At 41.7% G+C, this 106,526-nt stretch overlaps 2 protein-coding genes across 4 annotated transcripts; one reads left to right on the top strand and one right to left on the bottom strand.

The window, feature by feature from the left end:
• Window positions 1-4,587: 4,587 nt before the first annotated feature.
• prpf40a (PRP40 pre-mRNA processing factor 40 homolog A) lies at window positions 4,588-29,578 on the top strand. The gene is made up of 27 exons (XM_084084240.1): window positions 4,588-4,616; window positions 7,525-7,605; window positions 7,714-7,857; window positions 10,088-10,171; window positions 11,407-11,440; window positions 11,532-11,542; window positions 12,667-12,708; window positions 12,805-12,915; window positions 13,104-13,224; window positions 13,505-13,529; window positions 13,810-14,028; window positions 18,137-18,242; window positions 19,893-19,957; window positions 20,056-20,220; window positions 21,094-21,202; window positions 21,626-21,776; window positions 22,014-22,147; window positions 23,994-24,108; window positions 24,943-25,034; window positions 25,215-25,331; window positions 25,898-26,035; window positions 26,921-27,016; window positions 27,102-27,188; window positions 27,935-28,025; window positions 28,246-28,307; window positions 28,439-28,594; window positions 29,144-29,578. The coding sequence occupies exons 1-27, from the start codon at window positions 4,614-4,616 to the stop codon at window positions 29,231-29,233; spliced, it is 2,649 nt and encodes an 882-aa protein (XP_083940366.1). The 5' UTR covers window positions 4,588-4,613; the 3' UTR covers window positions 29,234-29,578.
• Window positions 29,579-37,802: 8,224 nt separating this feature from the next.
• On the bottom strand, window positions 37,803-106,176 carry fmnl2a (formin-like 2a). Of its 3 annotated transcripts, none has more exons than XM_084083691.1 (27): window positions 105,556-106,176; window positions 83,276-83,359; window positions 76,059-76,139; window positions 71,601-71,677; window positions 68,948-69,031; window positions 67,776-67,934; window positions 63,777-63,885; window positions 63,402-63,478; window positions 62,400-62,493; window positions 61,030-61,104; window positions 59,595-59,705; window positions 59,104-59,253; window positions 58,370-58,471; window positions 57,135-57,465; window positions 56,744-56,929; window positions 52,911-53,035; window positions 51,601-51,803; window positions 51,138-51,372; window positions 50,410-50,478; window positions 50,105-50,185; window positions 49,884-50,013; window positions 48,583-48,746; window positions 48,079-48,180; window positions 44,550-44,648; window positions 43,513-43,636; window positions 42,557-42,678; window positions 37,803-39,917 (listed from the first exon to the last, which is right to left on the bottom strand). In XM_084083691.1, the coding sequence occupies exons 1-26, from the start codon at window positions 105,667-105,669 to the stop codon at window positions 42,587-42,589; spliced, it is 3,258 nt and encodes a 1,085-aa protein (XP_083939817.1). In that variant the 5' UTR covers window positions 105,670-106,176; the 3' UTR covers window positions 37,803-39,917; window positions 42,557-42,586. The 3 variants fall into 3 exon arrangements, with proteins under 3 accessions (XP_083939817.1, XP_083939818.1, XP_083939816.1); XM_084083692.1 differs by lacking the exon at window positions 42,557-42,678 and adding an exon at window positions 40,806-40,902; XM_084083690.1 differs by lacking the exon at window positions 42,557-42,678 and having other exon boundaries at window positions 105,556-106,175.
• Window positions 106,177-106,526: the final 350 nt, after the last annotated feature.

Here is a 106,526-nt window from a genome sequence, read left to right as displayed (position 1 = left end):
TAAGTCATGTAGCATAGATAGACTATAGGAAAGACATATTGAACACCTTTTTGTAAAGTCTCATGAGAAGACCGCATTTTTTTTTCTTAGGAAGAACAAACTAACTGCTTCACAGTGGTGCTGGCTACAACAACGCTGAAGTAAACATGAAAAACTTTACAGGTAAACGTATGAAAAGAATATTTCAATGCTAACAAGATAGTGCTTTTGAAAGCCTAAAGCAAAGACAGCCTGCTGTTTCAATCTTTAAGTGTCCTATCCGTCCTGTCTGTGTAAGTGTCCTATCCGTCCTGTCTGTGTAAGTGTCCTATCCGTCCTGTCTGTGTAAGTGTCCTATCCGTCCTGTCTGTGTAAGTGTCCTATCCGTCCTGTCTGTGTAAGTGTCCTATCCGTCTGTCGGAAAGGCAACATGTAACCACTAAATGTTAGCTTGGCTGATGGCACTGATGTCACTTCGGAACGCGCACCGCAGCGCTCCGAAGTGACACATCTATTTATAAGCCGCTATACGTCATGCGTCTCACTAGCCAATCAGAGCACAATTAACAGTAACAACACCTGGGTGTGATTTGCTTCAAGTGGCGCTGGTGAGAAGTGAATGGACAACATCCACTCAAACCCAAATTGGAATCGCAATGGAATGCAATGGATTATCCTCTTAGCCTTAATGTCTGACTGTACCAGGTGCTGTTGACATTTCTGATTAATAAAGTATTCAATCAATAAAAAAAAAACTCTAAAATCACTTTCACTTCTGCCCATAGGGGGCGCCACAAACACACAATTCAATTCAATTCAATTCAAATTCAATTCAAAGGGCTTTATTGGCATGAGAAAACATACGTTTACATTGCCAAAGCAAAAAGCACAATACAACAATACAGCAATACAATCAAAACAAAAAATGTACATTTGAAAGTCAGAATCTTCAATAGATCAATTTCTATGTACCAAGATCACTGGGTGCAGGTATAGTGCAGGAATATACACAATGATTAGTCTTTAGGGTGGTTGTGTTCCGTTCGATATCCTTCTCCTATCACAACAACTCACGAATCTTGCTGCTGTGTTTGCACATTGTTGTACTTCGCCCAGCAGATATGGGAGTTTTTTGTCGTTGGTCATGTTTTCAAAGTCTCTGTGTGTGGTTGTAATCTGTGGGAAGTATGTGTCTCTGATGTCTTGGTACAATGGACAGACGGTTAGGAAGTGTAGCTCGGTTTCCACTTCCTTTTGTGTGCAGTGGGTGCATAGTCTGTCTTCTCTCGGGATACAGGTCTGCCTGTGACGACCTTTCTCGATCGCAAGACTGTGCTCACTGAGTCTGTATCTAGTTAAGATTTTTCTTTGTTTTGGGTCGGTCACGGTGCTCAGGTATTCTGCCACTGCGTATTCTCTGTTTAGGGCCAGATAGCATTCTAGTTTACTCTGCTTTTGTGTTGCTTCTTTCCAATGTGTCAGGTAGTTTTCCTTTTGCTGTTTTATAATTTTGTTTGGTCCGATGGGTTTTCTATCTCGTGGCTCTGTTTGTGTTTGTGCCCGGAGTTCCATGGCCAGCTGGCTGAGGGGGCATCTCTCTAGAGTTTCGCTGTGTGTGAGTGCTTTGTTATGGAGTGCATTTAGGTCGCTTTCTTTTAGGTGGTTGTAGAACTTAAGTGCTCTCTTTTTTATTTTGATTATGAGTGGGTATCGTCCTAGTTCTGCCCTGCATGCATTATTTGGTGTTTTTCGCTGGGTACGGAGAATGGACCCCATGACTGATACAGCCTGAGGTAGGCAACCCGGCCTGGCGGAGATTTGCAGTCCATGGAGTGCACTTTTCTATTTTTTATTTAAATCTTGTTGTTATATTGTTGTTACGTTCCACGTAGTTTGGTTTTGTTGTCTGGGATTTCTATGTATTCCTCCCCCTGTCTCTCCTTCCCTCTATCATTCTCTGCAGGTCTGAAGTCACCACCTCATCAGCTGTCAATCAACCCGGCCGTTACCTGGCCCCACCTTCATCCAATCACCACCATCTGCTGTCTATAACATGCTGGGTTCCACCTTAGCTCAGTCTCTCTCATTCCTTCGACCTGTCAGCTTGTAGGCTCATGTCTGCAGCCTTATGTCTTTGCCTTGTATTCTGATTACCCAGAGCAACCTTTGAATATTCAGTAACTGTTCTACCTTTAACCTGCTTTGTGTAAGCTGCTGCCTTGGGACAGGAAAGACAGAGGCCTCTGTACATAGCCACCACGTAGGTAGAACCTTGTTAAGCACAGTAGGTAAGGGGTGTTCGCCATTTTTATATTTTTGACGCTGCAGTCACTGTTAGAGTAGACTGAAAGAACGAGCCCAATCGATGGTCTCGAAGGGCGGATCCAAATCCAGCCGCCCGGATTCGTGCGGCACTTCCTATTGCTTCACCAATCTATGTCCCCGCCTTGAAGTGATCAAGTGATCTCAGGAGTGACATGACGATGTCATTGGCCTGCTACATTTGTGGGAGGGGCCAGTTTCTTTAGTGGGAGGGGCCTATTTCCTCAAATCAGAACGGCACGTGTCACGAACGCGGGATCCGATCGGCACCGAATTCGAAATCGCACGTCGCGCGGCCTCCGACGGTATTCCTCCAGGCGTATTCCTCGAGTCCCCGCGGCCGCGACCCGCGACCACCGTCGGCGCAACCACACTTTGCAATTTCCCAGAATTGCGACGCGTCTAGTTACCATTGAGTTAGTTAGTCTGTCTATTGTTTTCCATAGCTGCTTTGTTTGTTATTTTGGCAACACCCGTGTCCCCTGGTAGTGGCTTACTTTCTTTCTTTCTTTGCATTATTTGTACTTCCTATGCTCAACAACCTGTTAAACATCATTGTGTTACAAACCCGACCCTAGACCCTAGGTTTCGTAACAATTGTATTGCTGTGTTAGCAATGTGTTCCACCAACATGCTTGTCTAGTCAGTGATTCTGTAGATCTGGAACAGAGTCAAACTAAATGTAATGCCTCAACTCCTACAATTCCAAGTGCTTGTCAGCCAGTTCAAATAGCCTATGATTATTTGTGGTGGTCCCGGCCTGAAAAGGTTGAGGATCACAGGTCCAATGTGACTAATACATTCCACTTGATTCCACTTGGTGGGTAAATGCCAAGTAGTAAAAGTACTCAACTTTTTTACTTAAGTAAAAGTATCCATCCATCCATCCATCCTCAACCGCTTATCCGGAATCGGGTCGCGGGGGTTACAGTTCCAACAGATTTCCAGTCTTCGCTTTCCAGAGCAACATTAGCAACTTCCTCCTGGGGGATCCTGAGGCATTTCCAGGCCAGTGTGTAGATATAATCCCCCCCATCTGGTCCTTGGTCTCCCACAAGGTCTCTTCCCAGTGGGACGTGCAGCGAGGATCGCTCGGGAGGAATATGTTACTGTACTAGCTGCCCGAAACACCTAAACTGGTTACTTTCAAAGTCAAGGAACAGCGGTTTTACTGCACAATCCATCGGTTTCCTGCTGAGAACCATGGCCTCAGATTGGAGATTCTGATCCTCATCCCAGCCGCTGCACACTCGACCGCGAACCGATCCAGAGAGAGTTGAAAGAGAGTTGAAGGTCTCTGACCGATGGTGCCATCAGGACCACATCATCCACAAAAACCAGTGAAGCAACCCTTAGCTCCCCGAATTGTATACCCTCTCCTTCACGACTGCGCCTCGAGATCCTGTCCATGAATATCACAACAGGATAGGTGACAATGCGCAGCCCTGGCTGGTGGAGGCCAACCCTACCCACACAGCTCTTGCTTTGGGCATACATAGATTGGCTGGCCCTCAACAAGGACCCCCTCACCCCATATTCCCGCAGCACCTCCCACAGTATCTCCCGAGGAACCCCATCATATGTCTTCTCTAAATCCACAAAACACATGTAGACTGGATATGCATACTCCCAGGCCTTCTCCAGGATCCCTGCAAGAGAGAGGAGCTGGTCAGTTGTTCCACGACTAGGACGGAATCCACATCGCTCCTCTTGAATCTGAGGTTCGACTATCAATACTGAAATAGCCTGTTCCAAGTAAAAGTCTGGGTTTCAAAATTGACGTAAAGTACCAAAAGTATAAAGTACTCATTATGCAGAATGTCCCATTTCACACGTTTTCAAATGTATAAAATATCTTCACATCGCAACGCATTGCAAGCTTGTAGATCTGCTATTTTCAAATGGCCGTAATGTATATAGGGACGATGTGGTTACTGTATTAGAGACTGTATGTTTTGTAATAATAATCAAAATCTACAAATTAACAAGTAACTAAAGTTTACAAATAACTGTAGTGAAGTAAAAGTACAATATTACGATCCGAGATGTAGTGAAGTAGAAGTAAAAGTATAAAACATTGGAAATACTCCAGTAAAGTAAAAGTACCTCAACATTGTACTTAAAGTACAGCACATAAGTGAATGTACTTAGTTACTTTCGACCACTGTGTGTGCATGCATGTCTGCGTAGTAGCGACGCAGAATGACTCTAGCGAGAGACGACCTTTGAACTCCCTGCTTTCTGTAGGAAAACCAACCAATCAGGGAGCACGTTGTTGCGGAGTGGCCAGGCTCACCGGACACTCTCTCAACATGGTGAGTGCCGATTTTCAACAAAGTAATAGATTATTTATATCGAACCGAGTCTCAAAATTGCAATTGGAAGAGTTTGCACTTAAATCGTCCCCGTTGCCTTTGTCTTCCCCCGATGTTTATATTAAACGTGTTGTTGTTTATTAGAGAAATAAGGCGTTAGCTCGCTAGTGTTAGCAGCTCTCGGCTAAAATAGCGGCATAGCGGGCATACACACTTGTGTTGGGGCTCAGGCTAGTTCTTGGTACGAGTGTTGCCATGTCGGCTTATTTGTAAGCGACGTTGGGCTTCCTTTTCTGTTCTGTGGTCTGGTTTCTACCTTGTAGTCACTTAGTTGTGGCTTGTTTCCTAATGTTGTTTAAACCAGTGGTTCTCAAACATTGTCGTGTCAAGGACCCCCCAAATGAATATGTATTTGTCCATAGACCCCCCCGCCCCCGAATCAACAAATATTTTGTGCTAGGGATTTCCCAAAATAAAATAACTATTATTTCTTCTTTTTTTTAAACGGCAGATAATCTACAAGCTGTATTTAAATAGCCGTAGCCTAGTCGCTTCTTCTGGGCTTGTTTCTCTCGCGAAACCTGGCAACACTGCTTGGTACCAATTCTATACAATATAAGAGTGAAATGGCTCTGTTGTTGGTGCTACTAATTGGCTCGGAGTAGTAGACATTGTTAATGACTTCCACTGAGTAGACAATTCACTTAAATTAAGAGTAATGTGCTGCTAATTATGTGCAGTGTGACAGAACACGTTAAGCTAACGTCTCTGTCCGGGATTTAGCCCGATTCCTCCAATTGAATGAGTCATTCACCAGCATGTAGCCATGTTCCACTGTAGCTTACGTAAATATAACCCCAATCATTTAAACACCAACAGTTACGAGTCCTTATAAATTAGTCTAATGTTTGATAACCATATACATCTTGTAGGGCAGTGTGGTTCTCAAAGTGGGGTCCACTCAAGGGACTATTGAGGGATCTATTGAGGGGGTTCTTAATTGACCCTTACAGATTTGATTCCATTTTTATGCTGTCAGAGTTAAGGCGGGTCCTTGAGATTTTAAAGTTTGAGAACCACTGATGAAGGGAGCTGCGAAGAGACAGAAGAGTGGACACCAAAACATGGTGGGCACTGCATGGGCATTAAGGGAAAACTGGGCACATCGGAAGAGTGGGTATACCAGGGAAATCCGGGCATCAAGTCAAGAGTGGGCACCACCAGCCACCAGGAATACTGTACATGCACCTGATCGACCATTTCCACAGAAAATGTTTTTAAGATAATTTCCAGAGCTGGGGATGATAAGAAATAGACTGAGCACATTGATGCAACATACTGATCCATCTAAAGTTGAATTCACTCAGTGTATGTGGGTGTTGCTTGCCGAAAATAACTGGCATTTATAGCTTGTACAATGCAGATCTTTTTTTTGTTGGTAAGCAGCCATTGTACAACAGATTATAAACAATGCTTCCTTGTTCATACTCATTATTATAGCTTAAATTATTAATAATCATGTGCTGTGTGTCACGAGAGTAGTGCCCCGTCTCCCCCCCCCAAAAATCACATCAAGTGCCTACTGCCCATTCTCCCCAAAATGTGCCTACTCTTCCTGTATGAAAAATAATATCTACTTAGCTGCCACCATATTGTGAAATGACCTACCAAAGCCCATTAAAGATCTCGACTCCCTACCCAAACTCAAAACTAAACTAAAAGAATGGCTGACCTCAAAATACAAGCGAGCATAGTTTACTTTAACTCCTTGAACAACTTGGCAGTAGCATCCTCTGCCCCCACCCCTCCTTTCTCTGTAAATATACCTGTTGATGCAACATGCATGTAATGTGTGTATTACTGTATTACTTATGAATTAGTGCAATGGACCACAATGGAAACAAGCCCCCTGTTTTTTTTTTGTGTTATCCTTTTAGCATAGCCGTAGAATACGACTCTCGTAGATGTATTGTATGATTCTGACATTTTCAATCTACGAGAGTCGTAGGGAACATCCCCCATGGACAACTGGACTTTCAGCTCCTAGCCTGTACGGTCTCCAAACATGTACAAATGCAAAAAAAAAGGTACTTACCCCCACGCCCCAAATGTTAACTCATTGTTGGGAATTCTAGTGCAATGTAATAATCTATATCAGGGGTCTTCAACGTTTTCAGGCCAAGGACCCCTAGCTGAGAGAGAGAGACGAAGCAGGGACCCCCACTATATTGTATAAAATTGTGTTTCAGATTCAACTTTTTTTGTTTACTTGGTCTGCTCTTTTTTCCCTCTACACCAAACACCTCTGCCAAAAAATAGCCGATCTACAAGCTCACAACGCCTCGCGCTGCGAGGCGTTGTGAGCTTGTGGGGGGGGGGGGGAGACAGACGGCATTAAAACACTTATGGATAAATATGGATTATGACATTGCACTAGAACTCCGAACAATGAGTTAACATTTGGGGCGTGGGGGTAAGCACTTTTTTTTTGCATCTGTACATGTTTGAATTGGAGACCGTACAGGCTTGGAGCTGAAAGTCGTTGTGTTCCCTACGACTCTCGTAGATTGAAAATGTCAGAATCATAAAATACATCTACGAGAGTCGTATTCTACGGCTACTTTTAGCATAACCATTGACTGTAGTACAGTGTATGGAACTCGGTGTACAGTGTGAGCTGTACTGTTAACAAACCTGTTAATAAAGTAATCAATCAATCTAATCTTAGCTAACTGTTAATGAGTATTTGTCAAGTTAGCCTCGTCCTCTTGATTATAAACTAACTTTAGCCAGTGTAAACTAGTTACTTGTAACTTGTCGCAGTTGTCATGCCGTTGGTTAATAGTTTGTTACCTCCAACTCCAGTCACTCAGTAGTTTTCTAATCCTGATTGGTCTTTGCTTAACAGTCTTCATCAGAGGCAAATAATGGCCCGAGCCAAGCTCCGCCATATCCTGGTGTTGCACCCACAGGGATGCCCCCACCCTTTGTAAGTTTCTGTTAGAAATGTCCATAGTATTTGTCGTATTTAAGTTTTGTTCATTATGGAATAAAATTGTGTATAGTTTGAGTTTTTCTTCCTCCTGTGTTTGTCTAGATGGGGCCACCTGGAATTCCGCCTCATTACCCTCCAATGGGAATGCCACCCATGGGACAACGCCCTCCTAGCATGACCCCAATACCACCGGGTATAATGCCCCCTGGTATGATGCCACCGATGGGGGCACCTCCAATGGGACAGGTGAGCTTCAGAGTCAGTATCTGGATTCATTATGAATATCTAGGGGACTGAATTACTTACTGCTGCCCCTGCCTGGTACCACAAGTTCTCTTCCTGCACCTACACTATTAAACCTGCCATTTTCTAAAGTGTAATCATTAAGCATATTTAGCGTCGGTAAGTATCAACAAAACTATTTATATGGCTTTACAAAATTTGAGGCCATTTTAAGATCTTCCATGCATTTTTCAATGTGATGTGTGCGTTACAAATAAGCAAGTAAATGAAGTTGTGAGCTACATCATGTTTTCCACCCCTGGAAATTAATCCATTTGCATGGTGGAAACAGGCTCCGTTTTCCCTTGAGTGGCTACCTAGATGCTATGTGTGTGTACCGGTAACATCGGAGCAGCTCTTTTCATCAGCAAGTTTCAGGCTCAACAGACTGAGCAGTAGATTGATGAAAGAACACGTTGGCATGTTACTTTTACTTAATAAAAATGCGTAGATTTAGATTAGTCTTCTACAAGCAGCTTGAGTCATGTTAGTCTTGTGTAGGGCTGCCTACCGCATTTTAGCAGCACAGATTGCGATGCGATTATTATTAAAGGAGGCTTTATCCAACGTGAGCTCGTTCAAAAGTTATTTCCTACACAACAGCTTGAACACAATACACATTACAGCAGAGGGACTCTTTTAAGCGTGACATTTTAAAATCCTTGAAAGATCTGACAAGAAATTAAAAGAAAAACAAACAACCAGACATTTGTTGGAGTCTAGCGTTTTTTTCTTTGCTGTTAGTCGACAAATGTCAGCTTTGCGACATGAGTGCATCATGCCCTCATGTGAAGGTGAAGTGACATGGTTAATTTCCCTGGAAGATTAGGTGAAAGACAGACAATGATGATAACTAAACAATTATTGCGTTTATGTTGAGCTTAGGTATCAACCACCACCATTTGCACTCCTGTAACTTTCACCAGCAAAAAAAATATTTTCTTTTAAATTATTAATAATTGCTCAACCCATTGGTATGCATCACATAAGCGTGGTAATGCGGTTATTTTTCCCAGTCCATGCCATGGTTAATAATCTGAAATCCAAAATGTTGTTTTGAAGTTAATTGCCGACATTTCTACCATGCAAACTGTTCAACCTGGCTCTATTGCAGAAAAATAAGTTTAAACTAAATCCAATGCAGCCTCCTCCAAAAAATCACTATCTATGTCCGCACATTCTAATCCAACATTGTAGGCATATTGTATGTATACTTTGTGAACTAGCAGGTGTGCTAGTTCAATCATGGGTGGGTTTTTTTGTTTATTTTTTTTAGATGGAAATTGGTTTTCAAATATACTTCGGTGGCCCACCCAAGTATACACTGGAAACAGATATTTTGAAGAAATAATGTGCTCATATGTTCCCTTATTATATGTTCCTTATAGGAATTCATCCTCATCTTGTGTAATCTGTTGGTATTTATAGAATCAAGTAGTGCTCATGACATTAAAATGCATTGCTTTACAAAAAATGGCAGAGAAATGTCATATATATATATGTGATATCTAAAGCCTCTGCAAACCCCCACAGAATTAATTTCCATGCACATTAGCACCCAGTATATCTGAATATATTGTTGTGCAGGTTTATAGTATTGAATGGATTTTGCCTTCAATTTCCCTGCTTTGCACACATCCTTTCTATTGAAGCATTATGCACAAACTTTGTACTGCATGTATGGTTTTGTCTGAAACATTGATAACATTCCAGAGAGACAAACAAAAATAGGAATAAACAGGATGCTGATTCTGAAAAGCAATAAGCATCGCGTTTGTTGTGTAGTTGAATTCAGGTGAGGAATCAGTTATAACAGCAGTAGCTGAAGATTATGAATAGAACCACACTAATTGTAGCAAGAATATGGATCCTATTATACCCTCAAAAGGGTGTGATATGGGAGATGTGTTGATACAGCTGCCAGTGTCACGGTTCAAAAGGTTGTGAGCTGATACGGTTTGGAGCTTCACTGGAGCTTCAGAGAGCACAAGCCGTGGCTTCACACAGTCAAATAGGCCCTCTCTCTCTCACTCCCTCAGCCACCCACCCTACCCCGCTTTCCACCAGTCACACACAGCCTTTCCACATGGGCACAAACACCCCGTCTCGCACTGTGTATTAATACCTCTGCCTGCACCAAGTGAGATGGAAATTAGTGGGTCGAATGAATTTTTCATGATGCTTCTTTTATTAGATGCCAGGCATGATGCCACCCATGATGCCGGGGATGATGATGCCCCCTCGCATGCCAGCTGGGGCATTGCAACCAGCGGGACCGGTAACTTGTCTCACTTCTTTTTTTTTTGGTTCACATTGCTGCTGTGTTTCACACTTCCTAAAAGTTGTCCGCCATATGTCAGGCGTCAAGTTAAGCATTTGCATGACTCGCAAACACCGTAAATGTGTTGGAACACTACTGATATATACACATTTAGAGATTGCATATTTAGAACTAGAAAATACATATATGAAAATATATATGAAATAATGAAGAAATTATCTTTTCCACAGCCTGGAGTGGATTGTTAGCCAGTATGTAGTAGTTAGAATGTTGGTAGTGTTACAGTAAGTTTTAATATAGTGTTAATACTACTGATGGTTTAAATTATTGTTAGTTACTTATCATCTTTTAATTGCTCCTCAATTATGATCATAATAAAATGGCACAATTTACATCTACTCACTCTGTCAGGGTTTCCGCTAGGCAATCTTTTGGCCGGCCACCGTGACGACAAGATTACATTTTTCCAGCCAAAGGAATTAATTTACCATAATATAATTAAATGGAAAATACTGTGTTTGAAGATGTGTGCATATGCAGTGAACCACCCAACTGATCATTACACCTTGTTACATTAGCGCAGCACTTCTTTCCCCTTGTCACAGATACAGTCTGTTCCTCCGTTTATAGTTTCCTATAGCATATTATCTAGGTGTCACAGCTCACACTGTTGGGCTGATTCTCACCCCACATGCTCTGACCCTCTCAGAGGAGGTCTCATGAATTCCATTCCCTAAAAACAACCTTCACAGAACTAACTGAACCCTCCACTGCTGGAAGGCTATGATCACAGGTGACAGTTATGATGTTAGCACTGATGTCATGTGAAGTTAAATAAAGACAGAACTTTTTTTTACCTTCTTTTTGATGAATGGTAATGAAGTTATGGTGAAGTGTGATTTCTGATATACCAAGTCTTTTTAACAGCAGCCAGATGCTATTAGAGATGAGTCATCGACTTAATCAACAACCCGACAAGCATGTCTTCTCTTGTTGACTGTAAAACGTAATATGCTAATTACGGAAACTTTGTCATGTCATTCATTGCAAAGCTGGAATTGATACTATGCTAATTACGAAAACTTTATGAAGTAATTTATTGCAAAGCTGGAATCGATGGTCTATGATTTAAGCTAAGCTCATTATGCAGTGAAAGTGAGATGGTATAGATTTTCAGCATAATGTTTTTAAAGTGCTCAAATTTATATTATCTGGATTAATCTTTTCCACAGCCTGGAGTCGAATCACCAGGTAAGACTTTGTATATTAACAAATCATATTCATGGTTATATAATTTATTGTAATACAGAATTAATTGATTTATCATGATTTGTGTGTTTTGTTTTTATCTTCACAGCTCCCACACCTGTAAGTATAACCCTATTTTCCATTGGACATTGCCTTCACACCCACATAAGTCCTCCTTTTTAAACCCTGTTTATCTATAACAGTATTTGTTTGTATATTATGTAGATAGATAGATACCTTTCTTGATCCCGCGGGGGAATTTCAGTCACCCAGAGGCAGCACATTAGTGAAGAGTTACCAAGTTACAGATGCAGAGTAAGGAAAGTGCTGTCAGATACAGCAATACAAAGGTATCTGACAGTACTTTCCTTACTCTGTGACTTTGTGTCTGTTCCCCCTTAAAGAAGACCAATCACAGCTTATGCTCCTACTTGCTAACCATCACAAAACAAACATTTGGCTACAAAAACCTGAAATGGCTGAAGTGAAGGTGATACTCATGAAGAGAGTGAAAGTTGATTATCATTGTTGAAATCCATGCATGTTAGATGCCTTGCTCAAGGGCTGTTAAAGTGGTGGGTATTGAGGGAAGGATGAGTCATTTCACTCACCCACCCTGATTTTTCCTGCTGGCCGGTGGGAATGAACCAGCAACCTTCTGGCCATAAGCAAAGGCCTGTAAACTATGGGGCCACTACTGCCTGTTGCTGCAGTGTCGAATCACACATCTATTACAGCAACTCTTAAAAAATGTTTTACTTATCCCATGTTCCTTCTTACTGCAGTATTTCCCCTTTGTCATCAATAAAGGTTTATCTTATGTCTGAGGCGTAGCTAATGCTAAGTTTATTAACACTCACACAGCCTGTAAACCAATTAACACTAGTCAATTTCAACTGTCAAATGTCAGGCCAAGGTAAATTGCATATACTGGATGTAGATCCTGAAGAAATGTTTTTTTTGTTGAAAGGAGGCACTTTAACACTACATTAAATTAAACGTTTTTTTTTCTGGTTGGCTCTCAGATCTTGTTTTGACGATTATTCCTTTTGAAAATCGGCATGAAAGAATTCAGGCAGTTTTATAATCCTTCAACATGATGAGGAGGGAAAAAAACAGACTTATCCTTTAGAATAAAGTGTTAAGCTTTGTACTTCCCTCATTCCCTCAGTGTTTTGCATGTTGTTCCTTTAATAATGGTGCAGTAGTCACTCAACTATTTCATGTGTTCTTTTGTCTTGCAGAGCACCACAAATGGGTCACCACAGGATGATGCACCAAAGAAGGTGGTACACCCTTTAGATAATGATAAATGTTTTTAAAACACTGAATATAATAACTGACTGAGCAACTGATCTTGCCATTCTTTTCGTCCTCCACAGAAGTCTTTGTGGACGGAGCACAAGTCCCTGGATGGGAAGACGTACTTTTACAATACTGAGACCAAGCAGTCCACTTGGGAGAAACCAGATGATCTCAAGTCTCCTGCAGAAGTACAAACCAATATTTTTTTTTAAACATCACATGCATTTAGTGAATTGTAGCAACACACACACTCACCTTTGAGTGTTGATGCCCACAGGGAACACATGCCATTCTTCTTTGAAAGCTTTCGAGTTTTGATGCCCACAGGGAACACATCCCAGTAATGACTGTAAACATGTTATTTTCCATGAAACAGCAAATGTTGTCCAAATGCCCCTGGAAGGAGTACAAGTCGGACACGGGAAAACCTTACTACTATAACTCCCAGACTAAGGAGTCCAGATGGACCAAACCAAAAGAATTGGAGGATCTGGAAGGTACTGAGCCACTGATTAATAGCAAGCCTTTGCTTTTAAAGACTGGTGTAACATTGTTGTAACGCAATTTGATATTACACAGCTTGGAAGAGGCCACAATGAATGACTGACCATTGGCCATCTTTAACTAATAATGTTGTGTATTTGTTTAAATCGGGGGATTTAGACAAATAGCGTTTCTTCCAGTACATTTGTTGGGGCTTTTTCCTCTAATCTGAAATGCACTTTTGAAATGGAAAAATATTGTTCCTTACCAGTGTTCTGCTTTTGTCTCTCCCAGCCATGATCAAAGCAGAGGAAAATGGGTAAGAGCCTCCTGTTTATCTTTACCTACGTTACACAATGTGCTAATTTCAAACAGTCATTTAACATAATTTCTCACAAAACATCTTTGAAAATAGATGAAAGACATTTTTTTTTTGCTTTAAGCAAAAGGCCTACTCATTTTATAGTTTATATATTTATATTTCCACTTTGAGGACTGACCCATTTCATTCGAAGCAGCAACATTGTACTGTTATTCCAACTGACGAGGCTGTCATGCCATATGACTGGACCTGTCACTCATAATTGATCTGATTGCAGTACGACAGAGACTGCGGCTCCCGGCACAATGCCCGTCCCCGTCCTGCAAGCAGATCCTGTGGCTGTCATGACAACCACGATGGAGGCAGAGGCCATGGTGACTGCAGCCTCGGAGGAACACCTGTCCCAGGTGGCCATGCATCACGTGCCTGAGGTCAGCGCCGCTGATGCACCGGTTCCCTCTACAGAGAGCTCTGCCGCCGTGGAAGCCCCAGCCAGGTAATGTCAGATAATGGAGACGAATAGACCGACTGCCTCAGTCAGCCACGTGCAAGCCCAGCACCATGGGGTCACACAGACATAATAAGGCCATACTAGTGTGATGTCAATGGGTTTGCAGAGATGGCATCCTATCTTATGGTATTTTATTGGCCTGTGTTGCAAGTCTATGAAATAGCATGATATGTGGAGACGGAGACATTGCACAGTTATGGTTTTTACCAGTGCCGTCTCTCATCCCCATCTCTCCCATATATTGTATAAATGTTGTTCCATATTTTGACATCGACGGACAATGACAATATAAAGATACATTAAACTGAGACTTTACCCCCTATGCACTGTAAAACATATGAAATGAATGAATATGTAAACAAATGGAGGTATAATTCCCCCGCCATCATTCACCGTGTCCTGCATATAGATGTCCACTTAAAGGTCCTCAAGACAGCGGCCAAAAGCCAAAAACGTATTGCATACGATATCCCCTGCACTCGAAGGCCATTCTCCTGCATACATTGGAATCTGTTAATCCCAGTGTGTGCAACCTTACACGTGTCCAATGCATTCTATTAACCCATTAAGACCGGGAACACATCTGTGTTTAGATTTGAGCTACAAAGCATTATTTTACACTATACACAAAATAGCATTTTTTTAAATTGAAAATTTGTGCAAATCTTTGAATATATGTATTGTTTTAAAGTGAACATTCTGGGGGTCCCTGGAACAAAATATTTTGAGATGGGGGGGGGGGGGGGGGGGGGGGGGGTCTGTGGCTAAATACATATCATTGTGGGGGTCCTTGACAATTATGAAAAATTATGTTTTTTTTTTAAAACAAATGTCTTCTGATTTAGAAGACATTTGTAGAATCGGCTTCAGGTCTTAATGGGTTAAAAAAAACACACCCAGTGTGAAGTGATTTTTTTTTTTGAAGTGCGTGGTGCTATTTATAGGTTATGAATTTCATCATGCTAGCCAATCACAGAGTGGTCTGAATACTCATCAGCCAATCACAGTACAGCGAAAGACACATTTTCACGACGGATGGGTCATGGGTCGCAACCCCACTTATAGGAGCTATATTGAGCTACACCGCTCAAAAATGAACACTAAAGCCCTCTATACTTCAAATTTAAGTAAGGTCGGCTCTGTACTTGGTCCGCACTTTTTCCCCCTCTATACCAAATCTTTTCAATTGATCGTAGATCTGCTATCTTCGGCGAATGTTCCCCCCAGAATAGAGATGCTATGGGTCAAGTGGTTACATTTAATTATTTTGGACATGGCATATCTCATAGGCAATAATGTTTTTTATTAAACTGTCCCCGAAAGTGACTCGGAGGTCTTTCCCCAAACAACCTTTTAGACCCTTACTATGTCCAGTAAAACTTCCTATAAAGGTGGCTGTAGATAGGCCCTGCAGTACAAGAAAAAAGTTTACATTTCAATACTGATGTCTGAGCTTACAGGAAGACTAGTGTTTTCCTGACCCAGCTGCATAATAGTTTCTAAACTGAAAGTATCTACAAAAATGTTTCTGGAGACTAAACCTGTTTACTTCTTCAAATGAAAGTAATATACTACCCTGATAAAGACAATTAATGTTCTTAATCTCCTCATTAAATCACTCTCCCATATTTTCCAAATAAAAATTGTCACTTTATTGCTGTGTAATATACAGGTTCTGTGTGAATATACTCATGACACAAACAATAATTGAAAAAAATATATTTTCAGGTAGATTAATCGCGTATATATATATATATATATATATATTTTTTTTTTAAATCCCCCAGTGTGTAGGGTCCTTAATCTCTTGAACCCCAGCATCCCTATTCTGGGGGGAACAGTCGCCAAAATAGCAGATCTATAAGCTGTCAACACGTTGCGATGCGTTGTGAACTTGTAGATCGGCTATTTGTGGGAGATTTGGTGTAGACGGAAAAAAGCATTCCAAGTACTCTTGCAACTGAGGTCTGTTTCACTAAGAATAGAGGGTTTAAGTCATACATGGGCAACTGGAGGCCCGCAGGTTAATATCGGAATACTGATATATATATTATTGATTTCAGCTGTCACAATTCCAAACATGCAAACATGACCCGCTTTAATTACTTAAGTCTATATTAGTAGCTTAATGACTAGTATTAAAATTCTATTGTCGTTTTTATGTCCAATGTATGTGTATTTAAGTTCATAAGTTCAAAAATATCACTTCACACTGGGTGTGTTTTTTTTTAACCCATTAAGACCTGAAGCCGATTCTACTTCAGAATCGGCTTCAGGTCTTAATGGGTTAAAAAAAAACACACCCAGTGTGAAGTGATATTTTTTTTTGAAGTGCGTGGTGCTATTTATAGGTTATGAATTTCATCATGCGTCTCGCTAGCCAATCACAGAGTGGTCTGAATACTCATCAGCCAATCACAGTACAGCGAAAGACACATTTTCATGACGGATGGGTCATGGGTCGCAACCCCACTTATAGGAGCTATATTGAGCTACACCGCTCAAAAATGAACACTAAAGCCCTCTATACTTCAAATTTAAGTAAGGTCGGCTCTGTACTTGGTCTGCACTTTTCCCCCCTCTATACCAAATCTTTTCAATTGATCGTAGATCTGCTATCTTCGGCGAATGTTCCCCCCAGAATAGAGATGCTATGGGTCAAGTGGTTACATTTAATTATTTTGGACATGGCATATCTCATAGGCAATAATGTTTTTTATTAAACTGTCTCCGAAAGTGACTCGGAGGTCTTTCCCCAAAAAACCTTTTAGACCCTTACTATGTCCAGTAAAACTTCCTATAAAGGTGGCTGTAGATAGGCCCTGCAGTACAAGAAAAAAGTTTACATTTCAATACTGATGTCTGAGCTTACAGGAAGACTAGTGTTTTCCTGACCCAGCTGCATAATAGTTTCTAAACTGAAAGTATCTACAAAAATGTTTCTGGAGACTAAACCTGTTTACTTCTTCAAATGAAAGTAATATTCTACCCTGATAAAGACAATTAATGTTCTTAATCTCCTCATTAAATCACTCTCCCATATTTTCTAAATAAAAATTGGCGCTTTATTGCTGTGTAATATACAGGTTCTGTGTGAATATACTCATGACACAAACAACAATTGAAAAATATATATTTTCAGGTAGATTAATCGCGTATATATATATTTTTTTTTTTAAATCCCCCAATGTGTAGGTTCCTTAATCTCTTGAACCCCATAATCCCTATTCTGGGGGGAACAGTCGCCAAAATAGCAGATCTATAAGCTGTCAACGCGTTGCGATGCGTTGTGAACTTGTAGATCGGCTATTTGTGGGAGATTTGGTGTAGACGGAAAAAAGCATTCCAAGTACACTTGCAACTGAGGTCTGTTTCACTAAGAATAGAGGGTTTAAGTCATACATGGGCAGCTGGAGGCCCGCAGGTTAATATCGGAATACTGATATATATATTATTGATTTCAGCTGTCACAATTCCAAACATGCAAACATGACCCGCTTTAATTACTTCAGTCTATATTAGTAGCTTAATGACTAGTATTAAAATTCTATTGTCGTTTTTATGTCCAATGTACCGGTATGTGTATTTAAGTTCATAAAGTTAACATAAGTATAACTAAATGCATTTGAAATTAAATAAAAATTTTACTTTTCAGGATTCCAATAAAAAAATAGCAAACAAATTCAGGATTCCAAGCTCAAAACGCGTCGTACTGTGATGCATTTTGAGCTTGTAGAATGGCTATTTTTGTTACTTTTGTGTGTGTTACTTTTGTTGTTAATTTACGAAAAAAGTTAAAATACGGAGATAAGAGGTGTCTGCCAGTATATGCAATGTGGCCCTCTGGAGTGAGTGTGGAAATATCGTGGCCCTCTCCATCATCAAAATTGCCCACCCCTGGTTTAAGTGGTTAAAATGTCAGTTTACTTCCTGCTAATGATAGTATTTTTCTTACCCCCACCCCAAGTGCGAGCACTCACATAAGTGTATTTACTGTGCCACAGAGCGAGGTGACAACGTAGTAGCTAAATTAATAATGTTAAAAGTATTGACTGACCTGTTTTGTTTTGTTTTCTGTTTTTACCTTTCAAAGTACTGAGACTGTCAGGGAAGAGCGTCCAGAGCTTCAGAAGAAGACCTACAAGTGGAACACAAAGGAGGAAGCCAAGCAGGCCTTCAAGGAGCTACTGAAGGAGAAGGTGCGGCTTCAGCCATGATGTCACATGTGATTACTATAAAGAGTCAACTAGGTCAAATACTGAGTGGAGTAGAGATGCTGCACTTTGTCTTGTCTCTGTAGGGCCACACACTGTCAGTTTATGTTAATTGGTATTTAGCAGTTGAGAAATATAAACTTGTATCATTGTGTTGGACTGGTATCAGTGAAGCAGTGTTGATGTTGGACACTAGAAAACAATATGGACACTAGAAAACAATATGTCCTAGTATATGAGACAACATTTCAGACCTAATTAACTGACATTCTTGAACTGCCATAGTCTAATTTGACCTTTTTCTAATTTCATTCATCTAACATAAACAAACAAGGAACAGAAATAGCTCGAAATAGCTAGCTCAGTTTAATCAATTGAATATATATTAATTTTGTTCATTATGCCAATTTAGTTTTGTTTGTTATGAACAAGGTTATTTGCATTTTACATTTTTGAATGAAGCCTAGCTGCATCCTGAATCAAAAATAAGAGATTAACTTATGCACACTGTGGATTTACTGGTTGTATGGGCATTTTGTGGTTTGGAAAGGTAAGGCCCTCTACTAATTAAAACTTATTTAGGTGTAAAATATCCAGCTTTGTACAAGACCACAAAGCCAGCTCCTCATATTGTCAATAGCTATAGAACCAGTGTTAATTGCTGATGTGGATTCTAGTTTGTAAATAATCTTTCCTGTTGGGAAATACTTTCAAAGTATAGCTCAAAGGACTAACCCTTGAATACAGTTTTAGTTTTAACGGTTTATTTTCAATTTCTAGCATGGGTGCACCTTAAACACCATGACAATTCAGCCACCTATGCGGTCATTCCTGATGCTGACTGTCTACCAGTGCAGCCTTTGTGTTTCGATCTGTATCTAATCCCTGTTTCTCCTCATGAGCCCCCAGGGAGGTCTTAGCTACAATTATTAAGCCTCACCTCCTGTTGCCGAGGACTGTGTTGTGCGTTTGGTGGCTCAGCGCCGCCCCACCACCCAATGATGCTATATTTAGTTATTTTTAATTTGGTGCACAAAGCTCTCCTCTGAGATTGCTTGCCATTTCCCTGCAAGATCTTAATGACTCTGTCTTTATGATTAGCGTTATTGGATCAAAGGCACAGGGCGCTGCCTGGGATTATGACTGTGAGACAGAGCGGCATGCCTCGCTGACTTAGAATAACTGTGACAACTGACAAGGCAGATGCATGCAGTGGAAATCGGTTCATAATGGATGATGGATTCTCTCTGTGGGAGAAGGCACGAGGCTGAAAGAACACTTACATAAGTACTAGCTGGCATTTGTTTGAATTATTGGCACTCCACACATGTCTCTTAACCTGACATCTATTAGTAATTAAGAGAATGAGTCAACTTTTCTGTTTGGAGCCAAAGCAGCTCAACTCCATCTGGGCCTGACCTGGCCTACGCGTTCTCTTTGTCACATGCCTCTTCATGTACAGTACATGACCACGTTTCAATCCCAGTCCATTTTATTCCGCAGCTATAATGGGGTTGTTTCTGTTTTTATGTATTCATATGCAATATATATGTAAATGTCCCGTGTTCAGTGTAATGGCACAGTCACGTTCTGAGGTCCAACAGAAACCCAAATCGTGTTCTCTTTGGATTGCAGGGCGTGTCATCCAACGCCTCTTGGGAGCAGGCTATGAAAATGATCATCAACGACCCTCGCTACAGGTACCATCTTCACCTGAAGTCAATCCAGCTTCTTTATAACGGGTAAAGCCATTTAACCCTTGTCTAACTGTGTGTCTTATTTCTCTTTCCCAATGAAGTGCCCTGCCCAAACTTAGTGAGAAGAAGCAGGCGTTCAATGCTTATAAGGTCCAGACAGAGAAAGAGGAGAAGGAGGAGGCTAGGATTAAATACAAAGAGTCTAAAGAGACGTACCAGAGGTACTTGGAAAATCACGAGAAGATGACATCTACCACCCGATACAAGTAAGTGCAGCAGTGCAGTCTCACACTCACATGTATCTATAATTTCTCATTTCAGTGTCATTGATTTGCTGTTTGCTGAATTGCCAATGTGATTATGCAAATTTAAATGAAAGGTCACTGGTGGTGTGCTCTGCTTTGCACATCATCACGCACCTACAGCACTGCTATTGTAACCCCTATAGAATACATTGACCTTACACTGCAGTTGTGGGGATCCGTTTACATTCCATTCGTAATCATAACGCAGTGTCATCATTTTGTCACATTTGGAAGGTGACAACTTGGTGAATGAGCAGATGTTAGTCCTGGAGGCTACAGCTCAAACTATCAGACTGGCTTGAATCTGACTTCCCCCTTCTCACTAGTTTTTGCTCTCTCTGTTTTAAAATAGAAATGTTTTGATTTGCTTTTAATTATCTCTGCTTGTTCCCCTCAAGAATGAAGTAGAGGGTCTTTTATTTAAATGATGAGTTTTGATCTTGTGACTTATGTTACATTCAGCAGATCAGCACGGTATGGTCAGTTGTTTGGGTGTGAAAGTCACAAACACTCCCAAAGCCGGAGGGCGTTCGCCAATCGAATTGCGACCTTGACAACAGGCCAGTTCAAGAGCATGGCTGGCACGAGAGTTGTCGTGTCGCTTTCTCAGTGTCTTTGTTCAACAAAGTGAGGCTATTTGTATTCGAGACCTTTTATCCGAATTATGTCTAAACTTTTACCATCGTTTTTAGTTGAAGAATCCATCAGTGTCTCGCATTAAATTGACACATGGATTTGCTGGTCTGTGCCAGGGATAAGGAGTGTTTATGAAATGCTGCCCCCATGTGGAAGCATGCGTCATTGTGACCGTTTCTTTGTGTGTGCACCAAACAGGAAAGCAGAACAGATGTTCAATGAGCAGGAGGTGTGGAGCTGTGTCCCTGAGAGAGACAGACTGGAGATCTATGAAGATGTCTTGTTCTACCTGGCTAAGAAAGAGAAGGTCTGACCATGCAGCACTCCTGCTCTCCATTCAGCTATTTTTGCAACTTTGTAATACACACACATTGGCACATTGGTTGGTAACTGGTACAGTGACCTCTGGGCACTGCTGATTTTATATTTATTTTATATTATTTACATGCATTTTATAAAATGCACCTAATAATTCTACAATTGTTACAAAACCTGTGGCTAGCCAGTCAGTTTGGGCATAAACAAGAAGTTGAAGGGTAAACGTAGGTCTGATAATGATGTACCGTGCATCTTCATATCATGTATACTTAATCATGATTTCCGTTGTGGACAAAATTGCCAATTTCACATTGAGTAGCCCCCATTGTTTTGGTGCCCACTCAACCTGTATGCCATTGGTTAAATCATTAACTTTTCTTCTGCTCTCCTATGCTCAAATATGGTGCTTCAGGAACAAGCCAAGCAGCTCAGGAAGAGGAACTGGGAAGCCCTGAAAAACATTCTGGACAACATGGCCAATGTCACCTACCGCACCACCTGGTCCGAGGCTCAGCAATACTTACTGGACAACCCCACCTTCGCTGAAGATGAGGAGCTGCAGAGTAAGAGTGCAAACACATATTTGTTCACATACCACTGATTTACAACCACCATTCTTTACTTTTAATTCACCTCTATATTTAAGGCACATGTTCATGCATCTTGTATGTTTTTTTTTTCCCCCTGAACACACACACACTGAGTTATTTGAGGGAAAACGGTGAATGGCAGAAATGGTAGCACAGAGTTGCGTTCATATATGTAATGTACACTGTGTACACTCTGTGTACCACCGACAGACATGGACAAGGAGGACGCTCTCATATGTTTCGAGGAGCACATCCGAGCTCTGGAGAAGGAAGAGGAGGACGAGAAGCAGAAGACTCTGTTGAGGGAGAGAAGACGACAGCGCAAGAACAGAGAGTCCTTCCAGGTGAGAGAGAACAGCACTATCAAACACTGTCAGTTATGGATACCGGTAATATCACCTGACACTTCACATTTACTCACTACTAAACTTACCAGAGAAATATTTGAAAAATATTACTATATAATGGGTTTCTTCCTCCATCTGATAAAGCTGGTCAGAATGTCAGTGAATATTTCAGTTTAACTGGGAATTCTAATAATCTTGGAAGCAATACGGGTAATACAGAAAAGTCAGTCACTGAGGTGATATGCAATTCTGCACACAACCGTGTTTTTATCCACACTTTCATCATTTTTTTAAATCTAAATTTCCCATCTACTGGGCCAAGCAAAGCGGTCTGATCGGCTTCTTCTCCATTGCGTGCACTGGGGTTTGTTGTCTGACGTCAATCAATGAACGTTGGTTGGTGCACCGGTATGCTCGGTACCCTTGAAACTCGTCCAGTGAGAAATGCGTTAATCTTTTTAACATTATTTGTTCTGTAATTAATTAATCAAAATGAATTTGTCAAAGTCCCAGCCCTAATATATACTGAATAAAATCATTATAACCCTTAACACATATTGTTTATTACATAGCTCATTACATAGCTTTCAACATTGTAGTTCTTCGTGGCAGTAAAGTTATGCTGCAAAGTCAAACATGAAGTCAAATCTGTATCCAGAGTTTCTCTGCAACTTGAGATGCACAGTGTGGCCTTCTCCTGAAGGCTGTTTTTTTAAGCACTTCTGAAAAGAGAAGCCTCTGGCAGTACGCAGCCTACCTTAGCCAGCGTGTCCCACTTGGGATACAGTTCACTGTGACTGTTGTATCACTGCTTTCAGCTGTCGGGAGAGTTAAGCCTCCGTAGCCACAGAGAACCCACATCATTAGGATGGTGTCTTGCTACCCGCACGTGGCATTGACACCATTATATGTGTTGTGTTATGTTAGGTATTGTATTAGCTTTTCACACAGACACACACCCTGTGTATCTATATATATGAGAATGGGTAAAATAGGCTCTCCCGCTACCTTCCTTCCTCTTATCGAGCTCTAGTTCTATCGAGCTCTCTCTCTTTCCTCTCCCTCTTTCTCCCTCCCTCTCTCTCTTTCCTCTCCCTCTTTCTCTCTCCCTCTGGTCTGACGTCACAACAGAAACTGTTGCCTAACAACGCTGATTTGCGCTGACATCAACCATTGCCTAACAACGTCCATATTTGGGCATAATCCACCCTCCCCATAACTTGAACTTTATATCTTAGATATTATGCACACATAAAAACTATATACAGTAATACATCAGAAAATGGGGGTGAATTTGGATATTTGATGTCCAAAAAATAGATACAAAAACAGTTCATACACATGCATACATACAAGCAGCAATTATCAACTTACCCACTTTGCCAAGGGATATGTAGGGGTGTGCCGATACACTAATTTCACCAAACGATACGATACGATATTTGGCTCACAACTTCGATATCGATACGATACGCACTTTTTTATTATGAAAATATATGGGGGAGGAAAAAAGTAAATGCAAACAAATAATTCTGTTTTTGCATTATTCAGACATGCAAACTTGTAGCTTTTCAGCTACAATAGCCGTTTTCAATCCAAATAGGGCAATAGTGTGACACCTGACCCGAAAAAAAAAAAAGATGTTTGCATGCCTGATTATAATGATTGTAAAATATATATATATATATATTTATTTATTTTTCAAAACAATCTTTTTTTTCCCCCAAAACGATACATATCGTCACGAAAACGTATCGCGATATATCGGCACACCCCTAATATACAGTATAGATAGATGGACTGGCAAACCTGTATAAAATACACTTTTATTTTAACCACGCAGAAATTCCTGGATGAGCTCCATGATCATGGTCAGCTCCACTCCATGTCTGCCTGGATGGAGATGTACCCAACCGTGAGCTCTGACATCCGCTTCGCCAACATGCTGGGCCAGCCGGGTAGGACAGCAGGCCACGGGCACACGTGGACGGACACGCATGGCTACAACACCACATTAACCCACTTAGACCGGGAACGCATCTGTGTCATTTTAAGATTTCTTTGACTATTCAAAAATAGCAGATCTACAAGCTCATAGCGCGGCTCCGAGTGCCGTGCTACGAGCTTGTAGATCTGCTATTTTTGAAAGATTGTGAAAATGTGTGCAAATCTTTGAATATATGTATGTTTTTTAAAGCTAACATTTTTAACTCAAATCCTTGCTTCTGGGGGGACCCTGGAACAACATATTTTGAATATCATTTTGGGGTCCTTGACATGAAAAAGGTTTGAGGACCACTGATATTATAGCATCATCATATTTTAAAAAAAAAAATGATTTAGAAGACATTTGTAGAATCCCAAAAAGCAAAGATTTTAGTTAAAATGTTTGCTTAAAAAATAAATAAATAGCAGATCTACAAGCTCATGTCGTGGGACTTGGTGCCGCGCCATGAGTTTGTATATCTAAAATGACACAGATGCGTTCCCAGTCTTAATGGATTAAGAGAACACACGTGCTGCTATGAAGCACGTGTACTTGACTGTCTAGACCCACACTCACACACATTACACACATGAACATCTTAAGTTCAGGTTGGCAGTATAAAAAAGGAGTTTTATATTCTGGATTGTTTTTATTTCAGAGTTTCAATGTTTCTGCAGTTTTATTTTGGGACTGAGGCTTCAAATTAATTTCCACATAAGACTTTTTTTTTATCATGGCTGTTTTGTGCCAAGAATGCTTCGTCAGGGAAATATGCAAATGATAATTTCCAAATTCTGTTCTCCAGGCTCCACTCCTCTGGACCTGTTTAAATTCTATGTGGAGGACTTGAAGGCCCGCTACCATGACGAGAAGAGGATCATCAAAGACATCCTTAAGGTGCGATCTCGCTCTTATCTGTTTCAGCCAAGACACATTCTCATGTAACGAGCTAACGACGTTGCTGATCTAAGAGGCAGGCATTGAAATAAATCTATTTTTAGCGACACAATCCTTTATTAATGTTTCCAAGTCTTGTGCTTTACGCTCATTACCTTTCTCTCTTGTTACCACTCTCAGGATAAAGGCTTCTTGGTTGAAGTCAACACAGGCTTTGAAGACTTTGGGTCAGTCATCAGCTCAGATAAGAGAGCCACCACGCTGGATGCGGGCAACATCAAGCTGGCCTTCAACAGTGTAAGACCTCCTGTCCTCTGTGCCTGCCATCTCTGTAGCGGTTACATAAATCCTACATGAATACATAATTTCCGAAAATATAATTTCCTCAGTGGTGGAAAGTAACTAAGTGCAGTTACTTAAGTACAATTTTGAGTTTTTTGAACTTTACTTGAGTATTTCCAATTTCCAATACTTTTACTTCTACTCCACTACATCTCAGAGGCAAATATTGTACTTTTACTCCACTAGATTTACTTTAAAACTTTAGTTACTAGTTACTTTTCAGATATAAATTATGATATACATACATTAGCCACTTTAAACCTATTTTAAACCTAGGCTATTTTTGATACTTTAAGTACATTTTGATGCCAATACTTTTGTACTTTTACTCAAGTAAATTTTGAATTCTGGACCTTTACTTGTAACAGAGTATTTTTATATTGCAGTATTGGTACTTTTACTTAAGTAAAGAATTTGAGTACTTTTTACACCACTGCAACCAAGCTGTTGGAATATTAATGCCCAGCACTGATTCCAAGCATCAACACTGGGTCTCACGTTTTCCTTGTTCTTCTGTGCAGCTGCTGGAAAAAGCTGAAGCCAGAGAGAGGGAGCGAGAGAAGGAGGAGGCCAGGAAGATGAAAAGGAAAGAGGCAGCGTTCAAGAGCATGCTGAAGCAGGCCACACCACCCCTGGAGCCAGAGAACACATGGGAGGGAGTACGTCCTCATCTGCATTTTAGTCACATGGTTTCACAAAGCCCAACATTCTTTCTATTCAGGTGTATCGTCCCATACTTCAATGTACCAACAGGAGGTTATCATGATGGTGTTGTGTGTAATGATGACATTTAATCGGAGCATTCCTATGCTTGCTCTCAGTGGATTCCGATGACTCGCACACAAGTTTGCGGTTATGGCATGATTGCATTTTTTATATTGCAGGTTGGAGGTGTAACAGTTAACCCATTAACTAACTGTGTTAACCTGTCATTTTTAGATTTGAGCTAAAAAGCATTATTTTACACTTTGGGCTATTCGAAAATAGCAGATATACAAGCTCATAGCGCGGCACCGAGTGCTGCGCTACGAGCTTGTAGATCTGCTATTTTTGAAAAATTGTGAAAATGTGTGCAAATCTTTGAATATATATATTTTTAAAGCGAACATTTTTAACTCAAATCTTTGCTTCTGGGGGTCCCTGGAACAAAATATTTTGATGGGGGTCCGCGGCCAAATACATATCATTTTGGGGGTCCTTGACATGAAAAAGATTGAGCACCACTGATATAGAAACATATGTTTTTCAGAAAACTGTTGGGATTTAGGAGACATGTAGAATCGGCTTCAGATCTCAATGGGTTAATCCAAATTTAGTTGTGAGGTTGTAGATTGGCTATTTTCACAATTCTTGTGGGTCACCGCACCGTTGTACAACGAAGCATAAATGTGGTTAATCAGGCTAATCATGTCGATTCGTTGATATGAAAACTTGATTATTCGATTATTAGCTAAAAAAATAATCAATAGGTGCAGCCCTACCACTACCACTGTGCTCTTTTCACCACTGTATTTTTAAATGACTGCCTTGTTTTGGCCTTTTAGGTCAGAGAAAGATTCCTGAAAGAATCTGCCTTTGAAGACGTGACTCTGGAATCGGAGAGGAAAAGAATATTTAAAGATTTCATGCACGTCTTGGAGGTAAACCTCATTCCATAACCTCAACAGGGGACCACTGTCATTCAGGTATACTTTGTTTTACTGACATAATCTATTATATCAACAGCATGAATGCCAGCATCACCATTCCAAGACAAAAAAGCACTCCAAGAAGTCAAAGAAACACCACAGGAAGCGATCCCGCTCTCGATCGGTTAGTGGTCCGCATAAATACTGCTTAGCGTTTGAAGGAAAATGTGTTTTTTTCCCCCCTCACATTCAGTCCCACTGATGTGATCTATCATGGTCAAAACATGGTTGCATAAAAACATGCAAAACAATGCTAATGGGATAAATGCGCAGCATTGAAGTATACACACATTCATGCTGTTAGGCTAATATCACTCCACATATTTGATGTTGTTAATACAGCACAATTTAAAGTATTGTTGTCTCCGCCAGGCCCAAGGCATGGTGGAGAGTATGTTTTCGTTCCGTTTTTCGCTGTGTCTAAGCTAATATTGGTCAACACGTGACAATATGTTGAAAGGGTGTGCTTTGATTGGCTAGCGAGACGCATGACGAAATACATACCTATAAATAGGTGAGTCACTTTGAAACATTGCATTCCATGTTTCGAAGTGACATCAGTGCCATCAGCCAAGCTAACATTTAGTCAGGAGATATTAGCAGAAAAAGTTCCAATCTTGGAATAAATTCCTTACCAAAAATCCTGCTGCTGGCGGAGACTTGTGCTCCGAGGAGCACATTTTCTAGTTTTGTATGTTTTTATTTAACCACGTTTTGATGACAATGGATGATGCCGGTGGAACAAAATGTGGAAAAAACATGGTTGCCATTGTTTAGCAATCCAGTAATGTGCAGATGGCACTCTTCTCTTGAGTTCTAATATCATGGTGGTAAACCATTTGCTTAACAACTCTGTGGGTGTGTGAACAGGGCTCAGAATCTGAGGATGACGAGTACCACAAGAAGAAGAGGAGGTCCCAGTCTAAGTCCCCGTCTGAGCGCTCTTCCAGCGGAGAGTCTGGTGAGTATCTTTCCAAGCAATGATCATCACTAGTTCGGTTGAAGATCTAACCGGCCCAATGGGGATGTGGATGGTATGAACCAATCACCAATACGTCCCACTTTAGCCAACCCCCATCTCAGTAAATTGTTGCAATGAGAGGATAAAACTAATTTTGCTCTTAAAATTGCAGTATAACATAAAGGTCTGTCACTGATGTTCCTCACTCCCTTACAACCAGAGAGAAGCTATAAGAAATCCAAGAAGCACAAGAAGAAGACAAAGAAGAGACGCCATAAGTCTGTAAGTGCACAGAGGGGCCCTAAAATAAGTACAATTTCCTTTGTCTTTTTCCACTAAAACATTTTTTGGAAGGTTGTATGAGCATTTCAGTGTATTGTGTATCTGCTCTGATCCCAACCTTTACCCCCAAGGGCTCTCCTGAGTCAGACGGAGACAAGAAAGGACGAGAGAGGGATGGAAAGCGAGAAAAGGACCAGGAGAAAGATAAAGAGAATGACCGGTCCCGAGGGAAAACGCACTCGGAGTCCAAACAGAAGTCTCCTAAAAGGAAAGCTGCCAAAGAAGAGGTTGGTTTCTTTCTGGTGTCTGAACTCGGCTTCTAGAGTGTTTCTAAAGTTTTAAATAAATAAGTAGGATAACATCCAGTGCTTTCATTTATACCAGTAGAATCAATTCTTTATCCTGCAGTGGCAATTAGCATGGACTCAAGAAAGTGAATGAAAGAATGGAAAAACAAATACTAACGCAGCACATTTAGTTGATATTCGAGTGGAAATGGCAAATACTCCTAAACCTGGGGCTGTAGCACCAAGTTTGTCTGCCTTACTGGCTGCTTTCATTTGTATCATGCAATCATTTGTAACAGGGAAAACCTCTTGTGAATTTCTAGATTGGCCAGCCACCTAAAAGCTAACCACATTAATCCTGGTGTCCCCGTTATAAGCAAATGTTCAGATTTTTTTTTAAGATAACAGAAAGAATAGATAGAGGCATCGTTTTTTTTAGCTCAGCTACTTTTGCCATCCGGCAAAGTAGGGCTGAAGTTTGTTAGGTCTGATCCCGTATGTTGGATGCAAAAGGCTGATTATTCCATGCTGTGTCATGTGACCGACCAGGGTGGCTGGGATACGTCGGGCAGTGAGCTGAGTGAAGGGGAACTGGAGAAGAGGAGAAGAACTCTGCTGGAACAATTAGACGCACCGTGATCATGTGTCCCTTTCTCTCAGACCATCCTTGTATCTACAACTTCTTAACAACATGCATTCCCTCCCATGCTCATCTGACTGTACTGCACACACCGGTGATGGGCTGCACAGGAGAAAACCTGCTTCCATGTAGGTATGATGGGAAAGGTGCTACGCTGAGATCACACATTTGATTTTAATGACTGGTTACTTTGATATCAGCACGGGTTAATGTACGGTGACATGTCTGACAGCCCTTTTTGTTGCCTTTGTTATGCTTTAGATCGATTTTTAGTCCATTCTAGTTGTACATGTTTTTCTTTGCCAACCGTTTTGATATTGAATTAAAAGCATATCCTAATGCCACACTGACTGAGACTGCTTTGTAAAGAGTTGCAAATGTCGAAGCACTTGTTATGGAAAATAGATGCATCCATTTAATAAACTCCACTGACTACCTTTCTCATTTTTAATTATTTCTTTGATAATCTTAAATATCAATGAAGCAAAAACATTCAGTTGAACATTAGAGTACTCAAACCAAATCTCCCATATGATTAATATTGTTCCTCCCCTGCAAGCTTGTATTTCATATTACACATGTGTAATCAATAAACCTTTTTATTTAAATCAATTAGTTTGATTCACAGTTGAGCCCTACACAACATTTCTTGTGAACACTTATTTGCCACTGTAGCCAAGGATCAGTTTCATTATGCTTTTGATATGAGGGTTGTAAGAAATTCCAATTGAACTGTACATGTAATAAATAATTTCCATGGATGAGGTTTTAAATTTAATATGCAAGTTACAGTGTCAGACTTTCTGTATTATGATCCTTGAGTGTGAGACTTGGGGCCTATTACACGAAAGGAGAATTAAATAAGCCTGGATTTAAGTCAAATCCAGGTTTGACAAAATCTGGTCCGTACAGCCTGGTTTATTCCGTTCCATGAACGCCAAGCCAGGCTGAAAAGGAGCGACTTTGTCACCTCGTCAAGCCAGGATGGTAAAGCCAGGCTTCACGTATTCCCATAAAAGACCATGAAAGTCGATAGCAGAATCCTTGAACTTGACCAATCATGGAGCCCAAAACCAGAGCGGCGTTCTTCTCTGTGGCTGAACAGCAGCACTGCAGCAGCTCATGGAACAGTGGCGTTCCCAGGAATTACATTTAGCGCAGGCGAGGGGGGTACTCGGGGAAAAGTCTCGGGGTAAACAAGTTAACAACACACTACTCCAGACTACAAAACTGAAAAACGTTAATAAAACAATATGCAAGTATAATCAATCAACCAATTCTTCAGCGGTGGTCTCTTCATGCTGTAGTTTAGTAATGAATGGCTCAAGCTGCTCCTTTTATGCCAGGGCCCTATTCCACGAAAGGTGAATTAAATAAGCCTGGCCTTAAGTCAAATCCAGGCTTGACAAAGTCGGGTCCGTATAGCCTGGTTTATTCCGTTCCATGAACGCCAAGCCAGGAAAAGGAGCGACTTTGTCGAGCTAGACCTTGTAAAGCCAGGCTGTGTCGAGCCAGGCTTCATGTATTCCTATAAAAGACCATGAAAGTCGATAGCAGAATCCTTGAACTTGACCAATAATGGAGCCCAAAACCAGAGCGGCGTTCTTCTCTGTGGCTGAACAGCAGCACTGCAGCAGCTCATGGAACAGTGGCGTTCCATGAGCCCCTTTTATGCCAGGTGAGTACAGACCCCCACCCCTGGCACTCTTGGTGCCCCATGAATAAAGCGTCATGTCTCTCATTTTCTACAATGTATTTGATATTACCTTTATATTATTTAATACATTATGCATTTCATCCTCTATATATTGTCCAGCAACCTTTATGATAAAGGCGAAAAAAGATAGTAGACCCGTAGGAGCCAGATTGCTCAGATGCCAAGGATTCTATGCTGAGATTCGATCCCATGACCTTGTGGTCTGAAGTCAAGAAATCTTCCAACAGAGCTAACCAAGCACACTGACCTTTGTACATTGACATTAGGTGAACGTGATGGGTCATTCCACCAAATTAATTAAAGGCATTTGGCTCCTGCACTTTACAAGTGGGCTTATTGTCAGCAACAGCCAAGAACACAGGAGTCTATCCCTATTACAGCACTATTTCCAGGATTTGAGTCATGAGTCCCAAGACTCAAGACCCAAAAGAGTCTTGAGTCGAACCAATTACTCCTGCGGATACATCAAATTTCTCTTTTGGGCCTTGAGTCCCAAGACTCAAGGGCCAAAAGAGAAATTTGATGTCTCCGCGGGAGTAATTGGTTCGACTCAAGACCTTGAGTCTTGGGACTCAAGGCCCAAAAGAGAAATTTGATGTCTATACTTCAATGTACCAACAGGAGGTTATCATGATGATGTTGTGTAATGATGACATTTAATCGGAGCATTCCTATGCTTGCTCTCAGTGGATTCCGATGACTCGCACACAGGTGTGTGTATATATATATATATATATATATATATATATATATATATATAGACAATTTTTATAATATAAAAAAAAATCTGTAATATATTATCAAACATCTAACAACAATATGAACTATAGTGTTAACAGAGTGACTATGACATATCACATGAGTCATTGTGAAACAATTATGATTCATGGTCACACTATTTCAGTAATATAATTCATTTGATTATATCTTATTGTATTTATTTCATTTTATTTGAATGCAGGGTCATTAAAATGAGTCCATATACAAACACATGTGTTGAATTAACTGTGGAAAAACTTGAAGAACAAAGGCACTGGATTAATGACTATAAGACATGACAATAACGGATTTGTATTTTGATAACATTAAACATCCCTCTGTTTGCTCTCAACGAAAGAGTAAATCTGGGTGCAGAGAAAAATGTTCCAACAGATCTGTTTTTTAACAATAACTGTTGTGTTTTCTTGTTGTGTTCCTTGTTTCTTAGTTATACTTGGTGTTTTACAACACAGTTGTGTTTCTTTACATATTTTAGAAATATACCTTCTTAGTTCTAGTTTTAATTTACACTTGTGTACCTTTTGTTTTGTAGTGACGTCTGAGTGTTTCCTGTTTACTGCTACCTGTCTTGTCTCACCCTGTCATTTGCAAATGTTGTTCACCTGTGTCTTGTTTAGCCCTAGCCAATCGTGTGTTGATTGTCCATACATATGCACCTGTGTCTCCAATGTGTTCCTGTTTGCCCTTCACTGCCAGTCTGTTTGTTGTATGTAGTAGTCTGTGAATATCTTAGTGTTTGATCTAGTCTCCTTGATTCGGTGTATGTAGGCTATCTTCTTGTGCTTTTACAAGTGAAACTAGCAAGTGCCTTCCTAGTCCTTCTCGTGCTCTTTGTGTTCCCTGGTTTTTGTCATAATAAAAAAAAGAAAACTCCTTGTATCTGAACCGGGTGCAGTAGGTTAGTCCGACAGCGCATTCCTCCGACAGCGCAGCGCTCCGACGTTTCCAATACTAAACCCGAACCAAACCCTCACCCTAACCCTAACCGCACGCGGATGCCACATAGTCGGAGAAAAGGTCTGTCTGCCTTGGTCTTTCTGTCCTGCACTCCCTCCTGACTCGCATAGTGACAGCAGTCTTCATTACTTTTGGAGTCTCTCATTCTCCCCTCGGCTTGTTTGTCTTTTGGTTTGCATCCATCATCCAACTCCTTACTTCTAAGACATTTTAATTTCAATGACCCCCATATCTCTGAGAGTGTACCCCATTAGGGGTCCATTTGGTTCCATTTTGTACACTCTCGGGAGTTACAGAAATGTAAGGGGACATTTAGAACCCCCTCAAGAAACCATGAGGGTCCCCTGGACCCCACTTTGAAAACCACTGCTTTACACACATCCACTACAGATTCTGCAGACTAACTCACTCATAAACAATTAGTTAATTAGCCTTTGTCTTTATATTCATAATCAATTCTGTGTTTAAGTGTATTGCTCTTATTTTGTTTGAACTCTGAGCCAGGTTCACACATTAAAACTGATAGTTTTGGTCTTCTGAAATTGATAAATGACTTTAAGATATGACAATAACGAATATGTGTTTTGATAACATTAAACATCCCTCTGGTTGCTCTCCAACCATCCGTTGCATTTTTTTTTTTCAACAGATGGTTTTTAACAATAAACTAAAACTCAAAAAAGGTTGTGTCATACTGAACCCTGATCATCAGTGAATCTAGTAGATTCAGTCATTCTGTCAGGGGGAGAGGTGTTTGCTGTAGACTTTCAACTTTTGACCTGCCACCTCTCCCTTAAACTTCAAATATTACCTCGAGTTTCTAATTAGTGTGAAAAGCCTGGTGGCGCAAGAGAAAAGGAGAGGCCTCGCAAGTGGAAGGTTGGGGGTTTGAATCTTGGTCCTGGTAAATCTCTATCTTTGCTCTTTTTAAGGCGAGGAGCGTGGAATCAGCCCGCCTCCCTCCTCACGCCCTATTTTAGCTCCGGTAGGAGGGGGAGGAGCATGGGTAAAGCCCACCTCCAGTGGGAGGAGCTTAATAAATATGTACATACTAAGCAAAGCCATTTTTGTTGTATGTCATTGACATTATTAGTATTATAGCTGACGTATTTGTTATTTTTTTGACCACTGTTTTATGTTTTTTTTATTGAGGCACTTTGAAGTTTTGTATTGATTGTTGTTTTGGTTGTTTGAGATATTTTGTATTAGTTGTTGGAGTTGGTCTTTTGTATTAGGTGAGCTTTGAACCCTGAACCTTTGGTTTATAAACCTCCGATTCATCTATTGAGCCACGCTGGCATAGGAGATGTAATCGGGAATGTAATAGTTAACTCACCTTTCACAATTTAGATGGAAAGTGAAAAATGCTTTTTGGGAGCTTTGAACCCAGAACCTTTGGATTATAAACCCCTGATTTATCATTTGAGCCATGCTAGCATAGAAGAAGCAATCGGGAATGTAATAGTTAACGCACCTTTCACAATTTAGATGGAAAGTGAAAAATGCTTTTTGGAAGCTTTGAACCCAGAACCTTTGGATTATAAACCCCTGATTTATCATTTGAGCCATGCTAGCATGGAAGAAGCAATCGGCATTGTAATAATTAACTCACCTTTCACGATTTAGATGGAAAGTGAAAAATTCTCTTTGGGAGCTTTGAACCCAGAACCTTTGGATTATAAACCCCTGATTTATCATTTGAGCCATGTTAGCATGGAAGAAGCAATCGGGAATGTAATACTTAACTCACCTTTCACAATTTAGATGGAAAGTGAAAAATGCTCTTTGGGAGCTTTGAACCCAGAACCTTTGGATTATAAACCCCTGATTTATCATTTGAGCCATGGTTTTTACTCCTGACTGTTTTTTTAAATCCGAAAAAATCACTAAGTGTGGAGGCCAAAATCGTCCCCCCAAAAACCTGTTAGGAGTACGTTTCAGGCAATTTAGAGTTGTTGGTAGTACTTTACTTTGTAGTGACTTTTTTTGGTCCCTAACATTCATCGAGCTCTGGACTTAGTAAAAAAAAAATCACCATTGTGTCACTACCGAAACAACTTTTTTTTGGGTCAAATGGTTTTTACTCCTGACTCATGTGCCATGCTAGCATGCATTATTAGAATTATAGCAGACTTATTTGTTATTTTTTTGACCACTGTTTTATGTTTTTTTATTGAGGCACGAAGTTTTGTATTGATTGTTGTTTTGGTTGTTTGAGATATTTTGTATTAGTTGTTGGAGTTGGTCTTTTGTATTAGGTGAGCTTTGAACCCTGAACCTTTGGTTTATAAACCTCTGATTCATCTATTGTGCCACGCTGGCATAGGAGATGTAATCGGGAATGTAATAGTTAACTCACCTTTTACAATTTAGATGGAAAGTGAAAAATGCTCTTTGGGAGCTTTGAACCCAGAACCTTTGGGTTATAAACCCCTGATTCATCATTTGAGCCATGCTAGCATGGAAGAAGCAATCGGGAATGTAATACTTAACTCACCTTTCACAATTTAGATGGAAAGTGAAAAATGCTCTTCGGGAGCTTTGAACCCAGAACCTTTGGATTATAAACCCCTGATTTATCATTTGAGCCATGGTTTTTACTCCTGACTCATGTGCCCATGCTAGCATGCAACATGCAATTGAGAATGTAATGATTAACTGAGAATGTAATACTTCACCCACCTTTTAAAATTTAGATGGAGTGAAAACGTTCTTTAGGAGTTTTGAATCTTTAACCAAAGGGGGAGGAGCATGGGTAAAGCCCACCTCCAGTGGGAGGAGCTTAATAAATATGTACATACTAAGCAAAGCCATTTTTGTTGTATGTCATTGACATTATTAGTATTATAGCAGACTTATTTGTTATTTTTTTGACCACTGTTTTATGTTTTTTTATTGAGGCACTTTGAAGTGTTGTATTGATTGTTGTTTTGGTTGTTTGAGATATTTTGTATTAGTTGTTGGAGTTGGTCTTTTGTATTAGGTGAGTTTTGAACCCTGAACCTTTGGTTTATAAACCTCTGATTCATCTATTGTGCCACGCTGGCATAGGAGATATAATCGGGAATGTAATAGTTAACTCACCTTTCAAAATTTAGATGGAAAGTGAAAAATGCTCTTCGGGAGCTTTGAACCCGGAACCTTTGGATTATAAACCCCTGATTTATCATTTGAGCCATGCTAGCATGGAAGAAGCAATGGGGAATGTAATAGTTAACTCACCTTTCACAATTTAGATGGAAAGTGAAAAATGCTCTTTGGGAGCTTTGAACCCAGAACCTTTGGATTATACGCCCCTGATTCACCTATTGAGCCATGCAGACACCATAGGAGATGAAATTGGGAATGTAATAGTTAATTCACCTTTCACAATTTAGAAGGAAAGTGAAAAATGTTCTTTGGGAGTTTTGAACCCAGAATATTCAGATTATTAACCCCTGATTCATCATTTGAGCCATGGTTTGTACTCCTGACTCATGTGCCATGCTAGCATGCAACATGCAATTGAGAATGTAATGATTAATTGAGAATGTGATACTTAACCCACCTTTTTGAGTTTAGATGGAGAGTGAAAAAGTTCTTTAGGAGTTTTGAACCTTTAACCAACGGTTTATAAATCACTGATTTATCTCACATGCTAGCTGGCATGGAAGATGCAATAGAGAATGTATTACTTCACCCACCTTTGAGAATTTAGACGGAGAGTGAATCTTTTTTCTTCTGGAGTTTTGACCCTTAAATTTTCTGTTTAAGAAACACTGATTTAACGTTTGAGCCACACTGGCATTGAAGATGCAACCGAGAATGTAATATTTAACCCACATTTTAGAATTTACATAGAGCGATGAAAATGTTCTTCATGAGGTTTGATCCCTGAACCTTTTATTTATAAAACCCTGAATAATACCTCGAGCCACACTAACATGGAAAACTCACGTAAGAATGCAATACTTAACCAACCTCTTCGATTTTAGATTGAGAGTGAAAAATCATATTAAGGCGTTTCAAAGCCTAAACCTTCAGCTTATAAATCCCTGGTATATCTCCTGAGCCACACTGATATGGAAGATGCAACTCTATTTAATGACTATAAGATATGACAATAACAGATTTGTATTTTGATGACATCAAACATCCCTCTGTTTGCTCTCAATGAAAGAGTAAATCTGGGTGCAGAGAAAAATGTTCCAACAGATCTGTTTTTTAACAATAACTGTTGTTTTCTTGTTGTGTTTCTTAGTTATACTTGGTGTTTTACAATACAGTTGTGTTCTTTACATATTTTAGAAATATAACCCCTAATTCTGCTTTCGTGAAATAGGCCCCTGGATTCAAATCTGACCCCATCTTGTCTTGCACGTCTCTTCTCTGCCCTTGGTTTAGTCTCCAGTCTACTCTACAGTGACCTGAAATAAATCACAATGCTGGGAAAAAAGAAATCTGATGGTAATAATCGGGTTTATATTCCTTTTTGTTTTAATGTCAGCAGCTGCCACCAAGACTCAGCAACGGTACTGGGTATCATTACCTATGAAAGACTGTCAGTACATTTTGTCTCTGCTTAGTGTGTGGGCTAATAGACCTTGGCAGTGGAATTGCGTTGCTAGGGAACAGCTTGGGTCCAAGTTTATTTCTTGTCAGCTACACTGATATTAACCACTGCAACTGGAAAAACTTGGAACCATTTAGAATGTTAAGTGTGGAATATACAGAATGTAAGTATTCCAGCTTTCAAATATTGAGGTTCTTCATAAATTGACAGCTTGATATTATGTTGGTCGCTAATATGAACACTATTATCCACGTCATAGAAGCAGTGTATTAACGGGTATTCTATCGCGTAAGATTCTGTCCCTTGAAAGTGTGTATTTCATCCAGCAATAGGTTTTGTATTGATTTTTTCAATGCTGGTGTCTGTTGCAGTCAAATGGAGAAAATATGACTATCAAATCACATTTTAGTATTATTGCTGCCACTACATTACTGCTACTGCCAGTAAAGTGATATCCTGATGGTTGGGAGCACTTTTGCAATTCTAAACCACTCAAACATAGTCAGAACTGTTGTCAACCGGAAACAAAACGGCAATCGTATCGAGAAACCAGCATGAAATATTCAGTGTAAATAGTTTATTTGATCATATTCATTGAAAATCTCATAACCTAAAAAAAGACATGTTATTTTAAAGTATTCTGTAATGAGCACACAATGCCTAAAATACATTTCTGATGAGAAAAAGACATGCCAGTATTATCCAGTCAGAGGAATGATGCAGATAGACAGTAAAAGCAAATCAGAGATGAACATGCTTCAATAGATATTATGGTCCAGAGAGGAGGGTATATCACAAAACATCACCAGCCTAATGATAGAATGTAAAATTAGTATTACAATGTGTAGCAATCATACAATGACAAATTATAACTGCAATATGTGCGGAATTACACATTGAAATATTGTAGATGTATGCAACTGGTTTTGATATTGCTCTGTGACACACCCTCAACAGCAATTTCAGTGGTCCAGTGCCTCGAGCATGGCTGAGGCAAATCTAATTAGCATGCTAGGCTCTTTGTTAATGGCTTAAGCCAAGGTTTTTGGCTTAATTAAATATACAAAAATGGAAACAAACTATAAGTTAAAATAACATTCAAATTGTATAGAACAGGGCGTTGAAAACTTTGTTTAAACAATATGTACAATATTAACCTTTCGGTAATGGAGTTAAGTAAAAAAAATGTAGCAAAATATCTGTACATTTAGAAAACTTGTGTTTTGCCATGTCTTTAACATTTAGGTGCCGTCACAAACGACCATGTCAAATGGGAAAACATAAGCAAAAGCTAAAAGGAAACCGTTTTCAGTGGTTAAATACTATACATCAAAATTACAAAAGGGTGAATAGACGGTTGCCTAGATTCCGATTAGCCTTTTAAGAGTTTTAAAAAGCAAACTTGACATCCAGTTTTCACAATTAATCACCGAGTAGGTCTCAGTGTGTCTACGCTTGGCTGGAAGTGTACACTATTACTGTAAGTCCTTTTAGAAACTCCCATAAAGACTGTGAACCCAATTTTATCTTAGAAACCATTCAACCAAAATGCTGTACTGTGGCAGCGTTGCAGTGTTTGAAATGGACGGCACATTACTTCTACTTTAGCAGACAGCCTAGGTTTTATAGATATGGCGCTAAGAATTCACGGCTTGGTCCACTAACCATAGTAACACTGATGAATGAGATGTCAATATACTCGTAGAGAGGCCTAGCTTTCTACAGTTCACATTAGCCTGGTCTCTTTAATTTAATTTTATCACTTTCTCTGTACAGTCTATCTTTGCTATTTCTGGTCTTTTGGACTTGCTGAAGTACGTCATTGAAATTTCAACCAGTATTGGGTCACTGCTTTTGTCCATCTCTTCTGAAGGGTTCACAAGCCCTTTAAAGTCTTGAAAAACAAATGAGATCATTTTTTTTCCTGTGCGTGTAAATGTTAGTGCAGCACCCGGCAAAATACCAGTAGCACTGGAATGCAAGGTACTAATGGCCTTTCACATACATTACTAAAAGTGAAATATTGGCCAACTTATTTTGCAAGGAGAAACGTATCTACTGCATTCTACCTACGTTTCCCAGGAAGCATCTCTGTGTGTCGCTCAGACCACTGTTTCCAGTTCAACATGTCACAGGAGTGTTACAGTTAAAGCCTGGTCACGTATTGCTTGAAGTGACAGTAATAAAAACAGACAGTCATTGGACAAACGCATGACAAAATGACATTGGATCACTCGCAAAAAAAAAGAAAAGAATCAGTTCAGGCACTTGGCTTGTCTAAGGTTCTTATAATCAACCTTTAAGACACTTCTGTTTTAGGTTTCATTCCTTCATCGTGAGAAGCTGCTGCTACACACCACAGACATGGAATAACATCACATGTATTCTTATGTAGTATATATACAGTACATAATCATCTCTATGGTTGCTACTACGCTCTCAGCATCATCTTTCACTTGTCATCCTTCTCTCCACGTCCATCCTAGTCTTCTATTCTTTCTTTCTCTCTCTCTCTCTCATTACCCATCCACCCATTTTCTCCCCCCTTTAGCACATGCACTGTTCCCTCGTCACATGACCACCTCAGTGTTCACCGGCCGTAAGTTCTGATCATCAAAGCGTCTCCTAACGCTTCTCCGCACGCCGTCTGCTCGCCTGTAAGGCTGATTCCTCAGATCTGGGGAGAAGGCAGGAATAAAAGAACTGTCAATCATCTTGTCAGACCCCTTACACAAGCCCAGAGGCTCAGCGCTGGCAGCCAGTCAACCAAAGCAGCTTGGGTTCTACGCAGAAAAACAATATGGTACCGAAGGCTATTTTATATTTTGTCGGTCGACACTTCGCTGAATAATTATTTCGTTTTCCTAAGCGACACTTCTCAACATGGTATAAAATCAGACTGGCCTGATGGGGATTTCAATTTGCTAGCCTACTGTCGATATCCGGAAACGGAATCTCTGCTTTAGCAAATGCTCCCCATAAATGTTTTTTTATTATGTTAACCACTTAAACCCTATACACTTCGTTGAATGGTGAACCTTATAGGTCTGTACTTGACCTCCCTTTGACCTCCTTTTTTAAATATGCTATTTTTTTGTGACTTTATTGATAGTATGTAGAAGAGAATGACAGGAAACAGGGAGAGCGAGACGGGGAGTGACACGCAGCAAAGGTCGTCGGGGACAGGATTTGAGCCCGCAACACGCTGTCAGGCTGCATTAGAGCCTATATGTGGTATGCGCCTGGACCGCTAGGCCAGCAGGTGTCCCAACCCCCTACTTTTTTTGCCTCTACATCAAATCTCTTTGCCGAAAATAGCTCATCTACAAGCTCAACAAGTCACAATGAAATGCCTAGAAAAGGGATGCTAGGGTTTAAGTGGTTAACCAACATAGACTGGCAATTCCAAACAGTCATAAATACGCTACATTATGACATACAGTAGATGCTATATTCCTACTCTAAATAGGGGAGAGAATGAGGGGGAAAAGGAGGTGGAAATACTTCAGAGGTAAGAGATGGAGGGAGAGAGAGAAGAGAAGTGAGGTAATAAAGAGTTGCTTGCCAGGTTTAGGACACATCCACCACCACAGAGGTGCTATTGGAGGCGTTCCTTACCCTCGAGGCATTGGGAAATTTAGTAATATTATTCTTCTTTAGGGCTAGATGAAGAGAAGAACAAAATGGACATTACAAAAGGGGATGGTCAGGGTGAACGGGAGAATGTCACCCTAAGTGTTTTTTCACAGTGGACTAAAGCCTGATTCATTACTTCGTCGCACACCGAAAATAGCCGACCTACAAGCTCACAACGCATTGTGGATGTGACGCGTCGTGAGCTTGTAGGTCTGCTATTTTTGGCGCGCAACGCAGTCATGCGACGGGGCATAAATTAGGCATAACAGAGAGAGAGAGAGAGCTGCTGAGCGAGCAAAGCAGGTTTCTGGGGCCGGGCCAGAGCGGGGCAGCAGTGACAAGGACAGGAGAGGTGAGCGGTTAACTGATACAGCTGGCACACAGGAAGGGAGGAGATCAAAGCTTTTCTAGGCTTGTTTATTTTTTTTTCTGTCTCTAAACCCAGACTGCTTTGCTGAGTGGCTACCAGCATGGCAAAGTAAGAGCCCGTTTCAAACAACGACGTGAGCGCTATACAAACATGGTTCCAAAAGGAAGACAACATAGAACTTTCAATAGCATCTTGAACAAAAACCAACCAAAAGCATGCATGCAGCCAAGTAATCCCCGGAGGTCATATGTGAGTGAGAAGAGTTCACCACAAAAATGGCAATTCGGTGGAATTACCTGGCTGTATGTTAGTGGCACACAGTGATAATATATCTAGATTTAAAAGACAGTACTGGACTTCAAAAAAGAAAAGCATGCACCATGCAGCACATTAGTAAATAATATGGCTCTAGCCTGCTGGTTTACAGACAGTCATGTGACTGGGAGGTGGCCTATGAGCAGGAGTCAGAGCCAAGCACAAATTAAGCGGAAATAGGTGAAGAGGAATGCATTGTGGGTAGGGGGTGCGGAAAAGCAATTGACATGCAATAAAGCCAAAACATCTTCAATAATAAATTGTGATTGAGATAATCAAACAGTTTTCATGGAGACATTAACACATGAAGGCAAGGTATAATGCCACAGGCATGTACAGTATTGTCTGAGTGAATCTGTGAGTGCAGCTGTACTAGCTTTGGAATATATTACTGAATATAATGCAATGATGACTGAAAATAGACATCATGCTTAACTATTACTGTTACTCATCTTTACCCTTATGATCTGCTCCTGGTTATCAAAGCAGGGACCTCTGTTATATGTATGTTATTTACTTTTTTCACCACTAGATGGTGCCTATCAGCTAACTTAATGTTCCATTATGTTAAAGAAATATATATTTCACCAATCTTCCTCTCCTGCCTGCACAGATATGGTGACCTTGGTTGGAGACTGTTCCTGCTGTGACATTATGGCTTGCTGTAGTTGATAATACACACAATGATAATGAATGGATGACACAGGTCATGCAAGGTAAGAGAGAAAACAGTTGCCCCACCACCATCACAACTGCTAGCCCTCCAACTCCTCATGCTTAGAGGGAAAGACACCCACACAGTCAGGCATGCACTCGCGCACACAGACACACACGATTGTCTCAAGAACCATAGTGGGGCTGCATCACGCATAATACAAACAGGTTCCAGGTGTGTGAGTGAAGAGGCAGTTATGAGAAGGAGAAAAAGTGATGGAGCACACATGGTTGTATGAGAGAGAGGAATAAAAAAAGATAGAACGTTGTGTTCCAGCAACCTTTCGGAAGAGAGAGAGAGTTCTATAAGCTTAGTAATGGTACTCCTCATTGAGGGCGGGCTCGCAGAAGAACCGAGAGCCACGTTTGGCTGTGCGGGCGGTAAATGGCACTGTCTTCAACACTGCATTGAGAACAACAGGAAAAACAGCCACAGACAAGACAAGACACAAACAGTATAAGAAAGCAGAATGCTACAAAAGGGGGTTTAGCACTGGTTAGCACTAAGCAAATACCCTCAAAACAGCATATACAATCTAGAATGGTCCACATTCTAGCGGGGTTATGCTCTATAAAAAGGGGGCCTTGTGGGCTGCTAGTAAAATAACTTTAGTGGGATTATTACACGTATCTATCAATCAGGTGGTGATAAAGTGTTACAAATTTAGTAGACGGTCATTCCGTAACAGTGTTTTCTTGTTACAGAGACTGGTGAGTGTATTAGGCTTACTCTGAATTTCAATTGCCTGGGCGTCTATCTCTAGAAACACATTTACAATACCCCCCGAGGCACATTTTCACTGCTTCTCAGTAAATAAAAGATGTCATTTTTCCTTCTCTACTGACAAAGTAGTCAATTGTGGAATGCAAGATCAATTCATGTTCTAGGAACTGGACACAGCCCGGCCCCCTGTACATGGATAGTGTTAACAAAGCAACAACAAGCAGATAAAGATGAGCAATGATGATCGTAACACACATTTTGAGCTGGATCAGAAGGTCATTAGATTAGCTGGATTTTTACTCTGTATAATGTTAAATAAAGCCTGCAGTTTTTGAAACACCTGACGGCTTAATTAATAAGAGCCGGCATTCTTGTGTTAGTGGTTAATCTCCCACGTTAATGACTGAATGTAGAGCACAGGAGAGAACCTGCATGCAGAGCATCCTGTGTGTGCATCTCAGTGTGTGTACGTGTGCATGTGTCCAGATCGGAGCCTGGCCCAGGTCACATTACCTGTGATGATGTCCTCGATTGCTCCGTCTTTGCCTTCGTAGACGTGACGGCTGTCCTTCACCTGCTTCTTCCTGAGCTCCTGGATCAACTCCTGCTGCTGCCGCTTGCCCTTATGGGACGGAGACTGGCACACACACACACACACACACACACACACACACACACACACACACACACACACACACACACACACACACACACACACACACACACACACACACACACACACACACACACACACACACACACACACACACACACACACACACACACACACACACACACACAATCAACTGATGTCCCATTGACTGGGGTTCAATTTGACAAGTTAAAGGCAGCATGCTTATTAAGGAATAAGGCGCTGTTAGTCCACCAAGATGTTTTATGGTAGCGCCACATTTTTGTAAACTCCAGCAGCTTGGCGTGGCGCTGGGCATTTACCTTGCGCACACTCATTATAACACCTTCATATGTGTTTGAGCGAATCAAATGAAGCTGTGGGAATCTGAACTGGAAATGAGTATGGCAACTTCTGGAAACCTGGGAGGACTACAGTTATAGAAGGTGAATTCTCTGTAGCTTCACATTAGCACCTAGTGAATTTAAGATTGTCATCAAAAACAGTACCAAAATATATATTCACACTCAATGTGAAATTTCTCCCACCAGCTGTTTGGCTTGTATTAATTTATTACAGTGCATTCATCCAGCCCTAAGTGGATGAGTGTGTGCCCTCATATGTTGTTGTGTGTTAATGGGACCATTTAAGTAGTGTAATTGCTGATCCTGACTTGATGTAATGTGACCCAGCAGGGTGTCGAGGCTGCCGAGCCCAATATAACTACAACAAACTAGCCAGCCAGCACACGGCTAATCCTGCCCCTGGAGGGAGGGATGGAGGGGAGATCAGTGGAGACGGCTTACCTTCTGGCATGCTTGATCCACCATGTTCCATAAGTAAGGATGGATGGTGGCGGGGGGTTGGGAATGAGGAGCAAGAGGAAAGGGCAAAGAGGTGGGGGAGAAGTGAGACTTACCTTGCCCTGGTTCTCCTCCATCATGGCCTCTTGTTCCAAAAGTTTCTCCATCATCATCTGCTCCTGCCTCTTCCTGTGCTCGTTGTCCTCCTCTGCTTGCTGCGGGACACAGACACACACAGTCAACTATAGGGCTTTGGTAGGGGATATTCTTATTCTCACAGAATAACCTTTTGGATCCCGACCAGTCAGGAGTGGCTCTACTACCTGACTGGTTGGACCCTAAACCTTTTTCTGCTTCCCTCCCTCTGCCACACAGGTTGAAGAGCGCATCGCTGCACGCCTGGCTGACATCTCTCGGTTGATGTCTTCCCACAACCTCAATGCAGACGAGAATAAGCTTATATTCTCCCCTGAAAAGTCCTGCCCCCATTTCCATCGACAACACACTGGGAGTGTTCCAGGACGTGACCGGGCATTTCCCACCCGATCTCAGTAACTTCTGTGTTACGCCCCCTTCTGTGACATTGGTAGGCTAATGTTTAACATTGACACCACAGTGTCAACAGTTATTTAAAGCAGTCCGCTCATGTGAGAGGCAGTTCCACGTGTGTCACAGAAGGGGGCATCGCCAATTGTTACTGAGATCGGGTGGGAAATGCCCGTCCGCATCCAGGACAGTCAGCTGTCCTTCAAGGCACAGGTTTGCACTGTACAAGATGCAGAGAATCAGACCCTTCCTTACCCAGGAGTCTGCCAAGTTCCTTATCGAAGCCTCAGTCATCCACAGGCTTGACTATTGCAACTCCCTCAATTGAACTCCTTCAATTAATCCAGTCGGGACTGCACTCACTCCCAAATTTAAACTGCAGTCTGAAAACTCACCTCTTCAGACTCTACCTCACCCCTTAGCACTCCTCTTTACAACCATACCTGTATAAACTGCTGCGTACCTGAATTAGCATGTTGATTAGACAGATGCTACTGTAGGTTTGATGTTTACCTTGTATCTTTGTAGCACTTAATTGCTTTCTTTGCACTCTATTTATGTGACCATTTACCTAGTTGTTTGTTGACTAGGGGTCATGCCATTTACTATAATACAATTTCTGCTAATGTACCCTCAAAGTGTACTCGTTTGTACCGTTTTGGAAGACAGAACATATGAATTTATGAAGGGTGCTTTGTACCTTTTCACTTCCACCTTTCTAGTGATACAATCAGCCTAGACCAAGACCAGTGGTTCCTAAAGGTGGTTATCAATATTCATCCAGGGGTGCCATAGACTCAACTTTCTGTCAATGTTCAAAATGCATAAAACATCTTGTTGGATGGATGAATGGTTTCATTTTGTCAAGTGCACAACGAAAATGTCTTGATGGCATCAATCCAATGTAAAAGGAGCGACAGAATGCATACAGTAGGTGTTAGTTTATATGGTATCAATAAGGGAAGAGTAATCATCAATCACAGTTTAGGCTAACGTTGCATTCATTTCAAATAGTTTATAACTCATAATAACTGTGTAACCTTGACAATTCTGAAGAGGACATTCAGATCTAACCCGCTTACTGATAACAACTCAATGCACAGGTCAGCATGTGTCACTTTGTGTCTGTTCCTCAACTGTTTTAGCACCAGTGGTGGACAGTAATGAAGTACACTGAAGTACAAGGGTTGAGTTACTTGAGTACTTTGTCCTGTTTTAGCTCCATCTTATGGTAAAGTGTACTATATCCCAGACCACCAGATGTCCTGCTGTGCTGCTGAGATGGAGCTGACCATTCTGTGTCTCTGTACCTCTCCATGCTGCAGTAAGAAAATACCCGGCATCTATCCACACTTCTTTCATGCAATATACCAACTGTACCATTGTTAAAAAAAAGAAGACACTGACATACTGGTCAATGTGTCTCCATATACATTCAGGGTCCCCACATATTTTTAGCAATGAATTTCCAAAACTTTTCCAAAACTTTTCCAGAATATTTAGCCCAATTTCCAGGCCTATATAACAATCATTCGGCGCAATAATGTGTCTCTTACTCCTATGTAGAATGCCCAAAGATAGGCAGTGTAGCAAAAATAAAGTTTGAGACATACATTAGGCTGCCGTCACACAGCCCGTTCGGCGAAAAACTACTTATGTTACATATTATTTTGTGTAATATTATTCATGTTTATGAAAATGTTTTGTTTTAAAAAAAATCAATAGCCAAAAACAATGCATAGCCAAATATTTTTCCAGGACCCTTGATAAATTCCAGGACCTTTGATGATGTTTGATCAATTTCAAACCTTTTCCAGTACTGGATTTTTTTTTTTTTAATTTCAAAATATTTCCAGGAATTTCATGACCGTGGGGACCCTGTACATTATATACACACAAAATATTCGATTTATACTCCTGCTTATCACCAAGTGCATACAGAACCAATGTCTAGTATTAACACATAGGAAGCACCATAGACAGGGAAGCACCATAGGAATCACCATTGAAGACATGGAAGCACCATACTGTAGGAAGCACCGTAGAAGACAGGGAAGTACCATAGGAAGCGTCATAGAAGACAGGGAAGTACCATAGGAAGCACCATAGAAGACAGGGAAGAACCATAGGAAGCACCATAGAAGACAAGGAAGCACCATAGGAAGCACCATAGAAGACAAGGAAGCATCATAGGAAGCACCATAGATGACAAGGAAGCACCATAGAAGACAGGGAAGCACCATAGGAAGCACCATAGAAGACAAGGAAGCACCATAGGAAGCACCATAGAAGACAGGGAAGAACCATAGGAAGCACCATAGAAGACAAGGAAGCACCATAGGAAGCACCATAGAAGACAAGGAAGCATCATAGGAAGCACCATAGAGGACAAGGAAGCACCATAGAAGACAGGGAAGCACCATAGATGACAAGGAAGCACCATAGAAGACAGGGAAGAACCATAGAAGACAGGGAAGCACCCATAGAAGACAGGGAAGCACCATAGGAAGCACCATAGATGACAGGGAAGCACCCATAGTTATAATATATCTAGAGGGCGGACGGCCCCGCCCCCACCTTCATTTCAATGAAAGTTGCTCACAAGCGCACAAAGCACCCGGAAGTACCTCTACTTCCTGGATAAGTTTGAGCCAATAGAGCAGGCGCACTGGCGTTTCAGACAATAAAAGCATGCGCAGTAGGGTTTCAAACGGTAGATACAGTAGCGCATTAGCGTTTTAAACGCCGTCTTGCAATCCCAGATTTGACCACCAGGCTACGGAAGCTTCACTGTTCTACCACGGTTCTGGGGGCTTGGAAGCACCACAGATGACATGGAAGCACCATTGGAGGAGGCACCATAGACGTATTCATGCGTGCCGTACACACAGAGGCATGAACACATTGAACCATAGATTGTCCCTGTAGCCACAGACTGACCTTCCCCAGAGGCTGCTTGAGGCTAGATTGACATAAGAAAGGCTGACATGCCTACAGGCTATTGGCTATTGGTCAGGTGTGTGTGTGTGTGTGTGTGTGTGTGTGTGTGTGTGTGTGTGTGTGTGTGTGTGTGTGTGTGTGTGTGTGTGTGTTGCTCACCCTATAGGCCTTGACAAACCGCACAAACACTGGGAAGAAGACAGAAGGAGGCGTGGTTTTAGCATTCTCCCCATAGAACTTCACAGCTTCATCAAAGGCATCCTTCCAAAGACACAACACAAAATCAAACCCATAAAACATCATAAGATACTGACCCTGATACTGACCATATTACTGACCATGATACTGACATGATTATTACGATGTAACACCTTTCTCAACAATATGAGCTGTTATTACATTATGAACTGTTAATACATTATGAGTGGCTACTTAAGGTTCTTAATGTTACATTATGCAAAAAATGTTATGCGCTCATGATTTTATTACATTATGAGTTTTTATTACATACAGTTAGATTATTACATTATGAGCCGTTGTCACATTATGAGTTGCTACACTCATTGAAAGCGCTTGCAGATACGGTGTCACCCCTTCCTGTTAAAAGACAAGTAAAGGGAACCTCAGATAAGGACATTTGGGGCTGGGCACGCAGAAGGTCACCTGTGCAATCTTGGCGTCGTCCTGCAGCTTCTTGAGCTTGCCCTCATTGTGTGCGATGAAGTCTTTGAGCATGGTGTTGTGACCGTGCATGCTGTACTCTCTCTTGGTCAGCTCCAAGCCTCGCTGCAGCTCCCTCACATCTAGGAGGACATTCTCCAGCGACACTGACAACAGACAGGCACAAATAGAAACACATCAAAACACACAGACGATGAATAAATACATTATCGCCAAGTTGAACAAAATATACAGGAATTTGTCTTTTGTGCCATTGTGATGTACTGACAACTTTTAACAGTTTCACAGCAGATGTTGACATCCTTTCTTTAACCACATGATTCCCTAGTGTCCCTATTCTGGGCATGTAATACTGTAATAGGCAACCTCAGTTGATATGTTTAAGAGTCAGCTAGAACACACTTTTATGACCTTGCTTTTAAATGATTTCCTACAGACACTTTTATTTCACCCTCAACTGGATCCCACATTTTATTGTTGTTATGTTTCATTTGACCTTTGTTCTAATTTTTATGTAAAACATTTTCTACTGTTGTAATTTGAATGTAAAACACTTTGAACTGCATATATTATGTTTGAAAGGTGCTCTATAAATAAAGATTATTATTATAACAGTATATACAATAATGGGCAAACATTAGTCAAAAATAGGCAAACATTCACCAAAATATTAGAAGACATTTGGTGTAGAGGGGAAAAAAGGACCACTAGGGGTAGTAGTTAACTAAACTAGGAGTCCATCTGTGCGGTATATCAGTGGTTCTCAAACTTATTCATGTCAAGGACCCCCAAAATGATATGTATTTGGCCCCGGACCCCCATCTCAAAATATATTGCTCCAGGGACCCCCCAGAAGCCATTTTAGTTAAAAATGGTTGCTTTAAAATATATATATATATATTCAAAGATTTGTACAAATGTTCATGATTTTTTTTTTAAATAGCAGATCTACAAGCTCATAGTGTGGCATTAAGTGATGAACTATGAGCTTGTAGATCTGCTATTTTTTTTTTATCGTGAAAATTCTTTGAATATACATATTTTCAAAGCGAACATGTGTAACTCAAATCTTTGCTTCTGGGGATTCTACAAATGTCTTCTAAATCCTAACAGTTTAGAAGACATTTTCTGAAAATGTCAGTGGCACTCGGTGCCGTGCTATGAGTTTGTATATCTGCTATTTTTGAATAGCCAAAGCATAAAATAATGGTTAAAGTGGTTACACAGATTCGTTCCCGGTTTTAATGGGTTAACTAGGAGTCCATCTGTGCTGTATAACTCACCTGCTGCAGCTTTCTCCACGTAATGCACCTCATTGTAGAAAAGAGACACCTGCTGGTATTTCTCCTTAACTACGTTAGCTATGTAATGCAGCAGTGTCAGCTTACGGTCCGTTGACTTGGTGTCGAGCAGCTGTGGAACATAAAAAAAACGTTCCGCAAGATGAGCAGCAGGATTCTGTAATGAAAACGTAAATCTAAGAGGGCAGGAGGAAGTAACTTACCAAGTCTAAGCTTTGTAGCTTGAAACCATACACCGCTCCTCTTTTGCTGCTGTTCATGTAGTTTCCGAGTGCCAAGATAATCTAAGGAACACATAAAAAAATGTAAACGACTCACCAATGCATGTTATTCAACACATCAATAAGTGTCTAGGTGCAGGACAAATGAAGATCAACATAAAATAAACTAATATTGCCGAATCTGCAATAAACAAAAGAACAAAGAATATACTACCAGCTTGAGGACTATTATTTGATCTTATGTTACTATTCAGCACATCAAACTAATATACATAAATTACACTTACCTCTAGGATTTTCTTTAACTTCTGGGAGGACTTGATAGAGACAGACGCTGCAATGATTGCATGAAGTTGCTACAGGGAAACAAAGTGAAGGATATAAAAAAAATGCTGGAACATTTAGAGAAAAAGGGCAATCTCAGTAAACCTCCCTCCCAGATGCTTGTCCTAACCACACAAAATCTGGTTGCCTAGACATAACCATCTCTCACTGTTCGCAGTCTTCAGACACTGCATGATGGCTTAAGGGAATTTGCAGTGTTTTTACTCATTTTGGGTTTTCACAATAACATAGTTGATGTTATTGTAAGAGATTTGTGAGGGATTCATTTTCAATCAATGATCAATTTTCCACGGGCTCTCTAGCCTGTGCTTACAAGGCAGAAGACCTTTCACAGTAACTATGGTTTCAGGACACAAAACCCGAAAGCTACAACCAGTTCCGGATAGGGGTGTGGGAGAGGTGTGGGGAGCAGCTCCCCCTACAGAACAGAAACTGCCTGCCTGGAATTACACTAAAAAAGGCAGCTATGGAGGGGGGGGGGTTTTGGCTAGCAACTTTTAAGATATGTTTTGAGGTAAATTAAAGGTTAATTGAATTATTGAAAAGTAGTAAAAAGTGTGAATATTTCCATCCTAGAAACTAGTAAAGGAGAAACTTATAGTTACTTATAGTTATGTAACATTAAGCAGAGGACTGAACAAAAAGAGCCAAAAAAGCCCCTGGGCCTTACCGGTGTCAGCATCTGGATGCTCTCACTGAAGTTGCCAATGAAGGCCATGATGGTCATTTTCTGCATGACCCGCTCAATCTTGCTAAACTGCATCATGAAGCGGTCCTCATCTGTCAGGCTCTCCAGGGGCTTGCGCTCCTTCTCAAACTGACGGAAGACCTTGATCTCATTTTCGGTGGGCTGGAAACGCATGAGACACTCCACAAAGTCCACCGGCAGGGTGCGTAGGTCAAACCTGATAGGAACAAGGAAACAAGAGGGCATCAAACGACGAGGACGGTAAACGTCATTGTCCCCCGAGGGGAATATTGTCTCGGATACCATGATACAGTACACTGCTTCACATAAACAATGTATCAAAAACATGACATATGTTTACGTTATGTAGGTTTCCCAGTCATAAAATAGATCATGGTAACAACACAACAACAGAAGGTTTTTTTTCCACTCTAAAAGCTCTTACAGTTGAATGGCCTTGCAGATCTCCTCAGGCGCCTTGCCGACTTTCCTGAGTGTGATAGCCAAGTTCTTTGCCCTGTTGGAGTCCAGTAGAGTCACTTTGGTGGGCCCCTTCTGGATGACCTTCTGTTTGTTCATGGTTACGTCAATGGCTGGACCCTGCGCCTTAGTCTTGAACATCTCCTCAAACTCATCTACATTCAGGTCCTGAAAGGCAACAATTAAATATTATTGCTAATATATTGTGCCTAAAGAAACAAAATGCTGTTATGAGTACAGTAATGTGTGTGAGGATGAGGATGGTAAACGTCATTGTCCCCCGAGGGGGATATTGTCTCGGATACGGTGATACAGTACACTGCTTCACATAAACAATGTATCAAAAACATGACAAGAACTGTGGGTCTGTGGGACAGTTGCTTCACATAAAAACATCTTAAAACATAAAAGAGAGACATTTGACATATACATACATATTTAACATTAACAGCATGACAACTTAACCTATTTTGGGCAGGAACCCCTATTTGTAACTATACCTTTCAAGACAGGAACCCCTTTTGCTATGTACAGTACAGTATATAGCAACATATTTGTTTTGTAATTTTTGAATACATATTTGAAGTTTTTCAGAAAACTTAGGTCAGGATTTAGAAGGCATTTTTAGAATCGGCCTCAGGTCTAAATGGGTTAAAGCCGTTAAGAAGTGCTAGGTGCTTATTATGTACTGTACCATTACAGTTCAGCAGCTTGTTGTAACAAATGATAGCTTCAAGTGGTTTTATTCTGGGCTGCAACTATTGATTGTTCTTAGCGATTATGCTATTGATTTTTTTTATTTTTTTATTTAAGTGTTTTTAACCCATTCAATCTAGGAAAGCGTCGGTGTTCATTTTATATTTTTTAGATTGACAGAAAACTGTTTATTTAGAAGGCATTTTTAGAATCGGCCTCAGGTCTATGGGTTTAAAATATATATGTACATGTATCGAATCGATGTGAACATTTTTGATACTCAACTAAATTGATTAGTGTGATTAACCGCTTATGCCCCATTTTATACTACTACTTATACTATACACAAATAGAGAAAATAGCTGATCTACAAGCTCTTGCCTTGCTATGTGTTTTTGAAAAACAATTATATATATAGTATATATATATTTTTTTTTAAAGAATACATCGATTAGTGCAATTATCTGCTGCACCCCTAGCTTTATTTGCACTTTGGCACCATAAATTTGCCATCAAAGGAATGATCCTCATGAAAGAGTAAATGAATAACCGTGTGATTAACCTCAGGACAACTCTTACCTCGAGTATCCTCTCATCGTCGATCTCGTTGAAGACGGTTCCGTTGATCTGGTTGGGTTTCAGGGCCACCCAGTTGAAGACGGGCATGCGGAACTTGGTCTTAATGGGTTTCTTAATCTTGACGGCTGGATAGGACACACAAAAGGAGTTAGTCATCATTTTCTAGTGCTGGAGCACGCTTATGTACACACACAGGGATGGGCACACACACACATCGTGCAGGTAATTTGGTGGAGGGGTAGACAGGCATCCAAAAAGTGATGACACATGGAGATGACTCCCTCTTCGGCTAGACCCCGTGTCCGTCTCATTAATCGTGTCATGATCATTTTGATTGAGCCGATTTTACCATAATCATAATTATTAAAGGTAGGGTAAGTGATTTTCTTTGGTTAAAATACGTTAATAGCTCTATATTCTGATAGTACTCATTGCTATAGAGTGTTTGTTCAGTAAAAGGAGTCTCCTTGTCTCTCCAGCTCTTTATAAAACAGAAAATGCATTTTCGTTTCAGTTTCATTTCCAATTTTATCCAATCAGGATAGAGAACTCAATCAGGATATAGATTAAACAAGTGAAATTTGAAGTGATGACACTAAGAAATGAGCAGACAAAATTGGAACTGGAACACTATAAATATGAAGCTTAAAAATGGGTACTTTCTCCTGATTGGCTGCGATTTTGACACCTACCGGAAAATGTATTTTCTGCTTATTAAAGAGCTGGAGAGACGGGGGAGACTCCTGTTACTGAACAAACACTCTATAGCAATGATTACTATCAGAATATAGTGCTTTAACCTTTTAACAACATACTTTTTGTTTTAACCAAAAAATATCACTTACCCTACCATTAAATAATGACATAGTGTGATTTTGTTAAAGGTAAAACCTACTCTTTTCTGGTGGCATACCATGTCTTTCAATACTAACAAAGCAAATCTTTTTTTAGGTCCAGATATCTTGCAAGGCGGTGATAAAAAAGGTATCTAAGGTGCATAATATGCACCTTAAATACCTTTTATCACCACCTGGTGAGGCATTTCAGCCCTGGCACTCTGACAGACTATTATAATAAAGGGATTATGATGCCTGCATGGCTCATTCCCTGGCTCATTTCTTCAATCCTAATGTGGAGTTGTGCCTCACCATGGTAGGCTGGGTGCCACACAGCTGGGGTGTTAGCGGGGCAGAGAGATAAGGCAGTGGCGAACAGCATTCCAAATTTGCGTAACACTTGCCCTATCTCTTACTATCATCTGCCTGTCATAGCAGGACACTGTGTCTCAGCATGCAGCCACAACACTTCCAGGCATTGCAAAACTCACTCTCACACTCACACTCACTCACACACACACACACACACACACACACACACACACACACACAGTACACCAAGGTGTGAGGGGAAATCGTGCAGGATTTTGAAATATTGTATTTTCAGAGTTGCGTTATCATGATTTCACACTGTAAATGTTTTATGGCTAATATTTATGTGAGAGATAAAATAGCAGAGTGTGTGAAAAGGAAATTCATAAGCTTAAAATATATGCATTGTGGGACTAGCGTTTTCATGTAGTGTTTAGGAGAAGAGAATCACTGATTTTTTTTTTTATACAAACAAAAGCCATCTGGGTTGTTTAGAAACGGCCAGGGGTACTTCAAAGAGAGTGCATGAGCGTTTAACTTCACGCATGGCTACGGAAAAGTCTTCAGTATTGAGTGGCCAACAGCATGAGAGGTTTTCTCCTCATGAGAGGCTTGTTCCTGTAGGTTCAGAGACTGAAAATACAAATTTACAAACTTGTGGCAAAGGGAATGAGCAGGGAAAGAAAAAAAAGAGAATACTCATTACAAAGAAAAACCTACAGAACAGTTTGATGGGTCCCTCTGGTTGACAGAAAGACAAGAAAGAAACGGTCAAAGAGATATCATTAAGGATTTCAAGCCTAATTTACACTCCGTAGTACAATGGTGTCGCTTGCTGACAATAACTTATTTTCAGCAAGTGACACCGTTGTGTGATGGTGTATAAATTAAGCTTCAAAGAAATTAGGACAGCTTATACATACATGCCTCAGACATACATAGTCCAACCACGCTTTCAAGATGAAAAACCTAACACCAACACCAAGAGGTCTGAAGTCCAGTGCCAAAACAGCTGATCTACAAGCTCACAACGCATTGCACTTATGCATTGTGACAGGCTATTTCCGGTGTGAGATACCATCATATAACTAAGTATAAATCAGGTCTGACATTCAGTATTTTGACTCAAAGATGTACATTTATGAATTCAGCCTCAGACCATTTATTCAGTGAGGAGAACGGTCATCTACATACTTAAAGATAAAGTGCTCCTTTAATAGTTTGGCCAAGGTCACGTTAACAGACACAGGCAAACAAATGCTCACTCAAGCACATTCGTGTGTACACAAACACACACACACACACACACACACACACACACACACACACACACACACACACACACACACACAAGGTCTCTCAGTCAGTGTCTGACTATCTCAACCATCATTAGTCATATTGTTGCTCTCAAGCAGAAACCTTCTCTCTCTATATTTCAACTTTTTGTTTTGTAAATGAATGCCCTACTTTGTCATACACGAGTGTCGCTCGAAAACAGCAGAAATTAGCCGATCTACAAGCTCACAACATGTCGCATCACGTGAGCTTGCAGATCTGCCATTTTCGCTAGTTTCAAAACATTTTGAAAGTGAATGTGGTTAAAGGTAGGGTAAGTGATTTGCAAATATTCAAATAATTGCAAAATAGCTCTATATTCTGATAGTACTCATTGCTATAGAGTGTTTGTTCAGTAAAAGGAGTCTTCCATATTTCTCCAGCTCTTTATTAAACAGAAAATGCATTTTCAGTGCTCTCTCCTGATTGGCTTAAATGTTGTCACCTACCTAAATATGTACTATATTCTCTTTACTTAAGAGCTGGAGAGGCCCCTGTGACTGAACAAACGCTCTGTAGCAATGATTACAATCAGAATAAAGTACTTTAACCTTTTTAACAAAAGGAAAAAGAAATCCAAAAAATATCACTTAGCCTACCTTTAACTATGTCTGTGGGTTTTATACATCATTTAACCAATGACAAGTATTAAGAGCTTGTGACTATATAACTACATTGGATCCATTGGATCCAATTTCGTTTCCTGAAAAGTAACAGTTTTGGACATGCAATGTGTCAGCCCGACACAATATCATGTGAGCAGCAAAATCAACAGACCTGAGTCACACTGCCACAGGTCCCATGTGACTGACTGACTGACAGACAGGAAGCTAAATGACCTTGTGGGCCTACACACACACACACACACACACACACACACACACACACACACACACACACACACACACACACACACACACACACACACACACACACACACACACACACACACACACACACACACACACACACACACACACACACGCACACACACGCACACACACACACACACACACACACACACACACACACACACACACACACAATCATCTATTCGTATTTTAAGTACTGCTACGCCACCATATACTTGTGATACTGATGAAATACCGTTGGCACATTATCAACATCAGTTCACAGTTTCAGTTCAAGTTCAGCCCACGGAAAGAAATATGACGTGGTTATCTGAAACCAACCAATGCCTGCATTCAAAGGGAACCGTCTAGTTTATCATAACGTTATCTTTTACTGTGTGACACATAACGTTATCTTTTACTGTGCGACGCAATTGTGATTCACACACACACACACACACACAAACAATGCAAGAATCTTGACCACGGGTGACCTCACCTGCCAACCCAGAGTTCATGATGACGGTGGGGGTGCCACAGCCGGGTAGCGGAGGGGCCATGGGCGGAGGAGGGGGAGGGGGCGGGGGGGCTGAAGAACCAAGGCCTGGGGGAGGAGGGGGAGGAGGTGGAGGAGGAGGAGGGGGAGGTGGGGGCTCCACCGTGGAAGACGAAGGTCCATTTGCCACTGGAGGATGAAATGAGAGAGAGAGAGGTTGACATGAAAGAAGAGAAAACGCATATCGAGAATAAAAAATAAACATAAACCTTTTTAAATTACCGGTAAATTCTATGATCAATGTCATTTCAACTACATCACTGACGGACTCATATGTACAAATCTATCATTTATATGTGTGAATGAACTAAGATCAAGCCAACGCTGAACCTACCGATGCCGTTCATTGGGGGTGGTGGGGGTGGAGGTGGTGGAGGTGGAGGGGCGGGCATGCCCGGGACCCCTCCCACGTGGTTAGGGCTGTAGTTACCCCCTGGCACACCTCCAGGCACGCCCACCATACCGGGCACCAGGGTGGCACCGGAGGGCGGCGAGGGCAGGATGGAGATGTCGCCGTCGCCCTTCTTGTGGATCCTGATGGTGCCCTGCTTCTCCAGCTCGTGGATCTTTTTCTCTAGATTGCTCTGCCGCTGGATAGCCGCGTCCTTGTCCTTCACCACCTGCCGCAGCGTGTGCACCTGCGTGCTGGCGTCCTTGTACACTTCCTGTTTGGGGGAGAGGCGTGTGACAGGAAATTATCAGTTGTATGGAACACTTTGTAAAAATAACTGGGAGGAAGCCAAGTCAGTTATTCTGGGCATGTCATAATACGCGAACATAGTTTTGCCGAAAATAGGGGAAGATTTGACGAAAATATCAGCTCACAATGCATGCGTTGTGATGCATTGTGAGCTTATAGATTAGGACATTTTCGGTGAGGAGATTTGGTGATGTGAAAACTACAACCCTTACTTCCTGGTGTTTAGCCGCTACCCTCGGTGGCCATGAGTGACATTGTTGTGATCCTGACTTCAGAATACATTAATCAGGTTGATTTAATGGCTGCCATAGACCATATGGACACTCCAGGCTGATGCTTTCCCATGACATGCATCATGGGAATTGTAAAAACACTGATTGTCTCTGTCAATATGGGTTGTATCATAAATATGGCCGTTTCTACAGACTATGACAACCATCAACCAATTAACTGAAATGCACATCAAAACCATGATTCTGTAGCTTCCCTTTAAGGACAGATATGTACATACGGTATATGTATGTAATAATTGATGCACACTTTGCACAGATTCATGCACATGTTCATGCATAGAGCAATGTATGGTAAATACAGTAGAGGTATTTAAAAATGTTGCTGTTGTTGTATGTTCTAACTGCCATTTAAAACAGTATGGAAATAAAGGTTTATAATGGTGAACTACTGAAAAAAAATGTATTCGCCAAATAATTCACTGCTCATTTGTTTCTGCGTGGAAATGGCGTTCCCCCCAGATATACTGTAGATTCTACTGTTCTACTTGTTCTACAGTGTAGAACACGTTTTGGGTGTTGTGCGTATTGGTTCTGTGCATTCATTATAGGCTAATGATGAGTGATTATGAATCTGACCCTGATGGATTCTAGGTCCTTGTTCCTTTGCATCAACTGCTTCTCCAGCTCCACGATCTTGTACATGGCCTCATTCTCCATGTCCTGCAGCTTCTCCGTCATCTGGGACCAACAACAGACAGCAGAAAGGGAAAGGTCATACAGAGATATTGACAGATATCAACAGTTAAAACAAGAAGGAAAGATTTGGGTCATGGCAGCAACCAGGTTGGAGATGTTGGGACTGGGAACCTTGCTGGTTCACATCCCAGGGAAATGCTGGGTTTCCAACGGGAGCACCCGCTCGCTTGACAACTACTGAGGTGCTCTTGAGCAAGGAACTTGACCCCCAGCTGTTGCACTGTTGGAGCTGCTAAACGTCCAGCGGTAGTGGACTGTGGCTCCCAGGTGTGGATGTGGGCAACTGTAAGACATTGCTGATAAAGAGCATGTGTACCGCGTGTGTGTGTGTGTGTGTGTGTGTGTGTGTGTGTGTGTGTGTGTGTGTGTGTGTGTGTGTGTGTGTGTGTGTGTGTGTGTGTGTGTGTGTGTGTGTGTGTGTGTGAGAGAGAGAGATAGAAACAGGCTTAAATTGAGGAGCAGAAGATAACGAGCTAGTGTGACAGAGCTTTAAACGGACTGCGTTACACCTCACTGGTGTTGACACCGTTGCACCAACGTGCCGCGGCGCTCTGGACGGCAGTACACTCAGAGGTTGTGCAGGGAGTAGATAGGAGTGTTCAAATTAAACGTACATGTGACATGTTCTCTTCGAGTTCTTCCACCCTTTCCAGGGCTGCGTTCTTGGTCTCGGCATCCTCCAGGAGGGCTCCCACATCAAACACGTTATCCAGGTAGGCCTGGATCTGAACCTGCAACTTGTCGCTCTCCGTGTGTTTCAGTTTCTGGAAAATAAGAGTGAAATGAACAAACATGCAAACGCATGCACAAGAAACTGCACAAAGAAGCTGAGAGAGAGAGAGGAGGGGGGAGAGAGAGATAGATATGGGGTGACCATTGATCAAGCTCTCTACAGTCGAGCACTGGAAAAGAGTTTACAGAATTGACCGCTTTTCTAAATTCATGGAAAACTCAGTATTGACCGCGTTGCTGTGGTCGCGGTCACCGGGGAGCTGTAATGAGAATCTATGCTTCAGCGCTGAGCTATCAAAGTGAGAGAGTGGGGGAGAGAGAGAGAGTGAGAGAGAGAAAGAATTGTGAGTTCTGGCGCATGCCTTCTACTCACATCTAAGTACTCATCCAGACCCAGCTTGGTGAAGTCAAACTGTAGGTGAACTCTGAAGTTCATGTCCTCTACCGAGTGTACCACAATGTTGATGAACTGCATGCATGCCACCTGGGGAATCAGCAAGGACAAGTACAGGAAGGGGAAGAGGTTGTCAAACAGCACAAGTCAAGTCACATGGATTTGTATAACCCATGATCACTTCTCGTCTCAAAATCACTTAGTCTCAAAAGGGCTTAAAAGTACCACATTTAACAAAGGAAACAAAACAACACCCACTGTTCTCTTTAGATGCTCCAAAGAAGAACTCCCCCCAAAAAACGGGAAAAGAAAAGAGACCACAGCGGCATTGTTTTTATAAGATTATCACTGAAGTAGTTTTGCTTTTATTTAGACAGGACATTGTGGAGAGACAGGAAATTGAGTGAGTGACTAAGTTAACAAAATAAAATCAGTGTAAGATTTTTACTGTATTGACGTAATCAATAGTGCAACTCTGTACTTGACAAACAGATATTGTGCTGTAACTAGTACATGTTTCAGGGCCCTGGCAATGATTTATTAATGGATAATTGATTTATGTGGCCAGCCTGTGACATCAGTCATCTATGACAAATCTATGACGTAATACGACAAATTTCGTCAATATTTCAGCACGATCAGAGCCCCTTTGATTGTATAATATATGTAAAATAAGTGAGTGGAGGAACTTCTGTGGCCTACTGACAGTGTGCACAAGACATTTTGTGCTGACCAGTCCAGCGGTTTGTGAGATTAGCTCAGAACACACACACACCCTCTTCAAAACTGCTTATAAAAAGGATCTGCATAAGGAAATCAACAAATCAGCTAATTCCGTGACATTGGCCTTCTTCCATGGAGGCTGTATAAACAGATCAAGGGGATCTCTTCCTCTCCTAATATTCACATCGGAGCACTGGCATCCATTCCCTTCTCCAGAACGCTAGCTTAATGAACTTCCTGTAAGAAGCTCAGAGTTGTCTCTGTGCGAGATGCCAGCTCTGACATATCTGTTTGCTTTCGTGCTGCTGTCAAACAACTGGCGTCCTACCAAGGGCTTCAGAGCCGACTTGTGACTTGTGGCACACAAGGACTATTCAAACACAGCATCTGTTGGCCCTCTCTCACCAGCTAACTCACTCACACATGCACGCACACGCACACAAATGGAGACACTTAGCCGGAGAGGCATATTGGGGGAAATTATGTATAACTGGCACTCTTCTCACACAGCGTCTTCCATTCATCTCTCCTAGGGTAATTAGCAGTAATCAGCGCTGAAACAGACTGCTTGGCAAGAGTTCCTCACACAGGGCTGCACTCGTTCGATATGCTACGCTGAGGTTTGTGCTGTGACGCGGAAGTCCGCAGGGTTCGTGTAGCAATCGATAGCCATTAGCGTGCGTGATTGTACCATAAAGTCGATGTTGTTGTCCTCATTCTTGAAATGCTCCATTAGCTTCTCAAACCGCTGCGTCTCCACACACACCTGCAAAGCAAAACACGCATCATTTACTTATCCACTGCTTACATTGGTGTGAGAAGGAACACACATTATTCTATGCCATCAAATTGGTCAATTTATACAGCTAGCAACCCTGACCCCCAATCCTTCATTTTCGTTTTATATGAACCATGACGCAAGCTCCCTTAGTTAAAGCGATTCTAGATTTCCTCTTTCATTTCACTACTCCCTATACACAATGTCTCCAGACACCTCCCCCCTCTAGCACCACTGGCTTTAGAACAGGCATGACCTATTTTCCCCTCCTGTCTGTGATTACTATACAGTTTCTACAGGAGAGAGAAAGAGAGAGAGAGAGAAACAGACAGACAGACAGAAGAGAGAGATTGAGAGTCATATAAAGCATCGAGACAGAGATGCTCTGCAGTTCAAACACTGCTCAGAGGCAATGCAGAAGAGACAAGGGGATGATTAAAGACCGAGGAGGAGGAAGGACAGGCTTGTATCCATAGACCTCTGTGTAATGCTTTGTGCCATAACCTGTACCCTGTCGCAAGAACCACCTGGCATGCTTCATATGAGTGAGTGAGTGAGTGAGTGAGTGAGAGAGAAATCTTCATTTTAATTAACATCAAGCGTTAATTAAACATTCATTGTATTTAAACAATCAATGTGTCATGGTGACAATATTATATTTTGAAATAATGTGTCACAGTTCAGTTAGTGGTTCTGATTGTCATATTATCAGTCCATTTCAGACGAGTTGGACCCATGTTGGAACTTTCCCTAAACCTTGTTACACATGCCAGTGCTGTTGAGAGTAGCCTAATATTCAATATTTCATTCTGGGGTGTAAATATTGCATTAACTGCAGTCGGCCCGCCGTTTCCGAATCCAGCCTACAAATTGGAATGCTGTTAGCACCTACTGTCAGAAACCCTGCTTCCTTCTGCGGCAGCCAGAAATATCTCACACAGACAGGCAAAGGTCAGACGAGGCTGTCTATTACCCTTCTCCCTCCCTCTGTTGCGCAGACTTTGATGTGGTTGCCAAATCCGCTCAACACGAACATAACGGTTTTCCCCCCCTTGGAAACGGTGAGGTCGACCGGGCCTCCTGCACTACGCGGCCCAACCTGTGCCTGTGAGGTATTGACAAAGCGCTGAATTGCATTCCTAGATGCTATCCACGTTTAGGAATGACGGATCCGCCGGTCTCATGTCTGCCTGGGCCGCATTCCTCCTGCCTGAGTCACTGTTTGAAATTACACAGCTGAGATATAATAACACATCCCCTACGACTGCCTCAGACCCCCGTACCTCCTTAAAGTTGTCGAATGCAGAGAGAATAATTTCATGGCCGCCTCTCACGAGACAAACTGCCGCCAGTAACTCCAACACGAGAGCTTTGGTTCTGTGAAAATAAAATAGTGAAAATGAAAGCTTAAGATTGGTTAGGAAATGTGCCAATACTGCAACAAACCCAAAGTTAAAGGTGGAATAAACAAGACAGAGAGTCTAATTTAGTCCTTACACCAATCTCTACATAGTCTATTATGCACACCAATTATTGTGTTTAGAGCAATTATGTATGTATATAACTTTTGAAATATTGACCAATGGCAAGAGCTTAAAAAAAGAGAAAGACATTTCTGTTGTTCTGATTGATGACAATGAACCCTGTACATACTTTCATAGCATGAAAGTTGTTTTATTAGTTGTAGACTAAATGCGTATAAAACAGTTTCATAATACAACAGTCTGAGGAGGTTTCAAAATTCAACCCTCATAAATAATCCTTTCACACACGCGTGAGGCAACGGGGTGTGTCAGTGATGTGTATGTGTGTAATCGGGACACCCTGTGCCTTTAGCTGATTCATTCGGGATTTCTCTGCCTGGATGAGACATCATGTGACATAACCATTTATGGAAAATGCCGAAGCCTCAGGACTTAAAATTTTAAACTCAAACACATTTGTGTATTTGTTTTATTATTTGCTCTGCTAAAAGAAAAAATATATATTCAATTACACATATTAACAAATGGCAGGCCGAGTAAAATGGGTCCATCTGTTGCCTGTCACAGCACTTATGTGCCAGTGGTAACCCTGTCTTGCCTGTCAGGATAAATGGGCTCTGGGCAGCGCTCGATGTTGGATAACTGCACCAGGGTGTTCAAAAGAGCAGGTGCTTTGGGTCTGGCAAGCAATAACAACAGCAGTAGTAGTGGTGGTAAAGCAGTCACCACAGCCACTCTAAACTCTAGGGTTAGGGATGTCTTCTGTTATCTAGAAATAACTTTGAACCATTAAAAACCTACCTGGGGTTCTTGTTGTTGAGACTTAGTGCAATTTCATTCACAGCGTGTGGATGCGACATGACCATGTTGAAACCATACTGCAGCAGGACAAATAAATTGAGAAAAGGAGAGAGAGAGGGAAGTAAGTGAATTAACAGAGAAAAGAAGCAGCGGCTATTTGATAAACAACTGAGCACCTCCTTTTACATAATAAAGTGGAAACCAGACGAACCAAGGAATTACGTCGTAGGTCTCAACAGAAACATGGCAGCGGAACAAATTGGATTTGGCCTGAGATAGATGTGTACTTCAGCCCAATGGTAAACACAAACACACACACACACACACTATGCAAGGCTGGCCTGGGGTTTGGGGAGGCCTACAGCATATTCTCACCTGATAGTTCATGATGGCTCTGAGGCACATGATGCAGACATGGACATCGTCCTTCTTACACACCAGCCTGGAGTTCTTCAGCGTTCTCCGGCTGGGCAACGTGTTGCAGCTGAAACACAAGAGCAGATAGGGTAAACGCACAACTAAGTGGAGGGAGAAAGATTAATGAACTGTTGTTCTCCACCTTGAGAGTATGCAGTGCAGTGTGACCGAAAATAAATGTTCTAAGACCCGAGTGTTTCTGAATGCAAACAAACAAACACAGACGAACACATGGCTTGGGTAAACAACACAAAAGCAGATGCCATTTGTAAGCTGCAGTCCCACATACGCGGAACTCCAGCCCCCCTCGTCTCCCTTCCAAAGGCCATTAAATCTCTGTGCCACTTTACATTAACAGACACAAAGGCCGTATAATCTACGGCAGCACCGGGGACCACAGGGCTGCACCCTTTCAATTGTTTTAATTTAACCATCCTACACAAAGATATCACTTACAGCTAGTATAATAGCAGCATGGCATTTGCATGCAGAACAGTGATCTCTGCAGCTTTGAGTGGACAAAACCAAGAGACTGGGCCTTTTTAACCCTCCTGGTGCAGCTCACGCTAAAAGCAGAGAGCCAATGTAGTAGCGGTGCTCATAATGATTAGAGCAGGCTGGCGCTAAACAGGGTTTATTTTGAGACCCCTTTATCACGAGAAGCTTCCACCAGACAGAGTTCTGGGAAATAAACCGCCTCTTCAGGCTACAGATAGACACACTGATTCATGTCAGTTCTCATGCCTTGGGGCGTGACTCTGACTTGAGTCACGCATGGGGAGGCGTGTGTGTGTGTGTGTGTGTGTGTGTGTGTGTGTGTGTGTGTGTGTGTGTGTGTGTGTGTGTGTGTGTGTGTGTGTGTGTGTGTGTGTGTGTGTGTGTGTGTGTGTGTAAAAGACACTCCTGAATACAGCCATAGCTCTTTAGAAAGAGGCGGCCAAGGCATAATATAAGAGGATGATTTAATGTGGAAATGTGTTTGTGTGTGTGATTTTGGATCTGTGCATATCTGTCTGTAGAGTTGCCTGTGAGCCTTTGTGTTTATGAAGATCGTGTTTTCTGTAAAGGAAAAAGTGTTCACCAACATGAACGCAGCCGTTTCACCAGACAACTCTGTTGACAGAATTGGAACGCTGCCACGTGCGGTGAGCTAAAAAGAATACATCATCAAGGACCAAGCCTTGTTCTTCAGCGTACAACTTAAGCTTTGGCACCAACTAAAAAGTAAACACTTGGAGGAAATTAATGTCTTATACGTTTCTTAATCGCTTGAATGGAATGATACAACTGTGGGGAAATGAGAAAGGTTTGATGTTACTCTAAAATACAAGATACCCCCAATTCTTGTTCTTGACACTGCAAGACCATGATAACCATGACATCTATTGAGTAATACTACAAAAACAACATCACTTGGAACAGAACTACAACTACAGGATAGACTAAAGAGTAGGGACTAAGAACACAAAGTACCCACTAATTAAACTAGTTAAGTACTTGAAGATAACACTAGTAAACCTGAGGGTGATAAGAGTTAACACTCGCTAACACCAAACAGCACTTGAGACATACCGTAGTATTTGAGAGCATCTTGGACAGGTCATTGTGCTTGGTGTCCTTTGAGGCCATTTTTAAGAAATAAATAATGCAATTGAATTCTTAATCTAACATACATAAAAAGGAGCAATGTTTCTACATGTAGGACAATGAAGCAGATAGTGTTATTACATCTTTGTTAACAAACTGAAAGAGCAAGCAGCAAAATAAATATATTTTTACGAGGCGCTACTTTACTGCCAAAAACTAGGCTAAATTCGGCACATAATGGCGGTGAGGGAGCCACACAAGCACCACACAGGCAGGGAGGCAAGAAACAATAGCAGTAGAAAAATCTATTTGCTCTTTAGGGAGGATAATTCCGTTTCAAGCACAGGAGGGGACTACAAATAACTACAAATAATTCAAATCCCTGACACAAAGAGTAGGAAAAATAAGCTTGGCAGTGCTAGCAGGAATGCATAAAGTACAGTGAGGCAAGGGGAATCTGCGGGCCTGTGTGTGTGTGTGTGTGTGTGTGTGTGTGTGTGTGTGTGTGTGTGTGTGTGTGTGTGTGTGTGTGTGTGTGTGTGTGTGTGTGTGTGTGTGTGTGTGTGTGTGTGTGTGTGTGTGTGTGTGTGTTTAAAAACGTGCACATTGCACATCAGGGTGTATAGTGTGTTTAAGGTGCCGCAGACAGCTTGGTGTGCTTGCACCATGAAGCTAAGACCTGCCTGCAGCTGAAGACTGGAAGGCAGTGGAGGACTATGGGAGAACACCAGGACAGAACACAGTCAGACTCACTATGAAACCTCGATATATTACAAATACATGTTAAGATGAGGCTACGAGGGAAAATGTCTTAAACCGTTTCAAATTAAGTATTACCTTCTGTATTGATTGGTCAGTAACTAAAAACAAATCTATGCCGATGCAATGGAAAGCTTGCAGGAACAAAAGTGATTCAAAAATCATTATCTTCAATTGCAAATTGAGAACTCAACATGCATGCAACATGCAATATAAATTCATCAGGAGTTTTATATTAGTTAGTTAGTACCTCTGCGGTCTCTTAAAGTAAATCAATAGTTATTTTGAGCATGTATACACTAAGCCCTAAAAAAACATTAGAAACATCCTAATAAAGACTTGAATGTCCATTTTTCAATTGTCTGAAAGCTTTAAAAATCCTTTACTTTACACTCAACCTTCACAATTACATTCTAATTTACAATGACAGTGCACTGTGTACATATGCAAAAATTGTCTCTGCATACTTAAGATTTTACACCTCACACCACAGTGAATTAAATTTATATGGATTAATCCCCCCATCATACATTAGGCCAGTTTTAGGTGGACACATGCTGCATGGTGTCAATGGTGTTCTTTGTGAACCATTCCTTAGAGCCAACCCGTTTAGACGGAAGGATTAAAGCTTACAGACGTCCATGGAGCACTGCACCAGGACATCAATGGAATGACAAGAGGGGATTAGGTTGTAGAGTCACAAGTAAAACATAATTGGATGAGATTTTGTTCCGAGAGTGAATATTAACATGAATTAACTGCTGCGTAATCCCATTGCATAGAATTAGGTATTAAAATGGTCATTGGCTTTTGAAAATGATTTTCTCCTTAGATCACGTGAACAGAAAAAACAATCAGTCATTGGGAAATACACATCATCAATGTGTCAAGAGGTGTACACACACACACACACACACACACACACACACACACACACACACACACACACACATATACTGTATACAGTATTTAAATGTTGGACCCTATACTGTATATACACAGTATATCAGCTGTTTTAGAAAGATTCTGAGCTTGTAGATCGGCTATTTGCACTATTTTTGAAAATAGGGCTTAAGTTGTTGAAGATTTATATGCCTTGTGACCACATAAAAGGAGCTTTTTCAGACATCATTTGAAACATGTGACCTCTCACAACAATCACCATTCAGTCACAAGGCCCAAAATATCTGAAACAATACTTTAGTGGGTAAGGGTTCGAAAGCCAGCTACACTTTAAACCAGTTCCGAGAAGGCACATAATTCGGATTGATTAAGCTCAGAGTCAAAGAAATCTCTTATTGAATCATTTCACACCAAAGCTGAAGTCTGTTCCAAATGATTTAACTTAGATTGAATTTATTTCTGTTGTTCTAGATAGAAGGCTAATGGTATGTTGTCATCAAGTGCACTAAAAGCTGTTCAACTGTTTTCCTCACTCTGTCCATTAACAAGTTACCCAACATATTCAATAAGGGATTCGATAAGCAGATTCACAGATAGAGAATATTTATTTTCAATAAAATCCTTTCCAACCCTGACTTTGTGTGTGTTATTACACGCAGCTAAGCATTTTAGTCAGTGTGTGTGTGCGCGTGCGTGCGTGTGGGGTACCGTAACGTGGAGTGTCGGCCAGCGCGAGTGATGCCGTTCCCAGTGATGGGGGAAGGCAGGGTGCTGCTTCCTCCATGGAGGTCCTCTATAGAACGACTCCATGACTTGGACTTTTCCACCGAGTTCTCTGGGTTGTTTTCCAAGCAGTCACCATCAAACCTGTTGTACCATGGAAATAAAACAATGAGATCCACAAGCCACTGACTATACCACGGTTCAGCTGAAGATAAAGTAGATCAGAAGATCAGATAGGATCAGAATGGCCTATCTATGCAAAATACTTTTTATTTTTGCTCAGGGGAAGCTAAAATACATGGGAGTGGTCAGAACAATTACATGGTTACATGACTACTTGAGGGACAATGAATCAGTCAACAATGAAAACAAGGGCCATTTAACTTCATCAATCGTCGTCTGCTCCTCATTGTTTCGATGTATTCATTATGATTTGATTGCTTTTTGACAATTAATAAATAGTGCTGCAGGTCATAAAATGTGCATAGTGCAGCTCTGCAGTGCTGATGACAAAGATTCTAAAACTGAATATTCATCCAAGCATGATAAAAGCGTAGTAATGTTACAAACAATGAAATTCAAGAAAACAGCTGTCGGCTATATCTGTTTAAGCATCTTTCTACCTTTAGGCTACTTTTTCCAATGTTTTTTTTTATAGCCATCATTTAAATGTCAAATTAATATTAGTTTAAAATGTACATTGCTGCTTTGTTACACGACGTCGTCATGTTCCAACAGAAACAACAGGGGGTACCCAAGGCAGAGCTGCAGCCGTGTCGAATATAAACACTCTTTTTTTATGGGTTAACCATTAGAAACATGGACAGACCATAACAACATATGGCAGAGTTGAGGGGCAGAATAAAAAAGTTAACTGCGTGGCTCTTTGGCCCTGAATAGTGACCTTGTGGGTAATAATCACACCATCAGTCTATGAATAGAAGCCTATGGTTGATGTACCACACGGAGCAAATGTCTTGGTAATGGTGAAGAGTGACTCAGTGTTTCTGACAATCAGACAGCAGTGGTGACGGCCTGCTGAGATGCATCAGCGATGATGGAGAATGGCAACATTGTGTTCATTGTCTGCACGGCATATAGCCGGTGTGTGTGTGTGTGTGTGGGGGGTATGTAGTGAAAGGCTGCCGGTGACTTACGTGACGGCATACTGTGCAAAAGACAGATACTCGACCAGCACATCCAGGCCTTTGTTCTCTTCGTTTAAGAATTCCCTGACCCACCTGAGGAGAGGAAAAGATTGTTTAACCACGTTAACCCTGCCAATCCCTATTTTTGGCGAATCTAATAAAAAAGAAAATAAATTAAAAAAAAGGAACAATAGCATGGATAGATCACAATCACAATGTGAGCGGTATGTTGTCAGCTTGTAGAATGGCTGTTTTCACTATCCGTCGTATCATGACGTTTATACATACTAGATTCTGAAATATGTTTATGGTCGGACTTAACACGTGACTTATATTTTCTGATTAATGTCCCAGTTTCTGTGATTCTGCTCTTTCCTCCCAAGATGGAGCTGATCTGCTTCAAAGAGACTTGGCAAACATTAGACACACAAGCAAAAGCGTACAATTTTACAAACAATTGCACGTAAAATCATTCACATAGGATCTCATTAATAGTTTGTTTCCCTCTCACATTCCCTCAAACAGAAACTTACATGCTCTCGCTCTCTCTGCCTCAAACAGAAACTCACTCTCTCTTTCTCGCACACACACAGTAGGGACAGCTGCCAGAGTGATCAAAAGCTCATTCTCACCTTCCTCACCAGTGCTAAAGTGGGCCAACCATTCAGCACTTTCATTTTTATTCTGCACAGAAAAAAAGCCAAGCTTTTCAGAGAAATCCTGCCAGTAATACAGCTTGAGATACACATATCTCTCCATATTGGAGTGAGGGGTTAAGTGCATCTACAGCAGCAACGAGTCAATTTACAGGGGACATGATTGCTTCAACAAGCCACGATTACTTCATCATTAGAGAAATTTGCAAAGCATAAACATAACGACACACAGACGGGCCTCAAGGCAGGCTGTGGTAATGGCTATGGAGAAGGTAGGCTAAAACTCCCCCTAAAAGTCTGCTGGCTGCTCCGTTATTAGATCCCCTGTGGTGTAACTATATTGAGGCATGCAAGACTAACTAGCGCGTTCAGTAAAGTGGTGCCTGGTGGGGCTGTCGTGTGTTACAGCGTCCGGAGGTGTGACCTTAAAGGGCCACGTGGTAATCATTACCACAGGACACTAACCAACAATCCTCCTATTCACCGCATGTTGCTGACCACTCGACACGAGAAATGACCAGCCTGGTCTGGAATCAGCAGTACCAGCAAACACAATCTGTCTATTATGAGGCCTGAATGATTAATTTCTTTTCACCTCTGGGGGGAAAAAAAAAGATTATTCACTGTCTGTGGAGCCCTGCCCGTTCCCCATTCTCTCTCTCTCAATTCACTCTCTCTGCCCCCCCTCCCCCCATAGAATAAAAGCTAATGCTTCATTATTTAATCTAGATTAGGTAGATTATGAACAAGATACACAGCTTTGCCCAGACGAACGCTCTCTGTCCCTGTGGATCCTGTTGTGGTTTGTTGTGGTTTGATGAAGTCCAGAATTAGAGCAAGGGCTCAATGATGTGTAGGGGCATGAGAGACTGCATTGTCACGATTGTGTGTGTGTGTGTGTGTGTGTGTGTGTGTGTGTGTGTGTGTGTGTGTGAGAGAGAGAGAGAATGAGAAAGAGAGAAATAGGACAAGAGACACTTTGGTGCATGCATGCGTGCAACGTGCGTGTGTGGACAGGTAGACATGTATTGCATGCAGCAACGTATCTGACATCCTGTGACTCTTGTTTAACATTCTTCAGAATCTCTGCATCTTGTTGTGATAACATAACAGCAGTCCACCGAGAGGGTCACCAGGCCTCCCGTCACCACTGACCTCAAATCCCTCCCCTGTCATCTGGCACCAACAGCCTGCCTACAAACCAAGCCTACATTTCCCACAACACGTAGGGCCACCGTGTCATTAACGATGCTGAGCAATCCACCACAGCCCTTCACAATCAGGATCCCTAATCATGTAAACAGGGACCACTAGACCAAGACAAAAAGGGGTGAGACTCATTGGAGATATCGATCTTTACTTGAGGTGTGACGGTACTGTATGTCAGGGAATCCATATCAGTTGAAGCAAGCTGAAGCATGTCACAGCTGAATTACCCCCGAAAGCGATGATACGTCTAATGTGCCGTTATCTGATGTGAAATAATTTTCATGCCATTCTCTCTAACCTGTATCACTCTAGAAAAGCACACATCAACAATGTATAAAAGCCAGAGGAACAACTACTAGAAATTCACCTTTATTCCCCCCTGAAGACATTGGAACTGTTCCTCCTTTTCTTCCCAAGCAAGCAATATGCTCGTTCACACAATATTTGATACACAAAAAAACAAAGCGATCCATTGTAAGCTTGTCAAAAATAAAATAGGGCTTAAGTGTTTAAACTGTTCTGCTATTTTGCTCAGGGGTCCCCCTGGAACCCCCTCAAGGACCGCTGGGGTTCCCCGGACCCCACTTTGGGCACCGGTACTTTGAAAGACGACATGCCTTTCTGTGTTATATTAAGCCAGAGGACTGAGGTGAATGGGGGGATGGATGATGGCAGTGGTTAGTGTAAACGTCTGCGTCTCCGGGTGTCTGGAATGCCAGACTTTTCCCCCACAATCCAATACTGCAGGGTCTGGGAAATTCTCTCACAGCAGCCAATGCAACCCCAAAGTGACTCACCCTATATGATTGGTCCGTAATGAAATTTCCAGTTCTCTCAGGACTTGGGTCGACTCCTGTACTCTGCGTCTGAATTTCTGGGGGTGAAGTGGGGAGGAAGGGGGTGGTTGGGGGAGAAAGAAAAAGACAGGGGAGTTAATATTTCATCAGGCTCGTGCTAAGGTCTTAAATCAAAAGCGGTAGCACAGTGGTATTTTGGCTGGCCCCAGTGAGAGAATAGACAACTTATGTTGACGCTGAGGGCAGACAAACACACCATTTCTAACTGCGATGACAGTGAAATGTGAGCAGGACAACATTATAGCAGCCAAGATAAATGTGGTACACAAAACAAAAAGGACGACAACAACAAAAAAAATCGCGCTGGTGTTAGGTTATTCACTCGATAGCCAATCACCATTAGACAGGCTGAGGGAAAAATGTAAGCTGAATAAACAGAGCTGATCTTAATATTTCATCTTGTGCCATCTTGTTTGTTCTCATCATCGTGTTCTTTATATAGCCGCGACTCATCCTGCTACTAGCCTGATAAAAGTCAAGACGTCTAATCCATTCCAGCTCTGAGTCTGAGCAGGGCATAGGACCCAAAGAGTGTGTGTGTGTGTGTGTGTGTGTGTGTGTGTGTGTGTGTGTGTGTGTGTGTGTGTGTGTGTGTGTGTTAATGTATTTATGTAATGCAGTGTATATCTGTTACTGTGGCTACGGGTGCGTGTGGGCCACAGCGCACATATGAACGCTGGTGAATGCGATAGAAAAAAAAGGGGGGGGGGAGTGTGTGTGAGTGGAGACCTCTGTGTTTTCATCCCCTCTGATAGGAGGGGGTCTGCAGTGACACCAAAACAAAGCGCCCTGCTGGCTGTTATGCAACCTGTAGAGGAAAACAAGTTGAAGTGAATGACGGAGCCAGTGAGCATCAACAATCTAGCCCTGGCCAACACTGATGATCACACAACCTCACTATGAGGAGGATCCTCCCTGATGAGAGAGAGTGAAATCATTGCATCATTACAGACAGAGGGAGCGGTTAAAAGAGGGTGACATGAGGAGAGGAGAGAGGAGGAGAGGAGAGGAGATCCATCTATTCAGAGTTGAGAGACGGAGCGACTTTCCATGATGTGTTTGTACCGGGGAGGGGAATGGAGCACGTTAGCCACATGCTAACCTGTTATTAACATCCACATTAAAGACCAGAGCAGCTTCTGGTTCCCCTGGTCTCTCCATATGTCTCTCTGGGCTACAGGGCGGTGTGTGTTTGGCACACGAGGAGATGAGAAACAGAATGTCTTTATTAGGGAGGAGCCCTTTGTGTGTTTGGGTGGAAAGCTGAGCGTGTATATTTCGGGGGGGTACTGCGCAGGCGGGACACCCCTCCCCCGCCTAATGCACCCCCCCCCCCCCCCACACACACACACACACACACACACACTACTCACTAAGTACTACCAGCTGCAGCAGAGAGCTGGGGGCTGAGCAGGAAGAGAGAGAGAGAGCGAGAGAGAGAGAACAAGACAGAAAAATAAGTCAGGGGAAAGCAGAGGAGAAAAAACACACGTGCGCACGCGCACACAGAGAAGAAAGAAGGAAGAGGAGAATGAAAATAATGAAGTGAAAAGTTTTGGGGCGAGCGCTCCTCTCAGGAGGGGTCACGGTGAAAACAAATCAATGGCTGATACATTCTTGGGGACTTGTTGGAATGGAGATCTTCCTCCTTGGCTGCCGATTGGCTGGGAGCTGCCCAGAGGAATGCACCGGAGCCTGCCTATGGAAAGCAGAGGCAATGACCTCCAGCTCTCTCACAGCGGCACAAAGTGGCAATTGTTTGAGTCTAAGAAAAGGGGGGGGGGGCTGATCGGAGCAGGAATGTAGAAGAAAAAAAACATAATTCTTTCTCTCCCTCCTTTTTGTCTCCTCCGTCCATCCCTTTCTTCCACGTATCCTCTCTACCCCTTCTCTTTCCCTCATCGTCTCTCTCTTCCAAAATGCTCAAGCTCTCTACCCCCCTTCCCATTCTTCCTTCCTTCCTCCTTACCCTTCTCACTTTTCTCTCTCTCGTTCCTTCTCTCCTCTCTCTCTCGTTCCTCCTCTCCTCTCTCTCGTTCCTTCTTTCTTCACTATCTCTCATTCCTGCTCTGTCACCGTTCTTCTCTCCCTCTCTAGTTCCTTCTCTCTCTTTGACGTCGAATGCTGCAGGCATTTTTATCAAACCTCGGGATACACATGACTTGCTGCTGCTCCATGGCAGCGAGGAGGCTCCAGAGGGGAGATCACTCAGGTTTCCTCACTGCCGTCTCCAGAATGCCATATGTGTTGGCCCGTGGGCCAGAACATGAAAATAAACACAGAGGGACTGGGCCAGTCTTTCACAAGCCCTCTCATCTAGAACGCTTTCATCGCAACACCCTGTCAACCTATGACCAGATAGCCACACATGACTGACGTGTTCAATTAAAAGAAAAAAAAAGAGGGGGGGGGGGGTTTGAGTTCGGACTTGGGCTGGCTCTGTTAGGCAAACAAAGACAAGAGCTGGCTGAATGCTGGCCCCTTCAACAGCGTCTGTTCAGGTCTGTCCTGAACCCATCAGCCGTGACCATGTCCAGTGTTTACACCTAGGGAGTTTAAAACCTCGTCACTTCCTTCTTCTGGGTCCAGCCCTGCCATTTGTCACAAACCCAAACTAACCGCCCCTCAGTATCACCATAGCAACCACCACCACACACATTACAACTCCAAGAACACCCATTTCAACTTCTTGACAAATACAGCAGCAACCTGGTGGAATGACACCAAGTTGGAAGTTGTGTGCGTGGCGGGGGGGTTGTTGGCTAGGGTGACACCTTTGAGCCACTGGAGCAGTTGATGAAAGATCAACGCAATGACAGTTGTGGAGCGACAGCAGAGCCCTCCAATAGAATTTCCAGGCAGCTCCTGGAGATTTCCTGGTCACAAGCCTGTTTCTCTAGCCTTCAGGCTACGGACACTCCCAGGACAGACCATCTTTACTCTGCCCTTCCCAGAGTAATAGCCCTATTCTGGCATGTGTCTATATCTCCCCTGTAACCTCTACCCATCCGTCCGTCCCATTCCACTATCTAGAGAGGAGTGTCATTTGTCCGCCATGATACACATCAGGAGGCTTGAGAATACACTGACATCAGCCCTGTGGCAGGACATCCATAATGTAGTATGAACCCTTGTTAGATGTATGACATGATCACTATGCTTTTTATTTACCAGGCCGGAAGATTGCACTTGAAAAATATAAAAAATTAAATCAATGAATAATAAGATGTGTGTGTGTGTGTGTGTGTGTGTGTGTGTGTGTGTGTGTGTGTGTGTGTGTGTGTGTGTGTGTGTGTGTGCGTTGTTCTATTTCTGTCACAAACATCACATCCAGCGCAGCAGGATCCAGATGCAGTGTGCTCTTGCTCCCTTACTGGTTCATCGCAATGTCATCGTAAAACTTTAATTCCAGTCAGAATAATTGAATTATCCGCAGCAATTTGCCGTTATTCTGACAGAGAGAACTGGTTCATTTGTTTATAACAGGGACAAGTCTATCTCCAGCTACGTCCCTCCCTTCTCTATAACCCAGCCAAATAGTCTTCATCTTGGCAAAGCCTTGAGGCCGGCTGACAGGGGCCCTCTCCCCTTTCTCCCTTCCTCTCCCCTTGGAAGCCTGTCCGAGCCTCAGAGGAACCAGCCAGGGCAGACTGTGTCACTACACCCTCCACCGCCCTGTGACTGAAGCTGGATGATATCATGAATTTCATCTTACAGCTGTGACTCTTCGAGATCACTCCAGTTATCTTGAGCTCTCGATGGTGCTAGTTATAGTTAGTAGGGATAACTTAAGTTCAGCTAGCCGGACACATCTGCCTCTTTTTAGACAATAGATGCTAGCTACTATCTGCTCAGTTGGTTTACATGTTAACCACTTTCAACCTGTTGTCCCTATTTTGGCCATGTCGTTATAGGCAAAGATTTATTTCAACTTTTTTTTCGGAAATAGCTTAAACATCAGATCAACAAGCTCAAGTGTCGCAGCGCAATGAATTGTGAGGATGTAGATCTGCTATTTTCACTACTGTAAACATTTTGGTAAATATCTATAAAGAAAATCTGAAATGAAAAGTTTTTTTGGGTGGATTTTTTGGAAAGAAAGTTTTTCAATGGGGTGGATTTTTTGGAAAGAAAAGTTTTCCAATGTTGTTGTTTTCTGTACGAAAGGTTAAAGGAACGGGATATTTACTCATGGCCCATAAAAAGGGGTCTGCAAACTAAAATGCGTCACAACCCTATGTTTGGGAAACACTGCTTTAGAGCTGTTCCCAGGGTTGCCGTGCCATCTTTCCTCGGCTATGGGGATATCCTGGTGTGGAGATAGCGGTTGTGAGGGGAAGGAAGAGTTGAGGCAGTGGAACAGGACTGTGTGTTATAGCTACGTGGGGGCTCTCTCACCTTCCTTGTTACTGCTGGGTCCAGATAACTCCGCAGCTTCTGGATGTATGTGTGAGGGGGATTTTTCACTTGGAATCGTTCCTGTGAGGACAACAACAAGAGAGAGAGAGAGAGAGAGAGAGAGAGAGAGAGAGAGAGAGAGAGAGAGAGAGAGAGAGAGAGAGAGAGAGAGAGAGAGAGAGAGAGAGAGAGAGAGAGAGAGAGAGAGAGAGAGAGAGAGAGAGAGAGAGAGAGAGAGAGAGAGAGAGAGAGAGAGAGAGAGAGAGAGAGAGAGAGAAGTGGGGGAAATGAGACACGGGGAGAGAGCGGGAGGGAAAAAAGGCAACGTTAAGACTTCTGCAAAAAATAGGGTAACAGTTCTCAACAACAAAGACAATGTTTACCAGTAATATTACATTACTTCAGGGCACTTTTCAGGGCACTTAGTGGTTTACGTGCCAGGGAGTTGTCTCATTCCAGGCGGTTCTTCATCACAGTCATTTGTATTATTTTACTGTGGCTCAAAAAAAGAAAATCCAAGTAACCCACAACTTGTATTAGAACAACTCCTGTATTACTCTGAGCACATCTCCACACGCGGTTGTTGACACTTAACCCATTAAGACCTGAGGCCGATTCTACAAATGCCTTCTAAATCAGTTCTCACACTTTCAAGATTTTCCAAAAGAAATCTGAAATAGCAGATGTACAAGCATGTATATCTGCTATTTTTGAATGGCCAACGCTAAAATAAATAAAGCTAACGCCATCAATTCATTTAAAACTCAGTGGAACGTACCCAGTCTTTAAAAAGAACATATTAGTGTCAATACAGTCACAGATTCGGCCACATACTGTGTCATACATCATTTTTTTTAAATAATTTTGTTCTCATTCACTCCAAAGTCATTATAATGTTACAAGCTCACCAGAATGTTGCGTGAACATCATTGTGCAGTTAATAAGTCATGACATTTAAATTCAAATCAATCTTATATCAATCTTTTCTCCAAGGACTAACATCTCCAGGGACTCTCCAGGGAAGATATTTAGTGTAGAGCGAAAACAGGAGGGGGCCAAACATAGAGAAGGAAAATCACCAGTGTCAGGTGTAGAACAAACGGAAGATCAACATAAAAGATTATAAGGTCCGCACCTTAGTCAAATGCTCCACTTGTTGAGTTCAACATTTCGTTACCTCAGGAATTCAATTCTAGAAGATTGTTTGATCGAGTTAGTATAACCGGAGATGAAATTTGTCACTCAGTCATACAAGTACGTGCAGTGAAATGTTGGTGTGACGTGCTCTACAGATTCTACTAACAAAATATTATCAAATATAATGAAGGTATAATACTAGTAAAAAAAAAACTACATATTAAGTAAATATTTTAGAACTAACTGTAGCAACTGCAGATCCTTCCATGCTGGGCAGAGATAAAATTCCTGGTAGCGATACAGTTTTAATGTGCTATGATGCATGGGGCTTGCCTTGGGGAATGTGTGTGTGTGTGTGTGTGTGTGTGTGTGTGTGTGTGTGTGTGTGTGTGTGTGTGTGTGTGTGTGTGTGTGTGTGTGTGTGTGTGTGTGTGTGTGTGTGTGCGTGCGCGCGCACTCGTGCGTACATGTTCTAAGCTGAGTCAGGCGGCACGTCGGCTGCCATGAACAATCAGGCCAGTAGGTTTTAGGTCAAGTCTCCCACCAGTGTGCCCCATATACATGTACGGAGCTTAATGTCGGCTTTGGATAAACGCCGGAGAGAGGGAAACAGTATCTGGATCAGCGTGAATGGACAGGAATCCAGCGTCACAACACATCACTAGCATCACCGGTTCTGGTCAGTGATGTAACAGAGCAACATTTGCTGCTTTGCTGTAGATGGGAACGAGCAGTATGGTATGCAGTGTACAGAAAGTGTACAAAAACAGTTTGGCTTAGATATAAAGACAGTGTCCCATTTAGCTAATTGGCTATGGCAGCTGAAGAGCAGGCCAATATAGTTCCATAGTTAACAGATAAACTCAGAATTTATAATGTCATGGGCTACATGCATGGAGATCCATGAGGAGGACTTTGGGCCAGGCTGAGTGATCATGACTGCACTCCCTCTCCACGACCACCACCACCCATGTACGTCACCGTTACGTTAGTATCTCGCAAAACAGGAAAGAAGACAGTGGTGACAGGAAGAAAAGCTGGCTCTGGTGACTGACAGCAACATGGAACTACTGTTAGCGAGAAGCAGACAGGTCTGCAAAGAACAAATGCATCCGTCTATGAAGAAAGAAGGCTGTATGGCCTGCAGCACATAAGGTACAGACAGAACGGATGGTATTACAACAGGCAGTATGTGTAAAAGGGCAGAATCTGAAGCATATGGGAGCATTATATAATAGCGTTCCTACATGATCTACAAAGGTAGCTTTATAAAAGCAGTCTGAGGAAATTGATCTGGAGTCAATTTAAGATGTGACTGCTTCCTCTACACCTGCAAAGCAGTTCAGGTGTCCAGGGGCCCTAAGGAAAGGAGAGGACATTATATATAATATTATATTTATATTGAGCTCATTGCTGATTTTTTTGTTTTAATTTTTACAGCCATTAACAGTCACATTATTATTGCGTCAATACCGGTGAGATATTGGTGATTTATCTGTGAAATGTCGGTGAAAAAATATCGGCCGATATCGATATGCTACTGATAATATCGTGCATCACTAGTTTCAACTGGTCCTGTGCCAGCTAGGACAGGCCTGGCCAGTGATTAGAAGCGGACCTGCATGATGCTTTAACCTCATAAACATCACCATTCATATAATAGCAGATCTACAAGCTCACAAACGTGCCGCAATGCGTTGTGAGCTTGTAGTATTTTCCCAGGTTCGATACCCCTGTTTCCCGTCTCTCTCTACTGTCCTATCGAAATAAAGGCAAAGTGGGGACTATGTGTCCTATATACGTTGCAGACTAGCAAAATAGCAGACCTACAAGCTCAGAATGCGTTGTATCATCATGACACAATGTGACTGTGTAGATCTGCTATTTTAGTTAATATTTTGAAAGTTTTTGGAACATTTTCACCTATAACGACATGCCCAAAATAAGGATGCCAGGGTTATAGTGGTTAATCAGTCCCCAACCTGGCCTTCACAGGCTCAGTAAAAATCAAAGAAATAAGACAACATTGGATTCCATAAATTTCAGTCCATTATGAAAAATCTACTTGCAGAGACTTGAAACTTGCTTGAGATTCAACACACCAAATACCATTGTGTGGTTATTCTTAAAGTAATGTTATTGTTGCGTTTTAATGCATTTTAAAATGCAGATCGATAAGTCTAGCTGAAAATAGTCCCTGGAGAAATCATTGATTTACAATTCAAACATTCATGACTTATAAATAACGCAATGATGTGTAGTCAGCATTGACTCAATTATTGAGGTAATTTCAGAGGCGTTTAATGACTTTGGAGAAAATGTAAACAAATGCTAAATCTAAAAATAAAGCCATTAACAGGGAACATGGTCTGCGTTTGTATAAGATATATAGCAGAAGCTGTGAATAGACAATGACATCTATAACGGCGGTATCATTATCCTTTAATGACATAAAGGGGCAGGGGGAGTGAAGGAGACACACTGAGGTCAAAGACAAGAGGGTGACATTTTGATTATCTGATAAGCGGTGCTTGGGGGTTCCAGGAGGTCCCCAGCAAAATGTGTTTATATAGCAGCAAAATCAGTTCAACCACTTTAACCCCATCTTATAATTTGGCTTTATTTTATCAACACAAATCTTCTCTTGTGGGGATACCAGGCACAAAATATTTTCTGAAGGGGGTCCGCGGCCAAATACATGTCAATATGGGGATATTTCACATGAAAATGTTTGATAACAGCTGATGTTGGTGGCAGAGTTGAGAAGCAGGGAGAGACAGATGTACATTCAGCATTTCATTGGACTGGGTTCCAAGCACTATACAATGCTTCATAATATAATACTAAACACTGACCTGTCTCTACTTGTCCACACAATCATGAAACTGTAATCTAAACTTTTCAGGATAAACTTATATATAGATAGTATTGGCACTGATTAATTCATCTTAACATTTGCTTTGTACTCTGGCTTTTCTTACAAGCTTTTCATATTCAGAGCGTCCTCTGTATTTCATAAATCCTCATAATTTCCCTAAAAATGTTTAATATTTCAACCTCTAGCAACATTTCCAGGGGACTGTTTTTCAAAAGGGGAATGTACCTGTCATCTTTGCTTCACTCCCTCCCTCCATCACAGTTTCCATGGTTACATAAAGAGATTCACTGTTGCTGTAATAGCCTATAACATGGAAAACATTTTATTCAAGGAACTGTCTGCACTATCTTGGGCTTGATGTTTTGGTGGAAAATGTTACAAACTAAAAAAAAAGAATAGCATGCATTAAGATCTACATTTAGTAATCAGATTTATTTTTTATGTGAACCGCACCAACCAATAGGCCCATATATGGTTGACGGAAACAGAAATCTCCATATATGGGCACAAAAGGGACACAGACAGACGGGTATAACGGGTACTCTGACAAAGCTCCCGACACCATGACTCACAAATGTCGGTCGGATCGGCATAGCATAGGTGTGAGGGCCACGTAGTGGCCCGAACTCTAGATGTGAGGGCCGCTACGCCCTTACATGAGCATATCAGTCAGATCGGTGATTCTGGACAACCAACGATCAAACCTACTTCACACTAGCCTGGTAAAGCCCCTCCCTCCGGAAAATCTCATTTCCATTTGATTTCAGGAAGGAGTCTGGCATGAAGGCTTGTCTGGGCGTTTCTAGCCCGTTCACCAAATGGACAAGCCTATCAGTGTCGTCGCTCATCGTTCTGTGATTGACAGCGAAAGTTGGCCAATCAGGTGGCGAGTTCGAGTGAGCCCGAATGGAACCGAGCGCAGCCTGAGTGCAGCCGACCAAAAACGAACGGCAGCCATTGTTTTTTGTGCGTTGTTTTTACTTCTTACTTTCGGTTTTAAAACACTCTCAAACTTATTTTTTGAGGCTCGGAATTTACTTTTAAGATATCGTTTGGATAGAATTTAGTTGTTTAACTTCATATATGTGGTCAATTAATCATGACAGAGCCTATTTAAAAATAAAAATTCAGAGAACCGGCAGGGGCGGGCAGTGAATAAGGCAACCTATTTTGGGCATGGCCGTCTCAAAAGTCCCGTTGCGTCACATTAGTCTGGAGGTGGTAAAAATGCACTGCTGATTGGCTGAAAGGGAACAATGATCATTGGCTGAAGGGGTTGTCAGTCAACGGTACTAATCCAACCCAGCTCCCAAATTGCCCATACAGGCTCTCATGCCAGACTCCTTCCTGAAATCAAATGGAAATGAGATTTTCCGGAGGGAGGGGCTTTACCAGGCTAACTTCACACCAGGCACGGCACGTCCTCAGGTCCTCTGCGATATGCACGCAGAGTTTGAATTCGATCCGAGAGCTTGGGATATCTCATAGTGATGTCAGAGCATGACATTATCAATTATTTTCAACCTACTTCGCGGCAAGTGAATGGTGGACCAACACTTTCCCCATTTTATGCATGAGAGGAACATAAATTCCCCTCCAAACTCAGAAAAGGATGTTTAACTGCTGCTAAATAGCATGGCAGGCCCTCTTGGCACTGTTCCCTTCAGGGTCGCTGCCCGTCAATGAGGAGTGGGTGGTTGGTGGTATTGCGCTCTTCCCCTTTAGCCCCACCACTGTTAAGAACAGACAGAAAAAAAATAACAGACTGGCACGGAGGCTGGGGGCCGAGCAAAGCACTCAGACTGCAGCTTGCCACACAACATGTGCCCGTTGTCATTTCCCTCATACAGCAGTGATGCTGACTCCGTTTTTCACCGACCAACCGATGTGCACTCCCTGCAGTGCCACTTAACCCAGTTGACCAGTGAAGCTGGGGAGCGATGCCCCAAGCCCAGCAGAGACTGACTGAATAAAGGCAGGGCAATGGAGCATGGGCATTTGGGATCACAAGGCACAGCAGGATGGAGTTTCTCCGTGTCAGCCCTCCATATTAATGGGCTCATTCTTCGGGAGATTTAGATTCCTCTAAGGATTCTCACAGAGACAATGGATCAATCCCCATGGTTACCATGGTTATCGTGTAAAGCATCTACTGATTGGTTGTTTGATCAATGCAGTACCCGCAGAGGCCAGCCTTCACATCCCGTAAACAGGCTTTGCTTTGGATCTATAGTGAGGTAGCCATTCCAAACCACTTCTGTTGAAAGTGGAGTGTCTAAAGCAGGAACCCTCCAGTAAGCATGTGACTGGGTGTAAGTGGAACTAAGTGTCACTGAGTGGCATTGAGTGTAAGGTAGAATGTATTAGACCCTCCAGAAAAACGCGGGCAAAAATCCTTGATTATGCGGGATAAAAACCTTGATTTTGCGATGAAATATGCAGGGTTTTTTGCAATTTTATTCGGTGAAATTGCGGGAAGTTGCCAAATATGCGGAAAGTTGTGAAATATGCGGCAATATGCACAATATGCGATGCGAAGCGCATATTATGCGATGCGATGCGATGAAGCCTTTTTGAAAAAACTTTACCCCCGCATAATTATGCGCCATTTTGCTGATTATGCGGCAAATTCTGCGATCGCATAGTCGCATTTTTCTGGAGGGTCTAATGTATAAACAAGAGTTTAATTTAGTATATCATAAAGACAGGGTTCCCACACAATTTTAACAATGAATTTTCAAAACCTTTCCATAACTTCTCCAAAGTATTTTACCCAATTTCCAGGCCTACAGCAATCATATGGTGCAATAATGAGGCTCTTACTCCAGTGTGCTATCAATTCCCCAGACAGACTCGAGCGAAGGCGTCATGTGACAAAAATAACAGATCTACAAGCTAACAACGCATCACAGTGCAACATGTTGTTAGCATGTAGATCTATTATTTTTGTCACGCAACATCCTGTATACATTAGGCCGCACTAATGCAGCTCGTGCAGCGCAGCAGTGCATTTTAACATGTAACATATTTCACGTAATGTTATGTTTTATTAAAAAAACAACAGCCAATCCAATCATTTTCCAAACCTTTTCCAGGCCTGGAAAACAGTTTTTCTGAATTAAAAAATGTTTCCAGGAATTTCATGACCGTAAAAACCCGGTAAAGATGGATAACTAGCGGTCTGCATGGCCCTGGTCCTCACCTGATCACAGATCAGCTCCCATTTCTTCTCGTTGTCGTACTGCCGCAGTAGTCGAGCTTTGTCCGGCGGAAGGTTCATCGAGTTCTGGAAGAGAGCATATGAAAGGTCAAAGTTAATTGGATGCTGAAAGTTTGGATATCAGGAGACAACACATTAACCTGTTGCTCTATGAAACTCCACAGGCAGGGCTGAATGGGATATTGTCTGTCATTATTATTAGTATATCACTTGCGGTTAAAGAGGTCGTATAAATCCAAACTCCACAGTTGCCCATTATGTAGTTGACTATAAAAAGCCATGGTGGAAAAATAATCTCCCTTTGGTATGTATGTATGTAGGGAGGGACATCTTTTTGGGGATTAGTGGTTGGGGGAGAGCTGGTCTTTAACCAATTCCAACCTGGCATCCTTATTTTGGGCATGTCATTATAGGTGAAAATGTTCAAAACATAAAAAATAAAATAATAATATAAATAAATTCGGACATTTTCAAAATACCATTGGACGATGAAGTACAGGTGGTTAATGAACTTGACACCAGAGGAACTAGGTATAAGCGCTGTTGTTGGGTCTGGAGCCTGGAAGCTTTGAGACAGTCCTTGACCCCATCATAATAGCCAAACTCAAATGTATTCAGCATTCACTCAACGCCACTCAATAGTCCAGACATCCCAGGGCACTGTGTGGAGTGTCTCTCTCTGCCTGTCTCTCTGTTAGCAGCATACAGACTGACTGTTGCCCTGTCTGTATACGGTGTACTTGCGCTTGAGGAATGAGAAAGCATATTCAGGACAGTATTCCATTCCAGCAATATCCTCTAAACTCAGATTTTTCGTGTAATAGTTTTGGATAGACTTGACATATGTTACTTGACAATGTGTTGCTTAAAATGCTACAATTGGTAAACAGAAAAAAGCGTAATGCCTTTTCTTTCTCCGTTCTCCCTACTTTCTTTTATCAACAGCTTCATGTAAGTGCTTCATGTAAGGTTCCTTAGTTGCCTACAATTTGGGCCTTACCCAGAAATAATATACACTACCCCTGTGTGCACTAGCGAAGCTTGAAACAATTAGCTATGTAGTGCACCGAGGCATTGCAATAGGTCAGCAAAAATATGACACAGTCAGTGGGGAGACCGCTTAACAGGTAACAGTAGTTGAAATAATAGGTATGATCTTATTGCTTGCCTAAAAAGAACCTAAAAATCTACCCATCAAGAATGTCTACTATAAATGAACGTTTTTAATTCTGAAGCCTGCAATCATCAGAGATGTTTATGTACAACTTGGGCAATTAACTTGTGCTTCTCGTTGAAATACGTACAACCTAAATGTTTATGTTCCCCTGACTTCTGGATATCCTTCAATTATACATAAGTTACAATTTATACAGGGGGGGGGTCCACTGCTCTATCTAAGGAAAATGTGGCCATATTGCTGGGCTCAGGCTAAAGCCTAATGCATAGGTCATCGTATGACAGTGTAGTTCGCACAAAATAACAGATTTTCAAGTGAAACGTATATGGGTTATGGGTTCTCTTTCCCTTTGATTCAGTGGAGAGGATCATCTATCAGTGTTTGTTCAGCTCTGTTCCACCACTGGATTTTCCAGTGCTGGTCACGGGGCAGACCAAGGGGAAGATGGATGGGGAATATCCTTAGGACCGGGTCTGTTTCCATGAGCAAGTGATGCCGGGATAAAGTCAGAGATGGAGTGAGCAGACTAATCCCCCAGCTCATATCTGTGGCTCAACAACCATGCATGTCTGTGGGGGAGTAAGATGCTGCCCTTGACATACGGCATCAGGCCATACACACTATAGAACTGTGGCTTTTTTCCTTCAGTTGGCATTTATTTTGCCGTTCTTGGGATTCGGATTTAAAAGTTCTTAAATGCAGGGTATCTCAGCTGCAAGCACCAGGGCAACAGAGGACTCTGTGTCCCGCTGTGTGTGTCCCCCCCCCCTAGCCAAGCTAACATTGGTCAAGCTTCACGTGACACGTGACAATATGTTGAAAGGGTGTGCTTTGATTGGCTAGCGAGACGCATGACGAAATACATACCTATAAATAGGTGTGTCACTTCGAAACATTGTTTACATGTTTCGAAGTGACATCAGTGCCATCAGCCAAGCTAACATTTGGTCAGGGGATATTAGCAGAAAAAGTTCCAATCTTGGAATAAATTCCTTACCAAAAATCCTCACCAATGTGTTTGTAAAGGTGTCTAGTAACACATCTCACAAAGACTGAAATGCAGTTTCCCTAGTTTCCCAGTTTCCCCACACCTATCCATCAGCCAAGCTAACATTGGTCAAGTGACACGTGACAATATGTAATATTGACAGGATTAATGGAGAGTATCTCTTCCTCTCCGTCTCTATGTGTCCGTCTGAGAACACCCAACATTGGTCAAGCTGCATGTGACATCACAATATGTTATATAAATAGGTAAGACAGGATCAATCAGGAACAGTACTTTCCGTGTGTGTGTGTGTGTGTGTGTGTGTGTGTGTGTGTGTGTGTGTGTGTGTGTGTGTGTGTGTGTGTGTGTGTGTGTGTGTGTGTGTGTGTGTGTGTGTGTGTGTGTGTGTGTGTGTGTGTGTGTGTGTGTGTGTGTGTGTGTGTGTGTGTGTGTATCCGTCTGAGAACACCTAACATTGGTCAAGACCTGCCAGTGGTTGGCAGGTCTATATTACATATTCTGATGTAATATAGATAGCTTAGACAGGATCAATCAGGAACAGGACTTTCCAGTACAAACTGAGATCACAGCTGAGATCACACAATGCAACTAACTCCCAGTACACGAACTGAAGAAGCAGCAAATCATCGTCTGCAGCTTGGTGTAGTAATAATGACTGTTCGATGGTTGATTTGATTGTGGTTGCTTACCACCTCTGTGTCTCATTACTTATTGCTATAATAATAATATAATTGCTATGATATAGTAACATGTTCTATCTTTGGTAAGAATTAGAACATTTCTAGAAAACTATGGTTAAAGATAGGGTAAGTGATTTCCTTTGGTTAAAATAGCACGGGTCCGCTGGCGGAGACCTGTGCTCCGAGGAGCACATTTTCTAGTTTAATTATGTTCCATGCTGTTTCCAATGCCCATTGATAAATGCACATGAACCACTGTCAATATTATTTGTAAAGCACATTTCCTCCACCCCTCCCATGTACACGTAACATACACCCACCCACATGTCTGGCATCACCACACACACACTCTAATGATCAAAGGCCTGGGAGAAATGTCTTAGAATAATGTCTTATTTTAAAAAGACAGTTTCTACAAATCTCAGGTCTTTCTAACATTTGTTCAAAAAGTTGGTCCATAGTGACCAAATGCACCCTCAGCAGACCTAGATTTTACTTTAGGTTTTCGCTAGTCCACTATTTGATGATCTCATAGGCCTTTCTGGCCTATGAACAGCAAGCAAGTCAGAGATGTATTTAGGGGATAGACCATTTAGAGCCTTATAAATAGTAAATATTTTAAATCAAGTATTTGTTGTAAACAGAGTATGCAGACTCAAGAGCCAGTGAAGTGATCTGATTCTGAGCACATGAGCAATGTGACAGGCATCACAATTGTTATCGACTAGGGCGATGCCCGTTGGGAACGCATGCCCCTCCAGTTATGCAATACCAATTGTACCCATTGTCAGAAAACCCACTTCACCCGTTGTCAGAGTACCCGTAGTACCTGGTGCCAGCGTATAGTACTTGGCCAGTCTATGATGTCAATACTATAATGTCATATTAATGACATTAGCGATCTCCACGCATGGGCATAAAGGGTCACACTGACAGACAGATACAGAGATATCCACATATGGGCCATAACAAGGACCCAGATAGACAGACAGACAGACAGACAGACACAGAGATTTAGAGATATCATTTATATCTGGACAATCGCCAACCGATCGGCCGTACGGTTGTTGCGATATGCCGGGCACAGACACGTACACAGAGACTACATGCATTTATAGATAGTTAAAAGATTTACTCTAGTAGTACTAACACGCCTATAGAGCCTGATGGGAGAGTTCTACCACAGATTATTAATGTTCTGTCCAATATTTTGTCAAGAAGTGAAAGATTTTCAAATCAATTTGAAAAACTTAGAGACTATTTAGAGACTATTTTGAGAACATTTAAAAAGGTGCTGTAAGTGATATTTTGTAGGTTAAAACAATAGTTTTGGGGTTTTTTTTCTTTAAAAGTTATAGCTCTATATTCTGATCATTGCTAGAGTGCAGTTTTTAGTAACCAGGGGTCTCCCCATCTCTCCAGGCTCCAACTCTTTTGTAAGCAGAAAATAACATTTCAGGCGGGTTGCCAATTTCATCCAATCAGTAGAGAGGACCTTATTTTATGTTCCAATAGACCAATTATTTGTTTACCAACATTGAGACTGGATGCACAGGTGATTGTTTCATGCAATCAATTCTCAACCTGTTGTTTTGGGGTGCGCTGGTTTCAGCACACCCCAACCCCCTCTTGAGTGTTGGCTAGTGAGGCGCGTCCTAGCGAGACCTGATAGAAAGGGTTTCATTGCGCGCATACTGGTTGCACGCATACTGGTTCTTATCAGTGTGATGTCGTCTGTTAAGGGGTCTATTACACTTTTTTGTTTGCTTCATTTCATCTCTCCTGACTGGATGAATTTGGTATCCAGACCTGAACATTTTTATTTTAACAAAACAATTAATAGCACCTTTAATTTATAAGCAAAAGTAAAACAAACTACCGTAAACATTATTTTGTTTAATTACTGAAGCTCAAAATAACAATTTCTCACAACACAACATCAAAATCACTGTGAGCTTGTACATTTGCCATTTCTGAAAGTTTTCAAAAACTTTTGAAAATGTTCTCCTATAATGACATGCCCAAAATAGGGACATGATGTTGAAAGTGGTAAAAAAATGAGACACATCGGCTGCATAATTGCTGATACCGATCATCAAAAAGGTCACATAATGGCCGATATATATCAGCCAAATCAATATAGGGTCTGGTTTAGAAGTAAAATGCCTTGCGGCCACTGAACGACCCTGCATATAGCATCAGTATTCAGTAGATGCTGCACGTCGGGCTGAATGCTACTCTGCTGACTGCAGGGAATTGGGAGTCAGTGGGGCTCTATTGACTCAGTCTGGCCACTAACCAGACAACTTTCATTTTTTCTTCAATTTTATTGTCACTTCACAAGTTTACAGGTGTGAAAGAGTAGGTAAAATTGTTTTGTGTACAAGCTACCATGAATTGCAGTTACAAAATAGAAAATGGCAGGTCAAATAACAAAACAACAATATCAAATAGACATACAAGGTTTGTACAAAAACAAATAAGCGTTAGTGCTGCCTTTGCATACACTCAACCCAATTTGAGTACCCAGTCGCTCTAAAAGTGACAGAGAGACAGAAGCAGAGGCAGGACATTACAGCATATTGGCCAAGGGGTGATACACTTACAGTACATTAAATGAGGTTTTAATGAAAGTCAATTTTAGGACCAGCTGCTTTGTTATCTTTGGAGGTCGGTGGCCCTCCTCTGGCCTAGGGACAAATGTGTTTGTGGTGCTATGCTCCTGCAGGCTGGGTGGTTAGGTGGGTTGCTGATTGGCTGCTCAGGGCTGGTGACGATCCAACTAAAGCAAAGCACCACTTCTACCAGCCTTCATATTGCTAATGAACTGTGACAAGCACTCAGCATGCTGAATTTGGGTTACCCTCGGTCTATAACCACTGTGTGTGTGTGTGTGTGTGTGTGTGTGTGTGTGTGTGGGGGGGGGGGGGGGGGGGGGGGGTGTTGTTATTAATGGAGTGGCTGTTTTCACTAACACCTGACCCCGGTGCCTGACACAAGGAATGGCAGACCACACACACACAACTTACCAGGGTCATTAGGAAATGGCATACTAATTACAGTGTTGATTATGATGCGTGAAAAAAATGCCAGGTGAGGTAAGGACAACTGGACTTACTCTGGTATGTTAATATTCAAGGAGATTAGCCAAATCTGCTTAACTGGTTATTTACCTGAATAATTAGATTGGCATACAAATCACATCAATTTAACATGGTACTGTAGTTGACAGACATAATCCAAAAATAATTTTATCACTAGGTGCATTCTCTTTTAAGGTGTGGCTGCAGATTATGTCTTGGCTGCAGATTATGTCTTGGCTACTAGTCAGTTGTTGTACTACCCTGTACCAGAAAAGTGGCTTTCCCCTGGTAAAGTACAGTGTTGTAAATATGTTTGTTCCCACAAACACTACAACAAGTACTAGCTCTTTTGTCTTAATACCCCTTTAAGCGAACAGACTTTCTCCTTGGGCTGTGCAACCTCACTAGGAGGCACCTTATAATGGGGTCATGTGTGTTTTTTGTCTCGCCAGTATGGTGGAGAGTATGTTTTCGTCTCCGTCCGTCCGTGTGTGTGTCCGTCTCAGCCAAGCTAACATTGGTCAAGCTTCACGTGACAATATGTTGTCACCAATGCTTTGATTGGCTAGCGAGACGGATGATGAAATAAAAACCTATAAAAACGTAACACGCACTTCAAAAAATAATTTATATTTTTTGAAGTGAGCTTCCATCACTGTGATGACTGCTGTTGTTTCTAAATATGAATGGGGTTTGATTTTTTGTCTCCGCCAGGAGAGTTTCACCCTCCGTGTGTGTGTCCGTCTCAGCCAAGCTAACATTGGTCAAGTGACACGTGACAATATGTAATATAAATAGGTAAAAGGTAAAATCAGGAACAGTACTGGCGGAGACCTGTGCTCCGAGGAGCACATTTTCTAGTTTAGTTATGTTATGATGTGGTCGATGTACTTGTTGTTCTGTCTTGAGCACGCTGAGGCAAATTCCTAACCGAAGTTGGGATGTATTAAATCTTACCAAGCTGGTTTTAGTGTTCATAAAGACTGCTAAGGAGTTCAAAGATTATAATTATTATAATGTCCTTAAAGCTCTAGCGGTCGATCTCCAAACGAAAGTTGATCCTATCACCAAGGTTACATCCCGTCTAATCTAATGGTTTGTGAACATAATTGACAATGGACCACTGAGAAAAAGGATTTATTATGGGGAGGGACTCTTTTCAATATTTTAATGACCAAAGTACTCTTGCAAACCCCAAAACCCCATGATCTTCAGACCGGGCTACAACTAAATGAAACATATAGACTCCCCCAAAACATTCCTTCATGGACAAGGCCTACGTATCCATATGGGCAGTATAAAATCAATACAGCAATCGCCATAGACTACATCGGTTGCACCTGTTAAAAACTTAAATAGATGCTCATGATATCGATTCATCTTTGCCAATCTCTTCAGATCGGGCCACTGGTCCCAGGAATATGCAGAGGACCTAAAAGAGACCACGCAGTTAGCCTCTCATTATGCAGCGTGAGTCACAAAGGGAGCAGAAACAGACGGTTGGCTCAAAGCCCTCCACCCACCCACCATCTCCCAGGAGGGCTGTAGAGAAATGGCCTTCACAGCACAGCTGGTTAGAAAAGCAAATAGATAGCCCACACGATATGGCCTAGCTCAGCTGGTCTTGACACAAGAGCGGAAACGGCGTGAGAAACCTTGACATAACCTCAACCAATCATGTCAATGTCTAAAACCTAGGCTAATTTATACTTTATGCCAAAAAAAAATGTTTTCACCGATCGACGCAGTTGTATAAATTAGTCTTAATTGTGAGTCTAAGAAGACTGTTCTGCAATATCTAAAACATGAGTATGAACAGGCCTTAAACAATCCATAAAAGCAAAGATGACTACTACTAGCCAATTCGCAATAAAACTTCTATGGCCCAAGACATCAAACCGCTTGCAAACCACTACATGTTGAATGTGTGTTGTACCATTGCAGTAGCCACAATTATGCAGTCCCTGACTCCCGACGATGTTTTACCAGAGCAACAGCATGTCTACAACAGCCACACTGGATCACACTGACAGACCCATGCACAACTTTTATACACAATGGGAAGGATTAATCCCAAAACATCACCTCCATCCCACCCACCTCCTCTCAGATCTCTTTCAGGGCTGGGACAACTTTATTGTTACATCACAGGTTTTGGGGGGTTCAGGGAGAGCAAGGAGTAAAAATTAAATAAAAGCCATGTTCCAACTTCCACAGGTAAAATCCACATAGTAGATCCATGTGAGTGAGAAGCACAATGAGTGAGAAGCACTCATGCAACCCCTCCCCCCCCTTCTCCCATGTACCCTGTTACTTCTCCAGCACCTGAATAAAAGACATAAATAAGCCAACTCTTGCATGGCGGCATTCCTTCACACTGGATCATAAGAGCTATGTTGTGGGCTAAGAATTAATTATCAGTATTGCTGTATTGACATCACACAGTATTGCGTATACGCAGAATGCTTAATATCTACCCTACAATCTGACATCTCACAACCGAGCTGTTTCACTGTAGTAAAGAAAGACAAAACATTGGTGGCTTGAACTCTGCCACTGGAATGACTAGCCGTCCGAATGTTTTAAGTTCAGCTGTTGCAAATCCAGAGAGCCAACTCAGACAGACGCAAAGCCAGTAAGAAGTCTGGGAAAGGGGGCAGACTGGGCTCCTTGTCAGACTGCCTGTTTGCACCTCTCACATTACTCTGTTCCATCGTTGTCTCATGAGATCGCCAACACATCTAACTGGCTTGAGCTCCACTTGAACACTTCTCAAGTTTTGTAAGGAAAGGCGTAGATAATCTGAAACAAGGTAAAAAGTTGGTAAAACTTGTGACCGCCTGACAAATCAAATCCCCTTAGGTTGTAAGCTCCTAAACCAGGCTGGAGTAATCAAAATTACACATGCATGCCACGACAAGAAAATAAACCCGACTGTTTCAGGTATTGACGACTAGTCACGGCAGCATTTGAAAAGTTGCTCAATATTGTAGAAATGACAAGTTGGTGTGCTGTTCTCTTTCAAAGACTGGCTGCGTCAGTAACCGCCTCAAGGGTACATTTACACAGAAATAATGAGGTTACTACTTCCGGCTATGTTATAATAGTTTCTATGTTTGTAAAGCACATCTCTGGGCATACTAACAATCTGATCACCAAGAGAACACAAAAGAAACAATGTAACTACCGCCCTCACATGACAGCGATTTGTGGTCCACTGGTAATCCCCACTACTTGGCTCCATACCATTTCTTTATCCCCCCTACGCTGCTGAGGGGGGCAAGGATAAGAAATGGCCTTTAAAAAAATGACCAAATAGAACTAGCCTCCGGCCCATACCTAATATACCCCTCTAAAGCCTCCATATCCACTGTAAGTGGGCGGGTGCACACATCAGGGTGAGAGGGGCTACGAGTGGGACAGCCCCATGCGCCTGTGTGTGTGCAAGCCAAAGCAAACGTCCTCCACTCATTAGCAGGGCGTGCTTCCATAATCCTTGGCTTTCTGTGGGGGCACAGGTGTCCCTTGTCTGTCCTCAGATTAACTTTGTAATCCCCCGGGACCCCCTGCTCACCCCCTGGCTCACAGGCCTATCACAGCAGCCTCAGTCAGGACAGTAGGGTTTATGTTAGTAAAGCTGTTTCAATTGCATGTCTGCGGAACAAATGGCGAGTTCACACGTTGAGCTCAATCTCTCTCTTCCATCCCCCAAATCAATTCTAATTCTGAAACAGATACAGGATGGGACATCTATGCCATGAAAAGACATTACAGCCGCTCTGAAGAGTTCAGCTGTCCATAATTAGAAGTTAATTTCTCTCTTGGCAAACACTTTACATGGTGTCTGCAATTATCAAAGTGTGGATGAAATTACTTTGGTTTCATATAAGACGCCTTGCATTCTAATTCATACTCAAATACCAGCCATGTTGTTGAGTGGGTTTGGGAGAAGCAGAAGTTGTCCAAATAAAACAAGTGATAGGCCTGTATGCACACAGGGACGGGTCTTCATAGCCAGGCCAGATGTTGGGTTGCGAAAGTGTGTGGACAGAGGTGGAGTCCATGTCCCAATTCCAGGGAACAAAACAATATGAATCCGGGGGAAAAAAGTGTGTATCTCCGGATAAACAATGGTTCAAGGGAAGTCTAAATGCAGTGGGCTACGGAATGAAATCATCGGTTTACTTCAATAATCTATGAAGCAATGTTTGAAGTGAACAAGTCACAGAACTTAAGTCATAAACAGTGTCATTAGTTGGATATAGGAGACATAACTGCTCATCACAACAAATTATGTTATGGTGAAAGTGAAACCACAAACATCACTGTAAATAAGGTTACGGTTACCTGAATGCTAACCGTCAACCAATTACTATTTACTACGTCATATCAAAATACAGTGCAACAGTCACAGAAGTCAAAGCTTTGATACCAACTGGAATGTGTCTACAAAACAAATGATAAAATATTGATTTAAGTATCAAAAATTGGGTTAGAGGAAAAAAAAGAGTCGTTTTTTAAAGAAAAAAGATAAAAGTATCATGAACAGAAACACAAACCTTTTGTGAAAGAAAAACATCTGGCAAGTGACAAGATCAATGACAATGAGTTTGAAATGTCGTATATGTGGATGGTTCTATCTTAACAATAACATGACTAATGTTATTGAGTCACACTCATTAACATTTAGGGTGCTAGGATCACATCTATGAAAAGAAAAAGATGCTTTAATAGCATGACCTACTGTACTTGTTGTCAAACATAAATATATAAAGAACAAAAGGCCTCAACTTTATGCACACACTGATTAAATAAACCATATCTCCCAGTTTTGAGTCTGGAAAACACTTAAGTGAGCTGAAAGGTTGTTTGGGGATATCACATGATTATCCCCTATCATATTATATGGTAGCAGACAGCAGCCCAGACACCTGATTTGCTTAGAGCTGTCAATACTTCTTCGTTTCTTGCTACATCATTGCCTCTGGGCTGGTCTTGGCAGCTCCAGTTATACTTCTTAAAGACCCTCCCCGTTTCCTGTCACCCTTCACTGTGCCATCTAAATAATGCCAGAAAATGCCAAAAAATAACTGATGCCCTTTGAACTGCAGGTGCCTCCAACAGAAATGAGTAATTAGACAATATTAGTATTACTAGCAAAATGTGTATTTTGAAGAAAACACAAAATGGGGGAAAATCTAGTCTGGCACAAATGGGGAGTGATCCAAGGAATCCAGAAAACAAAGTTTGACTATACGACCTACGGTTAAAACATATCGGCCAAAACGTTAACGTATAACCTTGTTATAGCGCCACCAAGGCCAACTGGGAGTGTGCGTGCAAAGTTTCACGCCAATCGGTCCAAGGGTAACGGAGATTAGCGACTCACAGACGGACAGACAGACAGACAGACGGACAGGGGCAAAAACATAGTCTGCGGCTTGCGGCCGTACGGTCCGGCCTGGCAGATACAATATGTATATATACTGTATTGTGGGTCAATGTGGGTATTTTTAATAATAAACGTATAACAGATATTAAGGGAAATTATTAAAGGAGAGAATGATAATGGGGATGTGGACCCTGTAATAATGTGGGAGATGGTATGAAGACTGATCACCCTGACATCATCACAAAAAGGCCCAGCTAGCCACATACAATCACAGACAGTGTAGAAGAACTGAGAGAACTGGAGAAAAAACTAAACATAAAAACACAGAGGATCAGTTGGTATTACAACAAATTAAGGAAACCAGGAGGAAGATGGATCAGATCCTCAGGGGAGATATAGAAAAAGGGCAAGATTTGTGGACAGACTTATTATGAATCAGGTCCAAAAGCAACTAGACTTCTGGCCAGACGCCTGCTTAAACAGCAGGCCTCCAATACAATTCATAAAATAAGGGACCCTCAAAAAAAATGTTGAGCCACATGATTTACATGAGCCACATGAGATCGCAAGAATATTGGAAAAGTACTAGGCCTATAATAAACTATATTCCAAAGCACCATCAGCTGATGAAAAAACAATAAGAAGTTTTCTTAACTCACTCGAACTGTAATATATTTGTGGAATATAGAATAACACTACTGCATCATATTTTACACTGGAATCTGCAATCAAAAGCCTGTAAATCACCAGGCACTGGCAGTGAGTCAAAGGGTATAAAGAAAGTATATGAATTTTCTCAGACAATTGTGAATTTATGAGCTTCCCAATATTTGAAGCCAAATTATTATGGTCTCAAAAACATTTTGTTTTAGATACAGTTAAGAGACTACTTTCTGAAAGTTTTTTTCATAATACCCAAAATAAAGGCAAGCAACTTGCTGCACAATAACACTGCTGGAGGTGGAGTGGGAGCACGGAGGCTGATCACTTGCATATTTTCTGGAATTTAGGAATATAAGGCTATATTGGGAGAATGTTAAAGCAGTTCTAAAACTATTCTTATAAATCTAGTGTGAATACAGAAATATTTCCAGACAACCATTAATTGTTCATTAATTTTTTTTTGTATACTTTCTGTATTGTGTCGATGATGATGTGCCGTTTGAAACCCCGAATTGAAACCCCAATAAAAACATAAGTGAGAAAAAAAGAACGCTGAAATATTTCAGTTCGACCAGAAAAGGTAGAGCAGACACAGGCCTGCACACTTTTATGTGTCTGGTTAACAAGATTGCAAAAACAAGATTGCCAAGGATGGACAAAGTCTACTAACTTTACAGTATATAGCCTAACTTTAATAGTATCTAGCCTAGTCCAATAGGCAGAAACTCTGTGGAATCATGTTAAGCAAATATGGGTGGCAGAGGAGTATTTTGATGCAATGCGATGTGAGAGTGCGGACTAGTCGACACTAGCTCGGAACTCCTGGATCGCGGTCCTCCACTCCCTACTATCCAGCATACGGAGCTCTGCAGTACAGCAAGAGGCTGTGATAAGGAGTTAATTGGTACTTCAGTGTTACTCGAATATCAAAATGTAAACATCCTTGATACAGCACAAGGCCTTGAAGTGAAACAAGACAACAAAAGAAAAGCAAGAAGATAAGGCAGCCACTGGCACCACTAAGTACACGGCCATCGTCAGCATGACGCTTGTGAAGGCTATCTCACTATAAAGTCACTTTTACACATGCACTGTATTACGGACGTTTCCCAGACTTTAAACGGAGGGGCTGTATGTATGAACACAACATTCCGGCTCAGTAGGATCGGACATACAATGGACTTTATGCTGGCAGGACCCTTGAGTTAAGTCGGGGGTAATGTCCGATTGTGTTGTCCGACAATTTCATTCAGCTTTTTATTAGCGTTTGAGTTGGAAATATTCACCGATCAAACTTCCATGACATGGCTCATAAGCTAAACAAAACATGAACGACTCTTTAGTAATTGTACACAACGAGCTACAGCAGTGTGCACTCGCCTGTATATAGAGACCAATGTTATTTTTCCAGCTCGGAGGACGGCTCGTTTTGATGAAAAGTAGGTTGTAGCTCGTTGTATAGATTAGGCATAATATTAGCATAAACTGCTTGAATAGGGAGTAGTAAAGACGTTTTGTTTGTGTTTTGTATGGGTGCATCAATGGGAGACCGCATGTCAAGCAATTCAATGTATCCGTCATGTTATGTGGAAGGAAGTATCCCTCACATAGTTATATTTAAGTGGGAGTAGGAGCTAATGTGTGCGACTATGCGTATACTACCCAGACCCCACCCCTCACCTTATTAAACGGGCTATTTACCTTCATGTGTGAACGCATCTCAAATGTACATTCTCCTGTTGCATGCTACGTGTGTGAAAGGCCAACACCGGACAATGTCCCGACCTGATTCCCCAGACATTTTCCAGTGTTCAAACAAATGAGAAAGCAGAAAGCAGCTTATGTTTGTCTGCTTCTCTGCTCAAGTTTATAACACCATGAACATAAAGCAATTTAGTACATAACAAAACACCCTCTCTTCCACAACACTTGGGCCAAACAATTACATTTTATAGTACAGCTGTCACCTTGGATCCTGCACAGAGCCGGACCATAATGCATATCACCAGAGGGGCAGTGCTCAATTTGTGACTCTCGCCTCCTATTGTGTTGTCCTTGTGCTGATCCTGCTGGTTCACACTGGAACCTGGCTGGGACCAACAGAAGGGCACCAGGGTTGGCCCTGTGCAGGCTACGTCATGCTACACCTGTTACTTACACAGCAAAGACCCACACAGGAAGACCCACAGCAGAGATGGTACTGGCCAAGTAGTCTCGCTAGCCAGACCCCACAGAAAATGAAAAACAGCGACCTCTGCTGTTTGTGATCATTGTCTGTGGGGTCTGGCCGGAGGCAAATGGAAGCCTAGTGCGCAGGGAAACACCGGTTTCATGTCTGCCTATAGCGCATCACTTCCGGTTGGTGCGACCATGTTTTCATTCCCACTAACAATATTTCTACACGGAACACTAACACCACTTCTCCCAGAGAACATGGATGGTTTTGGTTATAAGCCCACTTGTTTCTATGATGAAAGAGTAATTTAAAATGTGAATATCTTTCCGTGGTTTTGTCCGCTCCGAGGACGCTATTGTTAAATTAGTTTCGGCTAGTTTCGAGGGGGGGAGGGTGGATCATGGTGGATGGACACGTGAATCCCGCCCACTACATTTGATTGGGTAAAGCGCGGCCCACTTCCTGATCTGAAGGCACGCCCACTTGTATCCAATGAGCACTGGTTAGGACGAACCGCTCCGACAGATTCCACCGCAGGTCGGAATCTGTTCTTGAGAGATTACTGGCCAAGTAAAAGACTGCATAGAGAAATGAAGGCTATTGTCCTGACTGAAAAAAACTTGAGGGAAGGGTTTTGTTTGGAAATTGGTCTTTTCATTTGTTATTTAACTGATATTTAATTTGGCATTGATTGACATCACAAAATAAGTCCTGGTCCTACTAGTCTGTAGTCTGTCTGTAACTGAAACAGAGGGCTGTCACACTGAGCTTGTTCATCCAGAACCCAATCAAGGGTCCAGGTCAAACACAGTTGTATGGAAGCTAGCCAAGCATGAGAAATGGTATATCTCAGACATTCTCATTCCAAGCTGTAAGACAGACAGTCTTTTTGTAGGCCAAACCAGATTTTGAATGTGATTTTTCCACAGTGTTTTGGATTAATTCCAAAAATAAGCTCTGTAGCGAAGGCTTAATATGGCATTAATGGTTTGTTCAACAAGATAATCTCCACAAATCAACACATGTTTTATGATTTCTTTTTACTTACCACACAGGCTATTAATATACATAGGGAAAAAAGCACATAACAGCATTAAAACTTCACGGTTGAGATATTAACGGATGTAATCTGTCATAGAGCATGTAAAACTCTTATGCAGCATTCACACTAGCAGCAACAGCAGCTACAAATCAACCAAGCGTGTTCAGCTACACTGTCAATGAGTCGCCATTGAAGTGTTGCTCAAGTTCAACATCCTCGTTGACGTCATCAAGCGCGTGTCCATGTCTGGGAGCGAAAAATATATGTAGGGAAATATAAAGGCTTGGGTTAAAAAAAGAACAGGGAACTGGATGACGGCAAGAAATCTGTATTTCTTGCCGTCATCCAGTACAAGGAGGAATTGTGTGGAGAGAGAATTGAGTGGAAATGGTGAAACAAAAACATATGATTGAATGATGCTTCACTGCATTAGGAAGTCTGATGAACCCATTGCAAACTCACTTCCGGGTTTTAGGACTATGCTATTAACTGTTGGCACCCTTATTTCATGGAGATGTTAACAGTTACACTGTTGCTCCAATCTGAACCAAACTTGGCACAAACACTGCCATGACACACCAGGTGCCACGTGTGCCCCCCAGGGACTATGACAATAGTCATGGGGCCATGTCAGGGTACTCCGGGGGCCACAGGTACACCGTTATTCCAATCCTCACCAAACATGGCACAACTGCTGACCAGGGATCTTCCATGACAATAGTCACACCAAAACAAAAACTAAATTGCACACATATGGGGCACTACAGCAGTGTTACAGCAGTGTACTGTCTAACATTTCAAATGGCCATAACTCGGTGACCATTGCTCTGATCAGCTCAATATAGGCTGCAAAGCGGCCTGAAAATCTAGTAAGCCCATCATCACACATCTCCACAGCACCTCCACATCCCTTTTGAGAGGGTCTGGATACGCCAGTGTGCCCATTACTGGATCAAGACTCTCTCTTCAAGCAGTTTATGCTCAATTCTGGTTAATTGGTATGGGAACGTCCTGTAGCTCTAACAAAATGTTGCTTCTGATCACCAGTCAATCAAACCCCAGAAACACGCATGGCCACAGCTAGGCATAGATGCACATGTGCGTGTGCGAGTACAGCCACACACACACACACACACACACACACACACACACACACACACACGCGGTCATGGTGGGGGCTTCTCGCGGCCTGCTGGGTCTGGGTGTGGTGCCAGGCTCTGTCTTGGACTCTCCAAAGAATAAAAGAGCAGCTCTGTTCCCCTGGCCTGCTGCACGGGATGCAGCGTCTACTGTCCTCACTCTGCTCCCCAGAGAGCAGCCATTGTTCTGCTTTTTAATGAAGAAGAGTCACCATGAGTATGAACATTCGAAAAATGCTAGGCCTGACAATTTGCAAGGCTCTCTACCTTCGTTCCCAATCACCACATATCTTTATTCTTAGTTTACAGGACTCAGGGTGGACTGAGGACATGGTACACTACAAAAGAAAAACAAACAAAAGGCAACATGGGTCTCCCAATGGGACAAACAAGGCAATATCTGAACATAAAGACCATGAGTGACAGGTCCAGGAAGTTGATTTCAAATACAGTGTCTCACAGCATAAATAATAGCAGCTCTGTGATGGTCCTTTGGCAGCCTTTAAACAAAGCAGCTTAGATGTAATCCAGGCAAACTATTAGGAAGCGCAGCTATAACAACAGCTAAGCCTACGATCCCCATATGGCATTTAAACGAGCAATGGCCACAAACATCTCTGCCTCACTGACAGCAAAGTCATGGCACTCAGCAGATTCCGCGCTTCTCAAATCAGATGCATGACTTCCTCGATGTGGGTACAATTTATTTCCATGAGAGCTCAATGGTTAACTGAGGCAGAGGAGCAGTCGTGAGGCCTAGGCCACATTCTTGTTGCACACAGTCATCTTCCTGTGCTCCAGTGTGATGCATGTCGACTAACCCGTTACATGTGACTCACATAGATGGAGAATCTTCCAATCACTTGTCATAGTGGTTCCAACTGGTATGCATATAAAAGCTGCTTTGAAGGTTAGTCAATATTCTATTCAGTGGTTTGCTAAGTGATAGTTGTGTTGCATTATTGATTGGGCAACAGTAACATTGATCTAGGAGGACATCGGCATGAACAATCAAAAGGTATTGCTACCTTCTCTGGACTATCAGCATTGTGTACACTTAAGTAAGCAGCCTTAGTAAGGTTGTCCAACAACACGTTAATTTCCCTCTCACTAATTCAACTGCAACCCAACTAATTATTTACCTTGTAGCTGCACAGTACACATGTCACAGATGCTATGGCAACCACTAGTGCGGTGCAAGCCTGCAAACATGCTTCCAAGAAAAAACACATGCTGCCATTTTGCCCATAGTGTTACATGGGAAAATGTAGCTAAGCCTTCAGTATACCAAGACAAGATGTTTTTGAAAAGCTAGATCTATTGCGCTAGAGCAGGAGTCTTCAATGTTTTAGGCCAATGACCCCTTTAATACCCGAGAGAGAGATGAAGTAGGGACCCCCACTATATATTATATACAATTGTGTTGCAGATTAAACTTTTTCATAGATAGCTTCATAGGCTTGTTTGACAACACTTGCATCAGTGGTGTAAATTAATGTTTTTGTTTACAAATTATCTTTTCTATTTATAAAGGATTTTCAGACATTCAACCACTTAAACCATCAATACTTAGTAAACTTGACCTTTGGCTCTGTACCTTCTGCTCTTTTCCCCTCTAGACCAAACATCTTTGCCGAAAATAGCAGATCTACAGGTTTGCTGTGCTAGACTGTGCTAGACTAAATTAAATGGGAACACTGAAGAGACAGCACTCCTTGGGCACACAGAGAACATATAACATTTAAAAAATGCTGAGTGAGAGATTAAGTATATGTATTGGTCTGGAAGATATCCAGTCAGTAGCTTAAACAAAGATAATTTGGGTCTAATTATTCTTCACTAGTCACTTCATGGTCAAGGTCATATCACATGTGAAATATCTTGTCTTATGGCAGCAGCCTTGTATTACAATTAACCTATGTCTAGTGAGATTGTCGGCTATGGCCCAAGGGATTCTGAAAACAGACTATTCAATGGGAGCTATTCATTTAGTAGGAACAGCAGATTCACCCAGCAGAATGCTTTGACGTTTTATGATTTTTCAATTGGTGTTGCAAAATCCAGTTCAGTCACAGCAACTGATGAGTACAAATAAAAGTTGAGCCTGGTAATCAAACTGGAGTGGACCACCCCATAAGACTTGCAAAAAAGCAGCATGTCTTGCAAATGTTGCTAAACTATGGTAGCATAAGCATACCGTAAATCCCATTCAAAGCTAGGTGTGTTGGAGTGGGAATGCTTTCAAGTTGACTTGAACGTGAGCAAATCATAATCAAGTCAACACTTGTGAGGAGTGGCGGTTACACTCTCATACAAAATATATATGTAAACGTCTGATCCACTTAAATTCTTCCCTGTACACTTAAAGTATGTCCAACCAGTACAGTGTGAATTAGCATAACTCGATAATGCTGTTACAGAGCAGTCCATTTTAACTGCATGGGCTTACTGAAACAAAGACAGCTAATACTGCTGGGTAATGAAAGCACCTAAATCCAGAGGGCCTAATGCCGCTGTGCCTTCACAGACGTAGTGTCTACATCCTTGAGGGTTTTCTTAAAAGTCATGAGTCAGTGGCTTGAAGGTGGTGTTTTTTCATAGCACAACATGGACCAGACGTTATGTGTCCTTGCTAGAAATTACAGAGTCTACATAGAGGTCAGTGCTTTATGTGGTCACATACAGTACAAGTCTTTAATCCAAATGGTTCCATACCATGATCCAGAGCTAGGCTGTTGATCAAACATATTCAGGGTGGCATCTTAGCTTTTATACAAACAGTACTGTTGCTATTCCCTCACCTCTGGACAGGGGAGATGTGGAAGGGAGAGGGGCCAACTATATTACAAACAGATTTTTTTACAGAAGATTTACAGTACCCTCAGCTAAAAGAGATAGGCAAACAAACATGTTACCTCATTTTGCTGAAAGAAAAAGGCAGAAACGTGGAATTGCTCAACTTTGATCTTAGAGAATTTGTAATAACGTAATAATGACCATCATTAGGATGCAATATGAGGAATGAGTTGACCAAAGACTTGGTGAAAGGAAACTCACTCACAGCTATCACAGACATGGACCCCATCAGCCAGCCACACTAGTTTTTATCAAGCAACAGCTTCATCATCACAGTGTTGTGACTGATATGACATCCAAGCTACACTCATGTCCAAGAGGTCTGACAGGGCATCTCTCTCTAATGATTATTATCCTTTCCAACTAAAGTGACTCCAAAAGGTCACTTGAACCATGCCTGCAACACACTGAAGCGATCAATGGAGTCAGTAGCCATAAGGCATGGCAGACACGCATCAGGATATAAAAGGCAGCAAGCACTAAGTGCTGTGATTATAGCACTAAATTCTCCTAATGCTAAAGGGTTTGCATCCATCATTAGCAGAGGGGTGGTGGGAGTGACTTCTCACATGATACAAGGCTGGTCATTCTGACAGCTGGCCCACCACAATAAACCTCATCTTCTTATCCAGTCATATACAGGTAAAGTGACCTTCACCTAACTTCTGTCTGTGCGCGTGCTGCGAATTACCTTCACCAACAAGACTTTATTTGTTAGATCTCATGTGTATTTCCTGCAGGCAACCAATAAATTCCCCCGATTGTAGGAAGCAGGTGATGCTGAAAGAAGACACAGTAGAAGTCCCAATTCACATAAGAGTGGTACATCATCCCTGCCTATCCTCAAATATCTGCTGCCTCCAACACAGAATTGTATACATCAGCATACAGTATTATGCTATTTTTGGCATGCTACACTGTCATACCATGGAGCATAAATTAAGCATTAGACACAAATCAGTGATTTGACTCCCACCAACAACAAAATAATATCCAGGTTGGAAGCCAGTCAGGCTTCCAGGCTGAAACGTTTTTGTCACTAAGAACCACTGCACTTCTCTTATGAAAACAAAGCTAGCTCTGTGCCATAAAAAGGATCAACACTCTGACAGGAAATAAGGCTAAATCTTTGTACTTTTCTGCAGCCAAGTTTGTAGTCACACGTCTACAAACCTCATGTGTTGCTGACCCACATTATTGCCCCACATACTCTTGCCATTACTACCTGCCTGCAACAGTGTGTCATTTAAATCTTCATTCAGGTGAATAGGAAGGGCTGTCCTAAAAGTACAGCAAGAAGTTGGCATTTGTTATTCACAGTACGTCTATAGGCTTAAAACAAAATATGGATGTTGCAAAAAATACTCCCACGATCATGTGTTCCACTATTAGCTGACAAACTGGTTGCCAATCTCAATAAAGATAAAGACACTGCTGCATAATGGTGAATGCTTAATGGCATTATTTTTGTTGTTGTCGTTTTCACTTAAAAGTCAAAGTTGAGTCTTGTCAGTGTCCAATTTCATATCTAATGTGACGTCTGCCTGACGTCTTTCTCAACCATAACAGTAGTCTATGCTATCTTTAAGTTTGCATCACAACCATTTAATCTACACATAACATCACAACCTGTAAACAAGTTATATGGCTTTTGTTTCTAAATATCTGGGATGATGAGCATTCAATTACACTTAATATTAATATACACCTCCACTGTTGATGGGACAGGATGTGTCTGATGTTTCAAAATAACTGGGATGCTGAGCATTAGAAAAGCTTTAGCAGTGAGCCAGTGTCTGCATTCAAACAGTGGGGAAGGCACGCAGTAAAACCAATAATTAGCAACAGACTACAGGTGTTGCTTTCAGGGAATGCATGTGGTTACACTTGAAATGTAGCCTACAGAAGAATAATTGTGGCTGGGCCTATGTGTGTTTTCGGCCACACTGCTACTGTGCAAACATTTTCTAATGGACAACCCCCAACATGGAGCTCTTAATGTTTTTTTTGTTTTTTTTCAAATATTAAAGTCAAATTGCTATGGTAGACCACAAAAGGCTCTGCTGCTAAATATAATAACACCGCAAAACAGAAAGGCTAATAACTTGTTGAGTCTAAAAATGGCTCTATTTGATTGGTTGTGGGATTCAATTTGCGCCACTGCTTTGATGAAGATCAAAAGGCAGAAGAAATGTGTCAGCTAGCTCTGTTGTCGTGTGTGTGTGTGTGTGTGTGTGTGTGTGTGTGTGTGTGTGTGTGTGTGTGTGTGTGTGTGTGTGTGTGTGTGTGTGTGTGTGGGCATATTTTAATATATATATGATAACTCCTAACTCATGTGCTTCTCGAAAACAAACCAGGAAAAACTTAGGAACAACAAAAGAACAGACGTTTTTGTACGCAAGTCCAACCTACACACAGCCAGTGGTGGAAAGTAACTAAGTACGTTTACTCAAGTACTTTAAGTATAATCGAGGTATTTTTCACTTTACTGGAGTATTTCCAATTTTCTATCATTTTACTTCTACTCCACTACATCTCAGAGGCAAATATTGTACTTTTTACTCCGCTATAATTATTTGAAAACTTTAGTTACTAGTTACTTTGTAGATTTTGATTATTTTTACGAAACCACTTCAGACCTATCATATATACTTTGGCAATTTGAAAATAGCCAATCTACAGTGACCTTGTAGATCCACTATTTTCAAAAGATTTGTATACCTTTTGAAAACACAATGAGTACTTTTACTTTTGGTACTTTAAGAACATTTAATGCCAATACTTTTGTACTTTTCCTAAAGTAAATTCTGAACACCAGACTTGTACTTGTAACAGAGTATTTCTACAGTGCAGAATTGATACTTCTACTTAAGTAAAACATGCGAGTATACTTCTTCCACCACTGCCTACACACAGCTGTCCCATCCTCCCAGGGCATTCAAGCATGGTGGGAAGGGAAGGAACAAAGAGTTGGTAAAACAAGTTAAATGACCACCAGGAAAGCATTCAGTCAAGTCGCACATCAACGTTAAACGCGTTTCTTACCAAAACGATGGCAAATCTCTCCTCCAGTTCGCCAGGCTCCGGCATGGGGAGTTTCAGAGGCATATTGTGGCCCCTGAAGTCGCTGTGTTGGTCCATACTCCCTGCGTTCCCCATGTTCTCAGCTTGTGTTCCAGCTCCTCTCCTGCGCGTCTTCTTCAACTAAGTCAAACTTTCCTCCTCCGGCTACTTGGGGAAAAATCTCGGGCAAGTCGAAACGAAGATATTCCGTTTAAATGCCCCCTGGGAACGACGTTCTCCTGTTTATTCCCTCTTGGTCACTTCAACATAAAGCACATGTGTGTGGAAAAAGCAGCAGGATAATGCGACGGGGTCCAAGAAGAGGGGAACCCCCCCGTGGAGCATTTTCAGAGCCGAATGAGGGGGGGACTTTCTTGCAAACTTGACTCGACCAAATCAAACGTGTCCTTGTCTTGTTATCCGTATCTTCTTGCACAATTTCGGCTCCACTCCCAGTTGGTGATAATGACGGTGTGCATGATTCAGGTTTAGCAATCCCTGAATCCCCCCCCTACCCGTCTGTGAGTGAGGCTAGCTAATCCCTCCACTGCTGACTAGCTAGTCAAGGGGTCCACAGTAACAGTACACACACACATACACCGCACACAATCACATCGCTCCCCACAATGAGCCCTTTCAGACAGTGTTGCCAGGTTTTCAGAGAGAATTAAGCAACCACTGGTCTATGAAAACAAGCCCAAAAGAAGCGACTATTAGGCCAGTGGTTTTCAACCCTTTTCATATCAAGGTCCACTCCATTATGTATTCATTTGAGCCACGGACCACTGTTTGATGAGATGTAGCCTCTCAGACCCAAAACTTGATTCTTCTCTAATTATGTATGCGTTCTTGTAAAATAAGTAATGCAGATGTTTAACAGTAATTTAACTCTGAGTGTAAAACGAAACCAAATGGATCCGTGAGGGACCAAATGCCATTTGGTTTCCTTTTAC

This window comes from Gymnoscopelus microlampas (assembly GCF_963454915.1).
Source record: "Gymnoscopelus microlampas genome assembly, chromosome: 17".
Lineage (NCBI taxonomy): Eukaryota > Metazoa > Chordata > Actinopteri > Myctophiformes > Myctophidae > Gymnoscopelus > Gymnoscopelus microlampas.
The sequence above is the reverse complement of the archived record's forward strand: the minus strand, read 5'-3'. Positions and strand labels throughout refer to the sequence as shown.

What these genes read in the sequence shown, in the direction of transcription:
- prpf40a (XM_084084240.1), top strand. An exon ending in CAGGGATGCCCCCACCCTTT is followed by an intron (nt 7,606 to 7,713) that starts GTAAGTTTCTGT and finishes GTGTTTGTCTAG; the next exon opens with ATGGGGCCACCTGGAATTCC. An exon ending in GGGCACCTCCAATGGGACAG is followed by an intron (nt 7,858 to 10,087) that starts GTGAGCTTCAGA and finishes TTCTTTTATTAG; the next exon opens with ATGCCAGGCATGATGCCACC.
- fmnl2a (XM_084083690.1), bottom strand. Translation starts at nt 105,669, where the DNA reads ATGGGGAACGCAGGGAGTATGGACCAACACAGCGACTTCAGGGGCCAC. An exon ending in ACCCAGCAGTAACAAGGAAG is followed by an intron (nt 71,678 to 76,058) that starts GTGAGAGAGCCC and finishes CTTCACCCCCAG; the next exon opens with AAATTCAGACGCAGAGTACA. An exon ending in CGTGGAGAAAGCTGCAGCAG is followed by an intron (nt 48,747 to 49,883) that starts GTGAGTTATACA and finishes GTCTGTTGTCAG; the next exon opens with TGTCGCTGGAGAATGTCCTC.